The sequence below is a fragment of the Anopheles gambiae genome, chromosome 3 (assembly GCF_943734735.2).
Source record: "Anopheles gambiae chromosome 3, idAnoGambNW_F1_1, whole genome shotgun sequence".
Lineage (NCBI taxonomy): Eukaryota > Metazoa > Arthropoda > Insecta > Diptera > Culicidae > Anopheles > Anopheles gambiae.
This window is the reverse complement of record NC_064602.1, coordinates 8,251,764-8,395,942: the sequence shown is the minus strand read 5'-3', so window position 1 is coordinate 8,395,942 and position 144,179 is coordinate 8,251,764. Positions and strand designations below refer to the sequence as shown.

General features: G+C 48.7%; 1 protein-coding gene across 1 annotated transcript; it reads left to right on the top strand.

Moving 5' to 3' along the window:
* Nucleotides 1–17,671: 17,671 nt before the first annotated feature.
* On the top strand, nt 17,672–21,546 carry LOC1277710 (protein escargot). Its single transcript, XM_061658999.1, has 2 exons — nt 17,672–18,367; nt 18,532–21,546. The coding sequence occupies exons 1-2, from the start codon at nt 18,277–18,279 to the stop codon at nt 20,160–20,162; spliced, it is 1,722 nt and encodes a 573-aa protein (XP_061514983.1). The 5' UTR covers nt 17,672–18,276; the 3' UTR covers nt 20,163–21,546.
* The last annotated feature ends 122,633 nt before the right edge of the window (nt 21,547–144,179 follow it).

Below are 144,179 nucleotides of genomic sequence, written 5' to 3'. Positions count from 1 at the left end.
ACGACTTCCTCTCGCTCATCGTTGGTCCGATAAATTAGCTTTAATGTGTTACTCAGAGGTGACTTATTAGTGTGCGGTTTTCGATGCGGCGTCGACACCCATCCCACCCATATATGTGTAATCATAACCTACAAAACTGTGCCCCGGGTTCCTATTCTTCGTCCGCTCGTTGAGGCCACAATCATTAGCATTTAACGAAAAGGCGGCCCCCACCCAGTCGCCCCTTGGACCCCGGGCGGTGTTGGCCTTCGACAAACGAGCCGTTTAGCGACCACGTCGGACCGTTTCGGTTCTCCAAAAGAAAACAAAAAAAGCACCCACCCCGGGGTCGGCGGGATTTGTTTTTGGAAACGTTTTATCGATATTTAAATATAGTCCAAAAGGCAGTAAATCGGCCTCCGGGTTGAAGCTGGAGGAGGGGGAGGCCTTTTTGCTGGCCTTTTGGGACGCCGTTGACTGCGTACGTGGATGCTAGGACCAGTGGGACATTATTTTTAACACACACGCCCCGAGTGGGACAGCAAAGAGCAGCACCAGCCATGACTGGGCGTTAGAGGTGCGTCTTGGAACATCCTCAGCTCTATCTCAAACGGTACGGTGCTGCGCTTGATCGGTTTTTATTGCGCTTGCGCCACTTACCTTTAGACGTCATTAAACGACGTGTTCCATGGGAGTGTGACGTGTCTTACCGTCTGTTGGCTCTTTTCTTCCTTTCAATAACGTTTTGATGTAGCTTGATACATCAATCGACATTTTGGCGTTTGAATGAATGGTACTGAAGCTATGATTCATATCCGTAATAAGACACGATGTGGAGTAGCAAACTTTGAGGAACCTATAAAACAAATCTCCTGCCCAGCCACAAATCATCGCGTAGAACCTTCGCGTACTGGATTTTATTGCTGCTAGCAGCTTAGCACCTTAGCATTGGAAAGATTTAGAGCTGGCCTCAAAGTCACTTCCGCGGCAGCCAACACTCTCGCCCGGTTGAGCCAGTAAGACAGATCGTAAAAGAGGAGCCTGTCCATCCTGACCCACAGCGCGAGTACTTGCAACGCACGAACAGATGTTTTCATGCTGCATTCATGGTACGGTGACTGCACGTTCCAATCGAAAACTCGAATCTTGTGACACATGTGTGGTCGTAAAAATCTGAAGCCCGCGCACCAGCTGAAAAACGAGCGATTGCGTACATGCGCTCAGTGTTGTTTCGGAAGAAAGTACCGAGGACAAGTTCTCAAATTTTAATTGCTTACATCTACACCCAAGTGCGCTCGTGACCCTGGCTGATCGAGTGTAAGGGGAGGACAGGCGAAAAAAAACACAACAAACTCATTTCTTTCTTGCTTCCCTGCCTTTCTTTTGCGTTTTGTTATGAGCTGGACACTTAACACTTTACGGAATCGTGCCAGACAGACGGGCGACAGTCGAGAAGGAGAAATTTGACCAGGTCTGTCGTCCCGTCCAGTGGTTCTACTTCCGGTGGCAGGCAAGTGAGAGTGATCTCGTTTCAAATCTAGCCTCGTGTCCAGTGCGGTGAGGCCTCACACGAAGCAGTACAGAAACTCAACCAGTTCTTCCGTTTCCTACTAGATGGCGTTAGTTTGCGCTTGCGGGTGGGCTTCTAAATTCCTATTCCGAATCAGCGCTGATAGCACGGAACATCTTCTTATAAGACACAAGATCGCGACAAAACCTTAAATCCTTCGCTTCCTATCCGCTCCTCGGAAGTTTACGCTTTACCTTCACCTTCGCCGTTCCCTTAGGTGGGCCAATGTTCCTCATCGTGTACCTCCTGCCAGGCCTGGAAACGACGGCGTGCATAGGTCCGACTGGGCGGATGACGGAGGCAAAGGGATGGCCGAAAACACAAAACAACAACACCATCCCGTAAGTGCTTAAAACAACAAGGTTACCTTCGCAGCTTCGTGCTCGAGACAGACCACCAGCTGTGTCGAGGGCGCCTGGAAGGTGTCAATTAGGTGGGCCCGGTTCCGTTCCGTGCGCGCCATGCAGACTAGCGGCGGGAGTTGTGCATGCTATCTACGTCCCGTCGTCCGGAACGCACTGGACAGACATCTTGTCACCAGATGATTGGGTTGCCTCAGGACGGATGCGGAAATAAATCTTCCTCTTCCGCTTTGAGGTGGCTCCCGTGTCCCGTGCTCAGAAGCTACAGGCGCAAAACCGTTGCAAAATAATCCTGTTTAGATGCTGCTACGAAACGTGATGAAAAGGTTAATAGTGGCTTGAAAGACCACCAGCGGAGGGTATCGATTTTGAGCCGGGGTTTTTGGAAGAGGTGAAACGATTGATTTGGAGGATGGCAAACCGAAAGGCCATCACATTCGAAACCGCATCGTTGTGATTTGTGTAATCCAACGCGTAGAACAAATCGATCATTTGCCGAGAAGAATGAAACGAACCGACCAAAGACACCGCAGATGTTAGAAAGATTCTTAAGCTGTAGATCAAACAGTAAGAACAAAATGATTCCTTGCGGGTTTTAAGAAGAGATGATAAAATAATATTGCCAAATATAAAAACCAATACTACACACAGATCCGGCAAAAAATGCAGGATTTGATCGTTTTGTAGTAGCATTCGTTGGGCTTCTCTATCCCTAAAATCTTCTCAAACAGAACACCGCCCTCCATTAGATATCGATTAGCTTGAAACCTGCCGGCATAAAGCTGGCGAAACATTACCTTTGTTGCCAATTTCATGCTTCCGATCGCGCCCGATCGATGAATGGCGCAACCGATCCCGATCCAGGATTCGTCGCAGTGCATTGTGGTCGCCCGTTTCGGCAAAAGATAAAAAACCTCAAAGCCTTTGTCCCGGAAGAAAGACAAGAAATCGTCCTTTTAACCCCCGCAAAGGACTACAGCACTTGCCGTACGTGTGTGCGTGTTGGTTTTTTGCGACACTTTACCCAGTCGGCACACTGTGTCTTTGATACTGATCGGCTGTGTCACTTGTTGCGTTCGGCCGTCCCCGGAGCGGCAACTTTTTCTGAAGTTTTACGAAAGTGTTGAAATTTCGAAAGTCTTCGATCGGGCCCAGGCCAACATGATGTAATGCTCGTAGCCGGGAAACCGGGACGGACCCCGGACTCGGTGCATTCCAGCCCGAGATCGTTGCTTGCTCTGTTTGCTTCCCATTCTCCTACGCAAAATCTTCAAAGCCCAAAAAAGCCGCCTGCGGGAGGAATGGGAAAACGTCCATCCCGCACAACCAAGCAAAGAAAAAGATGATCTTCTCCAGAGCCACTTTAGAAGCTTTATCAGTGCCTCATAGAGCATCGACAAATATCCTAATAATGTCAAATATTTAGCCCTCCATTACGTTGCGTTGCGTCTTCCCATTTTTTCGGAATCCAGCCCTAGATGGTGTATCGTTTGAGGTTTCGCCGAATGACAAACGAGCTTAGGGGAACTGGCCTCGAGTCCAATCGATCCGTACCGATACGGCCGATACGGTGCGCTTGAATGCCGCGTACAATTCAGTAATGCAATTTCTTACCTTCTGGCAACCCACACCCCGATACTGACCGCAATCGATCCGCCGATCCGTCACCGTCGGTTCAGGCGGCTTCTACAGGAGCAGTGAACAGAGAGAGAAAAAAAAGCAATACTTCAGGCTTAAAATTGTGCCAAATTTTCTGCACGCCATTTCTGTGACGGTGCTGGCAGGTTTACGGTATTCGGTGTGGATTAGGTTTCGCACGGAGATTCGCTTGGTTTTCTTAAGGTGCATGAAAATGTAGGTCGATGGAGGTTTTTTTGTAGCTTTGGCATGTATTTTGGAAAATTTTGCGGTTTCTTTTGGTGAGAAAGTAACAGTAGGAACAAATCTTTCCATTTGTAAGATAAGCCATCGTTATTTTGCTAACGAAATAGAGAAAACTTATTCTTCCAAGAAGGATCTTTGCAATACATTGATTGTCTCATGGAGAAGCTAACTGATAAGATTTGTGGAAAGCCCTAAGGCTCTGTTACTTACATTTTACTGGAACATAAATGTAGAAAAGAACTATGAAAAATGTATGGATCACTTCGTAACCTCGACCAAAAATAACTTCAACCAGGACATTTAGGATCGCAAGAATTCCTTTTGCTATTGGACCGTGTGACTGTAAGGAATGCAATGTATTGTACTATAAAATATCAAACGAGAGAAGAACACTCAATTCTTATGTTCAAGAAGTCTAAGTAAAGTATGTGAATTTCATATCCTTGAAAATGGATTTCCCTCATGGAAACTCAAACCTTGAGAGTGTAAATTATGTATTGATCATTTTTGCATCTTGTATCTGCTTCAATAAGCATGGGAAGCAATGCTTTTTGAAGAATCTCTGGGAAAATTCACAACCATCTTCTCACGCTTCCCACCAAAACACTTCCACCGAACCGTTCCTCTCTAATAACTTCAATCACTTCAAGATGTGTTTCATTTTACAATACACGTACCATGTACTTCCCCAGATCCAGCTAACAGGATCCATCAGGATCAAAAAGTCAGCATCTGCGATCCCACGCTCAACGGCGCTGTATCTCATTACCCAAAAACTCAGCCGTTTCGATCGGAAAACTTCCCAACTTTCCCAACGAGCAATCAAAGTGGAATAATTATAAGCTCATTGCACGTACAAACACCGGCCTGCGTACGGCAAAATCGCACATATGCGAAACCGTGCATACGCCGGGGGAAGCTCCCGGTAAAAATTCCCACCATTTTGGGCCAGTTTTTTCCCCGCATAAATTTTCAACCCACACATTGGGAATTTTCGGCCCCGCTTCGAAGGACGGTTTTATATCCTGTTTTCGGCGCAGCACACACCGTACAGCACAACGCACAAATTAATCGTGTTTTTCCACAAATAAAACTTTCCGAAACGTTCGAAATGTGTGTCCCCGGGCAGCGGTTCGTTTCCAGAGGGAATTTCCTTCGTGATGTGTTTTTCCAGTTAATTCATAAATTGAGCCGGTAGCTTGGAACAATCTTCTCGTGTGTGTGTGTTCCAGAGTCCTAGGTCATCTGGCGCTAGGACGATGAAAAGTTGGCTGCGTACGTTACAACTTTGAGAAGGTCGTGTCTCTTCCTTGTCCTCGTGCTACACCCCCCTCGGACAGGCACCAAAACGTCTGGAGTTGTGATTGGAAAATCCTTCCTCTACCTCGTGTCCTTCTCGCACTCTCCCTCCCACTCTCTTTCCTTTCCGCCCAAAGCAGACAAAACAGAAGGTAAGAATATTAAGCAATTATCTTCTGTGTTGGTTTTTGTTCAGTGATCCCTCTCGCTCTGATGGTTGGCCGAACAAAAAAGCATTTGCATACCGAATGTTTGGGAGAAAACGTGCGGAAATTTCTCACCCAAACAGCTGTGTTCTTTGCTTGCTTTTGTACGGTAGAAAAGGATTCTCGGCGCGAGAAGGAGAGAGCGACCGTGCCCTAAAGGTGCCATAAATCGCATTCTCGCTTTTAGAAGAATGCCGACCCTAATGATAAGACCAACGTTTTATGTTATGTTTACCTTTTCCCTTGGTAGGCGCCTCCACAAAGCCCGGCCATGGGATGCGGCGGGGTCATTTACATGTTTATGTTGTCAATAAATGTTAATTATGCGCCATGCATGGAGAATGCAACGACGCAAGCAGCGGCGAGCTTCAAGGCAAAAGTCCTTCGGTCAAGATGGCGATTGGAACGGGGGGAAAAAAAGAAAGAAAGAGAAGGGGGAGAAAGGTGAGCAAAAAGTGAGTGTGATTTAAATTAAAAAATCAGTACTTTCCGTCAAACGGCGAAGCTGCGAAGGAAACGGCGTGCTGGGTTTCCCGCTTGCGCAGTCTTTTCCTTTGCATCCTGGACGAGCTGGAGACATTCTGGCGTCCAGATGTTTTCCAGCGGTCCTCCACGTAGGCGTTTTCGCAGACCTTAGATTGCGATGCAATTAAGCCGGCTCGGTGGAACAAGCTATGCGTGGGACATTTCGTACTCCCAGGGCCGCCGAAAGGTGCCGAATCGAACGTGAGAGCCAAATCATCCCGCAGGGGGAAGGCAGTTTGCAGATGGTGATGCTGGTGGTGGTGGTGGTGGTGGTGATGACGCTGGTTGAGAGATGATGGTACGGTTTCGCTTCCCATACTTCCCAAGCACAAAGTATTCGGCCCTCTTCCCGACACGGCGCCAGGATTCATTTCCAGGTCCACGGGGCCCGGGACGACCGGGGAACAGCAACAACCAAAAAAAAAAAAAAAAGGGGGAAAGACAATAGTCCAGTAGAATTTCGAGCCCTATTGGGAAAAGGGAGAGGGACACAGCCGCTTCCCTAAAACAGGGGTGTCGTACTAGTGCGCAAGGCCGAAAGTTCCGGTGCTCCTGGTGCAACTTCCCAAAATTTGTGGTGAAAAATCTTTCTCCCAAAACACAACCATCGGCTCTTGCAATCGTGGGAACTTTCAAGCGGACAGTTTGCCTAGCTTGAAATCGAATTTCGATAGCCGTTGCCAAATTTGAAACCGTTGATTTTGAAGAGATAGCATCCCATCTTCACCAGCTGTACCGGGTGCGCAGATTGCATCACCAAGAAGAACGTTTGTTATCCCGAATCGTAGACGGCGAATTGCTTCAAGCTCTTCCCCCTTTTTGCGATGAAAACAATAAATGCAGCGTTATTTATGATCTGCTTTTTTGATCGTGGAGAGTAACACTACTTCCTTGAAATGTGCAGAAATATTTGCACCCGTGAAGGCGCTTCCCCGTTTCTTGCCCCCGATGGATGATAAATAGTGCCGCAGCGTTTGATCCGCTCGGGGCGGGGACGATCGATTTCTTACTGCATCGCGCAGCTTGATCATTTGTCAGCGAATGAAGCGATTAGATGTGTTCGAACAGATGTTAAGCCCCGGACAGACACTTGTACCTATCGATACAGTTGACATTAGCGACAATTGAAAGGGGGAAAAGTGTGCAGTCGATGTTAGTTGCAAATCGATGAAATCTTTCAATTGAATTATAATAAGAAAGATAATGTTATATCGCACGAATTTTAATACGTTAGAATCCACCGTTAGACGTTAGAGTTCTGTCCTGCGAAAACCCAAAACAAACGTTCAAAATTGGTTTAAACATATTTTTCAATAGAATGTTGAGCTGTCTGCTGTAATGTTTAGGCGCTTATTACTTAAGAAAACTGTGTCTTATAATATTTTGCTTTGTCTTAAGCACGAGCTAACGGAAAAAAAACAATACAACACCATCTGCACCACATCCCGCACGACTATTTAGAGATACAATAGGACTTCAACCATGAAAATTGAACGGCCTCAAAAGGTTCAAAGCCAATTTTACATATTTTCCCGTCCAAACATCGCATTGATCATAATTTAAGAAAATATTTCCCAACAAAACATAACCCCGAAGACAACATATGGTTTGGCAACCTTGTCCGTTTGCATAAACAGCTTCGCAGCGCTTCCATCCAATTACCTATGCCGGCAGTTGAAAGGAAGCGGTAATTAAAATCTCCTCGCTTGCACTAACACTCTAACCCCAAGGCCCGAAAGGACACAAACGGCAGCGAGATCAGTCAGAAAAAGTTAAACATTTGTGTATTCTACCAAAAACAAAAAAGGTGTCGAAAGAGAACGATCTTGGGCTGGCATTTACAACCACACGGGGAAAACACGGCCGGTACTTCCCGAAAACCGTTTCCCGTCCCATCGTTTGCCGTGCCGTGGCTTTGGGTAGGTTTTCCAAGCCACATTTCGGAAGGGATTTTCCCGTCCCGTGCGCCGTGGCCTCCGGAACAGGGGCCAGGGCCTCGGTTTTTGAGAAATGATCTCGACAGTCGTAGGTCAGTGTATTTTTCACCGTCGGACCGATCGGGCGCCACAGGCGCAACATCACACACCAAGGACCGTTTGCGCCCAGGATCGTCAGGCGTGCGAGATCATGTCAGTCTTGAACTTGACGTTGACACCGTAACGTCGGGATACGTTTCTTGCCCCACCCCCCACCTTTAAGCGCAACGCAACACCAAGGGGAGAAGCAAAACAAACAAACAAGATGAAGGGCTCCAATTACACCGAATCTTGTTTCACATCGCTCACGCTCTTTCACTCAATCACTGCCATCGCGTCCGAAACCGTGGCCGTACCCACCAGCACCGCCACACACACACCGGCTTAAATGTCTGATGCTTATTTAAATGTGCTCAAGTGTCGCACATCCATAACGCCATTACGCCGGACGGTGGCAGCGCTACCTTTTTGTGTGTGTGTGTGTGTGTGGAGCGGATCCAAGGGGAGAAACAAAGGTTGGATTCCACTTCTTCCGGCGGTGCGAGAGACAGGGGAAGCAGAAAGTGGAAGCCCACCACCATCACCACTACTGGATGCCGCATTAGAATTGCCGCTGTCATCATGGTGTCGCGGTGTCGCTACAACATCACCCAACAGGGAAGGGTGGAGGGGGGGGGAGGGAAGAGAAACGTAAAACGCATGTGCACCCGGTGCAGTTGAATGCACCACAGCGATCTCTACCTCTCCCCTCTTCCCTCCGCTCCCCCCTCCTGCTGTCCGGATACAAAGTCGGATGAGAAGCGAAATCAAACGGCGGCAGTGGAATAGAACTTGAACCTAAAAAAAAAACCGACTGCCCTCCACACTGCGCTCACCCAGCACATTATCCCTCCGTTCGCTTCCCCGTTTCATTCGTGCCCGTTCGTTCCCGTTCCCTTTCCACCACCGTTTCCATCCATCAACACACAGACACCCGGGAAGAGAAAAGATCACGGACGATCCCCTCTTGACGAGCACAGCATCGGCACGCGACAGATGTGATTTGCTTTCCACGTCCTCCTCTCTCTCTCTTGCTCTTTCTCTCTGTGGGCTGTTCTTCCTGCTCTTCTCAGCTCTTCTTTGATACCTTTAGCTACAGAGCTACAGTGCCCTGTCCCTTCCGTGCGCTTTACCGGTCTGCCCGGTACCGATGTTTTGCCAACAGTTGGTTTTCCATCCGCCAGGCGCATTTTGGACTGATGGATGATGACGATCATGACGACGGCGGGATGACGAAATGATGGTTCCTTTTTTTCGTGTGCGTGTGTGTGGGGTTTGTTGTTCGGATGTTTGATCGATCATAACCAAAACGATGTCAGAAAGTATCATTTATTTACGTTTCTCACTGTATGCATGCGATGAATGCCAGGCGAAGGTCACGCGGAAGTTTGGTAATGGGTCCACGAGGGGTTCCCAAATTTACCATACGCGAAGCGCTTGTGTTAAAGTACTTTAATACACAGTCCACAGTGGGAGAAAGATGAGGTGGGAATGGAGCGTGGAAATTTATCAACCGATAATGGCCGTTTTCTTTTATTTTGTGATGTAATAATTTATGTGAGAAGTTTGTGCAATTTATTTATCCTATTTTTGTGTCTGTTAACTGTCATTCAATCTATTGTATTATAATATGATTGTTTGAACAAGGGTGTATTACAATGTTTAAATAAAGTATTTTTAACTCTCACAACTTCACAAGAAGAGCTTCATATATTTGTGTTCAACTATGGGATTTAAATAATTTTATATATGTTTAATAATAAAATAGAGCTCATTACATCGCCTCAATTCCTATTCTGGAAAAGACGCTGAATCTCCAAGATTTAGTGATAATTAGCTTTAAGCTACTGAAAAATGTCTGCTTTAATGAGAATATTTTTTATCCCAGAGCAACGGTCTTAAAAGTCCAAACTGCTTTAGTTTAATGAAAATTTGAAGAACTTGACAACAAATGTCTTTTTCCCAAACATGTTTGTAAACAATAAAATTGTGGAAAATTCATTCTAAGCGTTACGTTACTTCCCATATCACTTGCAGGCCAATTTATGTCCTGTTACCATCAACGACACCTATTCCCATACATCCGACCACACCAACGAGCAGCACAAACCTACCGAATAATGGAAACAGCCACAGAATACACACAAAAAAAACCTCGTCACCAACTCCCGTGTACCAACGCGAAAGGTGTATCGCGCACGCCGCCATAAGAATCCAGAACGGTCCAGCCCTTCCATCAGAACGCCACGCGATTGACGCTGGATTGAAGGGAAATGCTCGGAACATCACCAGCCAAAGGCAAAGCAAATGAAGCAGAGAAGCAGCAGAAAAAGCCATCATGTACCGCTTGCAATCCGCTTGCATCATCAACATCAGCGCAAAAACGGAAGGCACATAAGGTACACACGGCACCGCTGACGACCTGTTTCTCACTCCTGGCTGAAGTTTTAACGGTGGCCTGTGTTCCGTTCCCGCTTCCATTGCCGCATTTGCACAAACACTCTCATGCGGGATGGCGATCACCACGCGACACGGCCGTGAAAACTGGTCCCGGGGTACGAACAACAACAGCAACAAAGGGGTGGCAAGGACCATCGACGACCGGGTCCCGGGGTGCAGTCGTCGAGAACAATTGAGCGATCCCGTGCGATTCGCCCGGTTCGGTTGGCTTCATCGGTTCTGGGTAATATATGGTTTTTATATTTCATATCATTAGAAATAATAGGGATGCTTACCGGGGGGGACCGCCTCCGTGCTCCAGTACGGCCAGCTACTCGTTCCAGCAACAAGCGAGAAGCGACACGATTAGCGTCACCGAACCGAACCGGGGTTGCACACACAAACGAGCTGCTAACTTTTTGCAAAACCCCGTTTATTAGTGCGGGATGCATCAATTTAATGCAGCGCAGGCCCGGAAGACGCTCTCGTTAGACACGCGGCTGCCGGAATCTTGATGAAAGCAGGGCGCAGGCAAATCACAGCCACCGGGCGGGGAGAGAAGGCGATTGACTGAGTTGAGCCGTTGCGCCGTTCGCTTGACAAATTGAACGGAATCCGGCAATGTGTACTGTTTTTGCAGAGCGAATGATTCGTGTTTGCGGGAGAGCCCCCTCTCCCGTTTATTTTAATGTTTTCTGCATGTTTTAATGCAAAAGGGATCGTGCAATGAAACGCAGGGCCTTCATGGGCAACATGAAGGGGAATTGATTCCTGTGTTGACTGGAAGAAGAGAGCTAAAAGAATTTGCACAGGAAGAGTTGAGAATAGGGCATGAAATAAAGTGCAATATGGGAATAAAAATAAGCGTTCAAGTTCAAGGTCTTGATTTCAGGAGTTCTCTTTAACCACTTGTCAACTCTTTTAAAGTAAATGAAGCTTTAAAGTTGTTAAATATAATTTCAAATAATTCTGTAAAACATCTAAAACATTACAACATCAATTTATTCCTGTTTCTTCTTCCCGTTCCTTATTCTATAATTTAAGAACGAATTTTTCTAAATCAGTTTTGCCACCTCAAGCAATGCAGCTGCTTCTGAAGTGCCTGCCACAGCCAGTAAGTCAACGGTTTTAAAAACCAATGCCCTCCCTTTGGTCCGCAATATGAAACCACCGCCGCCGAACGACGGTTAACAAACGGTCACAGAATGGAATCATTGCTAGAAGTGGTTTCATAAAGCCATAATATAAAAAAGAATCGAAGCCACACACTTCTTCCTTCCTTCCGATACCCACAAAAGACCCTAAGGTTACGCGATCATAAACTGTTCGGTGGCGAGGCTATCAAATGCATCCGAAATCTTCGCCCCAATCAAACCGGAAACCTTGAGGAAGAAGGCAACATTCCCTCCCGAAGCATCGGAAACATCGTCCTGCTGCTCTTCTTCGGAGGACAATCTGCGCACCAAATCTGTCATCCGGTACGATGCCCCTTTGCCAACCATACACACACGCACACACGCACACAGACTCGCATTCCTTTTCCAAAGGCGACCAGATGCAGCAGGCTGCAAAACTGCACCGGGCTTTACCGAAGCAATCGCCGGGATCGCCTTCATTTTTTTTTCTGCACGCTCCAAGGCGTTTGAATGTTTTGCCGCTCCCGGGTGTGCGTGCGTGCAGGAGCATGGTAGGAGCAGACAACGGTAAGGTAAGGATCTTTCGAAGAAAGGCAACAAACGCCCAAAACAGGGCAGAGAAACTGGTCCATCTGAGCGTTGGGTTAAAGGTAACGGGGACGCAAATGCATCACACGACCACACTGCACCAAGGACTGCGTTCGACCGGTTTTTTTTTCACTGCTTCTTCTTCTTCTGCACCACATCTCCGGCCAAGGGGAGCAGTGGGTTTTGGGAGCGTATATGCAACGAACTTTTATTTTTTGCTTCCCTCTGATCAAAATCGAAGAATGTGGTGCGTGTTTTTGTTTACCTTTCGATTTCGTTTCGTGCCGGTACTTTTTTTATTGAGCTGCCTTATGAAAAAATCGGGAGCAAAGGGATAATAAAAATTCTGACAAGAATGCTTCCCGGTCTTCATTCTTCGATCATCATTCCGTTAATAAAAAAGCAAACATACACACATACACACCACATAGGAAGGCCTCAAAACGGCCAGCTGATCTGCACCATTCAGGAAGGTCGTTCGTTTTGTGGTTTTAATCTGCGTTTTTTTTTTGCCTCTACTTGTTCTTTCTGCCTTCTGGCGGGTCGTTCGGCGCAGCAAAAACCGCAAGCATACGCAACATACGGATGGCAGCATAGAGGCAGCAATTTGTGGCGGTATGTTTTCGCCTGCCGCCGTTTTGATCGGCTGTTTCCGAAGGTCGATTCTTGTTCGATAGTCCGATTGGTTTCCAGTTCGATCGGCTCGTGTTCTCGTGTGGCGATTCGATTCGACGCTGACTAACGGCTTTTTATTGTGGGGCAGATTTTTGTTGTTGTTGTTTTATCCATCATCAAGCCGTTGGACGTTGAACCAGGGTCATGTTGGGAAAGGTTAGTCAGAATGTTCTTTTGTGCTATCTTTTAGGAGGGTATTAGTGCGTTTTAAGCTACTATGAGCTGATTATGTTCAGCTTTTTTTACCAATATTGATAATTAATGAGTGCAACTTTAATTTTGTTTAAAAATTCTACTTCAAAAAGGTAGTTAACATAACAAATCTCCAGGAAAAAAACCTATTATATTTTCTAAATAGCGAATTAAAATAGGCAGATATTCTAATTATTTCAGTTATGGTGATCATTAAGATTATTTTCTAAAGAATTAAGCAAACTTTTGTGATAATATAATCAATTAATACAAGCATGATAACTATTTTCAAATAAAATATTGATTAAAGCACACTAAGTAAGTCAAGAATGGATTATTTCAGTCCGTCTTCAAACGTGTTGCCCAAACAGATGTAATCTATAACACAGTGAACAGCCAATACTTATCACCGCGACCGGAAGCAAGCGACGTTTCGGACAACCAGGTGCCTTATGAAACGCAGGGCACCCTTTTTCTCTGCAACATTCAACCACCAATCCACCTAGCAAGTACCAGCAATGATCTCGCGAACGCACAGAACGAACCATTTCTAGAACCTAGCCCTCTTATCTAGGTTTCTTTCCTTACTTTCCTCGCAAGCACATGTTTCGGTATGCTCTCCTTAAAAAAAAAAAAAAACGCGGAAAACGCAAACCCGGAAGTGCAAATTCTATGCAAATGTTTGCGCTAGCGCGCGACAAGTGACTTGAATGAAACGGCACGCGGCCGCAAGATTGGCGCCAAAAGTGGCAAACACGTTTTTTTCCGGGCTCCTCTCTTTCTACACCACACATGCGCAGTTAACGCTATGCTCCGGATTGGAAGCCTTGCCTGCCTTGCCACCGCGTGTTTGATGCTTCTGCGCTGTTTAGAAAATCCACAACCGACAGCCAGCAATAGCAGCAAAAAATGAAAGCAGGTGATTGGCATGCTGCCAGCGTGCGGGTATGCCACACTACCGGGCGGAGTCCTTTCACAGTCTCGCTCTCGTTTGTTTTGTGTGCGTGTGTGTGTGTGTGTGTGTGTGTGTGTGTGTGTGTGCGTGTGTGTGTGTGTGTGTGTGTGTGTGTGTGTGTGTGTGTGTGTGTGTGTGTGTGTGTGTGTGTGTGTGTGTGTGTGTGTGTGTGTGTGTGTGTGTGTGTGTGTGTGTGTGTGTGTGTGTGTGTGTGTGTGTGTGTGTGTGTGTGTGTTTTTCTTCTTCTTGCTCTGTGCCATTGTGTGCCATCCTCTCGTAGGGGTTTTATTTTGGCCAAGATTCATCTGCCCGTCTTCGATCGATTCGGAATTAGAAAAAGAAAAGGATCTTCGCCGCCGAACAATGAGCCCCGGCAGTCATCGCCATGGCTCAGCTGGCCCAGCCGGCTCCGGGGGTGTCGGCCGGTGTGTCGCTCTTTAAGAAAGCGAAATCTTTTCACCCTCATTGTGCCGAGGGAACAGCATCTTTGACCGTTACGAAGCGGGTTGACAATCGAGGAGGGAGATCCTTGCAAACGGGCGGGGGAACATTGAAGGAAGAATCGTTACAGAAGATGATGTGTGTTACAGTGGAAGCTGATTTTTTTTGTTTCTTTGCTCTGCCTCGTGCATTAACCTACCCTAACACGAAGGGGGATCTTCGATTCGATCGAAGATTCTGGACGCAAGGGGAAACAAACGGCTAGCAAAAAGGTAATGCACTGCAGTCAACGGTGCAAAGTGGCTGGGGTTTCTGAGGCAAAATGTGCAGCAAACGTCGCTGCAGCTTGCAGCGGGGAACGAATCCGTCCGAAGGAAGGCGGAACATCTTGGTTCGATGCAGTCTGCCACCTTAACGGCTGGGTCAGGGGGATCAGCATCATCTTGAAGGAAGAAGCCGTAGCGCCTCGATCTAAGCTGCAATTGATGGTGAAAAGCAAAAACTTATCGCAAGTAAATCACACTTCTAAGGGAGAGAGAGAGAGATCGCCATACCGGATCGCGCCAGTCATTACATTGTAGACGAGTCCGGGTGCTTTAAAGGGAACATTAACACAAAATTTCATGACAGATGCAACCAAGATCGAGCACCCCGAAAAAGTGCACCCGGGCACGGTCTGCACTGCACACGGACTGCATTGTTCCGTTCTTGCCACATGCCTCCCGTTCTCCTCGCACCTCTAAAAGCGCTTAATCAACGCGCGATCAACCATCCTAATAGCCCATCGCCCTTGATCGTGCATGTGTTGGGTGGTGCAGGGCTGCCTGGTTTTGGGTGTCGGATTCCCCCGTTCCCGGTGTTGTAGGTTCCGGTAGGGTTTTGGGTAATGGTAGCCGCTGGATGGGGAAGTTCAAGGGTGAGTCGGAAATAACTTGCACCGGGAAACGGGTAACGAAAAAGCGGTGATGCAGTTCTAGTGCTAGGATGCGTTCAATTCAATTTTTGCCCAATTCCGAATGGCGTCGCGTCGCTTATAGCTCATGTGTTTGTGCGTATCAAAAGGATCGGGCAAACGAATGTGGGGTGGGGTGAAACTGTTCGAAAGGTGTGCTGTGTATTGGACAAGCAACAGGGGAGGAATTGCTTTATTTAGGGTGGATATTTAGCCGTCAGGCACGTAATCGAGCAAGGTAGAGCGGCACGTTGTAGTTTTAAAAATAATGCTTTAAATAAACATGAGCTATGTAGTTCGGATTTGAGAATTATTTTGCTCATTTTCAATCAAATACACCTGGACGACGACATCAACCATATTCCTTGTAGGTTCATACAAGGAATGAATGTAATGTGTGATATTATTTACATTTGAAGCATGTAAAGCAATTTTAAACGGAATTTACTCCAATAAGTCATAATAGACCTAATGTACGTGTCTTCGCAACACCAACTCCCCTTCCTTTCGTAGACATTTATCATCATGACTCACACATAATAAGACTCCAGCAAAGTTTCACCTCCCCAAAAACGGTTCCAAACATACATCATTCCCATCCCAGCGAGACGATTTTCCCGATGCAATGTTATTGCTTCCGCAAACGCTCGCAAATGGTGCACGCCAATGGTTCCGGTAACGTCACGTAGCACTGGTTGAAAGGTTAAATGAACTGGAACGAAAAAACGAAGGCGAGGGGAGAAGAGTGAGGTTGAAATTGGTCCAACGCAATGGGCCTGCATTACGGTAGTGAAAAACGCGAAGGATGCTATCAGATTAAGAGCAATTGCCCGAGATGGTTGGTTCGAGGAGGCAGGGAAGCAACATAAGGGGAAAGACAAGGAGCAACTCGAGGACACGGGGGAAAAGATTAATCTAGGACACAGCCGCCACAGTTCTAGAAATATCATATCTCCTGCTCTCCTAACTGGTAGCAGGCAAGCGATCATTTTCCGAAGAAGTAGAACAAATAATAATAGAAAGAGCCAACGAGGACAGAACAGGGCAAGGGAAAAGGGAGAGAAAACGGATCCTTTCGGGATGCCAGTATCGCACACACGCACGCCATTGCCCTCACCACACCAGCTGGCCAGAAAACTGGCGCAATGCAAGGGACAAGCTGCACCGGATTAAGGGTGAATGAGAGGCGGTTTACCTTTTTTGTTATTATTTGGCTCATTTTGGCCGTACGTTTCAGGTTGTGAGGGATTCGTTGTTGCGATTGTGGCAGCTGTGCTCGTGTGTATGGATGAAAAGCATTTAAAACTTTGCTCTATAGATCGGCTAAAGCAATTGAGAAAAATTCAAACTATAATTTCAACTCTTAAAAAGACAACAAAATTCCAAAAACTCCTCTACCCCCAACGAGACGTGTGATCGTGTGCCGAAAGTTGAGCTAAAAATAAAACCACTGGCACTGACCCCAACGCGCACGGGGAATTCCTGCGTGCAGCAACCATAGCGCACGTGAAACAAACGGAACAACCATAACAACAAGCAGCCGTAAGGAGAAGAAATGCACCCGCAGATCGCGTTGCAGGCGCACCGGTTGCTGCTGCAGCGGCCGGGGCCGGTGTGCAACCGCTTGCCACCGCGCCACCGGTCGTGGCACACACCGTCCGTGGCCGGGCCCCGTTCGGGTAGCCTGGGTAGTGGGGGAAGTTAGCCGAAACGAACCTGGCCCGGCGACCGAACCTGGACGAACGTGCGCTGGAGAAGCAGCAAACACCTGCGTGCGAGCGGGAAAGACAGCATGCGAGCGAGAACGGACAGGCGAGACGGTTATCCCCACCACTACGGTAGAGTACGGGGAAATTCCCGAAGACGGTTTTCCACCACCGGCATCACCACCACCATCCACCACCATCGGCTGTTTCTTGATTTGCCTTTTGCTCGAACGTTCGTTGCGATCGTGAGCTGAGCTACTTTTGCTCACCTTGCAAGGCACTCACGCGGAACGGGTGCAAATGACGGTTGGGACGGTGGAACTCAGCGTAATGGGAAGATTTGGGGTTTAGTTTGTATCACAGAATGATCGTAATTTTCATAATTTAAACATTTATCTGATTATTTTAAGATCCAATAGTTTGTAAAAAGATATGTTTGGTTAAATTTTTCGTAAAATTCTGGACTTTTTTCGCTCATCGCACCCAACCACCACCCGACATGCGTGAGCAGCTCAGTGTATGACGATGAGTTCCCCAGGGCACATGACGGAGGCGGCGGTGGCGCTCACAACCTCGCCGTAGCTCAAAAACGCTCGTGCACGTGTGCACCTGTAACTCCGCCCCTTTTTTAGCTCACACCCGGGCAGGGGGTGCATGTGCACCCGAAAGTGCGCCGCGCGCCCGACAGGAACGGGACACGAACCTTCGCGGTGCACCGACTTCGGTCGCCTATAAATAAGGGCGCTCGGGCGTTCAGGGGTAACACTTCGGTTTTTACTCTCAAGCCTGCCGCACCCGTAGCAAGTTTCGTAGCTATTTCTATTCAGCCAGCTCCGTTTCATGTTTATCACACACAGAGACACCCGGTCCAGAGCAGTCGAAAAGGTGGTACCGCAACGCCGGAACAGTGAACAGATGTAGCGAAAGGATAGCAGATCTGTTTTTATTTCTTCGGTTTTTGTGTTTTGTTTGTGTCAAACTGATTTCATCAGTTCTCAGTGTACGTGTGCATGTGTCGAAGCTTATGAACCCCGAGCGAACAACAAAAAGGATTACTGTGCATTGTTTGTGCTGTCTGTGAATGTCCAATTGAAGAAAAGAAAGGAAGATCAATGATCAATCCTGGTGATGCAAAAGTGAACTCGTTTTGAGCCGTCAAACGTCGATCGTGAATTATTCGATCGTTACAAGAAAAGAAGTGAAGTGAGTGATTGGAGCAAGCAAATTCTTTGCTAGAAAAGAAACAAATAAAAAGTGAACTCGTCCAACTGTTTGGAAAACGCACGTTGCGTTGGTGTAAAGTTTTAAGTTTTATCAAACACTAGTGTGTGCGTGTTCGAGTGCCGAACACCATGCCAACATCGATCATGCAGAAAAACTACAGCCACTGCCCGCTCAAGAAGCGCCCCGTCTTCATGTCGAAGGACGACCCAATGAAAAATGGTAATTATCTTTTTTCTTCCCCAAATTCAATCCTTAACTTCAATGTTTCTGAGGATCTCCGATTCTTGGAAAGCATCTTCCTGGTTGTGATCTTTCCCTGCTGGTGATCTGCTGAACTAACACTTTGCCTCTTCCCATTGCCTCTCGTCCCGTCTTGCGCACAGATTCCGATGGTGAGATGGAGCCGGAAAACCTCAGCACCAAACCGCAGGACCTCTCGATGAAGTCCATGAAGAAGAAGGCCCGCTCCGAGTCGCCCGAGGAGCTGGTCGTGATCAAGGCGGAGGACACTCTGCCCACCCCGCCGCCCTCCTCCTCGCCGAGCCCGAGCGACACCAAGTCGCCGCTGTCCATCCCCACCCCCACCTACGGTTCGCTGTCCTCGATCTACTTCCCCGGATCGCGATCGCCCGCCGCCTCCTTCCCCGCCGTCTACCCTGGCTTTCCGTACGCGATGCCCTACAGCTCCGAGTTCTACAGCGCCTACCAGACCCAAAGCCCCCACCATCCGGCTGCCCCGCTGCCCCTCCACCCGCACCATCCGCATCATCTGCATCCGCACCACAGCCAGATCTCGCCGCCGCGCTCCGAGCCGCTGTCGCCGTACAGTGCCGGCCACCACGACACGTCCGGCAGCCCATCGGCCTCCCCGACGCATCTCTTCCGCCCGGACCGCCACTCGCTCTCGCCGCCGCCCTCGATGGTCGTCCCGGCCTACCCGACCGAGCTGCGCCTCAACCAGAACAACAACATCATCAAGTCGGAGTCGGCCTTTGCCCGGGCGCAGCACCGCTTCATGCCGTACCCACCGCTGCACCACCCACACCACCCGCACCACCACCAGCATCACCCGCACCATCCGGCCCACCATCATCCGCTGATGGCGATGTCGTCCGTCGCCGAGCATCCGTCCCTGTCGCCCGCCTCCAGCCACACCTCGTTCAACTCGTACCTTTCGTCGCGCGGCCGCTCGCTGTCACCGATCTCCTCGTCGGCACCCGCCAGTCCGGGCGCCGATTCCGAGGAGAACAACAACAGCCTCAGCGCCGCCAACGGCAACAGCACCTCCCTCTCGTCCTCGTCCGGCTGCTCCTCCATCCTGACGGAGAAATCGACCTCGAGCGCGAACATCCTGCAGAAGAAGGACGGTGGCGGCGAGAAGGGAGCGTCGCCGGCGGGTGGCAACGGTGCACCGCGCTACCAGTGTCCGGACTGCGGTAAGTCGTACTCGACCTACTCGGGCCTGTCGAAGCACCAGCAGTTCCACTGCCCGGCGGCCGAGGGCAACCAGGCGCAGAAGACGTTCGTGTGCAAGGAGTGCGACAAGCCGTACAAGACGCTCGGTGCGCTGAAGATGCACATCCGTACGCACACGCTGCCGTGCAAGTGTACGCACTGTGACAAGGCGTTCTCGCGCCCGTGGCTGCTGCAGGGCCACATCCGCACGCACACCGGCGAGAAGCCGTTCGTGTGCAAGCTGTGCTCGCGCGCGTTCGCCGACCGGTCGAATCTGCGCGCGCACCAGCAGACGCACGAGGACGTGAAGCGCTTCAAGTGTCCGACGTGCACGAAGTCGTTCTCGCGGCTGCCGCTGCTGACGAAGCATGCCGAGTCCGGGTGTCCCGGTGGTTCCGGGTCCGGCGATAGCAGTACGGCCGGTTCGCCAGTGCCATCGCTGGCCCGCTCGGACAGTCCGCATTCGCAGAGCGGAGGTTCGTCCGCTGCCTGCAACATCTCGGAGGACAGCTTCATGCCAACGGTGCTCCCGCACGGTGGTAACATTGCCGTGTACTAGAGAGAGAGAGTTGGTGAACAGCGAGTAGTGTCGGAGTGTGCGAAACCATTGTTGTGTGCCTTCACCGTGTGCCCTTCGTCGCAGATTGTTAAGGCGCGACCAAAGACTGATGAGGAGAAAGAGAGCGTTATTAGTGTGAATGTGTGTGAGTGTGTGTGTGTGTGTGTGCGAACGAGCTTGTTAGTGGTAGGAGGATGCGCAAGGAGGATACACGGAAAGAAGGAAAGCAGGACGCCGTTTGTTCGGTTCTAGTGCAGGGGAAAGCCTCCCAAAAATCGATGTCCCCCTTCTGGGAAGGGACCAAGAAAGCAGACCCTTATGTTTTTTACGTCTAGTAAGTTTATTTATTTTCCAACGAGCAAAAGCAAAACACAAAAACGGAAAGTTTTCTTTTTAGTTTTTTTTAGTTCAAAATGCAGAAAAAAGGAGTAAGAAACACAAACACTGTTCCAAACTAGTCAGATTCGTTTAGTTTAGTTTCGATTTGGTTCGACTTAAGTTTAGTTTCTTTTTTGTTTAGTTTCTCCCTTTTTTCGTGCCCATCACAGCAAACAAACGCTCGAAAGTGTATCATTTCCTATTAGTTTTCATGCTTATGTAATTACACCTTTTACTCTCTTTCTTTTGTATCCATGTAAGAAGATCTCAATGCATTTTCTAGAGCCTTCTAGAGAGCGCATGCAACATAAAAACGGGAGGGAAGAAATCAAATATCAAACAAGCCATATGCAGCCCTCTTTTCGAGGTTCTTGAATCCAACAGCAATGAAGTTCTCTTGTAAAATATATTTTGCTAAGTGCCTTTTCCCAAAAACAAACAGCAATCACTACTACCACAACTCTCCATACTTCCCTCTTCGTGTACCAACGAAATGAAACGTGCATTTTATTTGTAGCCATTTTTGTGCTAGCATACACCAAGTCCTATCATAACTGTACTTTTTAAGCGGCGTTTGAGCAGGCGTTTAGAAGAGAAGAGAGCAGAAGAAATGACAAACTAAGTTTATCCTATACTGTGTTTAAGGCAAACCCCAAAATGTACATATACTTTAGCAGTTTTAGGAGCGTTATTAAGAACCAACACACATACACGTACAGACAGTTAGTCGGCTAAGCAAAAGGTGCGAAACTTAATATATTTTGTTTGTTTTTTTATGCTATCAGTAGGTAAGTTAAAACTGAAAGCCACGTTAGAAGGCTAGGCTAGGTAGACTCGTAACGAAACTTTGTTTGTAGTGTGTAAGTGCGTAATTTTGCAAAACCAGCTGCAGCAGCGGCCAACCAATACAACAATAGTGGGCTAAGAGAGAGAGAGGATGCGAGGTGATCGTGTGTACGCGCACGCTTCACAAAGCGAAATAAATGACAAGAAAACCTTAAAATGAAAAAAAATCCTATCTTCTTTTTATTTGTCCATTGGGATGCAGAATGTGTGAGGTATGGGTATCCGAAATGATTAAACGTATTTTCAAACTTGCTTGTGTCCACTCTTTCGTTGCACTTCGCTTTTGCAGAACTCGGTTTTTCTCCTTTTTGTTGGTTCGGGTTGTTTTTTGTTTCGCCTGGTTCATTTCCGGCCGTTTCCGGTAAGCTCAGCTGTTTTATTACTCTTCTACTCTTTGCTGCATTTTGTGGCCGTTCTAGTTTTGGTTCAACCGCCCCCGACACCGCACCAGTACGATCGCTCATTGTTCATGATCTCCTTTTTTACGGTTTTCCCGCTTTGCACAAACGCTCTTCTTTCTGTCGTTTTGATTTAATTTTTCACAACCTCATTGCACCGGGCAGCGCGTCAACAAAAGCACCTGATTGCAATTTCAATGCACTTGTGTGTATCCCTGTATCCTGTGGCTGCTGTCGTGCACATCCGGAATCCGGCGTGGTATGTGTTGGGCAAGTGATCGTTTTTTTGTGTGGATGGCGATGGCAAAGGAAAGCCAGAAGACAGAAGGAATTGTTCCGTTTTGTTTGAATGGTTGAAAGGAAGCCTTTTCATGTTCGGTTTCTGCAGCCGGAAGTGCGGAAACGGAACAGGCTGGCAGGTAGTTTGCCGAGAGAGACTCACCTGCGATCGCTTAAGCGCATTACTGAGGGGCAGGTCAGGAATTGGAGTTGAGTAAAATGAAGGGAATTATGGGTTTTAAAAGAAATGCTGATGGCATTAGACTCCCGGTTTTGCATTGTCGCGATTGCAGGAGGTGTAAAACACTGCAGAAAACTGTAAAAAAAAGATTAAAAACACATGTTTTCTAAAGACAGGGATCGTTTAGAATCAGACAGTTTTCCAATACAACATTAACTCCTTTTTTACCTCACATATTATTCCACTTTCGTACACAGGGATAAGCGTCATTGTTTTTATTAGACCAATTTGTACATCAACACACACACACATACACACACACACATCCGGCGAACACTTCCGGTCGATCACACGGAATGACAGCAAGCGACACAATCACAACAAACGTATTCCAAGAAGTTCAGCATTGAAAGGAAAAATCAATAAATGAATGGGTTTTGAGTGAAAACACTTCCGGTTCGCAGGGACAAGCTGGACAACAAAAAATAAAGAAAAATGTACGCAACAAGCATGATTGTACGCGATTTTGTGGCAAACGTTCCACTTCCAGGAATCGAACTTGTAGGGAAGAAGGCAAAACAACAACAAAATCCATCAACCGGGTCCTGTGTGAGAAGCTTTGCCGTTTAGAAGACAAAGCGAGGGCAGAGTCTTTGCGCGCGAAGCAAAACATCCTTTTGCATGTTTCTGTTTTCATTTCCCCTCCTGCCGAATGCAAGGAAGCGAACAAAATGGGAAGTAAATAGCGAGCTGTCCACCACCATCGCCATCATCATCATCATCGTCGTCGGGCACTTCCATCCCTTAAACAACACGTCCCATTAACACGTCCGCCGGTATCGTCCGATCTCGATCTTGATCGTTGACGACATCGATCGAACGAACGCGCGCGTGAAACGGCTCGATCAATCTTCAATCTGCAATCCAAGAGTGCAAGTACAAGAAGTGCACCACTTAACACAGGCACACAAACACACGCACACACGGTCCGTTTGGAGAGCACTGCCCTCCAACGAAGTTCGCGCAGGCGTGGAAATAGAGCGCGGAAAAACAAAACCCCAGCCACGTAAAATGTCATACGCGATGGGGCGAAGAAAGCGATGTTGTTGCTGTTCTGCAGTCGTGTGGACGTGATGTATGATGTACACCCATTTCTAATGTGCCGGCAGTAACGAAAACAAGGGCTTCGGCTGTTCGGACTAGCCTTTTGTTTAGGCGGAGGGCTGAATAAAGATTGCGGGTTTTGGGGGGAAAGGTACCGATTCCATCGTGACCGATCTAGTTTTGAGGTTAATCGATCAACTCAGTGGACATTTGCGAACCGATGGAAGGAAAGGTGTACAAGAGTCGGTCAGCCGTGCGGAGTGGGAGACCTGGAGGGCATGAGCACAAGAACAGAAGGCTCACAATAGACTCACGGAGCGCAGGGGTTTGGAAAGAATGATGCTAATAATAACGGCACGAACATAATTTGAATAAGCGATGAATTGTTTGGAGCCGATGCAGCGTTGCCTCAGGATTTGCTCCCGTTTTAGGCTTTGTGCTCGGAAAAGGAGAAGAAGGTTTTGATTTACGATCATTTGTAGAAAGTGACTCCCCGACGGGCAGACAAAATACTGGAGAAGTTGAATCTGCACAAAAAAACTTGTCCATGTAAGAAAACACAAGGAAGCGATCAATGTCTAATTTCGATCTCAACGCACGATCAAGCAGATGACAGACCAAGTCCAACAGAGCGATCCTTTCTCTTTGTTTTGCCATTGTCCAGCAAACCATTCGGAAGCATTTAAAAATATTATCCAAGCGTCCGGTTTTCAATGGCCCAAGGAATTACAAGCCCAAACAAATTAGATCATCGGAGCTCTTGAACAATTCCGTTTTCAACTGTATCCTACCTTAGGGCGAAGGATCAGCTACCTAAACGTTTCCAAAAAAAAAAAAGTCATTCGGGGGAAAAACACTTGTTACGGTGTGTTTTCCGGAATAAATTATCCCTGCTACCTTCGCACTGTGCCGGGTACAAATCGAGCTGCAACGGGGGAAACCGTCTGAAGAAAAGCACAACAGGTGTGTGTGTCCGCATCGTGCTGTAGGTAGCGGCTACCTAACTCTTCGGGAAGTCCTCGTGCCGCCGATTACCTTCACGCTTTGTTGACGGAAATTCCATTATCTAGTTAAATTATTGTTTACATAGGTAATAAAGTTTTACAGCGTCAGGTTCCCAAGAGGCTCCAGAGTGTCAGAAATCCCCCGGGATTGGCTTTTCCACTGGGTGATTCCTCTGTCCTCTGGGCGAACTTTCGGTTTTTCTGTGCGGAAAGATACACGCTAACTGTAAACCCCGTTACCATGCTGACAGCCGAAATTAAAACAGTGCCTACCTTGATCACTGGACATTTGGGTGTTGTTTGCAGCGACATGTCCTCCAGGCGCAAACAGAGCTCCAGAATCGACCTGACGGTGGCGATGAAATTATTATTCTAGCGTCACGGTTCCACCCCCCTGGACGGCATCACGTGTTTCAGGCCAGGAATTGCAAATTGACTTCAATAGTGTTGCAAAGTAAAATAAGTCGCCCACCCCATTCGGAGACATGTTTAGAAGTACGAAAATCGAAACATCTAGGCAGCAGATTCACTTGCTTAGTTAGCATGCGATGCACAGCTGATAAGCGGTTGTACAGACAACAACAGTTGAACAAAAAAAAGAAAGAAAAAGTGTTGTTCACGCCACCAACAAATTATTGACTTGCAGATTGTCACCTTGTCGGAGCATCTCGTGCTATGGAATGAAGTCAGCATTTGCCAGTCGGGCGACTATTTGATAGCAAATCAACAAACACAGAAGGACACCACCATTCCACAAGCGTCTCATTCAATGTGACGAAGGTGCGGAGGAAGTTTTGCTCGTGCAAACGGTATTATTCTAACAGGACGACGACGACGATGGTGTGTACCCGTGTCGGCCGACAACGGGAAACAGGGAAAGTGTCTCGCGATTTCACGTGACTGCAGCGCTGGGGCACATAAGCAAGTGATCTCCATCTTCTGCAGCGCACCAGACACATTAAAAAGTCTAAGCGAAGCACCGAAAGCATTCCCACCCCTAATAAACACCGAACGACGCGGCGCATAACTTGATCGTGGACGTGGAAACACTCGTGCACTGTCAATCGTGTGCTGTGTGTGTTATCATTTGTTTTGATGAATTAACTATGAAGCGTTTGGCGGGGATCGGCGCGACAAAGCCAAGCACAACTCCCCTGGTTCTGGTTGCAACGTGCTATGCGGAAATGTAAAGCGTGACCTGATCGTGTTCGAAATTAAGGCGTTGATAAGGAGAAGCACAGAAAAGGGAGCTGTAGAATATTCTGCGGCGGTCGAACATAAATGCATCCACAAGCAGCCGACCCGAAACGTGTATAGCGGTTGCCTACACTCGACACTGTTTAGCGCTTTTGCATTTCAAAATAGGACAATTGCCATTGCCAATCACGTGCCATTGATGATGGTACCTTTTTTTGCAATTTCCTCTCCATGGTAGACTACATCCGTTTCGATTTCAAAAGCCCCTTTGAAGACGATCCCATTGGAACCGAAGAGGAACACTTTGGTAAACGAGTCAGGTTCGTCACTTGCGCACCAGCACCTTCGGCAGGAGGATCGCTTTTTGTAGTTGGCACCAGGTGGGAACAAGAAATGGGTCACCAGTGCCAGCGACTCGAGCGACACGTTCGATCCCAATTTCCCGAACCTGATTCTACACACCCAAATATGGCCCAGTTCTGTGTTGTTGAATTGAAAAGACACACAAAACCTACCTTCCCATCCCATACCTCCGGTCCACCTTGGTTTGCATATGGATAATTTGGTTAAAGTCGTGATTTTGGCCTCACTCATTAATGGGCATGAGACAATTTAAATGGATGATTATTACAATGGAGCCAATTGCTTTACCGTTTCTTTACAGTTATGTCGCGTCGGGCGGCACGTTGCTCCAGTTGAAGCGGAGCGGGAAAGAAGGAGTAAAAAAACAAGGCCCCCAACATGAATTACCTGTCCGGTTCATCCTGGGGGACCGGAAGTGGGGGCGAGGAAATTGAAACAAGTCTCGATCGTTGGGGCGAAGAAGTGGGTAACCCAATCATCGGGGTTCTGTGTGTACAAGCAGCGAAGGATCGTAAACGAGCAACACCGACGACATAGGCGACGTCTTCGAAGGTTGAATGCTCAGGTTTGAGAGTTTGTACGGTTTTGTAGACACGGTGCACGGTGGATGATGGAGGACGGACTATACGAAGTTGGTGAGGATCACGCGATCGCGATGTACCACGGCAAGTGCTCCCCGGCCCGCCCTCGGGAGCCGACGACCGCAGCGGGACGACACATTGTGCATTGTGTGAGCTGATTTTTCGATGTCCCCATACTCGAGCGTCGAGTGGCAAGGGAAGATCCTTCCCGTCTTACCCTCCCGCAGATACACTCCACCAGCAAGCCACGCTGCGTCGTAGGTGATTTGTAGAATGGAGAGTGCCGCAGTGTGGTATATGATGGTCGCTTCTGTGACCGGTTCGTCGCTTGCTGGTTGCTCAAAGCGACTAGTCCTATAAGTCACCCCCGGAGTTGCGGGTGCCCCTTCTAATCAACGAGACACGCCGATCGACAAATTGAGCCGCAAAGGAAGACACGAGAAAGAGAGAGAGAGACAGAGAGAGCACGAGCAACTACACATCGCCTCACATATTTGGGAAAATTGGATCGTGAACTTCGCGTTTCCGTCCAATTAAGATCGCGATCGGATCGAGTCTCGGGCTTACGTGTGTACGCGCTGGTACGTCACAACGGTTCAGGGAGTTGAGGGAGGTGGATGATCATTCCCCGGGCGCACTTTCGGGGTGAAATGGATGAACGATTCTAAATGGCGAGGAATGGATTTCCCATTAGAAAGCAATGAGTCCACACGGTGAGTCTAATTGGTAGTCGACGGACGTCATTGTGCAGGCGTGCGGACATCATCGCATTCCGAGGAAAGGGGCATTGGAGGTTGTTTTTTTGGAGCAGTTGAACTGGATTAGCGATCATTATGGCACATGATTGTCAAATGCGGTGATGTCAATAGATCAAAGTCACGCAAACGCGGATTGAGCTTGTGTAGTTACACGAATGACGGAAGATTGGAAGAGTTGTTGGAGATGGTTGGAGCTTGTATAACGTTGCTTAACTGACTTCCTTTTCTTTCCAGCTAAATAGTTTTCCGAGCAGTGTGTTCACATCGGTTCATAAAACTCTTTAACAATAGCTTCTCACCTGAGCTTACTATAAAGAGACATGAGAGACAAAAGCCATAACAATGATCGAAACATGTGTAACGCAATGGCCCCCTTCGGTACGAAGCTCCAACTCCCAAAACAAATGCGTCTTCTCCTTCGCGAAGTCACGAGGCAAGCCAAACTGTTGTCTTCTTTGTTGCGATTCCTTCAAAACAAACTCCAAAATTCCATCCCAAGTGAAAGATTTTCAATACTCCAAAAGCGCTTATCCCGTGGTTCGAGCCTACTCTCCATTCGTGAAGCACCTCAAGTGGGACCTCCCTCGCTCTCTCTCTCTCTCTGTGTTGCCCGCACTTTGCGCTTCGCTTTTTAGGGTTGGGCATCAAATTTGGCAGTGCGTGGCCTCCCGTGTTACGCCATCGCCTTTTTGGGCAGTCAACAGCGTTTTTGCTGCTGCTGCTGTTTCGGGTTCGGTATTCGGTCAAACAAAGCCTTCCAAAGTGTCTCTAATGTGTCGTTTCTTTGCCCTCTTCCTTCTCCTTCAATTTGAGCTTAAGTTCACCGCGTATGGGGGGTAAGGCGTTGTTGCTATTACTGCGTGCATTCTTGAATGGATTTAGGGTCCTCCAGCCATCCCCGCTTCTCGCTATATAGACGGTCACATCCGGCGCTGACAACTCCACTGCCAGCGGCCTTCGGTCACTAATTTGAAGACGGTCCCCGCAGGGATGAGTGAAATGCAGCAAACACTATCTTCTTATTTATCGTACATCTTACGCGGGATTACCGGGGTTTTTTTGTTGGAATGTGTCCTAGGCCCACTTTTCTAAAACGCGCTACCGATGGGCGCTCGGGAAGATGTAATCTCTGTCCATCATTGCTCGACAAAGCACCTCAAGTAGATGTACCGCAGGAAGGGGAGCGTTCGGGGCGGCTGGTTATTTATGAATTTATGGCACTTTGGTGGTAACGCAAGAAGCGCGTCGTTTCGTTCCCCGCTTTGCCCTTTCGAGAGCACTTCCACGAGTGTGTAGCCTGGTAGCTTGGTAGCTACTTGGGTGTGTGCTCCCCATTCTGAAGTACCTTCATTAACGCTTCCAACAACGAACGATCTAGCGAGCGAGACCTGGCGGTTTGTTAGGAGGCAGCGGCTGGGTTGGCAAAATTAATCGCATCATTTCGCACATCGGACGCTTGACCACGTTCGGCGCGGCGCAGGCTCCAATGACATCGCACGAGCACGTGCAAGAAGGTTTTCGGTTTCCGGCCACCGTCGTCGTCGTCGCCGTCGCGGACAAGTTCTTTGGACCGAACATCACTCCCGGTCGCGTTCCTTCACGGATGAATTATGGCACAGTCTCCAACCGGAGCAAGCCAAGTGCAGCCGCTGGGAGTGTGTGTGTGTGTGGTATCACGAGTGCGCGTTTCCGTGGACCGCACAGGCTGTTTACGGGTTTAGGTAAGTGTTGCTGATCGTGTCCGCGGTATCTTGGTGCAGTGTAATTTCATACCTTCAAAGAAGGGAGAACGGCGGAAATACGTGCTAAGAGGGACGTACTTTCCTGGGTGGTAGCGTTTGAACAAGCCGGTGCAACACGCCGCTGACTACGATGATAGATAATCTGTCGGTTGAGTTTCTCTGTTTGTGTGACACCCAGAAGTGCCTAGAAGAGGGAAAAAATGCGACACAGAAATGAATTAAAAGTTGCTTAACATTGTTGTGTGGTTTTTCACAAACGAAGATAACATTCTAATAAGAAAGTGAATATCCAGCGCAGTGCCACCTAGTGTGTAATCGATGAACCGAGCACACTTCAGGCTGAACTGTCTCGATCACGCGTAGACACGTAAAGATGAATGTGCCACCGACGTTAATAACTTAATAGACTGAACCGGCCACTCAGCACCGTCTCGTTGCAGCGAAATTGCTCATAAATATGCCAACAATGTATTTAACGTGACATTTCATTTACCTCCTTCTTCATTCACTTTCAAACGCAACACGCATCATCATCATCATCATGATCATCATCATTACCTGTAGTGTGATCACATTTTGTCACGGCACTGGAATCGCTTCAAAGTGCGCCACATCGATTAGATGACAACCTGCGTTTGTCTGTCCGTCTCCCTTCTCTTGATGGACAACGATGCAACAGAATGCACCTAGTGCACTCAGCCTAATCGCAGCAAGAAGGCGATACGGCAAAAAACCGGAAAAATACCTCCACCTGGGGGAGTATGTGTGTGTGTGTCCCCTGGGCAGAAGGATGGCAAATCGTTTGACTAAACTAACACAAATTATGCACGCATGATGGTGATGATGGCGATCGCCGTCCTGCTTGTTGAGCGTTTTTCTGTGTTCGCTCCCCATTTTTTCTTAGCTCGCCGTGTGTCGACGGGGAACGGGGAAAAAACGAGAGCAGTTGCAACATAATTGTCTCCTCTGCGCGCAGCCAGCACCATCGTTGGAGGCCCTTGTCGTCCTAATGCTCTCCCTACGGTGTCTAGAGACGGAAGCAAAAGGGGCAAGAGAATATTTGTAAGCAAATCGGTTCAAGGTGCAACAGGGGGAAAAACGGCAAACCTCGGGTTGAGCTTGGGGCACAGCAAAAAAAAAAAAAAAAGGTGTCAGTAATTGGTGTTGATGTACCGGGGCTGTTGGCAAACCGTGCACCGCCGACGATGATGTGATGATAATGACGATGTTTTCACTAAATAATGACGATAATAGCGCAATAATTACAATTATTATTCGCATGCACCGGCTTGCGGCAAGGCACGGGAAGGCACAGGTTGATGTGTGCATGATTCCACCGATCGATCGTTTGCCTATGAAGCATCACGCCGAAGACGTCAGCAGCAGCAGCAGCAGCACAGGAGACATAAAGCGTAAAGATGGATACCGCCAACTGCAGTCAGCCGTCTGCCCCAACGCTCTTCGTCAAACGGAGCGCGTTAATGTTTTTATTTAATTAACAAGACAATTATTGTCATCTAATTACGACGTGTGAAGGGGCCGAGTGAGCAGTCGCTTCCGTCGGCACGAGCACGTGAGCCAACGAGTGGTGGGAGGATCATAATGGCAAACACTCTATGGAATGGCTGTGCGAGAGTGTGAATCACCCTCGACGTCATTTTAACGTCTAATTTAGACATCGATGCCATCGATGCCATCTGGCGGTAAAGCGGGCGTCCGAGTGCTGGGGAGAAGCACTTAGCGAACAGGTGCGAAACCGCGCGACGGAGCGTGGTTTAGACACGCCGTGCAAGAGTGGGAGAAGCAGTGCCAGAGGAACTTTATAGTGGGGTTTAAGGTGGTGGAACCGTTTAGCTATGCGCTAAACCGAATGCTACGATTGGCTAGCTTAGCAGGCACTGAAGTCATCGCTGTCTGCTGCTGGTGTGATGTTGTGTGCTTGAATGTTAGCAAAAAAAAGAGGGTCTGCAATTACATCATCCGCAACTGTGTGGCTATGGGTATACGAGCACGATAATTGTCGGCACGTAGGGAGCAGTGAGTGAAGCGAGGAGGTGATGTTGTGTGCCTTCTCAACCTACTCCTCCGCAAACCAACAGGCAACAGGTGCAGTGGCGCGTAAAACTCGTAGCTCCCTACTCCTACGGTAACGCGTCTAACGCGCACTTGCGATGTTTTGCTACTGCTTCCACCTGCTTCTGCTTGGTTGGTCAGGCCCCGCCTGGTCTTGGTGACAGTCTTGGTTGGTTGCGGATTTAATGAATTCATTCAACGCGCGTACGCGAATGAACGAACAACTACGACGCGGCGCAAGTGACGAACCTTTCGTTTTGTTTCCGAACCGTTTTCGGGGTGTGGAGTCGGTTCGTTTCGTGTACGTTTTTCAATTGGGCCTTTCGGTTTTGGGCTTCATAGTGGTATAGAAGATAACATAATTTGCTCAACAATTCCAAGAGAAACTTCCTATTCAAATAGAGCGCACAAAAGCGACCTCGAACGGCAATGAAGGCAAACGGCAAACGGCCGATACATTCCTTAGATTCCACCTTATTCGGCATCAGCCCCTGCCCACACGGGGTTGTTTTTTTATCGTAACTATCTCTTTACGTTTCATTGCCGTACGGAATCAAATATCTCTGTCTGTCCACGCGCTCCACGCACTTGCATCCCCGCCCCTGTCCCGCTCCTATTGAAAGCGAATGAATTCCTTACAAGATTCGTCTGAAAGCATTCCGATCCGCCTCGACACCGGCCTGACACTCATTGTTTGTCACTGTCAACGAGGTTGCTCCGGGACCGGCAGCGGGTCAGCATTTGTCACCCTCGCGAGACCCACAGATCGGCCGGATAGAACGCGTGCTGAAAAACTATTCAACCTGTCGCCCCGATACCCCGAGTGGCAATGAAATGGCAAAGTAGAAGAAAAAATCGCTCGCGCTAGGCGTGTCCCTTCGCTTAGTTCTTGGTGCCACCCGTCAGCCGGGTCAGCCGCGGCTGATTTAGATATGATCGAATTGCACTCAACACACACAGAAACACAGCTTTATCACGCGTCAATCTTAAGCGTACCGGTCTTTCGCCACCTTATCAGGACACGATCGTAAAGATAGCCGAAGCGTTCTGCGTTCGCGTTTTATTATGCGCGAACTATAAAATAATCCAGCGCAACAGTACGCAGCTAGCACAACTGCACGATGCGACGCACTCGTATGAATCATCACGTCGCTTTTAATGAGTGCCCTGCGCTGTCGTGTCAGCTACCTTATTCTGTTAAAGTTTCGCAAAAAGGTTCGTCGCCTGCCCGGCCGGCCGGCCGTGTTGAAGTCTTTCGTCGGGTTTACTCTGCTAACAAGATGCAGGCCTGTTGGCTAGTACACGCGTGAATAATGAACATGACAGGCTCGAAGGTCCCCCTCCCCCTTAGTTTTGCCAGTGCGCGTTTGACGTCTTCTGAGCAGCTGTGTGGGGGGCAGCGGACCTCAACTGTTCTTGGAGCGGGTTCGTCTCTTGCAGCAGCAGGGTGGTCGATTTCAATTTTCGGATTACGGGTGCATTCAGCTAGGAATTCGCTGTGTTCTAGCCAAATGGCGGTCGGGAAGCGTCGGCTACAGAGGGGAGAGGTCGAGAGGGAGAGCGCGATCCATGTCGATCAGGTTTCGTCGCTGATCGAGAGCTTACGGCGTGGCGCATACAAACCCAGACGTTCGGCCTGTCGGGGCCCCCGGAACGGGTGTTTGACAAATGAGGTATGAAGTTTAAATTGTTTCAATAATTTATTAGCATGATTTATGATGTCGGAGGGTTTTCGGGGGCCCTGCCAATGCTGACAATGTTGTTGGTAGAGTGCAATTGAAAGGAATGGGCAAAGGGAAAGGCGTTTTTTTATGTTCTGCACGATGACGGTGAACATGCATCGAGGGAGCAGTAAAATTGTTGTTATCATACTTTTTTAAATTTATGGTTACTTTTTGTTTTTCTCGTCGTTATTGAACTCTTTTTTGCACAGCCCAAGCAGTATTGGCAGGTTATTTAGCGAAGCTGAAATCTCACCTCCAAATCTGGAATTTCTTAATCTTATATTTATCGACAACTGGCACGCGGGGACGATTTGTTACGGCACCTTGCAAAAGAAAGGATCACACTCTTGTGAAATGCGTGCGTGAGTGTATGTCCTCCCTCTCTGTCTTTTTGCTTTGCTCTTTTCGCACACCAGCTTTGTCTAATTAATGTCCACACTTTGTACGCTCGATCGTAATCTCGGTGTGATGAAATAAAGCTTTCGCGCTGGTACAAAAATAGAACCACGCACCATTCGAGATTGACCGAAATGTTGACTTCGCTTTCAGACAAAGAAGCTGGGAAGCTCTCCAATCGATTGCTCCGAAAAAAAAACCACTTGCCAGGCCGAAATGGATCGATCTCGCCGACACGCTATCGATCGTAACCAGCCATCTTAACGATGCATAATTCTTTTCTTTTAATTTGGCAGCATGCGCGTGACGCCGTATTGCAGCCGTGGTGTCAGTGTCGCTTCGACTTCAACTGTCCGCCCCCAACAGAAGCACAACACAGAGAGAAAGAGAGTATCTTAGAAGGGGTGGTGTGAAAAAAAAAAAGATGATTGGCCCCCAATAGGGCTGGCGGTGGCAGCCCGTTGCCAGCCCTATTCAGCTGCCATTCGCCCAGACTGCAGGCTCACCGATGACGTGTGCTAGATCTCGCACTGCGTACACGCGCTAATGCTCTCGTTTTACCCACCGCGAGGTTTGTTTTCCCCCCATCGAGCTTGCAGCAGAAGACGTGCGTCCGCTTTGTTAACTTCTTCATTCATTCGTTCGTTCGCTCGCTGGCTCGTCGAATCATCAAATCAGCTTTGGGCACTCTCTTTGGAATAAAACGGCACACAGCATACGACAGCAAGACGACGACAGCGTCCCACTTGTGAGTGCCGTTCACGCTTTACGCGCGGTTGCAATTTATGATGCATTTGACCGTCGCGGCGTCCGTCTCTCGTCGCATCCGCTTCGGGTGGCTCCTCCACGAACCTGAGCTGAAGCTTCAATATGATACAATTAATAGTGCAAAAGATTTGGCGCCAGCCACCTTTGGGGTTACAGATTTATGTAATCCAGCGCCGTGTGTCTGCGCCGTAAGGTTCGGGGGGGGGGGGGGGGGGGGGGACAGCGTCCATCGTAGGTACCGTATGGACCGAGCTAATGTTGGCGTGTGTGTGATGATGAATGAGAATGGCTTAGACGGGCTGGATGTTGCTTCACCATCCAGACCAAGACGCCGTGGTGCCAACACTATTCCTTCCTCGTCTACGATGGCTACGGGCCGACATAGTGGAGGCAGTAGGATTATGCTCGGAACCGGACATTGAATCGATAGGGAAACGACACTCGTACTTCATAGGCACGTGCACGTCTGGGTGCATTAAAGACAGTTGTAAGACTTTCAAAGAATATTAGCAAACTCATTACACATCTTTAAGCGCCGTTTGGGACAGCAAAAAGTTACAGATTTCATTTTCATCACAAAGAAATACATCTTTTTGTGTCTTATGCTGTTTTGCTAGATAAATTGCATGATTCATCCCGTTGCGTGCTGCTTATAAACATCATTGAGCATCATCTTTTGGGTCATAAATGCAGCGTCTGGGTTGAGTGGACTCTGTTGCCCTGTCGAGCTGGTCGCAACGAACAAAGCTGGAGCTGATTCATGCTGCTGCGGATATGCTGCTACGCATCCAGGAGCGTTATCCCGGGCGGTAACCGTAACAATTGTGTCGCTGATGTGCTCTGTGATTGGTGGAAAGAAAATCGATTTACATAATTGCTTATTGCGCCGCTGTGCGCAACAGACCCGCGTGACAGATTTATGATCGGTGTGGAGTTCAAGAAACTACACCACAGCTCAAGGCGCGCATCACTTCCAATTGGAAAGACTCTTTTTAATTTTCCGAACTTTTACAACTCTTCGGCTACCTATTGTAAGGGGCTTAATGATTACGACTCGGTTTCCGGTGGAGCTGTACTGTCGGTTGAGTTCATCCAGGACAAGAACAGACGTGTCCCGACATGAAAGGGCGGCTCAGAACACTCGTCTGCAACAAGACAATGTGGTTCGCTCTCGCTATTGATCACTTTGAGCCTTGGTTTGGCATTTGGTCAATGTTTTATTGCTGACGGTTTGTGTGGGCCTGTTGATAAGCGCATTGACCCCCCCGAGAGCAATACAAATGACTCATTTAAGCGCTTTCGACACTAAGATGCTCCATCAAAACTGCGCCAAACGTTTTTGGGTAAAGGGGACGAATGAATTTGCACGGTAATTAAGTTGAAAATAAAACCCTTTTTTGCTACACACACACACACGCACACTGGACAGAGTAGGGGCACACACACAGAAAACTTAAAGGCTCCACCGCCAGTCGACGAACCATTTGTAAGCTGGAGCTGGAAATGATGCTGCACCGTGGAGAGATAGCGATCGAGAGGGTGCAATAATTATCATCTCTTCCCCAGCTCTGAAGTATCATATGGCACCATTAATTCCAATCCGCTTTCGAACCCAGCCTCACTCGGGGGATACACGATCGGGTGCAAAAATAGTCACCCACAGTGCCGGTGGTGTTGGTGGAGCATTATTCATCTCTCCTCGAGCTATTTATGAGCGCGACAGTTCGACCCGCGATGCCGTTCGCAACGATGATGCGACCCGGGGGCAATTCGCCCTCCCCCTTCCCGGCCCTCCACAAGAGACCGCCATCGGGAGAGGTGTAAAAGCATTAACGACCGTGCGATGTTCATATGTTCTGTCCCGAGACGATCCAACCATCTGTGGTCCGGGCAGTAGCGACCGTCTACAACGCGTCGGACACGACCCGGACGGCAGCGGCTGCAATAACGTACAATAAATGAGCTTCTGGTTGGCTGCGTGGGGGTTTTGCCATGCGGTGCAGTAGTTGTTACCTTTGTTGGATGCTGCTTGTAACTTCTGTAGAACGGTGTAAGAGCAAAGAATTAGGAAAACATAAAAGTGGGAGAACGAATATAAAACAAGCGAAGAACCTTGCAATAAGACGACAAAAATTGTTTAAATTAAACACATATGAATAAGCAATCAACTGTAGAAGGAGATTGTTTTGCGTGTGAATTGCTTTAAAGCACATAAAAGGAGCATGCGTCAGAGACTAGAGCCTCCTGCCGAGCCGCAAGATTGACCTTCACAACTCACGCAGAAGGCGTTGACAGTCCCCCAAAACGAGCAGCAAAACACAAGCGAAAATCACTTGCTTGGATGAAAGTGCACCCCTTCGTATGGCTTGCCGCAGCGACAGGTGAGCTGAAAACAATTTACCTGATTTGCATATTAAATTGAATTAAATTATGTTGTAGAGCAGGATTGCGCTGCCAAGACGCCCCCCGCGAGAGCGACGCGCGTTTGTGGGCCAATCGCCAATCCGATCGCATGCCATCGTTTCATCGATATCGCCCTGTTTAGTGGCATGTCTTAAGGTGACAACGTGTGTGTACGTGTGTCGCCCACGGTGTGTCGCTGGGGAAGGCCGCAAATCCCCCGGCGTGCTTAATACGCCACAACCGGCGCAACTGAGCGTAAGTGATTATTAATCTGCGTGTGCTTGCGCAAACACACCAGAAAGGGGAAGAGGAAACGCACCTTGGGATGGGGTGAGATGAGGGTCACACACATAAAGACACACACACGCGGAAATTTGCATACTACAAACTCTCCATCCCGTCCCGTTACCGTAGCACGTGGTGTTATCAAACGATTGCTTCCTTTCGAGGCGCGGCGTTCCCTAACCAAACCCGTAAACTGGAGCCTGTCGATTTGTCGAATGTTTAGCGCTAACGAGATGATAAATGGATAGCGCAGCGCTCCCATTCTGTGGTGGAGCGAGGAATGGAAGGATGTTTGTTTTGCCGGGAGGTGGGGTTGCGTTTGCCACTTGCTACCCTCGGGCGATGTCAGCTGTGATTAGCTGTCAGGTAAGGGTTGTTGACGAATGTGACGACTGACGGTGTGCGATTAGCAGTGATTAGGGACGGTCAGTGTTTCGTTGTGCGGAGGAACAAGTTAGAAACATCGATGTGTATGTGCGTGTGTGTGTGTGCGTGTCTGCTAATGACAATGTTGGTTAATGATCGTTAAACGATACCTGTGTGGTTTTGGTTTTTGGAGGGCAGGAACGATAGGGCGGAAGACAAAATTAAATTGAGCTGAAGGAGGACAGTTTCTGACAGATGTGAACGGGTTTTGATGAAGCCGTTAGGCAATTGGTTGCCGGTGGTGATTGGACGCACGCACTGCATTGGTTGCAAGAGCTCCAGGCGAGCGCTGGTAATTAGTTCGGTTTGGCAGGGTTGCAAAATAAGACATGTCACATGACAGGCGAACTGGTTTGTTACTGCATATTGGAGCGTGGAGTTGGAGGCGAGGGTTTTATGTCCTCTAGCGGCAACATCTTCCTTCCCGCCCATCAGCATCAGCTTATTTCAATCAATTAATGACACTATTTGCACGCAGCTTACGTACGCGAAGACGTGCAGCTGAGACAGAGACATCACCGGAACGGGCACTGCTGCCTGCAGACGCACGGCGAATTAATCCGTCGCCTGCTGCAAGTGCACAGCGATTGCAGCGATCGAGCACGATCTGCCGTGGCCATAAACAGCGGGATAACAATAACAGCAGGTCGGAAGACCGTTAACGAAGACGCTTACGGGCTGAAGTGGAGTTCCTCACAAATATGGTGACGCTTTGGGCCACCAGGGGGAATTAGTTTGACACGGAGGAGTTGATTAGCACCACCGCCAACAACCCCCACTGGAACTGCATTTGAAGGTGGATGATCTCAACATTTCCCAAACTGACAGGTGGTGTGAGACAGAGCTCAGAGTCGTAATAAGCGGTACGAACGTAGGAGGCGCTGTTGCAGCAAGTGTCTGAAGTTTTCAGTTGTGAGCTTAAAACCGTCTAATTAGCAAACGGCGGTCCAGACGTTGATCCTTTTTTGTGTGCTGTTGGTCTGGAAACAGGAATCACAAGACTCGTCCAATTACCATACTGATCGGAACTGTTCGATAGTATACCCTTGCTGGGGAAGGCAGCAGACTCACAGTGAACTCACGGGGCAGTGTGGAAAGCAATGTTCCGCAATTTATCGCTCTCCATTAATCTATGCAAATGCGCTCCGGTATGCTGGCGCATCGCCAGTCGGAAGGGATACCAACCGCTCGTCATAAATCAGTCGCCGTTGGTACAGTCACAAACACACACGGATACACACCGTTCGTAGGATGAATGGTCGCTGTTGACTAGGTTCCTTCCCCCCACTCGTGTGTGACGTTACTCGTTGTTCTCTCTCTAGGGCGCTGTAGAACGCATTCCCGGTACCGTACTGCAATGATGATGTTGATCAATCGACGTTTTATGAGTTGATTTGTTTGCGATCCCAGCGCCGGCCCCGAGAGTGATCGTTTCGGTAGGTAATTGCATTGCGTGCATATTGCATATTGCCTAGACGAGGTGGCCTGCAAAGGAAGTGAATCCGCCTTCAACCGTCACGTTTCTTTGATTTAAAATCGCGGAGAAGGGGAACAGGGAGAGCAAATGGGAAAATGGTTTCGGTCATCGGTCCAGAAACCGATAATGATTAATGAAGCAAATGAATTCGATTAAAGGGTCATCAATATTGAAACATTCTACAGTCGACATATATGCTAATCACCGTGTGGTGTGGTGGGGAGGGGCTAAAAGGGAAACCACCAGCCAGAATGTACACACACACATCATTTCTCCTCACCTCGAGCTGGCTGGCTGGCTAGTTGCCCATTCTTGCCATGGTGCAACTTGTTAGTTGGCGGGAAAAAAGATGAATCCTATGGCCCTGCGCCTGCATAGCCACCGTCAATTTATTCTTCACCCTGATGTCACTGTACCTGTGCCCCTGGTGTGTGCATGTGGTCGCCGGATATATTGGAAGCCATAATTGCGCAACTGCGCCTGTAAACGACCACCTTATAGGTGGGGGCGGGGCGGTCCAGGGAGCCCGTCGGCCATCGCAAAACACAAGCAGCAAAATCAAAATAATCTGTAAACAAGGTTCCACCGGCACGTACCACAAACGGATCGAGAACGGAATTGGTGAGTGGGGAGGTGGGCGGATCGGGTCGATTTGTTTACGGCTACTGGAACGTTTTGATTCTTGGCAAAGAGGGGGTGAAAGAGAGAGAGTAAGAGGACGACATCTTCTTGGATCTTGGAGTTGTTTTGCTGTGCGTCCAGCGCGAAATGCGAAATTGAAAATAATAAAGTGAAGTCCAACTGGACCACCGGTGGGTCAGTTTTCATGTTTTATTATTGCAAATTGCAGTATGCAAAATCGTAGCCCGTGTGGTGAGGAAGGCCTAAGGCTCTGTAGGAATAAGTTTTTTTCTTCTCTTTTTTGGGAAATGGAATAGCCAGTTGCCGGTGTAGATGTTGCTGGTAACAAAGGCAAACCTGGGAGGAATTCGCTTATGATGACCATGCGATGGCCGATGACGAAAAAAAGGGTGGATGAATATTGCAGCAGCGGGCGTTACCTTCTAGGGGTGCCGCTGGATGGAGAGTTTTTGACTAAAGATGAGCTTTTGCGGCGTGCTGGTGGTGAGAGGTCGGCGATGGTAATTTTCGGTGTGGTAAACACAAAGGAATAAATGTTTTTTTCTATGCAGCTAGCGGGAGGGGAATGACTCTGATTACATTAAGCGTCGGAAAAAGGGAGCTTTATATCACATGTTCATGTGATTGAGGAGCTCTAGAAGGCTTCTAGAACATCAATCAGATATCTTGAGTGCCCTAATTTTTGTGGAAGAGATATCTTCGCAGGTAAATTCCTGAAGAAGGAAACAGAAAACACCGCCCCAACACACGCGGTAACTGGGTCAACCGTGAAATATTCGATAATGAACTACGGCCAAACACATGCTTCAATTTTATTGGAATGTTTTCCACCACGGCCGCCGATCCGTCCGTTCAGGCAATATCTTAATTCCCGACCTGCTGCGTGATGTGTCTTTCGCCGAAACAGCAACGAATCTTAACATCAGCATTTTATCACTCACCCATCGTCGACGTCGTCATCGCTGCCATCGCCATCATCATCACCAGTTCTCCTCTGCACCCTTTTGCGCTATCGAACAGCAATCGCTGCACCGCTCCCTAACCTCCCCGAAGGGATGCAATTTGGGTGCGTGATCGTCTGTGATCCGACCGCTTTGCTTTCGTTTTAAACGTTTCTGTCGTTTTGGGGCATGAAAATTTCGCACACAGAGCCCGGCCCGGCGGGTGTGTTATCCTTACCGATTTCGATTGAAACTGACAAACGGTGCTTATCGGGGTGTATTGGGGTGAAGTGAAGATCGCGATCTTTGGCACCCCTATTTTCGTTACAGGGGCCGGGGTATCGCATCGCACCCGCCTGCCGAAGTGATGACGTGTTCCATGCTGCTTCCTTTCGCGAAATGAAATTCCCCGCGTGACGCGATTCCTGGAGCAAGCTCCAAAATCCTGGAGATCCATGCTGATCCCTACCCGTTCCGCTTACCTGCAGGGAAGGTTATACTTTCACATTTTTACTACCCCACCACGACGCTTTTTCGTGGTTTGGTTGCGCTCTTTTTCACCCTCCCCAAACAAACTCCCCGATACGGATCATCGCGTTGATCGGACGCGATTGAAATCGATGCCTGGAAGCCCTGGGGAGCGGGGTCATGGCGGGCTCCTTCCTTCCGAGGCAGATCATCGCGCCAGGATCGCTGCCCTACCCACTGGGGGTCATACGGGGTGCATTTCGGTCACACATCACTTCGGTGGGAAGGGAAAAAGGGAACGGACGAGGAGCCGTACACGAACTGGCGAAAGAAGGGAGCCAGAAGCGAGTCACAACCGTACGATATGGATCCGTTTCCTTCCGCCGAACGGTGGAGCCTCCAACCTCGATGGCCGAACGCAGATAGGGAAGGAAAAAGTTTTATGCTTCATTGGAATAAACTCTCCCCTTTCCCGAACGTCCCAACTCTCGATTAATACGCTGCATCGATGACCTTCGATGATAGGTTTCGGTCGGGGTTTTTGGGGTTTAAAGGGCTTTTTGGTGGCTCGAAGCAGCTGCAACTGTGGCCGTATGAGGGAGCCGTATGTCCCCCCGGCCCTCCCGAAATGCTGTTTGACCGAGAATTCGCCACTCCGTTTGACCTCGATTCGCGTGCATGCGCCTATGCATTTACGACGGTCCGCCGTGGGTCAGCGGGTTTGGTTTCTTCTTGTTCCGTTGAGTTAAAGTGTTTACGATTGGATTTTGTGGGGGGAAGCGTTTGGTACAACAAAGTGTGTGTTGCAGTTTAGTGCAGTGTTGCAGTTTGAGGTGGCATTGGACAAACTTTAGATTTGTTTGACAACTGGGAGGACAATCCGGCTTGGGCGATGGAAAACTTATCGAGCGAACGCACCTATACACACGCGTTGTCTGTTGTCCAATGGGTGGAGCTCATAAATTTGGTTAAAAGTGCGAATGTCATCTGATACATTGGTGACAAAATTGCACCAAACTGTGGAGGGTAAGATGGAAAGTTACCTGCGTGAAATTTTATGTTCATTTTTTACATCCAGCTTGCGTTAAAGCGCTCTCTTTTCATGCACTCCAAGAACAGTGTAATGTAGAACCCTTTTACCTCAAGCTCAGCTCCATCAATCCAACATGAGCAAGTGCAATAAAAACATTAATCCTGAAGCAGAAACATCTCTCCAAGGTTTGCCCCTGTGACGCCGCTTAAACAGTCGCGTTTGGGGGGACAAATTTGAGAGCCATAAAAACGCGACCGACCGACCACCCTTACACCAGTTCCGGATCTGATTGCACCGTATCAGACCTACCGCACGCTGGCTGTTACATGTGGTGTTGCCCCGTGCGTACTTTCGCCAATAAGTCGCACCAAACACTGTCAACGAACGGGTGGATCGGTGGGAATGGGGGACGAAGTGTTTGGCAGTGGCAGAGAAAAGCCTGTGGTGCGGTGACATTGGTGAGAAGTGGGACCTCCGGGATCAACATTGGTGGTGACAGCGTGCAACGAGCATCGCCGGTCCCGAGTGGTTGGGTAAAATATTAATTTCTTACAAGAAGATCGGCCGAACTACTTGCTTGGTAGTTGGTGGTCGGATAAATCGGCAGATCAGTGTCGGTGGTGGTGATGGTGATGGTGGTGGTAGAAATGGAGTTAAAAAGATAAATATAGCTTCACCCGGGCTATTTTGGGCTTTCGCAGATGGCAAAGGAGGAAAAGGGGTGTAAAATTAAATTCTTTGACCTTACAGGTTTTTCATTGCTGCAGTTTTCTCTCTCTCTCTCTCCTTCCTTCCTGCAAACGCCTTAACCGAGTGCATCAATTGGTTGGTTTGGAAGCGGATATGCTACCGTGAAGCCAACCGTGATCGACTCGCTTTCTCCTGCGTGGTTAATGGCCGCCGTACCCGACTGATCGTTCCGGATCGAGCACCATCAGCACAAGTTTTGGTTTGCAAGGGAGCGAAAACCCTGATGCACTGACACCAGTGATGTCGATAAAAAGCCATAAAGCGAGCGAATTTATGCAAACCGCACAAATTAAATTATTGCTCAATAAAATTGGTGCACAAAACCGCCAAACATAAGAAAAATTGGACCACAGCAGAAGCAGCAACACCTGATGGGAACGAGGCATGGAGGAAGCAGTTCGGGTGGCTTATCGAGATGTATGCCCGGTCGGGCAGGGTTTGCGAGAAACGAGAATAGAACTTGAAAAGACAGAAAACAGAGTCGTCTCAAATTAAATGTTAGAAACATTTAAAAGGATTAAAATGCAATTTGTGAAACAGTCGTTTGAAATTGTTGCAGTACAAGTTAAATCATTCAATTTGTTCCACAACCCATCCACCCCTGCAAATAACCTGACGCAGTGACTTATAGGAGCACATGACGATGATTGCAAGGCACGTTTATGATCCTACCGCACGGCACGACTCGTGTTTCAGGTGAAAACGCTAATAAAAAAGGAGATATGAAATTTATACACCAAACCCAAACCAACCTGCAGCTTCACCAGCACCTGCCAGCTTCACCTTGCACCGTTTGGCGTGGCTTTTGGTCGAGCCACGCAACGGAAAAGGGGAAGGATCCGGCATGTTGTTCACCCGGTCGCCCGGTCCGAGGTTCATTCATAAATCGTCCCTCACCTTTTCGCCGAAATCGATTCTAACTGCATCCAAAGTTTTGGGGAAAGAATGGACCGTCCAGAAACCAAAAAGGGCGCGCATGTTCGGCCAAATTCTTCGAATCCATTTCAAATGCGCGTGCACACTTGCGCACAAAATCACGGTTCCCTTGTGCGCGCGCGCTATCGACCTTTCCCGATCCCGATCGATCCTTTGCGTGTGTGTGTGTGTGTGTGTGTGTGTGTGTGTGTGTGTGTGTGTGTGTGTGTGTGTGTGTGTGTGTGTGTGTGTGTGTTTCGGCTGCGAGGAGAGATGGAACGAAATCTGAACAGAAAAAGGGTGAACGTTAAATAAAGAACAAAATTATAAGCATCACCCCGCTTCGTGTACGTGCTGGTCCACGCGGGTATGCTTTCGTCATTGAAATTCCTTTCGGAGTATGCGGTGTGGAAGATGATGCATGATGCTGCTGCAATCGTTGCAGTTTTTTTCTGTATACAACTCTGTGCTCACAGCGGGTGAGAATCTGCAGCATTCTGTATGGATGGTGCTTTTGTTTCGCGGTGCGCGATCGCATTGCACCGGCACTGGCTTATCCTGCGAACGGTGAAACAATGCGCACGGGATGCTCCTGCACACGGGGGATCCTCTCGAAGCCGGTGCATCTCCTTTGGGGAGATTTTGGTGTTTTTAGTATTTAATTCTGTGTGTTTTTTTGCTCCTTTTTTCATGCCGATCGGTCAATGCTGTTCTCATCCTTTCGGCACAGGTTGCACAACATGATAAAGTGCCAACGGGGGTTTTAGTTTTTCCTTTGTGTCAAGCTCGTTTTTGGAATCATTCGGTTGTGTTTCTTTATTTTTACTTTTAGAATGGTTAGCTAAATTTTCACACGTTTTATCGTTTTTTTTACAGCGATTGTATGGGCCGATCAGACAGCGACAATCAATTGTTATGAACGGGAGGCACAAAAAATGCGCTTTTTGTTTTGGCTTCTTTACGACTCTGCCGTAGATGGTATGCACTGATGGTTTGATAATATTTTAAAATTGTAGTATCCTTTTGCAGAAATATGTTGATAAATGTCATTATTGTTTACGGATGCCAATGTTTTATGTATTTTTGTATTTTTATCTTTTAATTTATCTACTGAGTTTGTTAGCAAGTGAGCTTTTATTATTTCTTTCACAAAAAAGCGTTGAAATCGATTAACGAAATTAACTATAAATAGATAACAAAATAATTCCCTCAAGCAAAGATGAAAAATAAAGCAAATATTTTCAAAAAAATAATATTTTACTTAAGATAATGCTTCATGTATCTTCTCTTGCAATGAAAAGCAACTCCATGCATGCCACCACCAAGAACCTGTTCCTTCTGTGCACGCCGGATTAAAGAGATATTCGCTGATTTCTCGCTGAGCTTTATGGAGCTGGACCCAGAATCTCGGTAGAAGAGGCAGACGAAAAATTATCCCACCATGACAAGAACGTCGCTCGCACTCAAACCCAACTCAAGACCGGCCTTTGATATCAAACATAACAGCAGCAGCAGCGGCAACTTACGGCAGCACGATCTTGCGCGGCACCAGGGCGCAATCACCTTCGCACGAACCGATAGCCGGCACAGCCTTCAAAAGCCCCACCAACTGTGGCTCCCGCGCTCAACCTGTCCCGGGGCCGGTCGGCCGGGCCAAAAGAGGTGAAATAATAAAACACACCATGCTCACGAGCATAAAAACCAGCATGCGGTGCGAAAACGATGCGCAAACGCATGCGGGACGCGTTGGAGCCCAAACAAAAACAAAAAAAAAACGAAGCCAGGATGAGATAAACCGCGCGAAAAGCAACCCTTTGCTTGCTGATGCGGGGCATCGGTACGAAACAAAAAAAAGAAAAAGGAAACCGTAACAAACTTGTTCGTCTGATAAACAATATTGGCCGTGTCTATACACCTGTCGTCATTGCGCACGGTTTCCCGCAGCGGATCGATGTAGCTGGCGGTGCAGGAATGAAAAGTGCAATCCGGCGCATTCCTTACCGGGTGCACCGTGCTTGCCGCTGGACGGGAACACCAATGTGCAGCAGCAGCAGCAGAAACGGCAAGAAGGATTTCAGAAAAGAGAAGATAAATTTATCTGCATTATAATGAGGAATGAAGCGAAGCGAAGCGTTTTTCACTACCCGCTCGCTCTGTCTCTGTGTGCTGCCCTGTGTTTCAATTTAGGAACTCATCCCTTCCCGACTGTTCGACTGCTTTGCAAAGATTGCATTTTTGCGTTTTGTTTCGATTTCTGCCCGTGATTTTCTGAAGCCTTTTTTTCACTCTCTCTCCCTCTCTCTTTCTCGCTGTGTTAATCCTGCCGAAATGCTGTTTTAGTTCACGGCCGGTACACCGCCACTGACCAAATGGTCCGGTTTTTTTTCGGCGTGACCGGCTGCGAACGAGAACAGGGGAAATAATATTTCCTTGCGCGCAGAATAGTTCGTCCCTGCCTTTGGGGCATTGTTTCTTGGCGAGCTTTTTGATCGAGCCTGCACACAGAAAGAGCAAGGATTTGTGCCTTGCTCTAGGCACAGGCAGGAAACGAGTGAGTAAAGAGGGAAAATAAAATCAAAATTACCGCACACACACACGTACGGACGAACGACGCACGATTATCCACTGAAGCGAAACTGCGCCCGAAGGGATTCTCGGACGATCGTACGCAGAGCGATCGGGGTGAGTTAAGCCGGGATTAATTTAATTAAATGAAAATCAGTTTCCTTCCAGCCCCGGCCCGGTCGAAGAAGAGCAGGTTGGCGTTCGTTATCTTGCAGCCCTTGCTAGCTGGAGGGTGGGTGTGCATGAGGGTCATTGCGAACGGTAAGGCACCGGTGCGAGAGCACTGTGGGCCGGTTATTGCTAAACGATCGTATCGGTCGTTTTTATCGATCGGTCGTTGAAAGATCGATCACGTGATTGGGGAAGTGGTTCGGGGGGTTTTCGTGGTTGGGGAAAAATGCGCACCAGAGGATGCAAGAATGCATGGAATGGCCGTATTTATGCGCACGATGCATCTGCTGTTACGAGCTGGTTACGATGTGATTAATTCTGTGGAAGAATTTTGCAAGGTACATTGTTCTAGAGTGTTCGAAATGTTTTTTAAGCTTCAAGATTAATAAATGTTTTTGAATTCCAGATCTTTCAGACACATTCAGAACTGATTAATCATGGAAAGACATATACGTTTACAACACTTACTCAACAGCATCGCGTATCAAGTGTTTTTGATCTTATTTTTTTACATTTTTGCCTCTAAAAATAACCCGCTCCGCGCCGTTTTATAATGTAGCACCGGCTACTGTACCCAGTGCTGCATTCCTAGCCCCAGCTCAGATGGAACAAACATCAACCGATAGTGACGCGCGAGATGCTGAACTAATGTGACCAGACAGCAAACAGTGTATTTCCCTCTTCCCCATTCGCCGGGGACGAGCAACGGCATTTAAATGGACACAGTCTAGGATGATACATCCATCCCGGGGTGGTCCCGTGGGGTGAGGTTAAAATCAATCATCACCACAACTGTAGCAAACGGCAGGTTTGAAGCCCACCAGCCAGCCAGCAACAAAGTATGGAAGAGGCTTGGAGTGCTCTTTACAGTTTAATTTAAATTTTAATGAGATTCTAAGCTATCCACATCCACATATCCTCTCGCCTGCCTGGGACGGACGGCAAGCAGAGAGAATGCGCCCTTAATGTTGGAGAGAACGAAATGTGTGCCACCCTTCTGGCCGTTAAAGCACAGGTGTTATTATCGCTCATCGCTCAGCGCACAACCAGGGTGGTAGTGTTTATTAAATTTGAATTATGAACCTCTCTCTCTCCGGCTGTCTTCTTGCCAAGCTGATCGACAGAGCAAACAAACTCTCATTTAGTGTGAAAAAAACAACCCACCGACACGCTAGAACAGGTACTCGCGCTCTGTAATTACGCATCATTACGCGGCTTCAGTCCCGAAATGAAGCGGCCCCCTTTGCGAGCGTTTATGGTCAATGGATTAGTTTTGGGACGGGAGCACTACTCCATTGTTTTCGTGTATGCTGTGTGTGTGCATGCTTAGAAAGCTTCTTTCTTCTTTTGCCACGGTGGCCACAAAAACGGTACTTTAAGATCGAATTCAATTTCGAGTCCTTTTTTGTTGCTGCGCCCTGCGCCTCGCCCGAAATGAAGGGAGAAAATGGGAATTAGTCACGAGCAAGCGCGCGCGCGTGTATGTTTTGCGTTGATGGCCGGGTTTGTTTTTCTTCTGCCCTGCCGCTAGCGTTGGGTGGGCACATGCTTTAAACGGATCGACGACGTAGGTGCTAAAATGGGTCATCGTCATTCGGAACGGTACGGCGTGCATCATCTTCCTCTACAATATGTAAAAGCGTCTTCAAAGGGGCAAATACCGCGCGGTACACAAGCAGTGCCCGTGCTGGAAGCGCTACTGGGGAATTAAATAAAACATAAAATAAAATGAAATCTCGACCAGACGTGCCCGCGGAAATGCATAAAATTGGGTACATTACACAAGGGGAACACATTTTACGCACTGGTGGGAACCGGGACCGCAGTTGCATCCTCAGAAATGAATCTCCGAAGCGCTGATGATTACGAAAGCTACTGCTGCTTGTGTCCCACGTTAACTGTTTGTTGTTTTTTCGGTGGGAAAAAAGCACCGGTGCGGTCGGTTTTGATCGCAGATGAAATATGGCACCGCACCGAGGCCTAATGAGTGGCAACAGCGATTTCGTCAGCTTACGCAGCCACTGCGGAGGCACTTGATCAAAACTCGTTGCAGCAACAGCAGCAGCAGCAGCATCCTTTCCATTCTGCCCCAGCGCTTCCCCAGCAAGTGCAGGGGGGGATATAAATTTCTCCTCCCATAAAACTGATTTCTCCCGAAAAACGCACTCAAGCTTGTCACCCCGCACTACGCACTCTACGAAAAGGGCTCTGTGGCGTGGAGGGAGAAAAAAGCCCACAGATACTAAAAATATCAATTATAATCCAACCACCGTCTCTGCGTCTTGCATCCTCGAGCTTGCAACGCACAAAAAAGGAACAGTATTGCAGTCGGGCTACGCAGCACTACCCGGAGTTTGCGGCCTTCTCGGTGGCTTCTCCTTTTAATTGATCTCGATCGCGATAATCGGTTTTAAATTTTTAATAAAACAAAACCATATCAAGATCAGGTGGTGAGAGGCCGCTGATGAAGTGGACACTGGGGCAGCAAGACAGACGGCAGCACGTAGTGGAGCAGGAGCAGGGGTTTGGAGATTGAAATTCAAGCCCAACAGAAGAACAAAATCGCATCGCAAACAGCCTTGAGGAATGAGGTGCACAAAAATAAGCTTCCTGCTAGATGCAGCGGACTTTCCGCGGTGGGGAGCGAGGAAGTTGGAGGGTGCTATCAGTTTTCTTGTTAACTTTGTTAGTGTGCGGTGCAGTTCTCGAATTGGGACAACTCGAGGTGGCTGGTGCCGGCGCACAAACGGGTGGCAAACAGCGAGCAAAATCAGCGTGGGTTCGTCGCTTGCGGCCCTGACGCAGTCTTTCTCGCTCGCTGTTGGCGGAGCAGAAGCACTGTGTGTTGTTGTTTTTTTTGTATGCTGTGTGCAGCTTCTGCTGTTCGGTTTCGTGTGCTTGTGCGCTTCTCTTATTTCGGGTAGGGGGGAAAGGCATTGGGACACAGAGTGCGGCGGGTAGCGACTTTTTGCGTCGTCCGTCGACCGAAAGACCGGTAGCAGACTTTAATGAGCGTTATTACTCTTTATGATGCTTTTATCGGGTGGATTTGATCGCGAATCGAAAAACTTTCGCAAATACTTGTGGGAAATCGAACCGAAACGGATACCCCTTTCGGTGGTTGGCGAGCCGGCGATCTCCTCCCGCAGCAGCGAACACGGGATGCGAACAAGGGCTACCAGTGTTCCGCAGCCGCGGTGTTTGGATGCGCGAGCGAGCGACTCGCTGCGGCAACACCCCTGGGGACAAACGGTTCTTCACACACACACATGCACACACACTCACGCACATGTACTGTCCACTCATCCTTTCCTTAATCACGCTTGCGGTTTTGCTGGAGGTGAAGGATCTGCAAAGGAAACACAGAAAACAGGAATAAAAGAAGCGCTTCATAAATCGTTACACGGGCTTCGGTGATGGATGACAATCACATGACATACGGGGACGACGAACCTCCAGAAGAAAGAGAGAGACCCTTAGGCTAAATGAAAAATTAACGCCTAAATGTAATAATAATTGAAACTGAACCACCCTTCCCGCTCAAACGGTACCATCCCTTTAATTTCCATCCTTCGATAGGGACAGAGAGACACCGAAAGGAACCGAACAAAACAACACCCAAAACAGGATGCCAATCGTAAGCGTCACAGTTCCTCGCTTCCTCCCTTACTCTCTCACTCTCTCTCGCGCGATGAAATGCAATTTCAGGTGGAATGCAAAACGGTGAATAAAATCACCACATTCAGGTGAATGCGGACTGCGCCCTTGCGAGTGCGGCGAAATATTGCATTTAAAACGAATTACATTTGCAACTGCTGCCGCCGGGTGCCGTTGCCGACGCCACACGCAACGCATCACGGGACGCACGCATCGAATGTATGCAAAAATTAGCTACCGGAGGGCCTGTGATGTGGATTTCGGTGGGTACAGGAGCAGGATGAGATGAGGTCGAATTGGAAAATTGGGTCCTAAAAGTGTTTCATAAATTATAGGACTCGTATATCATCAATTAGCCACACGTCTAGGGACGTGTGCGGCGGTGCGGTGGACGGGGACGATTGGTGAGAGTTGTTTTTTCGGGTTTGTTTTTGTTTCTTTCTGGAACACAAGTGGACTTTTGATTGGCTCGATTGAATGTTTACTCGTTAATATTGCATTTGCAAATAAAAAATTTGATGGATTCAGCTACATTACTATTGACTATAATGCCAACAATCACCTATTCCTATGCGGTTAAAAGGTTTTATAACACATTTAAATGTTTTTGTGAAAAATAAGGCACTTATGGTCGATTGTACACAACAAGCAACATACGGAAATAAGTTCGATACAATCAGTCGCTGATGAAAAGTAATGTACTGCAAATGTTAGCACAAAACTCCCTGCAAGCTCCCTTTTATGATAAAACCCATAAAAATGGCACTTTTCTTTCGTTTCAAGCTCGCATACAGACCCTTCCCAACAATCTGTTGGGAAAGTGCAGCTAGTTGCAAGCGAGCAACTCGTCGCCCGAACTCCCCAGCCAGTCGAATTCCTCCGGACGGGAAAACTGGCACGTGAAATGATGACAGAGTGGCAATCTTGAGCCATATTGCACGGGACGTGCAACATGCAGAACCACTGCCCGTGTCCCACGTTCGCCCCGCTGCACCAAAGATGTGTGCCCGTGTATGCACTTTATTGTTGGCCGCCCGAACCGGGGGTCCCGTTACTCTTGTGCACTCATTTGCCGAATTATGCGCCCACCGCACCGCTGTCGGTCGTTGCAAACTGCCTTCATTACCATTTTCGGGTCAGCGAGGATTAACCTCGCTTAAATCGTTCATTTAGAAGCGCGCGCGCGCGCGAGGAACGGTTGAGCGAAGACGGAAGACGAACGTGCGGTAATTGCAGACGCGCGGGACCAAAAAGGGCCCCCAAAACGCAAGCCACACGTGACCCAGTTGGGCTGGGGTGTGCATCCCTCGAAAGGATGGCCAAGGCGACAGGACGCTGCGAGCAGGAATTAACGGGGAACAGTGGAAAGTGGGATGGCAAGGAATGGTGAAGTACAAAAAATGAGCATAAAACCCACAACTTTTTGCTGACTTTGACCAACCGAGTACAACAAAAAAAAGCACAAATCCGTGGGGGATGGGCAACCACCAAAACCAAAAACCATTACACGACATGGCACACAGCACACACACACACACACATTGGAGTAAAGAACAATCGTGCACCCTTTTCGGGGCGAAAACGACACGCTCAAAACGTCGCCCAGACCTCTTTTTGGGCACCAAACAGGAAGAGGACATTATCAGGAAGAGAACAAACTTTCAACAAACTCTTCGGCGGTTGGATCGAAACGGCTGCAGAGAAAAACTTTTGGAACCGATCGTAAAAGGGCCTGTGCAGAGCAGTGCAGACACATACAGCACACGCACACAATACTGCACGGCCGGCCCAAACACACATAATAATGAAAATAATTCATAAAAATTTACATTTTAACTACGAACGACAAGCGAACCAACGGGGGGGATGGTGCTTTTGTTGGGCGAAGGAAGCAAGAATTGCACAAACGTTTTCCGCTTGGAAGGTCCTGTGTGGAAGGTTGTTGGGGAAAGGAAAGGTGTTAGTCGTAGGGGAAGTGCGTACAATTTTTACAAAGGAGGTGATTTTGGCGACTTTTGAGAGGTTCATTTCATGGATGCTTGTGATGATGGTGTTGCTTAAGTGAAAGGAAAGAAGAGTAAAAATCGACACAAAGCGAACGGTTTACAGAAAACGGCTTTGTTCTTACTTGAATGAAATGTTGGCATAAATATGAAAAATATATATTGATTGCCTACATTCACTGAATCATTTTGAAGTTGTTAATAAAATTCTGTTAACAAATATAGTTTACAATAAATGAAAAATGTCAAAAATAATCTTACAAACAAATAGGTTTTCATGTGTATGAGGCAGAACTGATTGTGGAAGACCTTATCTGACAAAAAAGCATGAAACTCGTGACCAGGACTGAAATGCCTTCAGTCTGTGTTAAATTGTGTACTTATAAACGATTTGGTTTTAGTATTTTGATTCATTTTTGTATTTAAAATAAGTTAAGAAGGTTCAAATACTTTTAATCCACACACAACACAGTGAACAAATATAAATATATTGTTGTGGTTTGGAATGTGCTTGATCCAGTGCGTCTCCCGTCCCTTAAGCTCTACCAACCTCGTCGATCGAATGCCATATCCCACACACACACCTCACAGCATACAGCCGCCCACCCAGCCAACCAACCGGCTGCAACGCGAAACAATGTAAACATTAAAAGCGATGAAAAAATCATAAGGAAATAAATCACTTAACGCTTCGACTAATCGATTTCACTCCAGCAAACTAGCTTTCTTTACCCTCCGATCTTCCCTTCTCCATATCACACACACTCTCTCTCTCTCTTCCCTACCTAAACGACCGCAAACTTTGGGCCCTTCACCGCGTGCTGCAACGGAACTCTGAAAACTTCCGAAAGGTAGCGGGCGCATGTTAGCCTCCCGATTTTTGCCCTCCGATGTCCTATGGCCGATGTGTGGCAGTGTGCGCAGGGAAGCAAAAAACAGCAGAAACCATTCTGAACCGACACGCCGCACCAGGCCCTTTTATTGCTTTTTTCGGTAGGAAGTTGTTGAAGTTTATGTTCGAGATTTGCCAGTATCGATAAGGTACGCGGCGCGGTACGCACGGGGACGCTTCGCGCCGATCCACACACACGCGCGCGCGCGTTTCGGGTTGAAGTATTTAAATCTTTGATGATTTCTTTCCCCTTTGGCTGGCACGTTCAGCCCTCACAAGCTCCTTCTCCTCTCCAGCCGCTTCTTATCATGGGTTCATTGTTTGCGAAAATTTTTAGTTCGTACACCCCAAACAACGGACACATTTTTCGATGGAAAATTTTTGAACATGTTTGCAATTTTTTGTTTGTTTTAATGTGTGTTTTCGAAAGCACTCGAAAGGTGTTGCGCGGTGGTGGTTTAACCTTTCCGCCGGTTCCGTAGAATAATCGAACGCTAAATTTGTCGAGCTGTAAATCATCGTGGCCAGTCGGGGTATGGGGTTTTTGGGGTGGCATACCTTGTGGAGCTAGCTGCCGATCGGCATCATCCAATCGACTTTCCCCTCGGGTGGCATGCATGCCCGTGGTGGAAATGGATTATTCGCCCCATTGCCCACCCCTTTTCGGCGAATGCAATACAACACTAAAAATACACACTCACACACACACAACACATGGTGCATTTGATATGTTTTATAAGTCGCCATTTCACGTCCAGCCGGCGTCAACGCGGATGCGTCCTCAGTGTCTCGTGCTAATAAATCTTGACTTGCAATAGACGTCCGGGCTAATACGTACAGGGCGCGCGTGTGTCAGCAGACGCAGCACACGCACGGAACGCTGAAGGGGAAAGACTTGCAGTGTCTTGTGTTTATGAAGGCTAAAGCAGACCATGGAGGCTGAGCGCCCGTTGCTAGATTGAACGTCGGTCGGAGGACGTTTGGGGATCACATGTGAGGCTCGGGGCGAATCTGGAGACTCGACGCGGAGACGATTATGACAGACGACAGGCAAATTTCCTCCTAAAACCGACCGCGACGCTTGAGATGGTTGGAAAGCTCCCTCCAAGTCTAGGGTTTCGATTGGATGGAAAGGGCTTGGCGCTGGCCGCAAGAAGGACGGTGCTGGTCGGTGCTTAGTGGCGTGTGGCATTAAACTGGTGTCGTGGGGAAAAGTGTTGCCCGACTGCATGTTGTTGGTACGAAAGGCAGTGTCTTTCCTGTTTGCCGTCCAGGTGGCAATAAGCTTCATCAATTAGCTATTGGAAATGAAAAGGACATGAGTTGGAGTATTTGAAAAAAAAAATTAAATAGTGGAAGAAGAAAGTTTATGAAATTCAGGAAGATGATCCTCCAATTCTTCAATATTATTTCAAAAACATTTTGAAACACAAATTAAGTACCTTCGCTCAGCTCTTCTCAAATTAACTCGTTGCTCTAATTCTCTACAAAGAAGAAGCGTAGCCTTTAGCAATTTCCTTGTCTACAGCCCGTCGCCTGCCCAGGCAGATTCGCTCCGCTACGCTTCATTACCAAACCGCTATCAAGCGACTTGCACGCGCGTAAGGCAACGAACCCTTTGTAGAGTGTAACCGCACCGCCTCAAAGCCCCCGCACGAAGGTGTATCTGTGTCAATCCCAGGGTTCCCGCCGGATCCGGTGCAGTGTCCACGCATGCGCACGCATATGCCCAACGGGACCCGGGGAAAAGGGTGCACTGACATGTGGCGAACGCTATGAGAACCACACCGGGACAGGGTGGTGGTGGGAAAACCAGGACTTGACACTGCCCTTGATTGGATAGTGTTACCGGGGCACGGGCTTGTCCGAAAGGTTGTTTCTGCTTTTCAACATTCGACAGAGAGAAAATTACCACTTGTTGAAGGTGGTGGCGGCAGAGGGTGGGAGGGTACGGTTGGTAGTTAATTAATCCGATATCCGTGCATGCGTGTGGTGATCTGGTTTATCTGGGTAAGGTACGCGTTCGATAAAAGAAAAAAAAAGATACACCACACATAGACACAAAGTATTGCAAAGCAACGTGCGCTCCAATGTGCGGTGTTTGCGGTGAAGATGGTCTACTTGTGTTGTTTTATGTCCAATGTCTTTCCCCTTCGGAACATGTGAGGATGGTCCCCAGTGGAAAGCTGAAGATCGTTTTGATCTAATTTCCTGCGCTGCTTCTGAGACGAAGGGAATGAGAAAGCTCTTCCTCCTTGCGATCGATGGTACACGTGGAAGAGATTGCCGTTTCCCACGATAAAAAAAGAAAGATGTTAAAAGTCGGGTCCCCCCAAAACGCATCCCGTTCCCATTCAACTCATGGGTGGCAATTCCGAAATGAAGCCTTCAAAACGTGCACGATCTGGAGCTAACAGATCTATTATCATTGCAGTCTGTAGCGCATGCGAGATTGGGCTTTGCTCGCGAGTTCCGAATGAAGGAAGAAAGTCGTGAGATGCTGTCACTGGCGCACGCTCATCAGAAGGGCAAGCAGAAAATCACTATTAAGCTGTGTGATAACATGTCTTAGACGAGCGGGAAGTGATCTCCGGCGGACGATTACTCTCACTGTTGGAAGTGCTGGTGTCCAAATGTTTAATGATAATACGCTCATTTATCACCTCGTGTCGACTTGCATTGGAGAACTCATTTTTCAACATTTTCTTCCCCACCGAAAACGGCCAGATAACGCGGCGAGGACGGTGGGTCACGGGTCACCGGTCACACAGAAATGCATCAAAACTTTGGCACCGGCAGGCAGCAAGGAACAGCAAGCGTATGTCGCGAAAATATTTGGGTCGGACTCGGACGAGGGGATTCATTAATTTCAATGTGCAAACATACGTACTGTGTGTTGGGTGTGTTTTACTGACGACTCCCCGACGCGTATAACTTCGCAATGCAACAACAAAAAAAAAAGTTGGAAACCTTCTCCGAGGATTTGTTTCGCACAACGGGAAAGGATCTCGGGACCGGGATTAATGAGAAGTTTTCAGGAATTGATTTATCTTTCAACGCCGCCGAACGGCAGGTCAAGACCCTTTTGGTTGAGGTTCCTCTAGCTTTTTTTTTGGAGAGAGAAAGAGCGTGAGCCACGATATGACGGAATGCCTCCAGGTCCGGGACCAAACCCTTCCGTTAATTTCGAGGAATCACTCATTTTTGCTCTGCTGTGGGTTTTACTGCAGCTCCTTTTGCTACCTACAAGGGGACGCAGAGATGGCGTGGCGTGCCGAGAATGAGGTCACTGAACAGTTTTGGGTTCAGGGACGTGAGTTGCAGCATTGTTGTGGAGTCCGACGAAGTTATTTCCATTAGATAGCGACGCTTTGGTGCGTTCTACTTTCGGAGTCCGGCAGCACGTTAGAGCCTTTTGCGGCCCCGAGAGGATCTGCTTAAAACAGTCCGTCCTTTTTCCTTTTCCAACTATCCTTCCGTGCCTTTGGGGAGGATCGCTTAAGGAAGACCCCAAAACGGTAAATGCTTTCTTCTTTTCTGCTTCAGGTGCTTCTTGGGAGCACCAACGCGCCTGTCGGAACGCGAAACGGCGCACAACAATTTGTAATTTATGTTCAAGCGCGTCAGACCACGGGTCAGTGTGGCGCTTGCGGGAAGGGTTCTCTCCCCGTGCCTTTGGGGGAGATAAGTATCGGTTCTGCGTATTGCTGCGGCCCCAAAAACTATGTCTGCCGGCGGACTAGGATTTATTTCGGACGGATTGACCCGCAAAAAGTGGGTCCTGCCACTTGATGGCATGTCGCTGTCGAAACATAAATTTATAACGTCCCCGAAAAAAACCCAAGAATGCATGCGAAAAATGGGATGCATGTTGGTAGGGTCTTGGTGTTATTAAATTTTTCCCTGAACTGCATTCAGAAAGCAGTAAGCAAAAAATTGATGTTTGTTGTTCAGATTGGAGAAAGTTTTCTGAGGACATAAAAAACACACACAAGGATCACAAACTTTACCAACTGTACCAGCAAAAGAACTTACGGCGAGAAAAAGTTCTCCAGCTCATTAAAACCATGTCCCACGTCCGACGTTCCGAAAATCACCTTCTATCGCCTATCGCTCGACCAAGCGGTGCACACTTTGCTGCAATCGTGTTTGACATTTGACAAATACAAAAAAAAAATCGGACACCATTTGTCGGATAATCTTGCCACACGGCCGAGTGCCGGGACAACGCCACACAACGGCAGATAAAAAGGTAAACGCTACAGTTCTGCTCGATCGCGAAGGTCTGCAAGGGGGAGTCGTTGGAGTCGTCCGACTCGTTAGACTTTCAAATCCGTTCAGTCCGTTAGTGCCGCAAGCTAGATGATGGCCAAGTTTGGGCAGGTCGGGCTGCAAAAAGGGCTCGCGAATCGATTTCAATCGGCCCGGGTGGACAGACCGAGCATAGGCGCACGCTCCTGCCTTTGGGGGTTACCGGGGGGAGGAAATCCACCTTATCAGTGTTTGGCCATCTTTCCAGCTCGTTTGCAAGCCGCGACACTATCGGGCTCAATGGCATATCGGGCGTTTGGGGAAGGTGAAAACAAGTGTCTATGTCGCGCGCGCGCGCGCCCGTGCAAAGAGAAAGAGTGAGCTGAATGCTTTGCAAACATTATCGATTGTGCGATGGTGATCGTAGAAAAAGTATCAGTGGTTGTCAAGTTATTGTAGTTGGAAGTCCTGAGGAATCAATTTATAATTTTAATGTTCCAAACTTGTTCATCTTAGACTACATTTATCGAAAGTTATTTGAGTATGTTATGGTTCAACTCTTTATTGAATAAAAATTACCAAACAATCTACCGAAACAACATCGCCTTGCCAACCACTGGCGGCTACTGTTCTTCCCAGCTGATCGCGGTGCTCACCCCAAAACAGGGACTCCTTTTTGTCGCCTGTTCCCGCAGTTAATCAACGGTACCGAAATGTCCTATTAAGGAAAAGGGAAGAGATCTTTGCCTGCCGATAGGAAACCACGCCACAAATCCACGCCGTGAGTGACTGTGAGCCTCGAGCCTCGAGGGGGAAACTTTGCCAGCTCAAAGAGGATAAGATTTTTGATATTCAATCAAAACTCCAATTATAAATTCGAACCTTCGAATTCAACGCCAATCGATCGCCGAGCTTCACGCGCACGACACCGGCGTGTGTGTGTGTGTGTGTCGCGAGGCGTTTTATCAATCAAAATCACGCGGGAACAACTCGCGTACTCGTGTAACACACACGAGCCGCCGAAAGATCAAACGCCCCGTGAGAATTTGCTTCATTTCGCTTCGATTACCAGCGTCTTTGCCGGGGTGAAGTGGAAATGCAATGCAGTGGAGAAGCAAAGAGAGCCACATAAATCCCTTTTCCCCGCATCCCTCCTTCAATGCAATGTTTAGACAGTCATTAGAGGGAATCCGATGGGACCTAGTGGTCGGCGTGGTCGGCTTTCAAGGGACAGCGAAATGGGAGGCCCTTTGGGCAAACATTTGTCACCTTTCAGCGGGGACCGGCAACCACCGTCCCTGACGCTGGGTGGGTGACTTCTTGATCGATCGGCGCGTGTGTGTGTGTGTGTGTGGTGCAGGATCAGGTTGAGAGTGGGACAGCTAATCCGCTCGCTCGGGAAGCATCGAAAGGGACCCCGGGAAGAATAGTAATTTGATTTTGAGCACATTTATCTCGCCTTCTTCGTGGCAAAGAGGCTTCCGCAGGGTGCGATGCAGCGAGGGAGGGTTGAGTGTGTGTTTTCCTCCCCCTCATGCTCAATGACCTTTCTCACCGGTCAATAGCTGGACGGAACGGGACGAAGGTGCGAAACGATCGCAGGATCGCGATTAGGAAAGTGTAGTGCGCGAGAAGTTTAAATGTCAGCCGGTCAGCTACGCTGTGTCCCCAAACCCCTTCGGGTGGACATCAAGCGGGTGAAACTGTCGGTAAAGCTCATATTTGGTGCATGGGGTGTTGGTTGCTGGTGTGCTTGTGTGCGCCATCGGTCCCGCGTGACGGAAAGGGCCACCCGTTTGGGCGCGAAAACCGATAGCCGCGCGCGACACGGTCGCAGAAAAACGATGGTGACATTACATAAACGGTGCACCCTCCAAAACGGGCGGAATTACTTAATGCCACCGTGGTGGTAAGGGTTCAAATGATAGTGGGTGGTAAGCGTAACAGAATGAGATGTTGATGTCGGTGTGCAAAATAAGTGAAAAACGAAACGGAGGAGAACAGAATATATTAAGCTTTATTGACATTATGCTAACTCAAATATCTACATTTTTTCAAAGATTTGGAAGAATAGGAAATAATATTTAATGATTGAACTTTTCTCTATTTTTGCTTTTTTTAAATGTAGGTTCGTCGCTTGACTAAAATTGCAACAAAACAATGATTGCAAACCCTACAGCACGCCGATCGTTAAGATGCTCAGGAATGTAAGCTTCCCATCGGCTTCTACTTCTCCTGGGAATGGAATGACAACCCATATCTGGTGGACAGTCTCGCTTGCTCTCCCTGGAACACCGTTCAGCAAATCAGCGTTAAAAACAACAGGCACAGCGAGCGAGACGCACCACTTCATTAAATTAGATTTAATTGAATGGGCTTTATTTCGGTGTTTAATCAGGTGCTTCACGACCGCTGATAATCGCAGTAAAGGGGGATGCTTTCGCGCTGTTCGTTCGTTTGTGTGTGTGCGTGTGTGTGTTTATTTTTCCTTCTCTCCCTGTTTTATTGCGACCCAAACGAGCAGAGAACAACGTGAACGGCGTGTGGAAGCGAAATTATTTAACTTCCATTTAATGATATCCCTCTCCGTAGTTGCTGCCGTCCCCGTGTGTCCTAGAAGCATTCCGTATCGCCCGTTTTCTCCCTCGCTTCATTCTTTGTTGACAGTAAGATCGGGCCCTGGCTGGCTAGAAGCCGGTTCTGATATGGTCAAATTAACGCCATTCCCTGGGACCTGGGGCGCAAGGGATGGCACGCTATCGCGCATCTTTCTGCAATACCCAACGCGAGGCACCTGAGTTGCGATTTAAATTAAATATTATCATTATGTCACTGGGAGCAGCAGTGTCCCTTTGGGAGCATCGTGTACGTAACCTCTTTTGCGTTGAAAACGACCGTGCGCAAACGACACAAACGCGCAAAAAAGGCAGGCAAACGAGCAATTGACAAGGTTGTAAAATTTTCTCCAAAGATGGCACATTTACCCATGGCTGTGGGGAAGAGTTTTACAGCACTTTACGCCACTGCCAACACCTGAAACGAACCCATCCTGCCCCCACGGGTACATTGTATCGTGTGACCACCGTTTAAGTGCCCTGGTGGCACTTGCCCCCTTGTGCTTGATTGGATTGGAGAGGGGGTTGCCGTTCGGGATGGCTTGCGGGGACCAAACAGCGTTCTAGCGTGGTCCGTGGTCAGATCATAAAACCGTGATTCCCCGTACGTATCGTGGAGGACGCGCTTTACGACACCGATACTCGATCGCAACGCCACCCCGAACGATTAAAGGAAGAAGGAATGAAATTAATATCCGAAAGGGTGGACGACGTGGCTCGTGGTTTGGGACTTTTTGCGGGCCGCGCTCGCAAACCACGCTAAAGGGAAGGGTGGCTAGGGCAGCGTGGAAGAGCACGTTTTGCCTGAGCTTTAATGTCTTCAGATCCGCTTCCATTGGTTTGGAGGGGAACGGGGCAGTTTTCGTGTGTGAGCGCGTTTACTTTTTATTGGTGCGATGCTGAGGATCGTTAGAAAGTGTCCGCTTTTTCCGCGGGATTTGTGTGAAGAAACGCTTCCGTGAGACACGGGGCGGGCGAGTGGAATGATTTATGAAATGGTTTCTAATGAGGTTGCACATGCTGCACGGTGTGTAGGTGGTTGGGAGTTGGTTTGGTACGCTGGTGGATTAGAACTGGGTCACGAGTGGATAAGAACTGGGTCACGAGTTTGTGTGTGAACTGCTACCGAATGTTCCAAAGAAACAAGCAGTAAACGGATTCTTCAAGTCTGAAGTAAGCCGCAATTTTATATTTAATATTTAGACATTGAAAGATTGCCCAAAAAGTAAGCTTTATTGACCGTAACGAGCAAAGCATTGATTAGATTAGACACGAAAAGACAACCAATAGCCCAAAACTGACTTTCTCCACATAAAGCATCAATAGACTCTTCTATGATTCAGCTCTATTTGCTTCATCTATCTTTATTATTTGATCCCTTCTGTGGTCGTGTTGTTAAATGAAGGCTCTACAACCAACCTCCACAAAAAGCCCAACCGCTCGTCACCTCGCTTAACAAGTCCATCTCCATTCCAAAGCCATAATTGACCGATAATGCAGTTTTCAGCGATCCAAAATATGCTCCACCCGGTAAGCGATCAGGGTTGGATTGGAGGCACGATTTTCATAACGTTTTGAAATGTTTATCATTAGACCGTATCGTATCATTACGATTGGTGCAAGGTTGTGTTTGGATGGGGTGATGCCGCTCGAGAGATGATTTAAAAATGAAAACGTTACCAGACACATCAAGCCGCAGCACAGCTCACGAGTTGCGTGAGATGTCGGTGAGGTTAGCGCGATGGTTGGAAACCCGTTAACCTGGAGGAAAAAATGGACCTGCCTCAGACAGTGGTAATGAAGATGAGAATAGAAGATGCGCCATTTTGGTGTTGTCTCGATGGTTGTCCACAGATACAAACAAAAAAAAAAAAAAAACAAAATTTAAACAAGCACTGTGTACTAACCAAGAATGAGGTTCTGAGGCGGCAAAAAGCCCAGAGTCTCCCGAAAAGCCTGTCAGCTCATCTCACCGGTCGGATGATTTCAAGTTCAAGTTAAGGGTCTCCCACAGCAGGAGGTCAGCATTGTAGGGGCACAAACGAAAAAGACAGAAAATAAAAATAACGCCACCACCACCATGAACCTGAGAAAACAAATTCACCCAATCCAACACGAAGAAACAAAAGTCCTATGCAAAGTGCACGATCCGTTCGGGACCATATTTGTCCGCAAGGGATGGCTCTTCCCCACGGTAGACCCCAACAAGCGGTGCGCGCTATCCCAAAGCCCCGAATCGGTAGAAATATCATCTTCAATGCTTCGGCTTTTGAACTTGATTATTTCTGCTCGCTTCTTTCTCCCATCTCAACGAGGATGGGTGTAGGGAGTGCGATTGGCAAGCAGTTTGGATGGGTTTCGTTTCTTGCTGGTCATCTTGCGCCCGGCCAAAATAATGCTACAGGCACCACTGGCCTGTACACGGTGTTTGTGTCTCTCCAATGTCTATGAAACCGATATCGCTGACCACCAGCAACAGCAGCAGCAAGCATCTCCACCACCACGACAAACCCTCTAATCTTGGGGCGCGAACGGGGAGTTTCGGAGGATCAGCTCTTTGTCATAGAGAGGGTGAAAGAGAGAGAAAGAGTGTGTGGTGTGTAAGGCATCGCATCGTGAGTACAGGTTCATTTTCCCTGCGCCCCATACCTGTTGGGATATTAAAGCAACCGACGAACCCCATGATTCGCATCGCTCCCGTCCTTTTGGCAGAGCTTTGTCCCGAGCAGACTACAAAATAAAACAAGCGTATCCCGACAGGCCACGATGGGTTTGATGCTGCTGGCCCGCGTTGGATTTATTCGAATCGAAATTTATCACCCCGTTTTGCCCTGCCGACAGATCATCGTTGGTGCCTCGGGACAATCATGCCGAACCGTTTTTCGAACGAAAGCGCAAGATGAGTTTTCACATGCGATTGGGGTTGGTTAGGCTCGTTGTTTCGTGGGGTATGATAGCCTCCAACTCCCGAAGAAATTGGTCAGTTTGATGTGGTTTTTGGTTGCAATTGATTTTTACCACAAATTGATGTTTGATCAAAGAAGCTGTTTGTTAGTTCTAGCATTGTCTAGCGCTAAGCCCTTCCGAAAGGAAAGCCAGTCCTGCCTCAGTGTCTGCGATCATGCTCGCGTGATCATCGTGAAATTTGTTTCACCTCAACTATTTCAATCGCTCCGTTTCAAAGGCTGGCCGCTCTTTGAAACGCCATCGCCGGCCGCTCTTCCCGCAGTGACCTATTTACCGTGGGGATCGTCTTTGGTTGCCATCGCCCAAGTCTGCCCTAAAACAATCCGCACCATCATCGCGTTCGGGTGTTCTATTTTTGCGTTTTGCATCCCTCCAGCCCTCGATGAGGGTGGGGATGGTAGGCCCACCGAACACCGATCCCAACGGCAGGTATTTCACCTGCAGATATTATAACAATGCCCAGAGCATCGGTGCGGTGTCTTTCATGAGGAGGGTCAATCTCTTCCGCGAATCGTTTGCTATCCTTTCGGCAGTGCAACAAAAAAAAGACGCAAACGATCACCGTGCGTGTGTGTGTGTGTTTATGTTTGTGACGTAGCCGATCGTAACCTGTCACGGAGTGATCTTCAGCACAGGTCCTCCCGTATCGCAGACAGTGATCCCTGCGGGTAGCCCAGTTGCTCCGGTGCTTCCTAAGACGGTAGAAATCAACAACAAAAAGAGGGTTGCCAACGAAACCAGGTCGACGCCAAAAACGAAAGGGTCTTGCGTCCACTCCGAAACCACTCCGGTGGGATGGGAAGCTGGAAGATTTTTATCTAGTTGCCAAAAAAATATGAAGAGGCTAAGATGGGGTTTTTGTTTTTATCCGCAACATTTTGCCGTCATTTCCAGTTTTCATTTGGTGTCTTTGAATCAAAACTCCTTCCCATCGCTCCCTGTCGTCTACCGTCCCAGAAGATGAAAGATCAGAACGTCAGGAGAAACTCATAAATCGCGTGATAGCACCATGTACGCCCGGATCACACAAATCCCCGTCCCGAAATCTCGCAACCTGATTCGCAAACCCGTGTGGAGCTGATTTTGAAGCTGATTTTGATAGCAGCAGCACCAAATTTCACCGATGAGGGGTGATTTCGGTGACCTTAGGCAGGGCCCGAAAACAAAAACGGACCCGATTGTTGTGTGTGTACCGGTGACCTTACCGGGCAAAGAAAGGCACTGGGGAGGGCTTGGGCAGGGGCTGCAAATCAAGCGATATTGCGGGCGAAAGATTTTGAAAGATTAACCCATGCCCGTGTTTATGGTGGCGCGATATTTGCGCACAAACAGACCGTGTCGAATCGTGGCCAAGGAACGCGTTGCCTGGTCAGAGAGCTGTCCGAGGTGAAAACTGTCCCTTTTGGCGGCGTGACATTCAGTTAGCGATCGGTATCTAATGATGGCAGATATATGGGAAGGGAGTGAAGCTTTCTTTTTGATTAGCGGATTGTCGGTGCGTGATCCTTTGCTGTGGTGTCGTGCGTAAAACAAAGCACTAAACCGCTGCTAGATGTGTGAGATCGTTGGACGTCTGGTGTGACGTCAGTGTGGGAATAATCGTAAATATTTGTTGACAAGCAGATTGAAGAGATCGATTAAAGCAGATTTTGACGGCGAGGTAAATGTGTGTAGTGCTTTAATAAGCCATATCTAGTGTTTGATCGCTTTCAAAGTTTCAAAAAGACTATTTTTAAGACTATATTGTAGGTGCTTCTCTAACTAAATAGCTATATGGGGTTTGTCACCTCACCACTATCTTGCTTTCCAGTCACTTCAAGACTCCATACAATACCGTACCCGTCGTTTCCTTATTCACTTAACCGCACCCAGCAAACCCAGGCAAGGCTCATTAGGAGTTCGCAAACTGCCGTGGCAAAGCCATAGCAATCGACGTGTGTCGAACTGAACGAAACAAAAAACCACACGCAGATAGCAGCAAAAGAAGCTGCTGGCTTTCTTTTCCCTTTGCAGTGGACGGCATCAGCAGCCTAGTGAAACGTGTGAAACGCTCCAGGTTACTCAATTACCATTATCAGCTTGACAAACGATCCTATTCAAAAGATTGGTACTAATGGAGGTTCCCTTTAGTTCGCGCGCGCACTCTCCCTCGGCCTGCGTGAAGTATGCAAAGCGAGCGCGCATAGATATCGAGTCCCTTCGAGCGTGTGTGTGTGTGTGTGTGTGCGTGCTGGGCAGATACACTTTCTCGCCTCCCATTTTCGCAGCGACCAAGCATTTGTCCTAAGGGTGCGTCCTCACTTCCTTCCCCTTTGGAAGGTGTAAATTTGCACCCAGCGATCATTAAATTAGACGTCGTCGTCGTCGCTCCGGTCGCGTCCTTTTAGGCGTTGCGGGAGAAGCGCACGGAGTTCCTAATCATTCTCTTGTAACTTTCCTCCCCCCTCTGACGAGCAAGAATGCCCAAGCCTTTGACCGCTCAAGTGGAGCGTTACAGCAGGAGAACAAGTGCGTGTGCAGAAAAACGGGCACGACGACGACGACGACTCGTACGCCTTTCCAACGTAGGGCCTCCTTTCTGCGGTTGTGTACGAGCGCGCGTTTGTGTACTGCACTGCACTGATAATCAATACTCCTAAGTAGCTGTCATTCCGGAATGGCATTCTTCCTCTGGTGCAGCAGGGTAGGTGCAGGCATTTTTCCACTTGACGCATCCACACACACACACACACACGCACACGTGAGTTTGCTGGCAAGCAGAAAGGCTCTTGTCGTGCCGTAATGGCAATAATCACCTATAACTCACCTCATCGAATTCAATTTGCACGGCTCACACGTCAAGTGAACCTTTGTGTGGTGTCGGGAAGATGGGACGATGGGGAAGGAATGGGCACTGCAGATGGCACGATCGGTTCTTCAGGTGAAAAGCAAGATAAATATTAGACTACAATCTGCAAACAGGGCAAGACACACGCACCCACAATGCAGCCTCTTCGCATCTTTAGTTAGCGGAATGAGCTAGAGCTCTTCTGCATGCCACGCGGGAGAAAAGTCGACGGGGCGGGTGCAGGCCCGAGGTGCAGGAATATTAATAGCCCTGGTAAACTGTATTATTATTTCGTTAAGAACTCCTCATCATCGTGAGCGGGAAAACGCGACGAGAGCCACATGGAACCTGCGCAAAAAAAGAGCCTAGACGTGCATCCACTCGCTCGCTGCAGCTGTCAAACAGCATCAACATGATTGAGTCGCCCCGATGTCGGGCGTAGAATCTGTTCGTGCCTTGTTCTCCACCAGCCCAGGGCCGAGCTGTCGATTGTCTTCCGATCTCGTTACGCCCAAGCAAGCGAAAGGTGTACCTGCTGCTGCTGCTGCACCGTGCACAGAAGATCACCAATTGGAAAAGATCCAATCGCACGGGCGAATGTGTACTTATTAGTCGGATGCGTTCCACGGACGCGGACGCCCCAAGTGCGGAAGAAAATATTGTTTCAACTGGGCAGCAGTCGTCTGCTACGTCATCAAGTGCATCTTCACCCGGCGTGAACTATTCGGGTCGGTGAACTGTGAAGAAGGTATATATCCCTACCGATTGGTCTCTTCGTGGCAGAGAAGGGCAATCTACGACCTGCTTCAACAAAGTACGAACTGTGGGTGAAAATCTTTTCCCTTTTTCGATCGAAATTAAATCCTTATCAAGCGGATGGAAGGCAACTGACTCATCCACCCGACGCGAGATCCGTGCCTCGTGAGTACATTGTGTGAAAATGCTGCACTTTACACGCACGCTATGGCGTTGGTTGTTGTTTTTTTGATGACGGCTATTAAAAAGCTATCGCAACGATTCGATCGATCGCTTCCCTGGAAGCTCTTAGCCTTAGCACCACAACCACGCCGGTAATGAATCCCCGCTGCCCGTTCCGGGTTTATGGGGCGGTTGCTGCTGATGGTAAACATGTACACGATGGCCGAACAACGTCCACGGTGAGGCCCTTTTCGCACAAGCAAACGACCGATCGGTTGGTTTTTATTGAGCAATTACTGACTAGAGCAGCGGCTTGTGTGTACCGTCAAAGTCGGACTCCCAGGCTCATCAGGGCGAAGCTGCAAGTGAAGGAAAGCTAAAAGAAAAGGAGGCAGCATCACGTTTGCGGTTGCGTTCGTCCTGTGTGTTTCCACCCGGTTAGTAGGGCCTTGGGTTGCGATTGCGCGTAGAAAAAGCGGTTACTTTCGCGCGGTCGCGAATTTTGAGCTTTGGATGAGACAACACGCGTGGAGATGAAAAGCGTGCTCACATAGTAAAAGGGCGAACAACGTGAAAAGCTTGTTAGGGGAAGTTTATATTATTTCAGTCCAAAAATATCTATTTCAGTTAATTCAAACGAAAGACTTGTATGCTTCATAGACGAAAAACATCTCAATTGTAGCCTTATTTAACAATTTTCCTCATCTACTCGCTAAAGAAAACACAACTCCGAAACGCTTGCGCTACACCTCTTCTCCACCATCCATCCACCGCACCATCCAATGCTCTAACAGTGTGCGAGAGAGGCAAAAAAAGAGCATCGCAAAGCGTAATTTAATATCCACTTGTTGTGAAGGATCATTTCATTAGAAAATGAGCCGAACCAGACAAGCAGCGAGGCAAGTTTCCCGCCGAGCGCATTCGCTTCGGGGCGGAAGTAATCGCCCGTAGCTGACGGGCTCGACCGAACGGTGCTGCTTTTACTGGAGCAACTCCAGCCCGCCCGTCGCAGATCGAAGCGATAAGTCGATCGGTTTTTATTGATATTTAATCTAAACGATTATCTGCACCTATAATTTAATCAAGAGCCCGCTACCGGCTCGGTTAGAAGACCGTGTAGGACGGGGGAAGAGACGTAGTCGATGAGTGAAGCATGCTCCGGCAGGTTCCTGCTCCAGGGATGCGGGTAACATCTGTAATCATCCGTTGATTGAGTTCGGCGCATGATCAAACGACGATGTACGATCGAGGAGGCTTAGTGATCGCCGTTTGACATAACGATGACAAACGATGCACTGTGCTGCAAGCGGGGCAAAAGAGAGGTAGTATTGGATCAGTTTCACGCGCTGCAAGGTTAATGCCACCGGAACTGAAACCGACAGTGCTCTTTAGTTGTTTTTTATTATTGGAATGGTTTTTGTATTTATTTGCTTAAACTCAGAGGCCCGAAGTAGCAACAAGCGTGCAAACCAGCACTGGTGAGCTCGCACTTGACCCAGCGCGTTAGCATACTGCTCCATTTTTATGCTCCATTCTGTGGCTTGTGGCCGTGGTCGAGGTCACGGAGGTGTCCCCCCGGAACCCGTACGGCAAAGCGCATGTCCACCGCGAGCTTTATGTTTTCCAATTGTCCATCGAATGGCGTCGTCGTCGTCGTCGTCAACGTTGGGAATGCTCCGCAGTGTCTAGCGCTGTTGATGGTGTACCGCATGTTGTCGCGGTCAAAGTCGTGCACAAGCCGTCGGTCGCGTCTGTGCGCGATTGGACGTAGTCGCGTCGATGAACACCTGCTGCATGTCATTAACTTGCGCATAACATCGGAACTAATTTTAATTTATGGGCACCTATGGGTTGCCTACCGGTGCGCTTCGGGTTGTTCGGTGGCCAAACCGGGGGGAGTAACATAGCGTGAGGTAAGCGTGGCGTTGAACTTTGGTTATGGTTGATGTTGTGGACAAACGCAACACTTCTTGCACGCTGCAGCCGGGGTTGGGTGTTGCTGAGTGTTTGTGGAGCGTGTTGAAAATGGATTTACGACAACAGCAGCAGTAGTTACTTTGTTTTATTTTCATCCAATACTGGAGAATCGTGTTGAGGAAGAATATGAGCTATTATAAATTCTTCAAGAGGCATAGAGAAATTCACTTAAAATAATCATAACATCATTAAAAGAAAACAAAGTTTAAAGCAAACCACAAATAAAAAAAGATATAAATGTCGATGGCCGCAACCCTCCATCCAAGGTGGATCGATCCTTCCGATTGTTCGTCCGATCGTCTCTATTGATCGTGGACAGCTCCGAGAGGGAAGGCAGGCCACAGCAGCAAAAACACAGACATCTCGAGAGCTAGTTAGCACCTTGTATCTTGGCGCTGGCACGGTTGCTGCTGCTGCTGACGCAAAAAAGGAAAACAACTAGCATCCGATAGGCCTCAGCATTGGCCTCACTGTCCATTTTATGCAGTTGTGTCGCAAATGTGACATTTATTTATGTATTACCTCGCGGCCACCATACGCCCCCGGTAACTTGAAGAAGCAGGAGCGACAAAAAAAAGCACCTCCAGCTCGTTGTTTGTTGCTGCTCTCTGCATTTCTTTTCTGGTGCCTTGTTTTTTCCCCCCTGTGTAGTTTTGCTTGTTTGTCGCACCGGTTGTCGCTGTCTCCAAAGGTTGAGAATTCAATTCACTGGGCATCACTGGTGCACTGGCCCCCACCGGGTTGACACCACACCACCACATCTAGCAAACTAGGTAGCCAGCAACCGATTGCCAACTCACCGGGCTGCAAACTGTCGATCGAGATCGACGCGCAGTGGAAGCACGTGGAAACAAACAACGTAACACGGGACCCCGGGACCCTGAGTGTTCCGCCTTCCGTACGCAGCGGCAAAGGAAAAGCGGAAAAGCGACAAGTGAAAACAAAACAGTCCCCAACAGTCGGTAAACCATCGGCGGAGAGGAGAGAAATGTATGCAGTTAATCAATTTGTTATTAGCCACGTAAAAGGCGGCCAATCGGAACAGAAGTTGCCAATCGCGTGGGGCTACTGACGGCCACTGACAGCCCAAGGGAGAGAGGGTAGTAGGGATGGCCGCGTGACACAATGGCAGCCTGAACCGAAGGATTTGCTGATTGAATTTAATCAACTCGCTACACAACCCGAGCCATGCAAATCCGCTCAAGACCACAGAGATTGTGCGACATTATGCGACGTCCATTAGTGACGCACTTATACAGTTTCGGTATGATGCGCTCCATTCCGGTGCCCTGTTGACGTCAGCATGAATAAATCATGGGATCTTCACGCTCTAGCGCGCGGAATGAGCTGACAATAGTTACACGCCTGTCGAATCTGTTCTAGGATCGCACGCGCCTGCTCGCTCCGTTCTAAACGATCGCATTTTTCCTACATGCTTACCGGGCGGGGGTGATTTATGTTGCATCATTAGCACAGCGTATGCGTGTGCGTGGCGATCGGGTCCGGGGATTCGCGCAGCATGCACAGCGGCCAAAGGGCCAAACCACTTCTTAAGGTAGGTACACGGTCGAACAATGTGCCCTTTGATGTGATGCGTTCCTTTTCTGTTTGCTCCCCAGTTTTTGTTGTTGTTGTAGTGAGATTTGCATCATTTACACCCAGCGATTACAGCGCAGCACGGCACACGGCAGAATGGAAAACAAGTCAACAATGGAGCGTGTGGAAGTAGTGTGGAGTCGATGGGATGAGTGTTTGAACTTGTCCGGTTGGTGCTGGAAGAAGCGACATGCAAATCACCAACCCTTCAGTCTGGTGCCGTCACGTGTCACGTTTGCACAATTTGAAGGACAACCCGCGCTGTGCCCTTTTGGTGCCATGACTTGCGACGGCCTCGCTAGAGAAAAGCGTCGATCCACAAAATTTACGACACACGAAGTAACAATTTGGAGTCGCCATTCGTTCCGATGCGGGAGGAGGTGGATAGATACACCCAAGGGCACTGGGGTGGGGAGGGAGCTGGTAACCAAAATAGGCAGAAAGTGGGGACGAAACAATAGCCGGATTGCAGTTGACTCTGTTGGCGCACTTCGTGTGCTCGTGCACGGGCAGGAAAATCAATCACTCAGAAATGTTTTATTGCTCATAAAAATAGCGTTCAGGTTCACAAACTAAAAACAACAGCATCCACGTCTTCGGCGAGGAGCATACCAATTGGCGCGACCATTTGTCGAAGCATTAGAGAGCACTTCAAGTGGGTGTGGGTGTGTGTTTGTGGAAAGTGTTTTTACAAGTTCAGGGTCGTTAAAGGCAATTTGGCCGCGGGCGGATGAGTACCATGGCGTCAGTGCCCGAGGATGATCGATATGATCGATGCGCGCGCGCGAAGGTGCAAATTCTAAAACCCACCACCAAGTTCTGGGCGCCACAGGGGCAAACCGTAACGTACCGTATCGCAAGGTCTTTAAACCGTTTAAAGGTCCTGCGCCTTTAATGCGCCTTGTTTGTATGCAAAATCCACTCGATCACTTGAGGGCAGCAGAGTGTACACTTGTACGAGCGCAGCATACCTGCGCTACTGCAAGGAGGCCCAGGTGTACTGACAAGTTCTGACAAAACTCGCGTACGTTCACCTCGGCCGGAATGGGAGTGACATCCAGAAGCATCAAGATGTTCGAGCGTAGCATATCCCGGCTGCCGAAGATGCTCCAGAAGCTACCAGAGCATCTTTTGGGGGGGGAGGTTGACACAAGGTGTGGGGAAGCGGGAGGCACGGTGGACTTTATGGGCCAACGGGGGAATTTATTTTACTGCCCCGTCGGTGGTCGTTGGGGTTTTAAAACGCGAGCGCTTAATTGTATTAATATAAATTCATGGAAAACAATACGGTTGCGGCGTTTGGTTGGCCGATGACCGGTTGAGCCATTAATTCTTCTTTCACCTCAAAGGTTTTTTTTTTGCTGTTGTTGCTACTGCCGATCTACCTTCCTAAGACATTCAGCGCTTCAGAAGCGCCTCGAACTGCCCCGCGTGACTGATTTGTCCGAAGCGTTCGGCCATTTCGCGCTCGCTAACGTGATGGAATACTGGCTGTAAGAGGATGCAGGGTGTGCGGGTGTGTGAGTTTTCGTATTCATCATTTATCTGGAAGCTATGATCAGGTTTCATTATTGCTCTCACCCTTCGAGAGAGAGAGGAGCGTTACGAGGAGCTGTTTTGTTGTTTACCGGCCCCGGGCCGGTCGGTGGTGCGATACCCTGGCATGCCGGCAAAACTTGCAACGAAACTGTTTTGAATATACAATCGCTCCGCTGCTCCTGGGGTCCTCTCGAGTTCGGGAGCTTGGCGCGGGCATCTTCTTTTTGGGGGCACTGAGCGAGGGAGGAGGCATTTTGTTTGTTGGTGGATCCAGATCGGAAAACGGCAATCTGTGATCTTGTAATGGTGAGCGCTGGGAATAAAACCTTGCCAGCAAACGACACGAAAGACGCGAACGGGCAACCCGCGATGACCCCGCTTTACTACTGTCAGATATCGAAGGGGGGGCTACCGACCGGAGCTGGTGGTTGGGTTACGCGGGAGCCAGCCCGGGCTGACGGTGTTTTATTATAATTGCATAATAAAATGACGATAATACACGGTGTGCACAGTGAGCACACTTTTTTGAAGGATCCCCCTCGGGCCCTGGGTGCTATCGCCGGATCGGGATCTTCCCGTGTTGCCGTTCTGCCCGTGGGTCTCGCGGGTTTCGAATGTCGGGCCCAGTGTGTGTGTGAGGTCAGGGAAGAGTTCAGGTACCACCGATGGTACCGACACACAATGCCCGCACAACGGTGGCACAGGTTGCGGCAGTAACCTGATCGTTCGATCTGCAAGCAAACAAAAACCGAAAAGACACAAATGCACGATTGCCTGCCCCGGTCGCACCTTTACAATAGCAAAAGCGGCACACAGCCAAACGCCATTTCGGTATCGATCATACCCGCCAGAATGCCGCTTCACCTGCTGCCCGGTAGCGGCGCAAAGAAACAAGCAACCCCGCTTGCCGCGCAAACAAGCCGCGATCGGGCCACCACGGGCGAATGCGCACCTCCGAAAAGTGAACGGCAATAAATTTGAATTAATTTGCGATAATGTGTTTATTTGCACTTTCCCAAATCGGGCCGTTTGCTGCGAGCGAAATCACGCACGAAAAAACGCACGATCATTCGCGGCGTCGATCATGGTTGGTCGATCGGGTGTGTGTGTGTGTTTATGTGCGACAGAACCGCTTGAAAGGTGCAGTAAAAGTGCAGTTTTCTGTTTTGCTGCACGATTTAGTTTGCCATTTTCGTCGGCTTGAGGCAAAGAAAGAGAGAAATAAATACATGGCCTACTATGTACTACAATGCACGAAAAATCGCTTTTTATTTTGAAAAGTTGTTAAAGCGTTTGTAAATAAAAAATTAAGAAATTCTTTGCAATAGTCCAAAAGTTATTTAAAATAACGTAGAATCTAATGAAACTAAACGATTTTAAAACGAAACTACACCAAACTACACACTAATGCTCATTCAAATTTGTTCCCATTGCTGCATCCTGGCCATGGCACCAAAATGTGCTCCTAATCTGCTCACACTTCCCCACATTAGTGAGCACAAACCAGCCGGCAATGGTGCACGGTGCCAAAGGTTACGGAAATGTGTGGTGCCAGGTGACCAACGGACCGCCCCGAAGGTGCGAACACGGAGAAAGGTTTCGATTGTAAATGTGTTTGTCACTGGCCGCCGGCCACTCTAGCCGCGGATAATGACCGTGGCACTTTTAACTACCATTACCGCACGTGCCCAATCCGCCTCGGGGGGGGGGGGGGCGTTATGGCGATGGTGGGTCAATCCAAGCCAAAAAGAAATCTCCATTTTCTTTCCACGCTTCCCACCACGGCCGTGGCAAAAAGATGTCATTTCGCAGCGGGGAAAAAAAACAGGAAATCCCTTGCAAGCGAACACATCCTACGCGCCCCCATCTGCACAGGTCAATCGTCGGCGACCTGGCGGAGCAAACGATTTTATCATTTGCGAGGCGTGCGCGCGAGCTCACAGAAAAGCGCGCACCGCGCGGGGAAAATTAATTCTTTAAGTAAAGCTGCTGTTGCTGGTGGCAATGGAAAAACCTTACCCCTCACCGTTGCTCTCAGCAGTACTGGCGCACTCATAACGCCGGTCACGTACCACAGGCTTCGATCTAATTAATTATCCCACAGCGAGAGCAGATAAGGGCAGCGCGCACAGTTGGGTCTATTTTAGCGCCCCGCGCTGGCGCTTTGGCGCTATCGCAAGCGATACCTCTTGTTTATGGGCTTGGTTGGGCTTGCTTCAAAAGGCGCTGCCGCAAACCGAGCAGACGGGAAAAGGGGGAACCAAACGCTCCACCCGGGAAGAACTAATTGCGCGGGAGATTTTAATGCAAATGGGCTGCAGGATATGGGCATAAATCGCGCGCCGTTACCTATCGCGCACCAAAACCGGCGGTTTCCGTTTTATTATTCCATGGTGTACGTGCCTCGCTGCAAGCTTTGCATGCGTTCGAGAGCGTCTGCAACACGCACAAAGATGCGCAGGGTCCCTACGGTTGCTACGGTGCCGCCAGCTGGCGTACACTCCGGCACTGACGCAACCAGGCAGCAACCCGTCCGGGTGTGGTCCCGTTACCGGCCCACGAAGGCTACTAATTGAATCGCCCAGCAGCCGTGGTCTTATGCATTCCAAAAAAACTCGCACCGCCAAGTGAAGTTCGGCACCACGGATGCCCAAATTATGCCTCCCTCTGGGACGGCGCGACACCCGCGCGCATTTTCTATGAGATGCGTCCGTGCCGCATCCGATTAGCGTGTGCGCGCGGGCCAGAGCGAAGGTAGAGCAGCAGCGAAAAAAAACGGGGGCGAGTATCACGAGTCCTCGCGAGATATATGCCCCGTTCTGCGTGTGTGTGTGTGTGTGTGAGCGGACGGAGTCACGCGCCAAGCTCGGACGCCCTCGCAATCGCACGAACCACCTAGAAGGTGAGGACGTCCGTCCGCTGTATCCGGGCCGGCATCTTCGGGCATGCAAACCGACGGTGGTGGGGTGGTGTTGGTGACGCTAGTGGGTGGGTGGTTTAACTCCATGAAAGTCTAATACCTGTTTCTGTTTGGAGGTGGCTTACGCTTTATCGCCGTCCCCGGAGCGAACGCCATCCCAGGTCCTGCCTGTCTGGATTGCGGCCGCACTTGCGCCGCCAGCCGAGGAGTGCAACCAGCCGATGCCGATCGTGTGCCGGAATTTATCCTTGGAATCGACCCCGCAGTGGCTAGGGAGAGGAGGATCAAGACTTATCTGCAAGTCCGTGCAAATATGCAAACCTTGCCGCACTGATAAGCGGGAACCCGTGCGGTGCGCTTTCGTTGTTCCTTTTTCAGTGGAGTTTCCTTCGTCCCAGGTGTCCTGTTAGGCGGTGGGTTCGATGTGCTTTCGTTGGGCGGCGGGTGACCCAAGACCCAAGCGTTTGGTGTTTGTTTTGTTTGCATAAACATTGCCGCGGGCGTCTGCCCGAGCGCGAGTGTCCCGTTAGTGTCCGTTAGGTTGGGCCTTCATTCAGATGCACATAAAAAAACAATGGCAAACGGGAAGATCCTGTTTGAAATGAGACGCAGACGTCACGTCGGAGAACGATAGAAGAGCTGCTTTTTTTTGAAGAGATGTTTTGGCGCATAAGCCGTTCGTTTCCGTCCACGGGTCATAGTGGCCACGTGCGTAAGTCCAGTGTTTATGCTATCACAATTCGAGTATATTCCCAACCCAGCTTATGCTAATGTGGAGCTGCTGGTTCACGTTCTCTGGATACACACACAGCGGTGCCATGAGGTACAAAATCATTATAAATGTCCTCGGCGCCACTTGCTCCGCCGGGACCACCCTGGTACGATCCTGTTGTTCACATCCGGCATTATTAGTGGATTGTTTCGGACATATTGTAAGCTTTTCAAGGGATTTTCACTTTTCACACAACTATTAGCTGACAAATTTATACAACACTAAGCACCCCAAGCGAATGTTTGCGGTACTGGTTCGCATGCGAGCAAGCGGGTCTCCACAACCGTGCGGCACATAAATCCTGCTAAGACCAACCAATTACCGTGCCAGCCAGGGAGGAAGATCAATATTTATTGGAGTTCTTATCGTGATTTGAATTTCATTATCAACAGCGCGCGCACGCCAGGGTTGTTTTGTTTTGCTTTCTGTGGCCTATCTTCCTCTGGACGCTACCGATCCTCGAAACCGGTGATCTTCGATTTACGATCGAACGGATTCCAGCAATCTGTCATCGAGTGTCGGATGAATTTCGATGCGATGCGATGCTACGCGGCCGATTTCGGAACCCCGAAAAACCCCTCATGGCTGACATTATTAGCCGTTCCAGGGCAGGTCCCGTCGTGCGCTCTTTCGCTTCCTTGCCACCGCTTGGTTTCGATCACTCATCAATTAAGACTAGTCGGTGATCGAGAACGAATCAACTATCGGAAAGTTTTACATATTTATGCAAATCCTTTCGGGTGCGATTGGATCAGCTGATCCGTAACGGGTTTGCTGGTGAGCCTGATCGAGCTCGAGCTGATAATCTGGTGGTTTGATTTTTTAAACAATTTCTCCTTTAAAAAAAAAAATAAGGCACCAATGATACGCTTGTACGCTTCGGGCCAGCATAAATCAATAAGTGCTGATTGCAGGCGATAAGCTGTTAAAATGTTAAAGTATCATGCATCACGATGATGATTTCATCCCGGTTAAACATTCAATTCACCAAGCGGCCGGTGCTCGGGATGCTTTCATAACCCCGCCGGGGCCCGAGCATTCCATCACCGACATTTTCCAATCCAATTTCGTCATTCCACCTGACGTGCTTTTTTTTCTCGACCGGCGGGGTTTGAAAGTAAAACGAAAGGAGTTGCAGTGGCTCTGGTGGTAGGAAAAAAAAGAACGCAACGTGTCGTCCCCGTCCCCGGCCGATCATTAGCGCGCAGTTTGGGGCAACCGTGTCACGCACGCGGTCCAATAGGGAGCTCCATTTTTCCTTTCGTCGAGAATCGGCATCGGTTGGAGCGCGCACACGCCCCGCGGCCACAGCCCGACACGTATCAATCTCGATAATCATTTATCACCCGGGTTCGATTGGACGCTCGGGTGTGGAGACACGCATGCTGGAGAAGGGTTTACTTTTTCGGTTCATAAACAGCCATTGCTTGCCTGTCCATAATGCGTGTGTGTGTGTGTGTGTGTGTGTGTGTGTGTGTGTCTGTGTGGAGCGCTACGAGGCGCTTCAAGAGTGGTTATAAATTGACTGAATTAAATTATCATGCAAGATTGAGATCTTAGGAAAATATTTTCCTTTCTTCACCGTCACCCCTAAGGGGGAAGGTAGTGGTGGGCCAAGTGTTTGGTGGCTGGAGGTGGCTACGACGGACTTTGATGAATATCGAAATGCTCTCTCGGGTGCCGCTTTTGAGGATCGTGAACGATATTTGGATCAGTGTGACGTACATGTGGTTACGAGTGTTGATTAGTGTGATACAATGTGGTCACTTTTTGACAGATGGAAGAGTGAGATAGACAGAGATGTAAGGCAAAGTACGTTAGGCAATAATAGACGATTGAAGAGGCTTGTTGAGCAAATTGAGAGTATATCCAATAGATATATGAACGTATGACTCTCATCCGCATAAATCAATTTTCGAGTATTGGGGTCGGTCAAGATAGGAAACGATCTACGTTCGGCATTGTGCGAGTTGATTCCTCTGACGTTACACCGATAGGCCATCTCAAAAGCTCACCTCTTAAATTGCAATATAAATGATCATATTCTCTTTTAGTTTTTTTCCTTAGCCTTATGGGACAGTTGCTCTTTACCGCTGTCGTTACTTTGTACTCGATTCTGGTAGTCATAAATTAATCCTCAAATGCGGAAAAACTGGCAAACCCCATCGGGCATGCAAATCGTTTGCAAATGTCACTTTCACGCTGAATTAATGAGGAATGTGGCACGCTCAAACATCCTCCGAGGGGATAAATTCCTCCTCCAAAAGAATGAAATTTCTCTCGCCCGGCTTCCACGTAGACTTGCAGCAACTTGCACCGCTCGATCCCTGCTCTATAATTCATCGGGCGCGATAGAAAAACACACGCAGCTGCCACGGTGTAAAGATCGCCCATTGCCCCGGTACCTGTTGCGCTGATTCCAAGGCGTTTTTTGTCTTCATTAATGGGCCGGGTACCCCAGGTGTTGCAAGCAAACCTTCCCCGTTTATCCTGCCCATATCGATCGCTATGGGGATGATGATTAACCGTGCTCCCGAGCGAAATAGTTTTGCGATAAATTATCCTCTCGGGATTGCGCGCGTGTGTGTGTGTTTCGCACTTGGAATATTGCTTCGCCTCAAGAATTGCTCGATAGTTCCCCACCACTCCGAGCTGATCACTTGTCTCTAATAATTGGTTTTCGAAACCGATTACACCCCTATCACGGGGTTCCGGAGCATTCCCGACGAGTGCTCCACTGGGCGAAGGCTCTATACCCGCGTTACCCGTAGGGCAGCATCGTTCCGTGTTTGATTAATGCTCGCATGCTTCGGTTTTGGCATTTATGTTTTATTGGTTGGCCGGGGAATCGGGTGTGGGGCACTTCCTAGTTTCACTTTTCTTTCCCGTTTGTTTTTTTTTTGTTTTTCTTTGCCGGATTACACTTTCCACCGCGAGGGAGGGACGGTGAAAATGGGCCGATTGACAGGCTGGTGCATGGGGCTGATGGCTGATCAATTGCTAAACGATCGTAAATTGGGTCCCGTAGGTGCACTATTGGGATGAAGCAGAGCAAAGCCCGTTCGTTTACAATTGCAGCTGAGCTGTTAACCTTTCCGTGTGAGTGATTGGGAGGGTTTTTTTTATTGCCAAGACTAAATTGAGCTGCTTGCTGCTTGCTTGGGGTAGATTTATGGCGGGGAAGAAGTAGCAGAAATTTCATGCTAGACTTCCAGGATGAAATAAACGCTGGCTCAAAGACGATTCTTCTCAGGGGCTTCAATTCGAGCCTCATTCATCAAAAAAACAATCAATAAATTCAGTTATTTACTCCCCAAATATGATCCCAATGCACCGATGCATTGCATCACTGTAACAAAATCAATAAACTTAGATCACTCCACCCGCGATGCATAACCACCGAAACCTATCAGCGACCGGTCAAATGTCATTTAGCCTGCAGCCTTTGCCTCACTCCTGCACACTCCTGCACACTCATAAATCCGGCTGAAAGCATGCACCGCACCGCAACAGAACGAAACAGAATAGGGGGGCCCTTTTTCGAGATAATCGATTACCCTAGCTTTTTGTCTGAAATCAAAATTAAGTAATTTCTCATTACCTCCAAACCGACCTGACGAGGAAGGCCACCCTGCTGGGCACGATCAAGCAAACAATTTAAAAATAGACCGACCCATTGCTTTGCTGCGCTGGCTTATGCAAACCTGGCGTGCATTTTCCTCCCTAACAGTGTGTCGGCTTTTCCGTTGGGACCGATTTTTGTGTTTGTTGCTTTTTTTTCGGTCTCGCACTAGACAGATTGGCTTTTAATTACGCAATTGGCTATTTCTATAGGCATCTCACTGTCTGTATGTGTGTGTATGTGTGTGTTTTCGGCAAACGGTCCCGGCGGCCCGGCAAACGGTGATCAAACGGGGCGTAGAGTAATTGAAAAATCGTGCCACCCGTTGGTTGTACCGGTGCATAAACACACATAATGCACCGATCGACGGGCATCGATCGGGGTCTAGCGCGTTCGGGCCTGTTGTGGGTCGACTGGTGGCATTGCATATTTTCATTAATTTTTCCCGCCATCCAGCCCGGGCATTGCAAACGGCGCGCAGACCACCGAGGTGGACACCATGGGAGACTTGAGCGCTTTGCATGCCGAACTCCGAGCTGCACCGACCGCGCGAGTTGTGCGTCTAATAAAACAAGTTGTCGGAAGGGAGGGGCGCGAAAGGAAAAGGGTTGAAAGTAATCCAACGCAGTACGAGCGAGATGAAAACCCATCCAACATTCCCGATTAGGGTCGTTCGGTTTGAAACTTTCACTGAACGTGGCCGCTGTGCTGTGCTCAGAGGTGCATAGAAGGGGGAAAATGGCAATATGGTGATCGTAGTACATGCGCCGGTGACAATCCGGATGAGTTTGTACCAAAGGGGGAGGGCGAGGGAATTACAACGACACACAGTACAAGATAATTGCTTAATTAACGTGCTGCCCATGAACAGTCGCATAAATAAAATCCCTCGCCATGGTCAGTCCCGCGCCTGTGTTCTATAATCCGTGGCTCATATTTCGGACCCAGCCAGCCATGAACGGTGCTCGATGCACCTTGCACAGTACCACAATAATTGCCGTCTCCACCGGTCCCCTTGGAATCGAGCCGGAAAATCAAGCCGGGAAAAGAGGCGCTCCAAGGCGTGGTGCTCGATCGAGAACGGTCGATAATCGTTTTGGATTCGTTCATGGTCATCGCGCGCTCCGTTCACAGGCAACACTGGTGGGAGCTGAGGAGTGGGGGGGGTCTTACGTCCGGCCAGGGACATGGGAACGGAATCGCAACCGGAGGTCACCACGATGGACACTTTGGCTGCGTTTGTTGCGGCATGGAACGCTTTTACGAGCAAATCGTGAGAAGTGCACGGACCACCAGCTCGCTGGTGCGCTTTTCCGAAGGTGGATTTTACTTCCCAAAAAGCTATGCACCGCTGCCGGGGGGGCGCTTATGCAAATGGGAGCGTTTGTTTCGGTGCTTTCCATTGGAGTTCGGGAGGAATTTCAAACCGATTTCACTAACCCATTCGTCGGGGACACTGTAGCGGCAAGTAACAGCAGTAAGGTATCTGTCTGGCTCTTCCTCAACCATTGGAGTGTTCTTCATATGCTCACCAAACGGATGCAACCTTTTCTCAGGGAATAATTACAGCGAATGTATGTAAAACACCAACTTCCCCGCACTATCGCGCGTATCGTAGCCAAATCGTGTGTGGGGTGCTTCTGCTTTTTTTGCAGCAGCAGCAGCAGAAGAACTCTTTAACTGCCGGGAGTCGTGAACGCGACGTCGACGACGACGACTTGCTTCCCCATCGCTCGACGCTAATTTAGATATTCATCGAAGTAACCCACCGCTGTCAGATGTACCCCGGTCCCCCTGTCTCGTTGCCAACGAGCCGTGAGGAAGTGAGACAGGCCGGGAGAGAGGAAGAGCATTCCAGATCGCAGTGTCCGAGACCAGTCGTAAGTAATCGCAGTAGACGTGTCCGTGTGTCGTCGTCGTCTTCGTCGTGGTCGTCTGGGTTGAAGAAGAACACACAGCGCAAACAGTTGCGCAGTTATTTATGCACAGGAGTGAACTTTCAAATTGTCGCCCCTTCGACGACTTGTGGCGGTGGCGGTCACTGCTTGGTCTTACTGCGTGGGGTGTTCCCCCGACCAGCTCCGACAAGGGGGATTTTAGAAGCATTGCGATCGCCGGATGTGCAGACGTTTGCTGGGCGTGTTTTGGTTTGCTACTACCTGACACAGTTCCCCAACGGGCGTACAAGTGCACCCATTGGCAAACAGGCGTACGCACACGTGCAACCGGTGACAGTTTTCCATTTTTTCGCACGATATAATTAAATTGTTTCGAATTGTTTATAGCCCGCTGTCGAGTGCTGCAGCTGAGTGTGGGCTTCGCCTTTCTGGTGGGGCATAATTTATTTCCCGCACTGTAACGCGCTCTCCAGCACATTCGTGCCGTGATTGGTGGAAGAAGGGGACTGAGACTGGAAGATGCACAGAATGCAGAGCTGCACTTGATTTACCACACCGGAACGTACGGATATTGGAAGATGAAGATGGGATGTGCCGGACGGGCGGAACAGGACTATGTTAGAGCGATGTTCTGCAATCGAAACAACAAGCGCAACTCGGTTCGGTTTGTTAAGGCGTCACAGGACTGGAATACAACGGTAGGTACTCCGTAGTGCTACTTCTGAACTCCTCTGTACTGGTCCGAGTGGTCCCAGTGCAGCTCTGCTTCATCCTGCTTCGAGGAGGCGGGTTCTTAAACATTTCACTCCGGACACCACACGGTGGCTGATGTACTCGACAAGCTTACGGACGCTTGCACGATCGGTGTCTCTCTCTTTCTATCTTGTCCATTCCTAAGCCTACCGTCGTCGTCTTGGACAGTGAAGACGGGCAAAACGGTAGCAATTAGCAGACGGACAAGCTACTACCGGTGCAGGAAAGATGACTGATGAGATGTGTGTGTGTGCAAGTGGGGACCAGCGGGACTGTGCTGAGTGTGTCTGCGTATGTTAGAGGCTAATTACTGGCACTTGTAATAAAGATTGACTTGATGGTAGGTGATTTAAATCAATGTGATGAATCGCATTACGCTTGGATAAACATAAGCCAGCTGCGAACGCGGCTCTGTACGGTGCTCTGTTACTTCTTCGTCTGCGCCTTGCGCCGTCGTCGTCGTCTTACCACCGGGGGGATACGGTTGTCATTTGCCTTCCGATTGATTGCGGGCCCTGTTCAATATTTATAGTGCGCGCTTGTTTGCTTCACTTCTCACTGCTCGGCGGAATGATCGTGCCCTGTGCCGTTGTGTTTGTTTTCCAACGCGACCTTCCCGTCCGGTTCTTTCCACCGAGAATAGCTCTTTCTCAACAGTTGCGGAGACACTGTCCCTTCTCGGTGGAGTTCTTTTTTTTCTGTGTGTTTTGCTCTCAATTGGGGTTTGGAAAAATTCAACACTGATACCGATCACGAATCACGATGAAAGTTTAATCGCTCTAAACATTACGCTCTCTGAATTGCAAACGAAAGCGCACAATCCCTTCTCGTCCTTCCTTGGTTTCGCCGGCCGTAACAGAACATGTGAGCGCCCTCACTAACCTTCCCCGTTGTTTAGATCCAACGTGCAGCTCAAGGACTTTGGGAGGGCTTTTTAACAACGTTTTTTTGTAAAGCGAAACTACTAACAACTTGATGCTTTTGCTTGCCCGTTGCTCCGGCGGTGCTTTTTCGGGCAGTGCTTTGCCTATCCTAGCCTCCGGGGGATCGGGTCCTATCCATATACAAGTAGTTCCCGGATCGGATGCACACCGGGCGTTTTACGTAATCTGTTTTGATTTTAATCAATCAAACCTTCGGTAAAAGTTCAAGTGTACTTAGAAACACTCCGCGCGGTGATTCAATCGAACGCGCCGGTGTGCGCACGCAAGCGGCAGCAAACGGGCGGGCAAGGACGGCGACGGCGAGCGACCGTCGTAGAACCCCAAGCCAATTGATGGCTTCATCCGCGGGGGGGATCGCCTCGATGTCGATCGTCCGCATCTCCTGCCACCGCATGTCGCCGCCACAATCCGCAACCATGCATTAGCATAACTAAAGTAGGCAAAATGTAAAACAGTTTCCAATGAGGCTGCGACAGCACTGTGCTGTTGGCTAACTGGCCCGAACCTGCCAATAGGTTCTTTGGTTAGGTGGAGCACACGGCTAAATTATACAAAAATCACATCTCCGCCGAGATATTTCTGTGCGCGAGGACGAGAGCACCGAGAGGGTAGGGGAGGTAGAGCCATGGAACAGGTCGCAGAGTTCGTGTCTTGTGTGTGTGTCTATGTGGACTCTGGAGAACGTGGTGGAGGTAACATGTGCCCATTTAAATCTGCTCAGTTGTCTCATCTGCCCTCCTTGCATCCATTCGCGCTCCATCCCTGCTGCTGCGACGAACTAGACTAGACGGTGCTGGAGACGATGTTGGAGACGATCTCGCCTCGGCAGGATGTTTACGAAATGCCCGATGTCACTCGAGCGCGGTATAAACAAGGCGTAACAACGCCGGATCGTTCCCGGTCGAGAATACAAATTATTACACACTACGCGAAGCTGGGGTTTGGGTGATGGGCTTTTGCGTTCTCTTCGGCGCACGGAACGGAAGCTTAACTAGCTCCAAATTTTATGCAAATTCTGCAACCTTAAGCTTCCGCACTTTTTCAATCGCTTATCGATATAGACCGATCGTTCGATGCTCGGGTGCTCGGAGTTAGGCGATAACGATCGCGCGAATTAATCTTTCACCGTGTGCCAATTCTGCACCGATGTCGTTCGCTTATCTGCACACAAATTTTGAGGCGAAATAGTGGTACAATTAATTCCAACCTTCCGAAATTGAGTTCAACTTTCTATGCTCCAAAACTCAGTGATGTTTAGCTTACCGGAGTAGGATTACGATACGATCAGCAAAGAATTGTACAAGCTGGACCTGTATCGAATGAACTATTGTAAACCTTTCTAGGACTTCAGAGCGCTCCATCCAACAGCAAGACCGCTCGTTCCGCTCATCAACTTCAGCCCAGACACTGCTGAAGTGTCCGGGTTGAGGATTTAATGCCAAACTCCAAATAGCGTTGCTAATCGTCACACGCACTAACCCAAACACAGAGTCACAACTCTCCAGCAACAACTTGCGTGGCTTTCCGGAGATAGGGCAGATAGTGATCGACACACTCCAGGCTCGAGAAGGGGTGCAGAAAAATCCACCTGCTGAAGGAATTTCTCCCAATTCTCGACGCAGACGGAAGCAGACACGCCAAGATAACTATCGCAGCAATCGCAGCGCGACGGAAGGTCGTGGTGGTCTATCAAAACTATCCAGCAGCGCCGGCACGACCCAATACAGTGCGAGATCATTGGGGGGCACCAAGCCATCGCCTCTTCCGCCCGGTGGTGATGGTGAATTTCTCTTCACGGTTATCGCGCCACGCATTATGCCCGTTTACTGTCTCCATCAATCAATCAACCGTTCGGCGGTGGGCAGAATCTGGAGCGAATTCAGCCAGCCGCGTTGGTATCCGGTCCATCAAGATAAGCGAACCCGGTGGAAGGGTGCACGGGCAACGTGGAGGAGCAGGTCTCCGGACGCAGGTGGGTGATTATAATTTCACAGTTATCGCAATTTATCGAAATATTTGTCAAGCTACCAGCAAGGGGTAATTCGGCGGACCAGTGAGTCGTGCCCGAGATCCGAAACGTGGGTTCGGTGTCTAGACGGGAAGCGAGATTTTTGGGAGCAACCTCTGGTGTTTGCCCGTGCCAACATTACACGCCGTCTCAGACGGTGAAGAGTTTCTCCAAACTGTCTCAGCTTTAGAAGTTTGGTGGTGATGCTGCATGTGTTTACATATTCTTTAGAGCGATTATTTGTAGCGTGAGCGAGAGAAATGTCGTTCCATTCATAGACCGGACCCGGACCGCATGCGGAGTACCTCCGGGCCAGGCTGGCGGATCACGGACAAGTCAGGTTGAATGTTTACGCCCATACCCACCGTGGCACCAAACATGGCAAATCTTTCCCCTTGCCGTCCGTACGCCGCACGGGGAACACCACACCGAAGACGAAGACATCGAGATCCGAGGCACCTTATGTGGCGCAGCGGGGATCTTTGTACCTATTCCCCCGGGGTCACCGTGTTGAGTGTTTGGTGTGTGTGAGCGATTTTGGAAAATTAAGACAGCAAACCATGCACGAGACACACGGGACTAGCGGAGGGCGAGAGCTGCAACGGCGGAAGGTGCTACGGTGCTTCCTGGAACGCAATCAGTGTCAGCTCGTCACTCCCTACTGAGCGGTGAGCACAGGGGCCACCCAGTTGTGCGAGTAAGAACCTGGACGAAGAAGGTGACCGCATCTCTTCAGCCGCAAACACACAGCACAACAGCTCAACATTGTCTCAAGAACTGGGCTCGATCGAGCGCCCAAAGTCACAACTCATCGTTTTGCATAATTAATCAAACATTATTGACCCCTGACCCGGTGCCGGTGCCTGTCAGCTCGGAGTGTTCTGCCGTTGGCTGATCATCTCGTGGCTGCAAAAGAAGGGGGCTATATCCTGACAGTGTCGGTGCTTTCGCTCGCAAATCGAAAACCCTTCAATGTCTGTCCGGTTTATTACAAAGTAATAATCAGCCATTAGCTCGACACGATCTCGATCACCGCCAGCAAAGAGCAGCGCGGTGGAAAAGCGGAGGTGGAGTGCGAGAGTTTGTCTGCGTCGGATCGTTACCGATCCGATTCGATCCGATCCCAGGCACCACACACACACACACAAACACATAGACACATTCGAAAGCGGCGTTTGCGCACTTTCCCACCCGCGTACTGGATCTAATGGTGATTTATGCCGCGTTTGCGCCCATTCTCGGCGCGCCACAAGTGGAGAAACGCTTTCTTCGGCATGGGCGCGGGCGATAAATGGGGCGGCTGTGGCTGCGAAATTGGAACGGGCGGGTTCTTGGGCGTTAAATAAATTGTTTTGCCTGCACGAGCGGTATTTTAGCGTGGCGAGCGAATAGGAAGCGGTACGCTTCAAGGAGCGGCCACAGTTTGCGCTGGCCTGGTCGCAGGTTCGCTAGCTCTGGTTCGTGATCTAGTTCGTTTCTGCGCTTTCTTCGCTGGCGTCTGGTGTGGCAGAACTTTGCAATTTGTCAAGTGACCGTTTTCTGCGGCAGGAGAATGTTCAGTGACTTGGTATTTGAAGTTGAAGTTTTATGTCAATTTTAGACATTCACCTTCCATTGATACGCCATTTTATGTTTGTTATGACCCTCAGGATTTTCTGGAAGAGGACCATGAGAGGTCTTACTTAACGAAGGTTCTTGCTTACCTAACAGATCTCCCATAGAGACAACTTCGGAACCTCAAAACAGTCAATATCCATTCAGCTATTCCCTGCTCAATGAATTCTGCCAGCACACATTGATGCTTTCGACATCCAAATCACCCAACCCTTCCCTTTGCCATGCAGTGCCATAGTGTCTCCGTTTTCTCAAAGAGACGGTTCCTGCCTTGAAATTACCATTTCCTTTGAGCCAGGGCTTTTGTGTTGACGCGAGGAAACAAACCATCCATTTTAAAGTTTCACTCAATATTTTAATACGCCCCAATGTGGTGCATCGATACATTATGAATTGAGCCTATATGGATAGTGTGATAGGGGTGCCCGAGGGTAATACACGATTTCGGACTGCTACCGGGCACATACACTCACGCTAGCCATGGCCCAGATGGACGCGCCTGACCAGCGCTAGAGATCCGGACAGTAACCACGGGGGTGATGCTCATCTTTTATTCCAAACGAACTCGTGGGCACGGTGGTGTGGTGTGGTGCGATGCCCGACGGGGTTACATGGACGGATTCGGTGCGATCATCGTGACAAATGTGTCTCACCGGGCCAGCCCGCGCCGTTTCCGTTGCGTAATCTTTCCCGCTCAATCTTATCTTACTTTCGCGTCTCGCGCCGTTTTCAACGCCAAACGTTTTGGGGCGAAGAGGCTGTGCGGAGCAGCAACGACTGCAAAAGCGGAGCCCGGGTGAAGGTGTAAACAAAATATTATTCTATTATTCATGTGCATCTATTAGTGAACGAGAAGTGTCCCGGGCGTACCTGGCCGATTAACTAATATGTTAATGTCCCTTCAACACCCACCCCGTTGGTCGAGGCTGCCGGAATGGGGCGAGGAAGCTTCGAGCCTGCGCAGAGTACATTTGAATGTTTGTCCGATCAAGCTCCACTTATGACGAGGGCTCCCGAGCGCGTGAGCGCTTTACTACGCAGAAATTATTGCGAAAGTGGTACCGCAGGCTTCAAGGCGAGTCGGGCGCATTTTCGTCGGATTTTGCGGTTGCCCAGATCTCGATGCCTGCTGCATAATGTCTCGTTGCTTGGGAAGTTGTAATGGAGCCATACTCTTTTTAGGGCCTGCAGAGGTAGATGCATCAAAACTAGAACCACTGGGGCGAAAGCCTTCCTGCTCCGAAGGAAGATTTGAATATCTGAAAAGAGAAGCATCTACCCAGGGCACATGCACAAACATGTATGAAAATTTATTCCAAATCGCACTTTTAACCAGTAACAGAGACACAACGACTGCGGGTGCGAATAAAACATCCCAACATCTTCCATTCCTCTGAATATGGAGTGTACAGTGTGTGTGTGTGGATCTCTAAGCAACATTTCAAATCCGGAGGCTTCTGCATAGAATGAGCTTCCTCGAAACGATCCGAGAGGTCCTCTAGTGTGGTCGATCGATTGATTGGGCTATTGGGCGATCACTATCTGCGGAAGGGTTTACATCGACGTACGGCGACGATCTGTCAAATCGGTTTGATCCACAGCGCCAGTGAAGAGTAATTAATCAGTGGTTAAATAATTGATGTTCCAGGCCAAGGGATCGTTCGCCTTCTTCCCAGGAAAGTGCTGACAGCGGCTGATGAGGATGAAGAAATTCCAATTCTCATCATTTCTCCGCACATACAGAAAATCAATCGAGATGATTGGAATGTGACGCACACAGTTTGGGCACACATTCTGGAACGTTGTTAGCGTTCCTAGAACGCATCGCTCCACACGCATCGCTCAACGTTCCTGGAAGGAGCCGGCTGTTTCCTACGCACGCCACAAATCTGTATAATTTAATTCATCTTTAATCGGTTGCACTCTCTTGTTTGCATTTTCCAGTTTCCCCCGGTTTTTTTCCACACAAGCCACCAACCGATCAACCGATCGTTGATTGAGTGCGAAAGGGAGTGTTTTTCCCGCTACCGGAAACGCGTTGGCGCGAAATGGCGCGTGCAAAACCCGCGCGCCTGTGTGGGCGCACCGAACCACAACCCGTTTGTCACCCGTTTTGGCGCAGATCCTTTTTGCAAGGGGGGGAACTCATCTTCTTCTCCGACACCATTGTGGCCGCGATGCGAAATGGTGCAAAATGGGGTCGCCAACGAATAAAGATCCGTACGGCACGATGCATATTGCACCGTCCATATTTCGCCCATAATGTGCCCATCTTGATAAAGCGAGTCCAGCTTCCTTCGAGTGAGGAGGGCGAAGCGAGAGCGGGAAGCATTTTGAACCGGAAAGGAAATGTCACCAAGTGTTTGGATGAAATCGGCCAGTACGTGGAAGCAGAAGCAGGGTGTCCATCTGCCACCGCCTTCCTGGGTGCCCGATCGATCCGATCCATATGCATGAGCATGCAAATATGACACCAAGGGCCCCCGAAAAGAGGGCACTACGCTTCGGGCGGTGGTACACCACACACCCGCGGAAGCGTTCTTGTTTCTGCTAGCTACCGTACCAACCTAAAGGTAGCATTAACGACACATTTCATCTTGGAAGTTTTTTTTTTTGTGCGAGTTTCTTAGTGCGTTATTGCGACGCAGTCCTCAGAGCTTGTTTGCTGCTATACGCCGTCCACCCCTTTGAGAAGGTTTGCTTTCTTACTTGTTTCATTTGCACTCTCAAAAAGGCAGAACGGACGTGCGTGGTGGCCGTTGTTGAAAGATGCGAACATGTGCGAAGACTCAGTAGTGCACACACTCGGATGTTGGATGCATTTTACATGAATGTGAACGTATATTCGATTTCGATGGCAGTCATAGGGTTGTTTTTAATTGCAAACCACCGTGATTGCCGTCAGCAGTCATCGCAAAAGCGATCTTCTCGTTGATAATGGAATTGCAAAACACTTTCTACAAAAATGAAATCGAAATGAAATGATGTAACGTCGATTACTCTTTCGACTGTGACGTACGATCCTCAAAGAAAGATTACCCTTGACCCTCTCGAAAGGTAGCTACCTCCACATCTTTTTTTTTTGCGCAACCACATCCCCATTTGGCCTTCACAATAATTGGCTGAACAGTTTCACCCTAAGCTCTTCATAACTCACGCCCGGGACGATCAAACTACGGTGACGATGAGTTGAAATCTTGATCGGGCGTTGAAGTTCCGCGAAGAAGATCCCAACTGCTTCCTCGTTCGTTCGCTCAGCTCTTCCGATTTCAGTGTTTGCGTGTGTGTATTTTTACTTTGCATTGTCGTCCACGCTGCCCTGCTGTCGATTATTATTCCGCACCGTTGTGCGATTTCTCATAAAGATGTAAGACCGAAGTGTGACCGTGACCGTAAAAGGATTGGACCTTTCCTTCTGCTCTCCGCGCAACCTGACGAAGAAAGTGGCTGTTTGCAAATGCAAGTGAGTGTGTGTGTGTGTTTGTGTGGCGTCCGTCTCGAGATTCTGCGTTGCGCGCGCGCGCCGTTGATGATGAGTGCACGCTGGGCACGCTTGTTAGTGCGCGATGCAGTTTTTTGCGGGATAGCGTTGCGCGACCCATGTTCGAATCAAGCATATCGCGCACAATCGTGCCACGAGCTTTGACAGCTTGTCAAAGATGAAGGAAGACGGGACGTGGAAGACCGGGTATCAGCATGTGGGATGACATTTTGCCGCAAATCGAAAGCATTTGGGGGTCGGGCGAAGCGTGTTCGATTGGATGGTGTGTAGGTAGGAAAGGCCCTGATCGGGTGCGTTATTGATATGCAACAAATTACAGAAAGGTCGGTAAGTGGATTCAATGCCAAAGAATACATCTTCAATGTAGTTTTGCAGCGCTTTTAAATGAATTTCTCAATATTGGATACTTTTCAATAGATAGGAAGAGAAATTCTTGAATTAAAGGTCTGTCAGGCACGCGCTCTGTATACCGAAAGCATGACACATTATTTCAAATAATTAATGTCCAATGTTATTTCCTACAGTTTCCCAAGCAACAACTCTTTCCTGTACAACATATCAATAACAAGCGATTACGCTTAATCATCATGCCCTTCTATGCCAACTGTTTCACCTTCCCCGGTTGCCCGCCACGAAAGGATCTCATTCAGCAATCAAATAAATACACTTTACCTCACTGTGACACAAAAAAAACACGCAACTAATCCCATTGCAACGTAATGAGCCGCGGAGCAGCAAACGGCCCGCGGATTATGACACTACAGACGGCCGACCGCGCAACGGCGCACGCCACCCTGGGCCGGGAACTGTTATCCGACCAGGCAATAAACATTAGTGACAATTCCATTTTCGGTGGCGCACAACCGTTGCCACTTTGGCAGAGCGCACCAATTGGACCACTCGCCACGCGAGTGTTTCACCTCCTGCTCCGGCTACTTAGGACCAAAACCATCCCGGGGGCCAAACCATTTCCTTCTGCGATCGTCGTTCACCGCCTGCACCGAATAGACGAGTTCTCCGGTGCGTTCTTGCTGCCGCTGCTGTGGCCCCGAGCGGGACCCCTATTTTGGTCGCCGGACCCCGTTTTCTATTTGGCGCACACGAAACCATTACTTTAAATTGAATTTTTACAATCGGCTCCCGCGTAACTCACCGGCGCGCACCAGGTGGAGCTGGCTGGTTGGTTCGATTCGATCGGAAATGGGATGTGTGTGTATGTGCGCTGAGAGAGAGAAAACGCACCGTACCGACCTGGGCACCGTGACCCTTCTTGCAAAGGAGAGGCGAACTGGGGGAGTTTTTGGTGCAAGCCACCGGGAACACTAAAGCGCCAGCCGACCGACCGACCGATCGTTTGACTCCGTTCTTCTCGATCTCATAATTTCCAAACCATTCAACCGTCGGCGGGAAGGGTGGGGGGAAGGGTCTCCAGCATTACCCTAATTGTGGCTGTGTGCACACGCGCGCACACCGACATTGTGTTGTGTGATGGTTTTTCCCCCCTCTTTAAGTAAAGGGAGCACGGCAAGAGGTTCGCCTGATCGGGCAGCCCATTCCACTGCAGCTTCCCTCTGCTGCTAATAAAGCTCCTCCTCTACTCCCGTCCAGCGACCGTTCGCTTCGTTCGTTCGCTTGAGATCAAATTGATTTGTAACCTTATGGCGCAGGCGAGGGAAGGCCTTTTGGCTTTTACCGACGCGTTTTACACACGCAAGTGTCTCCACGGCACCGGCAGGCAGGCAAGTTGCCTGGTAGAAGAGGCAATGAAGATCGGGTGGGAGGGGGCGCTGTAAATGCGCTCCGTCGCTTTTGATGCTCGCGCGCAAGGGAGCAAATGTTTTGTCACTTGGACAGATGTCGCGCGGGCGCCGTGCGGCAAGCGAAAAGCCATTTTGGAGGGTGTCTGTGTGTGTGTGTGTGTTTGTGTGTGTGAAAATCTGGTAGACCCCTTGGATTTTCACCGACCAACCGGGATGTTTTGCTTTATGGTGGTGCTCTGCGCTTCCAAATCAGTCGCGGGGCAATTACTTAATTTAAACTATCAATCAACGCGTCCAATGAGAGTGTGTGTGTGTGTGAGCGTTCTGTTTCGGGATGGGAGTGCGGTTGGTATTTCACTTCAAGGTGGCCAGGACGATGATGGACCGGTACTGTTTGATGTTTTGCTCCGGCGCTAGAGACGCCTTACCTTTGCTTGTTTACCTCCGTGCTCTCGGTCTAGCTTCCCGCTTCCCTGGCGGTATGTTTTATTTGGATGCACTTATAGATTAACGAGGGCATATTTCATTGCGACGCTTTTGGAAGTAAACAACCCCGATAGAACAACGTCATTAAAGCTGGTTTACAAGTGGCAATAAACATTATATGAATGTTTAAAATGATGTAATGTACTGCCCGAGGAGTGGTTTCCATGGGACGGGGTGTCATAATGGTTAAGGCTGTAATTTACGCTTAATTTAATGGAATAAGTCTGAACGATGGTTTGTTGCAAGAACTTAACGTGCATCATCTTTAAAACAAAATTGGATTTAAGTTGTTGACTAACAAACCGAAAAATATTATTTCCAGTAACGCATTTCTCATCCGGTTCGAAGGACCAAAGTCATTCGGAATCTCAGCTGAATTGCTGAGTGCTTCAAGCACACAAGCCTTCTCAGCTCTTGATTTGCAATTTTTTTTGATGAACTCACCCTGAAGCACTTCTCAATGCAGCTTCATCCCTTATTGCCATGGTATAAAGCACAGTGACTACACAAAAATGCTTCACCATTTTCCCTCATGCAAACCGCTGTTTTGCATTCCACTACGCCCTGGGCGGGGCGTAACCGATTTGCAAAGAGGAAAGCCTGTCGTGGATGAAATTGGACATGATTTATCGAACTACCGGGTGTCAGGTTGAATCAGTTCAAGTCAAACCGACCCCGTGAACAACGAGAAATCAAACTACCGAGCAGGGAGGCGATTAACCGTATTCGCGCAAACAACAACGCGCAAACAAACAAACAAACAATGCGATCCGAATCGGCCGCCGCCCGAAAAATCAGGTCAGCAAAATGTTCAAACGCCCGGCAAAGAAACCGATCCTTCCATGGTCCAGCAGCAGCAGCAGCGGCAGCACCAGCAGCCGATGCGATGCGCCCGATAAGCCCTGAAATGGGTGCGTGCGAAGGGTCATTTAATATGATTGGCATGAAATAAGAAACGGTTCCTTGGCGCACCAGTTCCACCCCATGGGCTCGCTGGGAAGACGGACGTTCGAGGCCTGTCACGTAATTCGGCATTTCGGTACCGTTTTCGGAGGCAGAATTCGGAGGCACATCACAGAGATCGGAGCCGCGGTGTGCATTGATTGGATGTTTGGTGGGATGTGTGTTGGGTAGTTGTCCGACCTGTAAGCTCGTTTGAAATTCGAGTCCGAACGTAAAATGTTTTGAGCGAGCCAACACAGTGCTGTGTGAGTGAATTTCGGTCGATGTCACAGCTTGATTGGGGCGGTCGCGTGCCTGTCGAAGCAGCTCTGATTAGGTTTGACCAGTGAACACATTAAGGCAGCGCGTAGTATCATATTTTTTCGGCCAACCAATCGCTTGTGGACCTCAAACTCTCCAAACAGGGACAACAACAAACAAACCCAAAAAAACACTTTCACCTTCACCTGAACCGTTCAACTCTTAACCGTGTAGCCTCGGCACGGGCTTTGCAATGTTTATCCCTAATGTGGGCAATAATAATTCCTTACGTCGGGGACATGCGCGTAAAGGAACTCACACACGCACGCGCGCACTGGAGAGAGCCCAGCAAAAACCGATTCAATCGTCATCACCATCACCTCGTCTTGCTTCCTCAACAAGTGAATGATAAATAATACTACCACAGCTATCGCGTTTCTGCACACACACACACACAAAACGCACCCAAGGATGTTTGGGTCTCGTGGTGGTGTCTCTTTTCCACTGCCAACGAGATTTATTGATGAAAACGATCACAATTATCATCATTACACTTGAGCAATTGAACGAAGGGCACTGCGGTTTAAAGGTTCAAGCTGCCAACGGTGTCCAATCGATCTCCAGTGGTCAGGGGCGGGGAATGGTGACATTAAGGAAATTTTATGAGCATACGGATAAGAGCGCACCCCCCCCTATCTGTGCCGCCATGGTTGTGGGTTGGTTTGTTCGCTATCCAAAACGGATAAAATCAATTTTTTGCCCCCCGAAAGTGTAATCACGCAACGACGACAAGGCACTTTGTTGCGTTCCTGTTCCCGCAGACGCGGCCGAGGTAGCTAATTGATGTCAATGCCAGGAGTCGTTGTACAAACACGGACGTGGATGGAAGGAAGGCCTGCGACAAGGCCCTCTTCTTGGAGAGACACCCGCACTCAAAGGTAAATAATAAAAAAACAACCGCCTGACTGACACTGATCGGTCTCGGAGGGAAAGTGTGAAGCAAGTCGTCGTGTGCCAGGAGGGAAGAGGGCACACGCATTCCGCAACATTTCGCAAGTGTGTCTGTGGGGCTCTTTATGGTGCTGGTGAGTCTCCGGAGGTAACAAGTGGTTCCATTGTGGGCCGTTTTGAACATCTGGAAGGAAATCCTGGAGGTGATAGTGGAATTTGATTTCTGGAACTCTTCCAAAAGAAGCATTTCAGCTAAAGAGTGTAAGGTTCACATGATATTTTACAACACTTTGTTCCATTTATCCCATTTGACCTTCTTTATTACAAAGATCTCATCAATGTCAGCTGATCGTCCGTAGCAGCTGTTGCTCTTCTGTTGTATTACAAACCGATACCGCGACTTATTGGTTTTATTGTTTCTTCAATATGTAATCCCAAACCGTTACGGCAAGTGCATCGTTCCCCCCGATATTGGCACTGTAAAGTGATTTCGTAACCTTCACTACTTTGTTTGGCAATGTCTCACTTTTTGTGGTTCTCCTTTTAAGGTCTCTTTTTTGTACCACAGGACTGTGCCACAACTCTGCCACGAAAGAGAACGACATGAAAGCTTGCTCAAGAGACAGGTTGTTTGGGAGCGCAAAATGTCTTCTTTCTTGTGCGCTGCACCAGCTGTGTAGCGCCTGATGCCGTTTTTTTTGCGGAAACGTCACGCTGGGTAATTTCCAGTGTATCCGTCTCGACGAGTTGGAAAGCAGCGCGTCCACTTTGAAGGTTCCGGTACGACTTGTTGCTCTGTTTTGAGACGATCGGTCAAGTGTCCGCCGCCAAGCCAAGCCGGTGGACGCGCCCCTTGTGCTGCTTTCGCTCTCGCCGAGGACAAGTGGTGTGGCGATGAGATGACGATGATGAGAAGGAGAAGGATTTCACTTGAAACAAAGCACCCGCGCCTCGCAGTCGGCGGTTTGTTTGTCAGTAATGATCCACTGCAATTTGCGGACTCGACAGTCTGGTCGTCGAAAGGCTACCCTTTGATCAAACAGAGTCTCCTGTACCTGCACAGGGAGGAGAAAAAAAGCCCATGACACAGAAAGCAAACCAACCAAGACGACGGAGGCTGGCGGCTGTGCAATCAGTGCACTTTAGCAGTACCGAAGAAAGGTGCAACCGTGGTGTGATGAGTTCGAGTACACCGATTCGCTACCAGCGGGCTCGCAGACACTCCTCCGACCAGCAAAAACTCTTCGCGGCAGGTGATTAATAGTTGTTCAATGAATGAACGATTAAACTTTTATTTATTGCCCACCGAAGGACTGCGCGAGAGACGGTAACTCCCTATCCCCTATACACCACCGACGGGGGCATACCTGAACAAGGCACAAAGTATCTGGAAAAGGGCGCCTCGGAGACTCGCTTCCGAAGGTGCGCAGCGAGATAAGACCTGAAACGCGTCGATAATCGGCAATCTTAATGGGCAGCGAAGCGGTGCGTGAGTACGAGCCTAATGGAAGGAATTCTTGCCACATCGCGCTTTGGCTTTGACACAGGATTCACTGTGTGTCTGTGTGCAAAATGCTTGCATCGGTGAAACATTCCTTACTCCTAGACCCTGTTTCCAGTTGCACTAATCTTCGCCTGGCTTAGGAAACGGAGAAAAGGGCTAGAATGAAGCGCCAGCCGCACGATAGCTGTGGTCGATGCTGTACAGCATTCTCGCCAAGGTCAGCGTACGGATAATGGGTCGGTTTTGCGAGCCGGTTCCAGATTAGCGCCCTGCTCCACCAGCAGTAGCAATGTCCGGAAGCTCGTCTACAGCCGCAATTTGACGCAGAAGGTACATGCACGCATGCAGCGTACAGGACACCGCCCGCTAAAAGCTCACCCGATTGCACTTTCTATCGCAGCATCATCCATCACGGGATCGGCCTGCCTATCGGACGCTCCGGGTGTACATTACTAGCGATTTCTCACCCGCGATCTTCGACATTGGCCCATTCCCGTTTATCGGCGCTGCTTTGACTACCCTTTTCTCGGACTCGACGCATCCGGCGAGAGATTAATAATCGTACATTTGCGAACAAAAATATCAAATCAATTCACTGTAATCGGCATCCGCGAACAACTCTTATTAGTTGTGCAGCCGTGTGAGGCCCTATCTGTGGTAAGCAAAATCGATAGAATCGACCACCCTCCAGGCGGTACAGTAATCGAAACAGATCGTATTATTATGGTCTGTTTTATGCCCAAAGATGCACAGTTGAAAGGTGATTCAAATCCCATAATCGTAACTATTTATTCCCGAGATTGTTTATGCCAACTACCAAACAACTTCAACTTCGTCGCATCGTCGTTTCGCTAAAGCTGTGCGAATTCAATTCCGTGCCCTCCGGGTCAGCTTCACGTTTCACAAGTGCTATCTTGTCTGCCCGATCGCGACCTGTGAGGGAAAAAATTACACCTTATTAATTTACATTCAAATTAATTACCACAACTGCCGCGAGATGGAGCCAAACACCTCATACACGTTGACACCTGTTAACAAAACCAAAATCGAATGCCCGCAAGGCATCGAAGCGGGTTACATCTGTGTATGTGTGTGTGAGGTTCAGTCTGATCTGCGCAACGATTGCGTACCCAAACGAACCTAACAAAAACACAAAACCGTGTAAGATATATTCAAATTTAAATTCATCTCAAGTAGTATACAATTGGCGAGCGTGAGCGAGATGCTGAAGACTGTCCATGGGAACAAGAATATAACCCGTCCCATTGTTGCCCGGAACAGTATTTACTGTTGAATGAATAAATTGTGCGTTGTGAGGCTCTTACGATTTTTCGAGACACCCCAAAGTCCACACACTCTCGTAAAAGATCTGTCCTTTCTGATAGGCGCAGCAGCAACAACAGACAGTCTGGTACAGTCTAGCGCGTACCTTCGAGAGACTGTGGTGATGAATATTTTTGTAATAATATTTGATAACTTGCCCCAGACCTTCTCCTCTTGTGTGGATGGTGCACGAATTTCTTTGATTAGGATCGGCTAGCGTCGGAGACGTGCCTCGAAGACGACGGATATCTTCTCCTCCAGAGCCAAAGGGATCCCTCCGTGTGAAGCGGGGTACGGTGGTGCGGGGTTGAGCCCGCGTGTACCGTTTCGGTTGTGATACAGATCTCCTTGTGCTTGACGGATGCGGATCGCATCCCATCGTGGCGGTTGTACCTGTTGTGCCCTGCTGTCCGAAAGATACGAGCAGCCCGATGGGAAGACTCTATCATTTGGTAATTTATTGTAGTTCGCTTCTGGGTGCGGATCGGCGCTGGGTCTGTGGAAGTCAGAAGGCGGGTAGTTTAATGTACCTGTCCGATCGTTCGTGCCTCGTATGTTTGTGTTCGTGTGTGTGTGTGTATGTGTTGGATGCTGGTCAAGTTGTTCAACCTGACGCGCGCTGGTGAGCGGGGTGAGCGTGCGGCACCTGAGCAATTCATCCCGAGGTCACTATCCCTTGTGCTCGGTCCGATGCGGGTTGGTGCCGATCGTTTGAGTACGTGCGCACCGGACGGTACGTGAGGATCATCGGTTGCGTTTTTGGGATCAAATTTTCAAGCGCAATGATTTGAATGTTGCCTTCCTTTTTTGTGCGCTCGTTCGCATGCTCGCTTTCCCTTCGCCGGTTCCAACTCCAAACGAGTTCCATGAGTTTGAAGTTCTTTTGTAGCAATTGAAGCGATTTATCTCTGGGCAATGGAACGAATTTTTGGTGCAAAGGCCCCCGTCGCGGTGTGATGGCATAACGAGCTGTCTTTGGAACGAACACAACGCTCGGGTCCCAGCAGGTACAACCCGTTAGGTGGGAGTTAATAATTCTGTTGGAATTGGAAGGTAAAGAAGTATTCTTGGTGAATAATGAGAATCAATTATTTGGATTTGGTATGAATTCTTCGTCTGGAGTAAACGAGAGTTCTTGTAAATTACTAAAAATAATATCACAATTATCTTTCCACGAATTCTGACCTTTTCTGAATATGAATTCTAGTTCTGAATATGCGTAGGCAACCACTTAGCTTCAAAACCATATAAACTCCACTGGAATGTCAATTGCCTTCCCAAAACAAAAACCTAACAACACCTTGTGCATTAACTTATCAAATTAGCTCCGGAAGCAATTTTTGTTACACCCAAACGCCACCCTTCTACACCGATACCGGACATCCGAGACACGGCAAATGCTTTAACACCCTCGTTTCCTTCGCCAGCGTAAACCACCACCATCACCGCCACCAGCAAACTGTACATTGCTTTGCACCACTGCTCCACACGATTGTAGCAAAAACCGACGCCACGCGCCCTCATCAGCCGGTGCAGCTAACCGTGCAGCACTGATGCAGGACCTCCTAATATATACATACACACACCGCACTGATAAGCATCACCAGCACAGTGAAAGGGCTACCTTACACCTTTCCCCTTTCCCAAAAGCCCTACAGAACTGGAGCAGCGTCACCGAGCACAGCGCGAGAGTTACCCAACCGGAACGGCGTGCCCTTGTTGCTGCGCTGTTCGCGTGCGCCTGTGTGCAAGGTCCTGTGACGCTGCGAGGGGTCGTCAGTCAGGCGGGACAAGCAGGACGGGTACGGTCTACGGGTAAGGCACATGTGTGTGCAGGCTGTGCTTCCATATGACACCCGGCCGCCTCGAATCCTCCAGTTCCGGTATGTGGCCGCTGCTAGGGGCTGAAGGTCCTTGGCACTTGGTTTCGTGCGCTGGCGGTGTCGAAATCCGTCACCTGTTTCCTTTCTCTCTTTGCTGCGGCATTTGCTGCGCGGTCTGCCTGCATCGGAGGGTGATATGAAGCGTATCTTTTCAAAACTTCCCTCAGCCCCTCCAACATCACCACCAAGATCCTGTGCTTGGTTTTTCGGAATGCCTCTCGGAGTGCGTGCAAGATGAATATGTTTAATTTTTTTCATTGCTTTTTAAGCCCACAGCGTTGACTTTGGGTTGCACTTCGGTGACTCAAGATGCACCACCGCGTAGAACACAATATGTTCTTGTTTAATGCACCCGCTAAGCGTGTAGGTTCAGTGACATTACACGCCACTCCATAAAAGCCTCGCGCTCCATCATAAACGGAAGCACCACGCGACGGCTGCACTGAAATCTTCAGGCACGTGGAAGATAACGGGCTCGATGGTTTGAAAGCAAACCTTCCAAACATACCTCCCGTCTCACTCCCCGAGAGTGTCATGCACGTGTGACACCTTGCGTTCGTAGTGCTGGGTACGCCGGGAGTTCGTTGTGCGCAACTGTAATATTATTGTTTTTCGCTCTAAGCTAGATTTATTATCAGATTCGTTGATGCATACTTTGTATGTTGTACAGCAAGAATTTACCGCTACGTATGTGCTACGGGTGCGAACGAACGAGACACACACACACGGTTGGTGCCTCAAGTTGGGTCGTTTTTCAGGGCCAAATCGAACAACGAAGCAGCAGACAACCTGGCTGGGTGTGAACTTTCACGCCCTGGGCGGTAAACTGATTCGTGATTGGAATTAATCGGTACCCCGAGGAGAGCCCAGTTGATGCTGGTGGAATGAATATGCTCCTATTCTTCGCCTTTCCAAGTCCCTCAATGACGATCATTTCTGTTATATTCCTTCATTTGATAAGAAGTACAAACAGCAATCTATTATTTGCTGATAATTTATGTAAGCAAAAGTGAACGTGCAATGATTGGCTCATTAAGATTTCTGAAGTCTACTTAAGCACAATTTATAGACAGCAAATGCTATTCCATTTCGCCATACGCCATCATTAAGCGCAGGTTGGGTGAGCTGTTTTATCGATCAGATAGTACGTTTTATTCATCCAACAAGATTGTTGTATTGAAATTCAGTCCGTTGGCGTGACTGATTGTCATAAAAATGGCGATCGACTTTAATTTTCAACCAACCTACCACCTAGCACGCCCCCAAATAGCAGGTGACAAATAAAAAGCGACTGTGTTTACATTTTCCCCCGCAAATCAAATCTGCGACGAACTAACCTGCCAACGTGCCCTCCCGAGGGCAGTCGTTTTTCCTTTTTAGCGCCTCACCTGCAAGATTACCGATCAACGCTCCTCCGCCCCAAGGAAGCAAGTGAAATGGCCCACAAAAGCCGCTAACGACCACCGGCAACGACAGGTTGACAGCGTGCGCGCGCACACACCTTCGACGATCCATTTTTCCTGGTTGCTCCCGGGTTTTCGGAAAGTGTCCGGCTTGATTATCGCGGCGGCAACCAAACCGCTCCAGGGCCGGTGCGATTAATCTGATCAGCTCGGCAAAGCCGAACTCCAACAGAGGTCCGAAACGATTTAATTTTCACCCGCACACCATGGCCTAAGGGTGGCCCGCGTGTGGGTGAGCCTCAACCTCACCTGTGTGCCTGGAAGAAAAAGTGTACCAAGATTTGTTGGCTCAACAAAAATAGATTGTCTGCTTTGATTAGGCATGATTTATGATGCACTATTTAGACTTCATTTATTGATTTTCGCGCGTTTCGGAGGAAGTAAGAGTTTGACTGGGGGGGAGAGGGAGAAGAAATAGGGAAAGTACACACAGACACACACGCCACCAGCCCACGGAACTCATTGCGTTGATTACGACGCACCAAACAAATGGCTCAATCTGGGCAACTTGCCGACCTCTTCCACGGTTCCCTGATGGAGGGGCCTTGATTGCGTATCATAAACCTGTTCTCCCGCGGGATTCCTAGACAAGGTTGTCCGATAATGTACACGAGCAAGGTGGAAACGATGGTTCGGAGACGTTGGTCGGTTGAGCACAGAGAGAAAGAGAGAGAGAGAGGGAAAAACAACAACATCAAACTTTGTGCGTACGGGGTCGGTTTGATTTATGCGCCCATTATCTGGGACTTGGGATTTGATTTCTTTCCAAAGTTTTGACTTTTTGGTTAATTGTATATCCGAACCGCACGCATCGAGCACGGTTCAAAAGAGGGGAGAGTGGAGTTGCCCGCCAAACCATAGCCAAACATATAAATACGAAAAGATTGATCTCAAATATCGCACACGCACAGCTGGGGCGTTTGAGCTTTCTGACGGCTCTGACGGACAGATAGAGAGAGATCTCACACAACTGATTCTTGGCGCGTTCGCAACAATGTTGGCCCCGTTTTGCGTGTGGTCTGACGGTGTGCTGGTACGTGGCGCAGAGTGAGCAGAGATCGATTGGATCGAACAGGGTTGGAGAGGGAGATCAACCGTGGAGGGCGGCTCATTTGCAACAATGAGGCAAATCACGTGGGTGGCTGGAGGGTCATTAGTTTAAATCAAGTGCGAGAAGTGGAGATGTGTAACGGGCCCGTTGCTCCTCAGCGCAACGATGATGCGCTCTTAGGAAGGGAAGCAAACAGCCTTCAAGAGATGATGGGAAAGAAATCATCTTCTGTCGATTAGATAAAGTGTTGAAGTGCGATTTGATAGGGTTGTTAAAAACTGCCAGTGTGTGTGTGTTGTTTCAATGAAGTTATTATTCAAACAGACGCTGCCAGCGATGGTTTGAAGCTTTGCTTTACGGTAAGGTATGGGTGGTCTGCAAGAACTGAGTCTTTAGGTGAAGAATATTTGTTGAATAATGGTATTTGTGCATATTTTGCAAATACAATTGAAGATCCTAAATTGTGTACACTTTTGCTGACAAAGATTGCGATTTTGATGTTTCTCGTTTGAAGATACGCTTCAGAGTTTGTTATGTACAAGCACATGCCATATTGCCTCATTACCAACCACTCAAGATAAAAACAAAGTTCCAACGGTCAGCAAACCTCCAAACCTGGAACCACTTTAAACGAACAACCGTCACAAAACAGCTCGGTCGTCCCATTATCTCGACCCACTCCGGCGTAACCAACCCAAGCAGCAGCAGCAGCAGCAGCAGCAGTGTCACTGTTGGTGCCTTTCCGTTACAATTCCATACCGTTCAGGACATCGGACACCTCTCACTTGTTATCTGCTTCAAGTGTTGCTCCAGTCAGCCGGTCCGGTGTGCTCCGTACTTGCCCACTGCCACGAGCCACCATTAACGGTCACGTGCCAGAAGTCAACGTCCACAGGCACGGACGCCCTAATGACGCTGCACTATTTCATGACATTCGGTCACGCCCCCGTGCACTATGCGCTTGACCGAGAACCCATCCTTGTATTTTTTCCTTCCCTCTCGCTGTTGATATCCTGCCCATCCTGACCAGCATGTGCACCGAGCGTGTGTGTATTACTTCCGCATCCTCAGGACGGTAAGTGCCACATGCCACACAAGGTTCCGGTCCGGCAGTCGTCGGCTCCATATGGTTCCGCCGGCGTGGTGTGCCGTACGTGCCTGCATATTCCGTTCCAGGTACGGCACATACACCCCATCGGGCAAGATGATGATGACGAGGCGCGATAATGCCGCGCATCCATCCGTTTCTTGCGCTGCCCGCATAGAGCATTATCCTTACGCGGGGGCTCTGATGCATTACAATGTCCGTGCGCCTAAATTGGACGGAACTCCCCCTGGAGATAATAAAACGTAGCAGGACATAAACAGGGAAGACCCCCTTGCGTAAAGAAGCGCATCCTGAAGATGGGTAGGGGTATGTGAAGGGTCGGCAGGAGTCTAGCTTTTCCTAAATTATCGTCGTTAGACAACAATTCAGGACACCAGTTGCGTTCAACACACGGAGTGGGGAAGGATCTTGGCGCTTACTCGCCCCCGAGAATAAAACAAGAAGGGCGGAAAGAAAAGTCAAACAACCCATAAGGGTGTGTGCATGTTGTTGTTTTGTATGATAATGCGGTACGGCTATTAATTGCATAATTTTGAAGCAGTCTTCACCCTCGCATCCGTAACGCAAAGCAATGGCTGCCCATCGAACCATGTACACGAAGCGTGTCTCTGTCCGGGAGAAATGGTCGAACGACCCGGCACAGTGGTCGCAAAAAAAAACCTGACCCGTCAACAAGGGCTCAGGTTGGGCGCAGGTCGATTGCAGAGCCACACGCACCACGCATCACGTCACAGCGCACAAATGAATGCGCATAAATTTGCATTGCATTCCCGTCCACGGGACGGGCCGTGGCCACATCTGGATGTGACGCTCCTCCAGCGAAAAACTGCACTACTGGGCAGGCTCTCTTTGGAACAACCGGCCGGCCAGCGCACGTGTCAGCCGGTTCTGGAGGTGCGCGCGCGCTCGCTCTCGTTTGCTGATTGATGGCCAACCAAGTGAGCAGGAATTTGGGATTCGTTAATAAGCGCACAGACAGGGAACCCCGAATCCCGGCCGCATGTCCGAAACGTCAATTAGTGGAAATTCTTTACGGTGATCTCGATGGGATTGATCCCGATCCCGAGATCAGGTAAGGATCGCGCGTCATATGGCGAATGTGTGTGTGTGCGCGCGGGCGTAGGATTACCTCGATTCGTCACGATCCGTTGCTCCAATTAGCTGCGCAGGCAGTGCGATCTCCGCTACATCCGCGTTCTTTTGACAGTATGGCGTCATGGTGGCAGTAAAAGTATGGCACGGACAAAGCTCTAACGCGCTGCTCTAAAAATAAACACTTCAAAACGCCATTAATGGAAAGGACTCGCATGGTGGCGCGTGGCATATTCCATTTGGCTGCAGTCTTGCCTTCCGGCCCTAGCGTTCTCAGTCTTCAAATCTATCACAATCGCTCAGCGCACAACAGCACATTTCCCGTCCGGTCCCGGGCCCACCGGTTCCGCAATTAATCTTCACCTTCACTCACTTGCGGACAAGGGAATCCTGCGCCGATCCTTTCCGATCCCAGCAAAGTGTGCACTCACTTTTAACGATCTTTGGGTCTTTGAAAGCGCGTCATGCCCGAGCCACAGTACAACCCAGCACCATATGTTTGTCTTCGCCTCGCTGCACATGCGCCGCTCGGTTCAGATCCTTCGGTACCAATCCACAGCCCCTACAAAGTGCATCTTCATCGCCAACGACATATGCCGACGTATATGCCGCCTCGCTTGCGTGCTCGTGCTATCAATCCCCGGGCGTCCTTTTCGAGCGTCCCGTTGTACAAGTGGTTGCAGCTATTTTCGTACCGCTCGCAGTCATATTTATGTCTCCCGCAGGAGGATGGCACAGAAATGCACACCCTGTCGAGACACGCTTGAGGATGATTCCGGGTTCCGGGTCGTCTTTTCTGTCGCTTCCAGGGAAGAGATTTCTTTACCAGCGTGCCACCTTCTTACGATTGCCTTTTTCAAACCGGCGTCATACAAGTGATTGGATGCAACTGTTGTGCCGCCTGCCGGTGCATTTCTACTTTCCTTTCGACGGTCGCCGCCGCCGCCGCCGGTTCTGCCCTGGAGTGGAAGCTGTCGTTAATTAAGAAATCCTGCACTCGAACGAGCCTTGCGCACTGCGGAGACGACTCTGCGGTCTTAAGCGACGCGGCAAGTTGACAGAAATATAACTAAATTTCCTGTATGAGCAAGACACACGCTCCGTGTGTGCCTTTCCTCCCCATTGCAGCGAATCAAACGGCCGGTAGACGACGATCATCACCGAAAGCCGACATAATCGCATTTTCCGATCGTAAAGGAATTGTGGTCCGGGGCCGGGGCTGAAAATCGGCGCCACCACTCCCTGTGGTGTGCGCCGGCCGGGGAAGGTGCAACTCCGGAGGGTTGCAGGAAAAGTGGGTCTTAATTGAAAGTAATCCTGTTTGAGGTGTGACCGAGCAAGTAGTTCAGCAGCAGCTACAGCAGCAGCAGTATGCCCTGGAGGGCTCCCAGTATGCGGCTCCGTTTTTGGCGTCGGAGGTGAGAATGCTGGCGCGATTATGTTTATTGGCTGCCGGTGCTATCGGACATCGGTGCAGCTATTTCTTTCCGGTTTGCCAGGGCAGCGAGGGGTGGTACATTTATTCATCATTGACTAATAGAATAATGCCTGTCAGCTGGAACGGGGTAATTTAAACGCCACTAATTTCTGCTGTAGCTCGCGGAAGGGGTCGTTCTAGCAATTTGCTAGGCACTGATATTGATTTATTGTTGGATTGCTTAGCTACGGTACGGGCACGTGAGTGTGTGTTTCTGGTGATTATTGAATACAAAGTCCGTGGTTAAACTATTAGAAGCTGCTATTAAAGTCATGATTTTGATTCGGTACGATTTATCATAATGATCTTGATTAGCAAACTCCTTAAAATATACAAAAATGACTTCTTCTGAAACTTTGTTCTGAATTCTGTATATTCTGGAACTTCAAACCAAAGTTTAACACATGTTTTAACAAATGTTCTTCTCGATACCTCCTGGAGAAGAGCGATAGTAAAGCTACAAATAAGGAAAACAAACCAGTAGCCCAAAACAAACATCACTTCCCGGTGAAATGGCTCGTTCACGGCGCATCTGCTACCGATAAGCACGTCCTGTATGTTTACACACTTCCCCGATCAGACAATCCCAAATAGTCCCAACCCTCCGCCTCCAGACCCAGCACAACAGCAACACAACGAACCGTACCGTCGTCAGTCTCCCGGGAGAGCTCACGGGCATGGCAGAGTAAAATCAATACGTACCGAAACTGAAACGCTATCCGGGGCCCCGAGGCCGCCTATCCCCCAGACACAGATCTGTCGGAAATGATTTACTCCGTCCGAAGAAATATAATTGAAGAAATGTGAATTTATTACTGCCACATTGCAACCACCGGCCGATCTCGGTGCGCTTGGGTACGGGTGGACGCGCTCGAAAGAAAGTCCACGCCGCGGCGCGTAACGCGTTTCAAATGTTCCACCAGCCGCGTAAAGCCTCGATTCCAGGCGCCTCGTCGACTTTGACAGTTGAAGCCTCCAAGTGCGCCATCGAAGCGTTCAACCTATCCGCACTGCACTGCGAACGAGACACGGTGTGGATGTTGTGGGAGTTTGTAGTACGTGCAGTTGCGCTCTTCACAATTTCTCCACTCGTTAGACGGCGTCGCAAGATGAAGCGAGATATCTGTCTCCGACCTGTCTCTCCAGCGCAACATCGCTCGACTACATCGACAAACGACGATCGGTCGTCTCCATTTTTCCCTCCCGCTGCAAAGCAGATCAAATTAAATTTGCTGAAAATAGCTTCATTATAGTCCGTTTAATTTCTAAATTGGTCCTCTGGAGACTTGATTAGTGGCGGGGACCTGCGTGGCATGTTCCGCGTGTTCGATTTCTCCACTCCGGAAAACCAGTGCCACGACACTGCAGCAAACTTATTGTTCGATCAATCGTGATCACCTGGAAAGCGTAACACGTCACCGACCGACGACGACGACGACGCGTGCATTTGTGCCAACGGTCGGACAAGTTGCGATCCTGCCGCCACAACAAAATGTATCAAATTCCATCTTACCCCGCCAAGGCTGGGCCACAGAACGGAAATCAATCGCGCCCCGTTGCCCTGTACCAGAGCCTGCACTTTTACATGTGTTCACAATGGTGTGTGCACATGCGATGGAGGCATTTTCCAGCCCGTTTCTCCCAATCCATTAGCTTCACCGCTGGTGGTGGGTTTTTCTACCGATTTCGTACCTATTTGAAATTGACTTTGAAATTTATGCTCACAATTCGATCGGATGTAAAACATGCCGAACCCGGGTGGTCGTATATGATGGCGCCCTCCAAAACGCAGAAATCCCCTTCCCCTTTTTTCTAACCTAACGCACCGACATACAGACGACTGGTGGCAAGTTTGGGCTGGCTTTCGGTCCTCCAGCTCACACCCGGCGGCTAATGCCACCCGGCTGATCCAAATATTGAATCCAGTCTTTGGGCTTTGGCACTGGTACATGTTTTGTGAGTTATGATTCAACTCCATAAAACGCAATCAGTTTTCCAACGGATTCGATACGGTTCTGGCATAGGACGCACAGGCAGGGTGCATTTGGGCATTGGGCGACATTGGCAGCTGGCGTCGATCGTCAGCTGATGTGGAGCTCCGGGGGAGGCCTAAGAGTTGCTTGCTTTTTTTTGCAAGTGAAAACCGACCACACACGCGCACATTCGCAAAACAGAATCTGTCCAAGCGATGACGCGCTCTGGCGGCTAGTTGATGTACAGTCAAAGGCACTGTGAGGTTAGGTTTATGTCACTGCACAAAGTAGGGCACGTGCGCGATCGAAGGATTAGTTCCAGCATTGAGCTGAACGTTTAATCGTAAGTAAGGTTGTTTGAGGTGGTTTGATGACTTCTTCTACTATTTTGAATTATTGGAGCGTACAACATTACATTACCCACCTTAACATCATTTTTCATCGTACATTACAACGATCCTCGACCGACTTCTTCCTGAAGATATCAACACGACCTACAAGTAAGCTGATACCCATCGTACGATCGATCGTAATCGGTCCTTTCGTTGCATAATGTAGTCTCAATCTTTCGCTAAAGGGTACTGAGTGTAATGTTACGAACATTACTTCCACCACTGCCGGCACTGCATGGTCATCAATCATGTCGGCCCGATATCATCGCCCATGTCGGGAGCAAATTAATTAGAGCTGCCGTCACCGACACGAACCTCTCCAGAAAGGTTCTTGTGCACACTCGGCATCGGTTCACAATTTATCACGCACAAGAATGCGACTGATATCGCTCTAGAACGCTTCTTGGTGGAGCAGCATTCTTGTGAAGGTGGTTCTTGCATTCCTTGCTCAAAATCAAGATAGAACTAGCAATCGCTGTGCGGGATCATATTCCAAGCTCGTGCCGGGTGTCTGCATGAATTGTCACAGTCCACATTCCCCTGCAGCAGATCCTGCAGCAAGGACTAACGGAGCTGCTCGTTGCTCGTGAATCGTTATTTAATTACTTTCCCACTGTCAACCGAGCCATCCTTCACAAGCACGCTTAGAAGAAAGCGCTGGGCATGCCCACGAAAGAGTAACCTTTCAAAGAGTAGCGGCAAACCTTTTACCACGGCCAAACTGACCAGTGTTTGTGATAGTAAAATTGTCACCATAAATCATGCATTAATTTTAATGCACCATAAATTAACGGCCGCGTCTATCGCCGGCGCTGCTCTTCGACTGGGACGTGGAAGCGATTTGAGAGACAGAGAGAGTGGTCGAGGCTTTCCCTTGAAAGAGAGTTTTCCTTTCCTATAACCCTTTTTTTTGCTCACCTCATTGTGGCGTGTGCGATCTACAACCCGCGTGCGCTTGTAAGTACGCCAGCGTAACATCGGCTTAGCCGAAAGATATCATAAATACTGTGGCGTTCTGTGCGCTGCTTTCCACCGGCTGGCCATTAATCGCCTCGCACTAAATGCATGCGCACGCGCGCACGCGCGCACACGCGCGTATGTGTCTCACATGCAATTGCGTGTCGGCTGACTCGATGCTGCATGATGCTCCGAGCGACTCCACAGGGACAGAACCAATCATCAGCTTCAAATAATTAATTTCACCGCCGCATCGCGAGCGCCCGATTTATTGCCCGGCGCAGGTTGCACTATCGGCTGAGATGCAGTGAACGGGATGATACGGATTTTTTTGCATTATTTATTCGCTAACCTTCACGTACGTGACGTTAATAGCAGTGCAGTGGTGATATGGAAGGAGAAATGGCTAAGGTGTTTTGCAGGGCTTTGGAGTGGATGTTAATTTGTCCTTTTTTTGTTCCTAATGTTGAATATTACTAAATCATTATAGATTGATAAACTTTTCAGCATGTTAACCGTTAAAGCTTCATGAATTGTATCTCAGACTTATAAAATCTTCCCAATTTAACTCCCCAAGCCCTGCAGCTATGCCTTTCAACCTTTATCCTACAGCCAACCATAAGCCTGAGATGGAAATGATGATGCCACGGAAACGGAACTGATGTTTTGCGCCAACGCACCTTTCGGCCTGTTGCTGAGGCAAGCTTTTCTTCCCATTTACATACACCATCCCTGCGTTCCCCAAGGGATGGTGTGATGGTCTTTTAAATTCCTCTTGTCCGAAACACACGCGCTCGCCCGCTCCCATTCATCATCAGCTCTTTCAGGAACGGCGGAACCTTCAAGGCGGATAAACTGGGGCGAGGGAACTCCGATTCGGGACGATTTCATTGCCGGCTCGACCGTTGCAGGTTCTGCCACAGGTCTGGGTCTGTCCACACACACACACATACACACCGGCTGGTCGGTTGGGTGGGTGGTCGCGTCGCGTCTCATACGTACAGGCAGAAAACACGAGCAAGCGCACGCAGTTTGATATTCATAATTTGTAATTTACGAGCCCACAAGCAGCACAGGAGAAAAAAACGTATTTTTGAGTCGAAGGAAACACATAAAACCGTCCCGAATGGAAGTCCGCGGCGCGCGCGCGAGGGTGTGTCGGCTTAAAAGCAAAGGCAATCGCGACACCCTCCGCCTTGCCGTTTAATGCTGCCGCCGCCGCCGAGAGTGAATAAATGAAATAATTAATATCAAATTAAACAATTTATGCGGACCCCACATGCTGTTTAGAAGCGTTGCGTGCAGAAATGAGGTCCAATTCCACCTCACTTGAGATGTAGTAGGAGAGCGGGGTGGAGAGGAGAGGCCAAGCAGACAGTACACAAGGATTTACGAGATGACGAGCTGTGTGTCCGCGTGTAAGGATTACAAGGAGAAAAGCAAAACGCTTTACATGGGAAACTCACCCGCGAGCTCGGGGGGAGAAAATTAATAACGGCCTAAAGGTGTAACGCGTCGGGCGGGGTGGAGCCCAACATTGAAGCTGTTTGTTTTATGCCTCTATCGTGCCGACCAAAAAAAGACACACACACACTCACACACAACCAGCCCAGCCGAACGTCGTTTGTCGACAACATCGACAGCGGCTTTTAAGTTGTGCCGACCTGGCCCCGGCACGGGCGTTCCGTTTCCCGCAGGTGAGGTGAGCACCATGTGTTTTTTTTTTTGTTGGAGTTGGAAAAGTGTCACGTAATGCAATTGGTGGCCGGGGGAAGGAGAGATGTATTGGAGCACATGAGGGGGGGAGGGAGTTGCAGCTTTGATGTTGAAATCGATCAATTTATGCTTTTGAGCACAAATATAGAGTGGTTTGATGTTTAGCTGTGTACAAACAAGCAAACTTTTGGCTTTAATGAATTTTGTAATAGTTTTGAACATGTTTATGCTTTTTATATAACAATCAATATTGCAATTTTAAAATAGGGTCAATTATTCCTGTAGGAATTTAATCTTATAGGAAATTTTACTTTAATTACGAATATATCTATTATTTGACCAATGAAGTAATTAACGTAGATAGTAAAGGTAATAATTTTAAAAATGGTAACAAAATACTCTATTTCATTATAATATTATGTTCTTTTTAATTGTCAATCAAATAGCTTCTTATTTAATGTTGTATAACCTAATTAAAGCGATAGTTTTGCTATCAAACACGCAATTACAACATATTTTCCCATTTCACAACCATTCACTCCTACAGACGCTACACTGATAAATCAACCGGGTAAAAGTCAGAGTTTCCATTACACGGAAACCAAGCGCCTTAAACGCTGCTGGCCTTAAACTTTTCCCAGCTTTTAATTGCCCCGTGTCGATAGCATTGAATGGATGATTATGTTTGTGTACGAGCCGCCAGGAAAAAAAACCCTCGTCGGGAAGCGAAATATTAAATTCTGCCGTCATCGCAAAATGGTCTTTTTCCAAAAATGGATCTTTAACCCTTCCCCTTTTCCATCCGATCATTGTGGGTGAGGGGGGCCTCTTAATCCAATCGCGGGAGGGGCTGGTGAATGTGGTGTGTGCAAAAATTGGATCACCTAGCTCCCGAGCCACGAGCGGTGGCGTTGCACCGGCATTGTGCCATTGAAACACCGGCGACTCGAGCGGCAGGTGCACCCACTACCATTCATTCCAGACATGGTGCGGACATGGTTGTTTATGGTTGGTCGCGGTACGCGGAGGATTGCAAACCCTTCCCCACCCACCCCACAGCGAGTTGGAGGCGCTAGGCGGTAGCAAACGGTACGTCCAGTTGCACTTTCTCGCGTTCTTCGCATCCACGATGGCGATGGCGACGGTCTCCAGGGTTTGTCCTCATCGACGCCATTTGCAGAGGCAGGACTGGTGATGTGTTGGTGCTGGTGGTGCTGGTGGTGGTGGTGAAGAATATGATAGATTTGTTTATTGTTTACAAATGTTCAAATAGGTGCACTTTTTGCTGTCGGAGTGCCGGAGTGGAAGGAGCTGTACGGATCGGTAATTGAAGTAAGACGAGATCTTTGCATACGAAACACAGCCGATAGGAGACACTGGCGAGACAAGGGAGATACATACATACACACAGACACACGTGTTTTGCATTTGAATAAACATAAGGAAGCCCGGTAGTTTAATGTCTGCGGCCGAGAATTAGTCACTCGGGAGTTCCATTTGCATCCATTCACCTTCCATTGTGTTTGACTCGTGTAAGGCACTGTGTGCAGAGAGACAGAGCGAGGGTGAAACGGATACAGCTACGGTTTGGGGTAGCATTCCCAATCCTCGACACTTGGCATCTGTTTAACAGGCCTTTTTTTGCATCCTACACTTGTTTGATTGGCAGGAAATCGGTAAGTCTGGTCTGAGAAGTTATGGTACCATTAGACGAACGAGTGCCTTTAATACTGGCTTTGGATTTAGAATGCTGTTAAATAGCTTTTTAAAAGTATTTTTTATTGTTTCTTCCAAAAACAGATCATCCTTTTCGTAGACTTTTTTTTAACAAGAACTTCCTTATAAATGAATATCTTTCCATAAAGTAACTACAAACAGTATTGCTTAGAGCTCTGTCGAGTATCCACAAACAGTGTCCTATCCCTAATCCCCGTCATTACCTTCTTAATGTGTGTCATATCCTCCCCGGAGCTTATCTATCATCAGCCGAGGTAATAAGCTGTAATGCATGTTTATCGCACCACTTCCAACCACCACCACCACCATATCTGCCCCGCCATATCTAATAAAAACGCATCCTCCGCGCGCTCATTACACCTTGTTATTTCGCAAATGAAGCCCGCGCCGCTTGAACGCCCACCGGATTCGATTATCTTCATTTATCACTCTCCCATTTTCGCCCCCCTTTTTCTTGCTCATCATCACGCCGAAGTAATGTGTGTTCTTCTTTTTTTTCATTCTCTCCTCTGCAGTGGGATAAGCGATTTACGCCTATAATTGCATCCAAGTGCAGTGTAAGGTGTGGTCTGCGCGCCGAGAACTTCTTCGATAGCTTTTAAAATTGTGAAAAACCCGTCGATACTACAACTCTCATCTGATCTGAGAGCAAGATTTCGGTTTTTTTTCTAATTAAGAGACCAGCACAACGGAGATAATCTTTCATCAAGGCTTAATCTCAAGCCAAACAGTTCATTTCCGATTTGATTAATTAGTGTCGTGGGACGCATGCACGATTATGTTGCAGCGCTGAAGCTTTCACTTTATCTCGTCATTGCCTTCTTTTTTTGCTTATTCGAATCAGTACGCTCGTGTCAATCTGGGTCAATGTATGAAATGACAAAATAAGGTGGGCTGATATGTCCTCCCCCCTTTCCATTCCAGTGGAATCCTTTCATCAAGCGTTTAAATGACTCGGCACTGCAATGATTAACCGTTTAATGCACTCGCTCACGTTTGCATGGATGTTCTCCGGTTGCCTCCTTTTCTGCCACAAACAAAAAGATCCCCCGTCCCTCGCGTAAAGGTAGATGAACTCTTTAACCGCAATATCGCTACGATCGGGCGGCCCACGTAGCGCCCCATCTTCAATTCCGCATCAATCCATTGTTAAGCGTCTCGCGTCTTCAGATCGCTTGCGGGAGATCTCACCCATCACACGAATGTGCCAGCATAAGGCTGATCATTATGCTTCCCCGTTTTTTTATTATTATTGAGCGCTTCACACCACACTGGCCCCAAGGGAGTGCATACGCAAACGCAGGTACGGTCCAACCTGTGTCGGAGACTTTCCTTTAATAACGAATCCTGCAGCCTGGCGTGGCTGTGGTTGAGTAGGTGTTAAATCAGTTTTATCTCCCTGGGTTGCTTTTTTGTGTGGATGCCACCAAGGGCTCTGTTGGATTTCCACGCGCTGAGGGAGAGAGAGAGAGAGAGGAAAGGAAATTGATTAAAGTACGGTTCGTCGTTTGCATCTGGGTGCGGACGAGAAATGCATGTTTACCGTACCAGCAGCAGCAGCTTTCCTGTTTTGGTGTGTGCACCTACAAAAAAAGCCCTTGTACAAGTGAGGGGAGGGGAGAACATTGAAGCCCAAGCATCAGGGGTAGATATGGCATCAGCTGCCGTCTGTTTACTCCGCCGACTTCCTTCCACAGGTGGACAGGTGGAACCGATGCACCGACGTGTTCGGGTGCAGCCCGTATAAGCAAACCCACGAAATGGGTCGTTGAACAGAACCTCAAACACACACACACACACAGCCGCTCCCCGGGCCTTCATGCTTTTAGATGGCATGATTGTCACCATGTTAGCGAGGTTAAATTGGAGGAAGACTAGGAGAGATCGAGATTCAGTGCACCTACGCGTAGAAAATCAAATCCCCATTCCTCGCTTTCCGGAAGTTGGTCTATTAAATCGTGAAGTTTGCCGCACTTCCATCTTGCAGAAAAAACTGTCGCTCCAGGGATCTCCTGCGATGTCTGGCGATTGGCTGATGGGTACAGCCAATTCTAGCCTCACACTCCCTGGAGCCAGCAGTGAAAACAGGTGGGCCGTCGACATCCACCACCACCCGGTTCGGCACTGACGGGTGAGCCGGGTTCCTGCTCAGGAAGCTTGTTAATTAACTTACCAGAGCCTGGGCACGCGAACGCAGACAATTGTGAACCTGCTGAGGGGTAAATCTCGGCTGTAGCTGAACTTCCAGCACACTTCCCAGACACCGTTCACCTACACAAATGTTTTCTTCTCGGCGCGGCAAAAAGGGCACGATGGCAAGCAGGCAGCAGCTACCCGCAAGCATGATTTATGATATTTTGATTAACACACGCTCACGGTACACACGGCCGGTTGCGGTTGCTGGTCCAGTGAAAATGGTTCGCCGACTGAATTCCCCTATTTCCAGTTCTCGTCGCCGCGAAATGATCATATTTTCCTTGTTCCAGCTTTTACTTCCTGCGATAGAAAAGAACAGGAAGAAAGCAAACGGTTAATTCCTCCGCAGCGGCTACACGGCTACACAAGACGGACGGGGGGGGGGGGGGGGGGGGAGGAGAGGTGTGGGGTTTAGGGATTGAAAATCTGAGGCAAAAACCGTACAAACGCAACCCCGAGACTGGACACAGGTGCGTGGGTGTACATTCGCAAAACACACACACACAGAGGGACTAGTACAAGCCACCGGGTGACACACCCGGTAGAAAGTTGTGCTTTATGTTTCGGTGCGGTGAAAAACAGGGCGCCTTGGAATCGAGTGATCGGGTGATAGCGGGCACCGGAGTAGCCCGTTCGATGGCTAGGTTTATGGGTTGATCAGGTTACCGGGTGCTGCTGCTGTTGCTGGTGAAATTAGGCGACACTGATCGTGACGATTTCACGTCCCGGACGAGAGCGCCTGTTGCTTCTGGGCGTATTTTATCCCACTTAATGTGCTTTGAAATCGTTGCGTTCGAATTGAATTTTTTGGGAACCTTAATTTACTGAAGCACACCCAAATGTGTCACTGACAACATGCGCTTGAACATTTATTTAATTGCAACAAACAGATCGTGTTACACCCACGTCCGTTTTTCTCATCGTCGAACGTTTATGGATGGACAGAAAATTAGTTTTTGCGTTCAATTACCGCGCCGTAGTATTTTAACTGTGTTTATTCGCCCGTCAACGGGTTGCTTTGCAAAGAAAAGACTTGTGCGTGCGTCAAGCGACGATCGTCGGGATCAATTTTCGGGGTGTAAAATATAACCAAACCTGTCGGTATGGAGGACGAGTTTACATAATCAAATCACCGTCGCTCTCCCTTTTCCCGCAGGTGTCAGCTAATGGATGTAACCTGCACAAACCATCTCGTCCGCAGGGTGAACCGTTTTACCAAAAAGGGGAGTTTATTTTTATACGCAAGAAAGGAACAAAAAAACACACCGCTCGCTAGGGTAATTATGATCGAGCGAATTCCTACCGTTACCGGCCACCAGACAGCTCTGCAATCTGCAACGACCTTTTCTACCTCCTCCTCCTCCGCTCGCTCACCTTTCTTTGCTAAACCTGCCCGTCCAAACGGAACGGTGTAATTTACGAAAGTGCAAAAACCTGCTCGCGTCTGCTTCCGGAAGCGCAAACACCACCAGGAGGGAGGGCATTTTCGGGCATTGAGCATTTTCCCATGCTGTAAGGTGGCGCAAGAAATTGCATGCCAATTCGAATGCATAAAGGATTGACCTGTTAGCGTTCGTGTGTGTGTGTGCGCGCGTATGTGTGTTTGTGATTTGAGTAAATGTGCGATTTGGCGCTTTTAGCACGAAACACGGTGAAATTGAAGTGTGTTGTTAATGCTCCACTCCGCCGGTTAGGGCAGACACACACACACACATGTGTTTTGAAGAAAAAAAGAAGAAAAAGAAAACGCTCCGACAGCATAGATGCACGGGCTCGCTGGCATAAATAAGATGAAATCGAACCACCCCGAAAATGAACGGGTTTAATAATTCAATTTTAGGCGAACAACAACCGCGTGGCGGTTGGGTCAAGAGCGGTCCCGGCGGCGGACGGTGTGCAATTATGACCCGCGGTTACGCGATGCGAAAGTTCACCGTGCAAACAGTGCACAAACCGGTGGTGCGACGGTTCGGCTCGGTGCGACGGCCTTGGCCAAAAACAGTTTACCGCGCGCCGCACACACACGCGTCACTTCCTGTTTTTCGGCGGTTCTTCGGCGCTGCGATCGACGCAATTGGCAGATGATGAAATCGAAAGTTGACCCGCCGTTCGGTCGGCCCGTGACCGGCCAGGGCGTCGAAAACGAAAGCGTTTACCCGGTGTGATTGGTGCTAAGGCTGGCAAGTGTGCACAATTAATCGAGTTAAATCATATGGGGAAGGAGCTTTTCATTGCAAAGTTTTGTAAAAATCTTAACGAAACAGTGTGCTTGAGGAAGTTAAAGTCGAGTGTCAACGAAAAACTGAAATAAAAATCCTAAAATTATATAAATAAACATAAATTAAAGAAAAAGGTATAAAAACCTTAAAAAAAAGACAATCAAGTAAAAAGAAAACAAAAAAAAAAACAAATAATGCACAAAATATGTACAATCAATAACGAAAAAATCTTAATTGATCTTACGAAAAAGAAACCAAAACCGAACTGTAATTGAGTTAATTGAATCGTTACAAGTTGGTACCAGCTCGCTCAAATTAATTCGCTCGAAAGTTTTCATAATTAAAACATGCACTGCGCAGAGCTATGCAAAACCCGACGAATATAAATAATTAAAAGACTGCAACAAAATAAGACATACAGTCTCAAAAAGGATCACTTGCAAGCAGAGAGCAGAGCAAGAGAGCAGAGTAAAAAACCCCCTCACTGCTAAACGATTCCGGATGACGAATTGGTGAGACCGTTGGAAGCGTTCGCGGACCAGGAAAAGCTAAATTGGGCTCCCATTCGGCGGTTAATCGTTGCAAATTTATCTCAATTTACGACACGATAACGGGAACGGTTTGACTCTTTGTCCGGCTGGCAGGCAGCAGGCAGGGAAGGAAGGTTGCGCTCGGAGGTGGTATCAGATTGGCATCTAGTGAACCTGTCACTACCATACGGGTGGGGGTCGTTCCGAGTGTGGTGTGGATACCATTTTTGTCAGCTTTTTTTGTGCCCCGCTGTTGCTTGCGAGTGAATAATCAGTTTCACTTAAATCTTTCCACGATCCTCGCGATCATTTCCATTCGGGTTTGACCCCAACCGTCGTATCTCATATACGCTTCAGCTCCTTTCCACTCTTTCATGCACTCGCTTGCGTCCCGCCCATCGTCCCTCCTGTCTCGCGGACGAAGGAAGCGACCGCGATCACTATCAGCCGTCTACCATCAGCCCGGGCTGGGCAAGGACCTTCCGCCGTGTATGGCGCGAACATAAATTAAGGGCAGTGTGGCTTGGGTTCCTGGGTCCCTGCGCTTCCCGTGCGGTAGGCTCTGCCTGAGGACAAGGACGACCCGCCGACGGTGCAGGCATCCTTCCTTCCGAAGGAGGCACCCAACCATCTCGATCTGATATGCTCACCAAAACGGCAAACAAAAACAGGGTGGGAAGCAATGGGGATGAAACCGGCCAGCCAGCAACGCGGTGCACGATTGGAGCCGGTGCCGTAATAAAGCGATCAGCGATCGTTGCGCGACAAAAATCTGCAATTTTATGGCGTCGAAAGGCCACGGTACAAAATGTCATGATGAATCTTCAATTTCGCACCTCGCAGCCGATGCCGGACGGCGGGGTTGCTGGCGGGTTGACGGGAGGTTGCCATGGTGCCTGTTCGGCTGTGCCAAGAAAAAGGAACGAGCAAGATCGAGAAAGAGAGCCTAATTTATGCACCCGCACATTCTTAAGGCGAACGCGAACTCCAACCAACCTTACGAACAAACAAATCGCACGCGCTAACCTTCCACCGTCCACCGTGGAAGAACCCGAGGCCCCAGAACGGCGTCGATGTTGATTGCGCACGAACGCACTCTTGAATCACCGTCGTTGGCTGCGTCGCTGTAAATAAATGATTATACGTTATTTTCCTATATTTTATTAAGTTTTATCTTATATTTATGCGAGTGTGATAATTATATTATTGTGGAATAAATTGTATCCCTTCTCGACGCGCCGCGTCCACGATTCAATCGATCGTCGAGGCTCTCGGGCGACAGATTCGTGGCTCTTCAACCATTTCTTCTGCCAGGGGATCGAGAGGAGGGCGAGCAGGGAGTTGTATATGTTGCACTGATTTTTGCTGCATGTGTCTCCCGTCTTCTTCTACCTCTTTTCTTCACACCTTTTCACACCTATGGGTAGTACTTCGGGAGGGAAGTTTTGTTACAGCCATGTTTTATGGCTCGTTAAAGTCAAATGTGCTCTGTTATTGGTTCTTAACGGTGTGCGGGAATGAGAAATATCAACAGTGTGCTTGTTACATGCGCCCATTGGAGTGGTAGGTGCAATTGGAGGTAGAGAGGTGGTGCTCGAAGAAAGGGAACATTTTTATTAGGTTCTTGACTGGCCCATTGCTGATCAAAGTGTTGTGGTTGCCTGATTATGATTCGTTTATAGAACACTATTTAACACTTTTTTATACGGCCAATCAGCGGGAATCGCTGTGGTAGCTTGCATGCGGTGGCTTGTTCAATATGTTACTAACAAGCAAACGAAATAAACTACGATCTTTAATAAAATAAAAGCTCCCACACTTTTACAATTAAAAACATTTTTAAAATACAGCTTATTTGCTGACCTTATCCTCTTACCTTCGCCACCTTCTCGGACGAAAGAAAGTGCATTACCGACCGTGCAAAGTGCAACGAAAAATCATACACACGCACAGGCAACAAACCTGTTACCCAAATATTTGCTTAATACTTTCAATTTCGATAGCAATCGTTTCGCGTGCTGGAGACTTACTGCAACACAAAACCAACAGCAGAGAGCGCAAAAAAAACGAACGAAACAAAGTATGACAAAAACTCGCAGCCACCAGCACCAGGACGGATCGAATTTCTCTTCCACCTACAAACGAGGACAGTTGCGTTGTGCAAACGTACGATCGTCCTCATCGCACTCGGGGCCTCACCGAGGCCACACCGGAACTAAAAGGGAACGCGAAACGCTGAGGTAATCCCGTGTCCAGCATTAATCATAATTTAAATCACTTTTTGAAGCGCAACTGCGTAAACGGCATCCCGTAAAAGGTGATAAAAATATCGAACCCACCGAGCAGGTCTGGATAGGAGCGGAGAAGGAAGGTTAGCCAAGGTGTTTGCCTGCGTGTGTGGGGTTACTTTTGCGAAATAAACTACCTCCAAGCAGATCGGACAAGGATGATCCGGGGCTTGGTTGGGTGTGGAAATGAATTGTAAACGCGTTTTAATGAAACCAATTTTGATGCTGCCGAATGTTTCATACTTGTCTTCTTGTTCGTGCACAGATCGTGGACATTGGGCCGTTGGCTGGATAGTGTCCAAAGTGTTGTGCCTTCCGGGCAGGCGCTTCCAAAACCGGAGGGCGTTGTCCAACAGTTTGCGGATGTGGGAAGTGCGAAAAGTGCCGTTTTTACGCATTGATCTCTCCGCACCGTCGTGCTTTAAGCTGACTTTCCTTCCCCGGAATGGTTTCATTCACAATCAAAAGCAACCACCTCCGCCATATTACAAGTCCCCGCGAAGCTTGAGTGGCTTATTAGCAACACGAGGAACGCTTTTGGCAATTTATATTAATAATGCCGTCAGGAACAATGTCTGCAGGGTCTGCAGCGTTCACGGGGATGAAGGGAAGCGTGACGAGGTCAAGATCAATCAGTTACCTGATATACTTAGACAGGACAGCGAAGCTGAAACGGACAGAGACGAAGCTCTGCGGTAACGAGCTATTTATCTTATACGCAAGATCCGCTTGTTTTTCGTTACCGTTTTGGAACAACACGTACCCAAAAACCCTGCTCACGTACTCGCGAGTGTCCATCCAGCAAACGAACTCTCCGGATTTAACGGACGGTTAGCACAATACACCACGTCTTTAGAATGACAGGTCAAATTTCTGACGCATTGCAACGCAGCCTGCATTTAATTCAACCATTGCGCACCACGAAAAAAAATTGCTGGATGTCGTTTCGGTTTCGGTCCCGATTCTTCCCCGACACAGCCCAACAGTGAGATGCATACTTTCTTCATACTTTTTAACGTGAACCCTCGCTGACTCTGCTGTCATCTCGAGAGACATTCTTTTGTGGAAGGAACGGAACGGTACGTAAAAGTTAACCTCCGGTGAACTATGGCACGATCGAGGAGGACGCTTGGGTTGAACCAACGGGGCTGGGCAGCATAATCTGCACCGCGAATGGTAATGAGGGCCCGGTTCGGTTCTGTTTGGACCCGGGCCCGTCTATCAGTCTGTCCGTTAGACCTTGGGGCGACAGCACAAGAAAAGGCCAACCCAGGACAGATCGACGGGCAGAGTTAATTTGCACCGGGTCAATCCATCCAGCGAAGGCAGGACCAAGTCAAGTTGTTTCGCCCTCGAGGCGTCACCGGCTTTGGTGGCAGCGTTGAACAGATCACGTGGATCTCGGGACAGAACTCTAGAATAGACTGTCGTCGGACGCCCTCAATGTTGCTCCAAAGCTGACCAGCTTCAAGGTGTGATTGCTCTCTGCTGCGACCACAAACTGCCATTTTATGAGACGCACAAGATGGAGTGATTTCGCACCGGCAACTACGCGAAGAGTGGAGATGCGTGACTAGATTTCTCAATAGGCAATGTCGGAAAGCGGTTCCACTACTCCACCGGGACGCCCCGGTGCACCTGAGCGTGTGGTGTGTGTGTCCATCGCTCATACACCTGTTTCCCTGGACCCGGGCGCGTAGAGCAGAGTATAGGAGCGCGGGATCCGGTTTCGAAACCAGCTTCCACCCACACCCACGCTAGACAGCGAACCCAACCAAAGGCCCACGCATAACCTTGGACTTTGCAAAGCAAAATCTGATGGCGTTGAATTCGCACCACACACACACACGCTCTCTCAGTAAGACAACACAAAACCAGACAGGATCATGACTTTGATGATCATCGGTTCGGCTGTTCGCTAGCGAGACTCGTTATACCGCCTCGTACCAGGCCGTCGCCTCTTCGGTGGCATCATGATTGCAGGTAAAAGCGTGACCTAAATGGAAATGGAGCTTCATCTGCCGCTTTCCGCACCCAGTTGACGACAGTTGACATGCTCGATCGATCGCTCCGTGGCGAACGAAAATGTCACCTTGCGGCGGTCAGTGATCTAATTAACAGTGCAGCAGTTTGAGCGGCTGACGGGCACTGGCGTAAGAAGTTCAAATGTCGAGCACTGACAGGCTGCCGAGACAAAACATGCGGTGCGATGCGGTGTGGCCCAAAACATAAGGCTAACCAGAAACAACATGTTTCACGCCATCGTGGAATGGTATCGAAATCTTCACCAATCGCGCTAGAGCTGTCACTGTCATAGGCTTTGGTAGCTCCCTCGAGGGCATGTTACCGGGAAGGTGCATTTGATTAGATTTAAAGTGCAAGCGTGGTTCGGAAGACGTCGGAGCGCAAGAAGGTCGACATTTTGGGCACACCGGAACCCTCCAGGCGGTTGTGTTCATGGTTGGCATTTCGGTGGGACGCAAAACGGTGGAAAGGATTCTAGCCGAAGCTTGCGATCGCTCCTAACCTGTTGGCTAGACGTATTGGTTTACCCGTTGAACATCTTATTTCTGCCCTGGTCCCCGGCAAACATCCTGTTGAGGTGTACTGCTCTATTTGCTGTTACTTTGGTCTTACGTCCGTTTGGAGGTCCGGAGGTAAACAACGACGAGAGAGACAGCAAAAAAACTTCCCCAAAATTCGAAAGCGTCATCGCGGCATCCCCGTCCGCAACCAAACCTGCTTGTAGCGATCGAGGATCCCTTTTTTTGAGCGCGACACAACATCATCAATAAAAAAAGCAGCAGCAGAGAGCAAAACACACACACACACACGTACACACCAGTGTTCCCTCGCAAGGTGTGCTATCTGAAGCAACCTGTTTCGCCGTCCGGTACGATCACACATTTTCTCACGAAAGACATTAAGACACCCATCGAGTTGATTGCTTCATAATTTCTACCTCTCCGGCCCCTTTCGATCGCACAACGTCATGCTCCTCCATGTTTATGCCGGCCGGTCGGTGGTGACGATGGTTTTTCGGGTTTATTTTTAATACTTCAGTCTGGGTATTGGATTTTTGTAGACTCAGGATTCTTTGGGCAGCTTTTTTTCTGTCGTCGTCTGGCGCCACCTTGAGAAGGATGTTTGCCGCGTACAACCTGAACGCTGGACCCGCACTGAGCCTGCAAACCGCTCTATAAATTGTCTGTGAAAAATAAACACACCATTCCATGCCACAAACCAGAGGAGGCAGGTAGCTCTTACTCTACCAGTACCACAGCTCCCTGTCACTCAGGCTTTGCATTGGAGCACCGAGATATTCGATACCTGTAGCGCAAAAGTAAGGCACCACCTCAGACGACATCAGCAGCAACAGCAACAACAACACCAGCATGTCATCAATTTGTGGAGTTATGTGACCGGGCACGCCAAAAATGGCGCGATATCATTTTATCGTCCAAAAATATAACCTAAAATACTATAATTTGGGGTTCATAAATTTGGTGGGCTGATTGGATTGGCTTGGCTTCGGGGTTGACTTGGGGATATCCATACCTACTCCCCGCACGCATTGAAGGGTGAAAGGTTTCCGAGCGCTCAACGAAAGTGAAGATCGCTCACCTGAAGAGTTGTACGGCCGCGTTGCTTCAATTTCGCGCACTGCCACTGCTAGCGATCCAGATTCGGTCGGCCATGCGTCGTCTACGAAATGGTCAGTAATTATAGGGGCCACTCATCGAGATGTCTCTCTATTCTCGTCGGTGCACGATGAGCTCACCGTGTGGATGTCGTGAGGTCAAGTGACGGTTTTCACTTGTCCCGTGTAGTGCGTGTGCCGGCCCAAAAACTGATTCGAAGCTGGCCGGTTTGAGATGAGATTTCCCATGGACGCTTTTGGAAGCTCCTGGGGGAAAAAAGCGGAACCTCGTACAAGAATCGCTAATGACGCGCATTTCGCTCTTCCGATTTGGTCATCACGAAATCAATTAACGAAGTAATTTATCTTCCAAACGCGATGCACGGTGGCATACCATGCACGGAGCGTGCGCGATGATATACATTATGAGACTCTTCCTCCCAAAACAAAACAACAACAAAATCGTCCACCTTGGGGTTACTTCCTGCTCGGGATGGCTCTGGATGCGCACCCAACGGCCATAGATCATACCAAGAAAGCGTTCCACGGGAGGAATGTTAATTTGGACCTCTCGTTGGCGCTCCCCTCCCTTCCCCTTTCGGTCGCTGCTGTATATGGGCACAGGGCAGCATACTGTCGGGGGCGCTTCTGCCCAAGTTCAGGGCCACTCCGAAACATTCATGCCGCTTCCAGCCCCGCTTCCGCTCGATTAATCGATTGTTCGTCATCGTTGATCATTTCCCAGCGGAGACGGGACACAGTCCCACCGTGGGGAAAACTGCCTCAATCCCTCCCCTCCACCCTCGCCCAAACAGCCGGTGCATTTCGATTCGGACCATTAAGCGAATAACTCATTACCGTTCTGGCGCACCACGCGCGCGCGCGTTCAATGCACTTGATGCTATTTATGGTATTTTTCTCCACTTAATTTTGCGCCGGCACACCGGCTTTCCGGCCAGTCGTGCGGGATCGATCGTCCCGTGTGTTTGCGCCAGCGCGATCATTGATCCATAAAGATCGATCACTAGGGTGCACACGCGAGATGCGAGAGAACGAACCGATCGCTAGAGTGGATAACGAACAACGGTATGAAAAAAAAAGGATGCTGGCGATATGCAGCCGGTGCATTCTTGGAGTGTTGTGCTGCACGAGCCTCAACTGTTGCACATCGTTCTGTGGCGCTGGCGGTGGACGGAATCGATGTGAACACCACATAATCATAGGGATCGAGTCGAGATACGCTGGACGTGAGGTTAAGCTCGGCCGGGGCCGATTATTTGCATAGCCAATGCTAATTGGCAAACCGGGATCGGAGCGAGAGCGGTAGGATCGCCAGGGAAATGACGAACGCGTCGTCGTTTGTACCGTGGCCACATCACAATACCATGGGCTTTGTTTGTTTATTATTTACATGAACGAAACGCGTGTTCATCGCGGGGTCTGGTTTGTCTGGGAAACACGGCCAATACCGGGATACCGTTCAAGGTGATGTAAAATGGTGTGCAATTTTGTAAGCCCTGAGATCAGGTTCCGAGGCAGGAATCAGTGTCCTTGAAAACGGTTTCATACACGACTGACCAACAGGTTCGTGATGTATTGCCCCGCACAGACAGTTAAATTACATTGTATATATTAAAAGAGAGTTAAACGGGGGCCTAAAACTATCTAAAGCAGTCAATTTGAGGAAGCAAGAGTACGCAGTGTACCTACCGAGCAATCTATTTTTGAAACTCCCCTTCATTAAACCTAAATTTTCTCCTCCATTCGTCATGTCCTGCCACATTCGCTTAAATAGTATCGTTTAGCTTCAGTAGACTTTAATCATTAATTACACATATCACATAATGTCCTACACAGAGGATCATTATGACAGGCAGCAGCTAAAACTGAGGGGAAAGACGCACTCGCTCGCTCTCTGTGTTCCGATTCACTTGTCCTTCCCGGGGCCGGAAGTATCGGGCGACATTAAGGCTCAACTGACACCGCCACCGCCGGATCCGGACACATCCTGAAACAAAAATCGGGGAGAAAAATTAACTTTTCCCACACAACTTTTCCAAACCAGACAAGGCACCAGACTTTGCTGAGAGGGAGCAACTGTTGTTCATTGCGAGTAATGCACCCCTCCCAGAAATGGGAATCAATGTTTATGCTTCGTACGACAAATTATGATAGCGCTCGGAGGCGGGTTTGGGATACGGATTTTCCCACCAAAAGCGGACTTGTTTACTTGTTGTGCCTGCTTGGAAGTTGACACTCAGCTGTCATCCATGGCAGGCGGTTAGTTTTGTGGGACCGGGAAGAATGTGGCAGATGGTATCGATTTTCTGATTGTGTGTGTTATAAAAGTTTGTGGAAAGAAAGTGGAACGTTGCAACACACGAACGATCACGCTCCGCTTCCACACTGAACTAATTGAGTCAAATGAGCTCCTTGCGCAGGGAAAATCAATCCCTCACGCTAAACACTGTCGATCTTGTTATGAATACATCAAACATAACACAAACATTCCTCGCGGGAGATTTAGAGTGATGAGATTTGGCTCGAACCCGCGAGCGACGAACGAACGCGTACAGGGTCTGTACAAACAAACAGACCTTCCTGGTCCTGGTGGGAGAAAGCACCTTCTCCTGGGGGCGCTCCATGTGCGGAGAAGGGACTGCTGTATCTGCCTTGTACCGAACATCGATCACGATAAGGTAACACGAACGGGCGGGTTAGAGTCGTTCGTTCCAACCCCTTGCGGGCTGCGGCAGGCATCATTAGACGGCAAGGTGGAAAAGGCACTGATATTGACCTGCTGATAAGAGGACGCCCCGGACGCTCGGTACACAGGTGACAGGTGGACCATGCGAGGGACCGTTTTCGAGCGTTTACCACTTGCGCAGCGACGAGAGCGTGAGAATGTGGGTGAATTGGAGGTAGAAATTAGCTAACCCCAACCGATGTCGATGGTCTGGCCGTTTTCCACTTGTCGGAGTGTGTGTCTGCGTGGAATTTGTACAAATTTACCCTTCTCGCAAAGATCAAGGTTGTCGGTTGGTGGTGGGGGAGCCTTTAGTTTCAGCCTCTCTTTTCCACTCACACACACACACACACACACACACACACACACACACACACACAAAGTGAAGGAACATTTTTGCATCTGTGAAGCGTCGCAGAAATTAAGATCGCGAATGTATTTACCCAAACTGTCCATTTCCAAGCTGCACAGCACCGCCGTACGGGTTGGTGCGCGAATGGCTCGGCCTCCGAGCGTAAATTGGTAGCTGCAATGTTAAATTATATTAAATCAATTACACCTGAGCACCGGGGGTAGGAAGCCCCAAATTTGCCTTTTTCCTCTGCTTTCAAACTCGCGCAGAGGAGGAACAGCGGCAGCAGCAGCAGCAGTGATGTGGGTATTTTTCGTGTTGCCCTTTACATTTACGTGTCCGTGCTTGTTCTCCATTTGTTTTTTCGGTTTTCAGTCTTTTTGTCTTGCGCAAGGATTTCGTTTTTATTGTTTGCCCTCCCGATTCGCAGCAGAATCGTTGCCATAGCGACACGGAGGGTATGGTTTTGTGGTTTTTGTGTCTGTTTCACTTTTTTGTGTGTGTGTGCGAGCGCAGAAATTGGTACTTTTACACGCGGGAGAAAGCTAAATGTGGCTGTGGTTTTATAATTGAATTAAAGAACAGGGATGGTTGAAGTTGAAAAATAAACAACAGAGGGAAAAATGGAATTGTGTTTCTTTCTGTTTCATCCGTTTCATGTAGTATTTTGTGCTTTGTATGTTTATGTTTATAGTGTTTTGTTCCGTTCTGTACATTTTTATGTAATTGTAACATTTTATTTCGACTTTTGACTGTTCGTTTTATAATTCCTTACATTTGGCTGCAATCACTGTGTGAAAACTGCTTACTTTCTCCAGAATACTTTCCTGTAATAGTTTCTCCAGGTCGTTTTATTATCAATCCAGCATCTGTACGAGCAAATTTCTCCCTGCCCTGCGGAGAGATGCAAATTTGTCATCTCTACCCAGAAAGTCACTCGCTTTTCTTTTCCGCCTGGCAACCCGCGCGCACACAAAATTTCTCTGCAAATATGCGCAAAATCGCAGACCCAAATGGAAAATGCATGCGCGGCCATGGGCAAAAATTCAACGGAAACGCAGCTAATCGATTCCGACGAAAGCCGCCCATCACGTGCCGAAGGAAGTTCTGTTAACACGGAATTACCGGCTATCAGTTTGCGCGATCTCGCAGGCGATCCTTCCCCCTGCACATTTTGGGTACATTTTGTGTCTTTCTTCTTCACCAGTGTGTTTGGCACTTCCTCCACCCAGGGCCACGAAAATCCAATTAATCATTCGCGTTAAAAAGGCGAAAATATTTGCATGACATGTTTACATTACATTTTTCAACGCAACCAACGGGAGTGTGGCTTTTTTGGCTGCCTGTGCTTCCAGCCACCATGACCTCCGGACCCGCTGTGTGTGTGTGTGTGTGTCGACCCGGGTGAAGGGTGTTTCCATCCTTCGGGTCGGTTTGGTGTGTTCGGTGGCGGGTTGATCGCTTGTGACAGGCGCGTACAAGGATCCGCGATTGTCCGCGCGGCACCAAGAAAGGACTCGCCCGCGGAACGCATTCCTCCTGCGCTCCACCTCTGTTCCGCATCCGCGGGGGTCATGAACTGGACGACGCGAATGAATGGTTTTAAAGAATGAACTTAAAAACCGATTAAACAATCCCGTTCGCCCGATGCAAGCCGAAATTCATTCTGTCAAAATATCCCGAGCGCGCGAGCGCGGCCCGAAACAAGGTTGGGAAGGTCAGCGGGCTTGAGACGGCGCGTAATGAAATTTCGCCAGCAATGAAGGGGCCGCCGCAGAATTACCGTCAGTCAAATCCGTCCCGGTTTTTTGTTGGGATGGGTTGTATGTGTTTTTTTCGTTCCTTCCTTTTTTTGTTTGTCCTCTGCCTAGCAACGCCAACAGCCACGTGAATGCTGTAAAGCCCTTTTATCCAGTACCTACAGCCTCACTCCCTACAAACCGCGCAAAAGACACACACACACACAAAAGGAGTAGCACAGATCCTCTTCCACCAAGCAAACCCCAGCCCGCTGCACTTGTCGGCTGCAGCACGGGGAATTTAAATTTAAATTTGAGGTTACACGCATATTAACATGCTTGCTCTTTCGCGAGCTTTCACGTGGCCGCACGGGTGGTTTGGCACTGGGGCAGGCAGGAACCTCTCCGCCCGAGACACCGCGAAATCTGCATCGGTTACTGCCGCTTTGTGCACGCGTCTGTGTGCACATCGGGATAAAATTTAAATGCTACGTATGCGCGTATCCCCTCAACATTATTTTCGAACATTCGGCTACGGTCCGTGGTTGCATGAAACGGTTTGGGTTCTGGTTTTCTTTCTCCTCCCTGGTTGGAAGCGGTGGCTAGCGGTGGGGACGGCGGTGGACAAGACAAGATCATCCACCAACGGGGTGAAGTCCGCGTTGCTATGCCGGTACGGATTTTTCGGGCACGATCGTGATCCGCAGAAAGGACGAAACGCACTGGAATGTAACGAAGAAGCAAAAGAGATTCAATCTGGGGGAGCTGTTTCTGAGGGGTGTTTTTTTACTGTTTCAACTGTTTCGTAGAAATTGCTTCTTCTTTTGCATTCGAGTTGCTCGTGTCTGTGCCATGGGGAGATGCACCAACTTGTTCTAACGGAAGGAGTTGAATGGTGAACGCTCGAAAGCCAGCTGACCCACTGGACCAGTTCGGAAAGGAAGACGTCACATACGAGCCAGAAGTCGCTTTTTAGGGTCTTACTATCACCATGGGGAGAGCGAGGATCAAAACACATTTTTGTGATGTTTATGATAATTTTATACAAAATTTCGTGTTGTTTAGGGTTAAGATTCGCTTATTTTTACATCTTATTTGGTAAATGATTGCTGAAAATTGACACCACAAAGCAACATGCTGGTAAGAGCAGAGCTTTAAGGCCTCACAATCATTCAAAAATGTCCTTTTGCTTCACCACAGTGCTAAAGATGTTTTCTGATCTGCCACTGATTAAAAACTCTTATCCTCCTTCTTGTCTCGTTCGGTCATATCAACCATACCACCTTCAATCCAATGCTGCAATGTATATTATTTTTGCATTATTAATATTTAACTCTTTTTCCCCTCCTTCGCACCTCACACGTGTCCCTATACCACCTTGAAGGGGAAACAAAACACCGAGCACAGGTTTCAGACATTAATAACTTTTACACTTCAACAGCAAACGGGGGATCCTCGCCGGATCCACTCGGACCTCCCAAACCACCTTGGGGCTGACTGATGGAATGGATGATGGAAACTTCGTAATCTTCCTTCATCAACCACCAAAGCACCACCAATCACCACCACCACCAGGCTCCGGCCTCAGCGCAACAGCTGAGTGAGTGAGATTTTAATGAGTTTTTGAAGTCCTTCCACACCCCAGACACCGCAGTGCACTACCAAAAAACGATTGTTTTTAATTGGTTATGATTTTTTTTTTTTTGGGAGGGAAAGAAAATGTCTTTAAAGAAAAAAACACCATCCCAAAATGAGACAAAATGATTGAAAGCCCACAAGGGTTTTAATTTTTAATCTTTCGTGATTTTAATCAAAACCCTACAGTGTCAGGCTGGTGGTGTCGTTCCAAGGAATCTAGGTTATCAGCGATGGGTCCCAGTGGGCCCCCGGGTGATAGGTTGGGTATTCATTCGCGCACGCACACGCCAAACTTTCTCTTTCGCAAAAGAAGAGCAATTTTCGGCCCAAACGAAGGGGTTTGCATTTATCATGCGGCCAGGCGGTGGCGGCCAACGGATTGTTATGTAAATAGATGTTTACAAATGAGTTTAAATCGTTCCTAATTGTGATTGCTTTATTATAATGGTTGGCTGGCTGGACCAGATCTGTTTTCTTTTCTAAATGGAAATGATTTGAAAGCAATGAAAAATTGCACCTCCGGATTGTGTAGAACGGTCAGCATGAAGCGGCGAAAAATAGTGTTTGCTATCATTAGCATATTTTCACACGCCACACAAAATTGGAGCCTAATGAGCCTAAAATTGTGGATCGCGGTAGATGGACCAACGTGACAAATCGATTCGGCGGGACACGGCAGATTAAAGGCAGGCGCTGTTTGTCGAAACAATTTGTCATGCAGGCTCATTAGTGTTGCACACCGGTCGTCGGTTAAAACAAAACGCGACTGAAGCAGAACAATATGTGTTAAACTATTTTATCAAAGATAAAAAGATGAGCCTCTCGTGCGGAGACTACGTGGACAATGCGGCTTTGTCAACTTAAAGCATGCTCAATCTATTTTTAATTCGACAATAAGATTAAAGTCGGAAAAACAAACGAATTTATCGACAAAAACAGAGGGAGAGAGTGATTTGGGATGAAACAAATTTATCTCCCTTTTTTCCACTCACAACCACCACCGAAAAGACAAAAGCCCAATCAGGTGGACAAATTCATCAATTAGCATGCCGCGGCCTGCCATCTAATCTAATCACGGTCATTTTCGGACCGCATAGCGCTCCCATCTTCTCCAACAGCAACCTTGCAGCGGACCAGAGCACCGGCAAATGCAAATGTCTAACCGGATATCTTCGCACAAACCTAGACTTGATGATTAACGACCCCCGGACGGGTGTACGGAGGGCGTGGGGACGGGTGTTGATAAAGCAAGCATTCCCATTCCCATCCACCGCAAGCCGGCGGCCGCCCAGGTGCCATTTCGAGCTTTTGCGCCATTGTTTCACGCGCCAAAAAGGTTACACTATTTATTTACTCATTCATGATTCGATTGTCTGCCGATCGGAGATGAGGAGGAGGCTCTGCCCCCGAATGGAGGATGTCTTGTGGGGAGGGAGAGAGATAAATTTATGAACACCGCCTGAACCGAAACGGTTTCCACCCTGATTGAGCCATCAATTTCCAGCCAAAGGTGCGATGGTGCGCATCCATCCCAGGTCCGGCATTCGTGGCAATGTTCGATTTTGGGGAGTGAATGTTTAATTCTTCTTTTTTTCGGTTGTGCCTTTGAGAAGCGTGAATGTGCTTCTCCAAGCGCAAAACCACTCCAACGCGTGTGTTGGAGTGGCGAATAGGTAGTTTATTGGAGAAATATTAAAATGAACCTGTGCCGGACGGTCACACAGCAAACCGGGCCGGGTACCGGGTGTAGTATTTCCGGCTGCCCGTCCGAGCTCCGACGTGATGGGTGGCTTCGGATTCTTCCGGACTGAGTGCTCCAGTCGGTCCTCCCCACGGTCGTAGAAAGCCCACTCAAACGGGCAGACACACTCCAAAGCACCTGCCCAGCAGACAACTGGATGGAAGTAGCGCCCGGTGGCCTGATGCTGGTGCTTAATTCATTCACCTTCCTGCCCCACTTGAACCTGCGGGTCTGTGGGGTTCAAACTTCAAGGGTTCCTGAATCAAGTAGAAGATGAGTCGAGATTTTGTACGTTCGGTGTGTCTGTTTTTTGTGTTTTGTTTCGTTTGCTCGCTCTATCGGGTTTATTTGAAGGTGCGAAGGAAATCGTGGATTTTTGCAGCTTTACTCATCCCCAGTACCGGGACTCGGGGTGGTCCATTGTATTCTTAGAAGAGGATTAGTTTCATTCATAGGTCCAGACCGTTCTCAGGGTTTGTTACTGCGGGAGATGAATGGGTGCTTTAAAAGTATTTAGCATTTGCATTATTTCCTGCTAGTGATATCGCAACGACAATGATCTTTCAAGCTTTCAGGTAAACAATTAAATGTTTATTAAAGAGGCGTTGATTTCTGCAAGTGTTCGTTTGGAACTCGTTGCTGTGTGTTCGTATGTTGAGAGCGGAACAGTGTGTCTCTAAGGAAGTCTTTCAAATCTGGTATTGAAGGCAGATCATTCTGCTAACTAACACCTTACCTGAACCATCGGAACAAGCAACTTAACAATGTGCCTTTGTGCCTACAATATAACGCATTTTGTGCTGTACCGTACGAAAGTTATGATACCTCCCCACGAAACGACCTCCATAAAACTCTACTCTAAATATAACGCAAACGCCTGCCAAATACCGCTCCATCGTGTACGTGTGTGTACGACCATCGACGTCAAACGTTTGTCTTCCAGGAGGTCCCAAAATACCGTGCACGAAACGCATCAAGCCGCCCCAAGTTTTCGGCAAACGGCCGAATCATCTAAACCTGCCACGCACAAACCTGCCACACACTCATGCCTGTACCGGTAACGTTCTTTTGCAATATTCTGCCAGCTCTTATTTGTGTTGTGGGTCGTACGTTTTTTTTACTGTGTGCTTCATCCGCCCAAGAAGTTCATTTTTGCCAACCTGACCCTACGAACCGTTCGTGTGTGTGTGTGTGTGTGTGTGTGTGTGTGTGTGTGTGTTTCTTGGTGTCTCGAGCTTTCTTTTTTGGTAATTCGCAACACAAAAACACAAAAGCCAAAGTAATAACCCCTGTTGCAGAGCGGGTTAAGAAAAGAGAGGAAAAAAAACACAAAATCCACTCCGAGAACTGCGTGAGGTTATGAAACCGGGCATCATGTTCTGTTATGCTGCCGCGGATGTTGTTTTATACTCCATCATATTTTTCCTGACATGTTGTACGCCATTCTTTTCGCGTACCGGCGGGGCAAGCTGATGTTCTGACCATCTTCATTGAGATCATCCCGCCGGAACGCTCATACAATTTCTTATTTAAGGAGAAAACTATCATATTCTTCGTCTTTTGGTTGCTCTTTTCGTCCATCCATTTTTGGAGCTACTTTCATGTTCATTATACGTCGCGGGAGAAATTTGTATGTATGTATCTTTTGGCAAAACCTTTAAGAACATTTAAAAAAAAGGTCTCAAACCTTCGGCTTCCATTTATCCAAAATTAAATAAAAAAATACATGTTGCTCACACAACCATCTTAGGGCCCCGCTGACCGCTGACGGTTTTAACATCGCAACGGTTTTACTTGTTTTTGCTACCACGCGATGAGTCTGCCATGTTGTTTCATTTCAACGCGAACGCGGGCGGCTTCTATCAGGTGCTTCTCTGTCTTGTCTCTGGCTCCGTCCACCACCTGTGTACCCTCGTGCCTTTGCGAAAGGATTTTGCAATTTGCTTATGCTAATATTTCATTTCCTCGAAAACAAAAAGACCCCAAACAGAACGACACAAAACCCTCCCCGAACCCTCCAGAAAGGGGCTTGCCAATGCCAATGTACCGTTCGGTTCCGTGATTGACAACACACACACACACATTCGGAGCGAAACCGAAAACCACCCAGCAACTTGTCACATAGTTAAGGCCAGCTACCTGCTCCAAACTCCGAGAAGATGCAAAAGAAATAGACCGCACAAGCCCAAAAATAGCATCCTTTTGACGTGGCTGGCACGTCCCATGGTCCCTGGTTGGCACGCAGGTTCGTGGTGGTTGGTCCACGTTTTGATGTGGGATGAAGTGATTAGAAATTCGCAAACACCCAGCAACAAAAAAACGGACTCATAATCATAACCCTCAGCGCTCTCTAACACACACTCTGCTTTGGGATACGAGCGAGTGATTTATGCCCGTTACGATCACCACACGAAACACGGCCGTTGACCTGTGCTACCCCTCGTGGGGGGAGGGGGACGTAAAACGTGGTGCAAATTTCCCCATGCATCCCCTGTGTAGAACGGGAGTGTGGGCTAGGGAAATCAAAAGTTACCCCCTTTTTTCTGTTGTTTGCTAGTTTGCGTACTCGCCAGCAACACGTGTGGCGTAAGACGGTTAAAGGGAAAGAGCCTCCAGGCGAAAGACGATCTACCACCCCTCTCAAACGTACCTGCCGGGGTATGGGTAGGTGAACGACGCTTTATTAAATCACCTTGTTTTGCTGGGCCGCGCGCATCCTGCTGCTGGCCGGGTTGTCCTCGTCCTGGGCGAGTGCAACGCGAGCGCAAAGAAAAATGGTATCGTTAAAGAACAATTCTCGCTCGTAAATCATGCGCGATACGATGCAAGTAGCGCAAAATGCTTTCTGCGCAAGGCTGCGGCCGTGCTACTGCGCCGTGGCTGGATGCTGCATGCGGCCGGGCGAAAGCTCGTTTGCTTGCACGGTTGCTTGCTTCGGTTTAATAAAAATAATAAAATTTATCATAATGAAGCGTTCACGGTGAGCTACCGGGCTTCGCATGGCCGCATGGCTGTAGCTGGGTGTATATGTGTGTGTTTGTTTCATTCCCTCCGGTACACGTACTTCTTCTTCCTCTTCCGCTGGCAGCTCATCAGCAGCAGCAGCGTGGTCGTCGTCATCGGGGTTGTTGTCGTGTCAGCTGCAGGCTTCCCGCCGTTTTGCGCAACATGTCTGTTTGGCCGCTTCTGACAGGTTCCATGGTTGGGTGCATCAAGCAGGGGGGGAGGACGAACGGGTCGGTCGAAGGGCGGGTTGATGGGCAGGTTTGTGATGCTGTTGATTTTGCACGCTTTCGCGAGGTGATGCATCTGCATAGAATTACATCTTATCCGGCCGGATTAGTGCATCGTTGAGCAGAGGCAGAGTTGTCGTCTTGCAAGTTTAGTTGCCTCTTAACAAGTTTGACCAATATATGGGTCCTGGTATCATTTATGTGGAATTTGTTAATCAATTTCAGCTTATCATAAGCTTGTAAATTGCTCTAGAATTTCACCTCAGCGCATCAAACAGAACAGAATGAAACGAACATTCCTACCGAAATCGCTTAACCTTCGCGCGTTCAATGACCGCTTGGACCCGCCGGGGACCGTCCGTGAGCTGAGCGTGAGAAAAAAGCAACCACCCAAAAAAGGCCGATCGGCCCGCCGAATGCACTGCCACTTTTGTAATGTAAATCCACCACCACCAACACCACCAAAACTGCCAGTAACTTATGCTTAGTCTCGATCGGCGGCACCCCGGCCCGGCCCGTAGAACATCCGACGTATGAGAGCACGACGGCCACCACCAAAGCAAACGATCGCGATCAATGGGAAAGGATTTTCGTGAATGAATTCGGGATTGTGTGTTTTTCTGGCGTTGTTCGCATCCATTGTTACAGGGGCGGGCAAGCCGCGCCGGTGCATCGCGAGCATGCGTTTGAATTTTCTTTGATAAATACACAGTTTATGTGTGTTTGCCTTTCTCCTCTTCTCGCTGCCTCGACGAGTGTGTGCGCGGCGTGAGAAGAGCATTTCCGTCTTGGCTGCCTGGAGCATAACACGCGATGATGATCCAAACCGTTGCCGAAGGATCGACAAAGCACATCGGTTCGTATTTCGTCAACTGTGAGCGGTGCTGACGGAGGTTCGTTTTTTTTTGTTGTGGTAACAATCCACTTCTTCGATGCTTCACACCGCGGCAAGAAGTATGGTGCATCCTTTCGTCAACTGCGCCGAGATCGTGCATCGGGGATCGTCCACGATCGAGCTTCATCTAAATATGAATAAAACTGTCGCAGTAGGGCCGCGTACAGCTTTGATGATACGACGGGGCTGTGATCGGTCGGCACATTATGTAAATGTTGATCGAAAGCAGCCACTTCCTGTTTGTCACCAGGAGAGCTACCGCTGGAGGCGATCTAGAAAGCAAAGGGTTTCGTTGGGAGCAGCGCTTTCGTGTGAAAATGCACTGACATGCGGCGAGATTTGGGTGTCGAGAATTATAAGAACGCATTGATCCCACGATCATCCTGTACGATGTTACTCATCTTTAAGTGTCTTAATTGAATTAAAATTTGAGTGCAAGAGGAAGCTGCCCATGTCACAAAACAATCTCCTTTAATTACTTCACAATCAATCCACCCAAAACACTCCCTTCTTCCTACTCCAATCGTGATCTTCCTGGACGGAGAAACATCACATAAATCGAGTGACTTTCTTGTAGAAAATCTCCTTTCACCGGCCGCTCCAGCACGCCGGAACAATGACAACTGCAACCATAAATTCTCCATTTATCGATCCGCTGAAAATGTGATTTACATAATGTTTAAGCCTCATAACGCTGCACGTGGCTGACCGACCGATCCCGCCGTTCCGGCAGCGCGTCACGCGAACCCCGAAATTGCCTTCATAAAGCACCGGTTACGATCACAAACGCTCGCAAGAAGCGACATTTCCTTGCAACAGACCTGAAACCATCGGGCAAAAAAAAGCCTCGTGCGAGCTAGCTAAATGTGTGTAGGAAAATGGAGAAACCTGCTAGGGATGTTTCTACCCTGCGAGTATATCCCAAAAGACCTGTTCCCGGGCTTCATTCACCAGCGTCGAGAAAAACCGTTCATTATTTCGATCGAAAATTTACGATAAAGACTATGGCTACGATTCGTTTTATATCCCGGGTTAGCTTCACAGTTTTGCTTCACCCCATGATGTCCCCCTCCCTCTCTTTGCTCTTATCGCACCTGACTCGGTGGGTGGAGTGGTCGAATGGGGGGGGGGGGGGGAGATGGCAAACCGCCACACTATCAGCATACGTCAGCGGTGCGGACACATTTGACTAAAAAGGGCATAACCGATGCCCATAAAACACGTTCGCTTCTGGTTCGCCCCAGCTCTACTGAGTGAAGGTGTGTGAGTGTGTGTGTGTGTTTTTTTTGGGTCCATATGTATTTTTTCCTTTCTTTGTCTGTCCCGGTGCAGGCGTCCGTGGGGTGCAAAAGATCGATCGTGTTCCATTCCAGGCAACAGTTCGTTGCGCATTTCAACAATAAATATAATTTTCTAAATAACATAATTTGCATCTAAATATCCTCATCCCCGATCGCATCTACAGCTTGCCGCCCATTCCTTATCGCGGTACGAGCGCCAGCCTCGCTAGCTCCAAAGCATTGACATTCTAATGGCGGATGTCGAATGACTGCTGTAAGCAATAAAATAAAACATTTAAATCAAGTGTTGCCCGTACCCGGCCCCGCGAGATCGTTGGCTAGATCGAGAATCGAACACATTTCTTTTCGGTTTCAAGTGGTTGCTATTGCTGTTGGAGAGGGTTTTCCTTCTTTTTTTGTATGGTCCACCACCTTTCCCAAACACTTCCGCGGAGCACACCCATCGCGGTGATTCGTTCGGCTCGATGCGGGAAGCACGAACGAAATGACTCAGAAACGGCTGAAGAATGCTTTGCGTCTGCTCGTTTGTCGATAACGATGACAACAAAAAATACATCCCAAATACAACACAAACATTTCCGACATCGATCGAAGACCCCGGCCTGTGCCCACCACCGCTCCTCCACCGCGGCTAGAGCCATTCCACCACTAAATTAAAACATAAAAAATATGTTAAACATCACTTTCTAATTAATTTGATTAGAATAAATTAATGCACGAGCTCTCGGAGCATAAGGTGTGTCTCCCCGTCTGTCTGTATCTATGTGTGTGTGTTTTACCCTTCTTCTCCAGTGCACAGTATAGACAAGGAAAACTGCCATCGAATTTATGAGTACTTTGGCGCGGAACAATGGCTCAACCCATTCCGGAGGCTGCTGCAAGGTTAGATGAGTCGAACGCAAACGGCGGTCCAAAGGCGGCCAAAGACAAATAAATAAAGTTGCTCCCATTTTTTCCTGTGCAGAGCAAAAACCTCTCCCAAAAAAATAAAAATAAAGCAGAACAAAACAAACGGCCCGAACGCGACATTATGCTAATGGGTAATCGATTAAGAGAAAAATTATTGGATTAGTTATTTGGCCCCCATCCCATCGGGGCACGGCAGATCGTTGGCGGTCGTTGGTGATGTTTTTATCGGTTCGGTTGTTTCGTTATCGGCGCGACGCACTCGCCAGTGTGTGTCCTCGATGGCACAGGTTGGTGGCACAGGTTTGTTGCTGTTGCTGTGTGCTGTGTGTTGTGTGGCCATTATGATACGCGCCAGCAATCAAAGCCCAAAGCTGTGAGCTGAAACTATGAATATAGAGTGTTCGCATTATCGGAGGTGCGATGGTGGTTTCCTAACGGATGCAACACTGTCCAGGGAGGACCATGGGGGTGGGGGGATGCCCGGTGTGATTTTAGCATAACAGTGGAATGTTGTAACTGAGTGTTTCCGTTTCGACGCGCTGTAAGGAATTTTTCGGGGGGGAAGAGTCATAAAGATTATTTATTGCAAGTGTTCTGGTTTCGATTGGAAAACGCTTTTAGAGTTGTTTGGGGTTATTAAATCTTTCGCAATGGCTTTATTAAGCTCATATCTTGCTTTGGTGTACGGTGTCGAGGATGCTTCGATGCGAGAAATGAGTGTCTAGTTTTATGGATATTGCCTTTTAAGAGAGCATTATTGTCATTTTATGTGTTTTATGTGTTTGGAAAGTTTCGGAACGATAATGAAATGGAAAGGATTTTTTCATCTCTAATGATATTAGATAACTCTCTGATGAGCTAAATTTTTCCCTTGATTGTTAAGAGTTCCATCGCTAAAACAAACTTATAAAGTTACATGAAAATGTACAAAAAGGGTACAACCACCCACCTCACGCACACGGTTCGTGCCTTCGTCGTTAAATTAAACGCTGTTGAAGGTTATTGGACACAGAACAGAGTAAAAAAACAACATCTGAACCATCCCGCAACACAATCGGGACACGATCAAGAGCCCACATGTTCCAACCGGGTTCCAGCTTTTTTATAATTGCACGCAATCGCGAATTCCCTCGGCACACTCTCCTGTGAACACTTTCCACCTTACATTCCCATCGGGGAGCTTCACTGGCCAAAAGAGAGGGATGAGGAGGTTAAAGTAAGAAGCAAAGGGAGGGAAAACCTTCGGAACATTCCTTCACATCCCCATAATGTACCATCAACGCGCCCCAACAGCGCTCCAAGCAAGATGCATGCACATTTTCGGGTGTGGTCTCTCAGGTGGAAAGGAAAAAAAAATCCCGGGAAGAAGACAACAAAAACTGTAACCTCCAACAGCGTCCCCCGGGCTAGGGGACGGCACAGGAAGGGATGCCCAACCCTTTAGCGCATTTCATCATCATCGCTGGAGCACGCGCAAACGCGCGGCGACCGATCGCGCCATCCCCGTCCGGCCCCGGGTATCATCATCGCCGTCATAATCGCGATCGCAAAACGCATCGGACGGATGAAACAGGCGACGACGATCTGAGATCTCCTGGCAACGCTCTTGCTCCCTTTGTTGGATAAGTTCTGTCTCCAATGTGCCTCCCCGTTTTTGTTGCTCCTCAGGTGGGGGGGGGACGTCTTTGGCGTGATCACTTGTGCGCGGCGAACAAGTGAATTGTTTATGCGCACCGAACCGTGACCGGCGATGGGGTTGGAAAGCAATCGAGCGCACACCTTATTCTTATTCCTGCGCCGAGATTGCTCTCAATTACAGCGCCGCTCGAGCGTCTCCTCCTCCTACTCCTCCACCTTCCCCAAACACGCGCTTTCATCGCGCCAATCGAAGGGCAATCGATCGATCCCTGCGGAACGCACGTCCTTATAAATTACGAGTTAACTCTCAATCCACAAGCCGCGCCGTGCGATTCTGTGGCACCGCGTATTCGTTCTAGAGAATACGCGCTGGAATTTCTGTGTCCCGAACGCATTCCCCGGCCGCCCCTGCCACATTCGCAAACTGTAACTAATAATTACTGGGCAGAAGTGGGAGAGCGCAGAGCGCAGGAGTGAGTGAGTTTGAGCAAGCGAGAGGCTGAAAAGCAAACCGGGATCATCGATCCTTCCCTCATGCCCAGAATCACATTATTCTCGCGAAATCCACGGCACCAAAGGGAAGGGGAAGAATTTGTGGTCACGCACGCAGCCCAGCATCAGGCAACAGACTGCAGACACCGGCCAAACAAGTGTAGGTGTATCGGGTGGTTTCTTAAATGAAGACGATCTCTTGGCAAGGGCGGTGGAAGATGGAGGAAAATATCATGCCGGGCCGAGAGCATGCCGGGATAAAATACATGGCAAAATAAATGAAAAGAAAAATAAAACCAGGCGACCGGGACAGGGGGGGGGGGGGTTTCCGAGCGTCGATGAATTAAATCCGACCACAGTTCTGCACCGGGCGAGGCAGAGAGAGAGAGAGAGACTTCGAGGCCTTCGAGAATTTATAACGTGTATTAAATTGTTTATATTGTTGCTTATTTTCAAATCGTATTTTGATTATCCGCAATTTATTTCCGCAACCTGAACGCTGGCCAACCGGGGATAATGATTGTGCCCGTATCATTCGCAGCGAACGGCGCTGCACTGGAATCGGGAAGGTTTTTGCGCCCGCCTGTAGCCCGATTAGGAAACTGCACTAGCTGGCCATCGAGTTTTGAGTTCATTAATTCCGGCACTGTTTAGAAGGATCGTTAAGTGGGCGGCTGGAAGTCAAATGATACTTAATGGTTTTATTTTTATATGAAATAATTATAACAGAACTTCTTCTAGTTGGAGATCTTTTAGTGAGCTAAATAAATGTTCCTGAAAAATGCAAAATGATGATATTTTGCAATAAATTACTCAAGAGATGCTGTTGAAGGGTTTTATTTTTGAACAACATTTCTACAGCTAAAACACTACAGCAACATGTCGCAACTCTAGCTCAGCACCGCTGGAACTGTATCTACCTATAAAAGGATGCACCAAGCTACGCCGGTTCTGCTGCAACACCTTGAAGGCACAAGATGTCGCGCAGTGCTTCATAAATTCATGCTCATTCATTAATTTACCACCAACGCGATCGTGCGCGTGAATATGCTTTTCGAAACTCCGTTCCATGTCCCCTCACCGCCACCTGCTCGACCAACCGTTGAAGTCTCTCTTCTGTTCTGCTGTTCGCAACGCAAAAAGGCTAAAGCTCATCATCCTTTCCATGACTTCGCGGAAGAGCGGTTTGCTCTTGACCTCGCGCATCCCGATCCCGAGTGCAAAAATCGGAAAGAAAGAATGGTAGGTTTGGTCGCGACATTTACCATTCCCCCCTCACCATCCATGCAGGTAATTGTTCTTGTGACTTAAACGCGGCTGTGCACTCCTGATTTGCGGCCGCAGAATGAAGCGACGAACCCGCCGCGTGAAAGGAGAAAGGAGTTTTGCTTTCTCGCTTGCTGTGAGTTTGGCTCTGAGCTGGCTCGCCCATTCGCGAGCTCGTTGCCATTCGAAGGTTAGAAAATTACCACAACCCAGCGATTAAAAGCCCCTTGCGACCTTAATTCAATCTTATCGATCATAATCAACCGAGCTGGGGAAGGGGCAAAGGAACAAGGAATTGTCTTTGTCTATACACCGACCGGCTAAGCAAAGGCCCGGCTGTATCGATGGGGCCCATTCAACAAGCGACGATCAGCGCCGCTGATATGCATCAACCGATCTTCGCATTCATTCATTGCCGTGCCTTTTGTTCTGAGCTCGGGGTCGCTCTAGCCCTGATCACCTGACGCATCCCCCGGCCGCAAGTTCATTCACATTCTCCCGAAACCGGGACTTTTGCTGTATCGTCAATCGGCCCTACACTACGATTAACCTACAATCTTTGGAATGAACGGGAAGAAAATGCTCCCCCTTAGCCTTAAAGACTCCTTCCCATAGCCATTTTTTGCTGCTGGTTCACTGTAATCAAAACCGAACATTTAAAATCAATCACTTGTCCGCCAAACTCTTTCCCGAACTCGGTAGCTCCCACACAGGCTACTAATTGTGCACGCGTTTGTGTGTGTACGTTCGGTTAGCAAAGGCGGAAAGGAACCCTTAATTACAGCCCTCGGCAGTCGAGAACCCTTTTAATGTAAATTCAACAAAACGCAACGCAACGGTAGAATGAAGCGATCTTTTCCTGTCCATGTTCATCAACGAAACATCAAGTGGCTCGTTGGGGCTGTGTCTAGTGAGCGTCTAAGCACCCAAAAAAAAACAGATCTACACATCATCCAAACCGTTCGGTTCTTACGCCAGCATCGAAAAGGAAATCGATGAAACGGTAACCCCGTAAGCCCGCGTGATTGCTGCGTACGGTGCACTTGTCTGCGTCGTGCTGCGCCATCTCGACCTAACCATCACCATCGTTCTGACCGTTCTGATCGTTCTGTTCGCCCTAACCCCTATTTGCGTTGGGGTTTTTTTTCGCAATCACGAACGGGAAGAATTTTCTTGATGCTTCTGCCGCACCATTCCAATTTTTCTAACTGTATTTTGTGAGCTCCTCTCGACGGACGGAGGCCTCCCCGGGGAAGAAATCCTAACGCACCTTATCGTCCTTTTCCATTTGCTCGTTTCGGGGGCTTCCTCCCGCGCACAACGGCCCTGCTCGTAATCTTCGCCGCCGACCCCGAACCATGTATTTATCGACCCCTTTTTGGGGCTCCACCCGTATTTGGATGACGGGGGCCAGCTAACTTCCTCCGCATGATTGCCCACTTTGGCTCCCGGTCCAGTCCCGGAGATTTTGATCCATTAAACAAATGAAGACATTCGTCGTCGTAGCTGTGTGTGTTTTCTTTCCATTCCCTTTGAGCGACCTACTATTTACGAATGATTTTCGTTTGCATAAAGTTTCTAGTTCTGACCGGTAAACAGACATTCACACACACACACACACACACACACACACACCAGGCATGCAGTAATAGGCCTTTCATTGGGTGAAATTTCCTGCCACCGCAAGTGTACTGATTCGCGTATAAGGGTTTCGATGCTTTCGTAGCTACCCTGTGTAAGTGATGGTTTGTGTTTTATAACTGCCTTATTTCATAATTTTCGGAATGACTAAACGAAAACAGAACGCAGCAACACACACGCAGACACATACCACAGCGGACGCTTTGGTTTGCGGGCGGAGGTTAGAAATGATTCGAAAGGAGCCGAGGGACCGTCTCACGTTTCAGGCAGCACGTGGATGGATAGTGAGCGATTTCGATGAGGAAGATTTGTATTTGCTTGGAATTTATTATATTTTCGATTAATCACCTGATTTTATTGTTAAACATCTGATTTATTATTTCATATCTATTTTTCAATTAAATGAAGTAAAAAAACCTATAAAATATTAAGAATTATTTTTAATCAAAATTACCCTCACACTACTCTACATAGCCTCAATTTAATCTGAGAAACAACTTTATAGACTCAACATTAGCAACTAAACATGTTCCGGCATGGTTTCCAAAACATTTCCAGCATTTCCAAAACACCTTTGGCCCACTATCCCAACGAACACCCAAAACCGATACGAGAAGAGACAATAAGCAGTTGAGTTCATTACCTTTTACCTCTGGTCGGGGAAGAACTACTGTTTTGAGCATTCCAACCATAGCTTGCCAACAACAGTTTTGCCTCGTCCTCCGCACCACCAACCCGGGTGGTTGGTCGAACATGCAATCATACACTCGTACCGGTCGAAACAACGCATGGCAGCAGCAGCAGCAACAGCAGCACCGTACACCCGGGAGAATAGAGAAATTATATTGACTCATTGATTTTAATTATGCTTCATTTATGGCCCTCGAAAATGATACGTTTTGGGAGGGCCCCTTCCCTAAGACAACCGGGGAGGGTATTACGCAGCCTCCGATTCGGGGGGGGGGGGATTGAGCCTCCGGTTTTGGGAGGATTCCAGTCCATTCTCTTTGCATACTTTGCTTGTTGTGTTCGACCTTTGGTGCTGTTGTTGCCGCTACCGTCAGCAGGTGGTGGTGGGAGGAACAATAAAATCTCAGCGTTTGCTCAAACATGTGTACGAGTTCTTGTAAGGCTAGGAGAAAAAAGACGCAAAAGGTATACGATATCTAAAGTACGATGACGTAAGACCGTGGCTGAAGATTAGCAACATAGAAGAGGAGCAAAACAGCAAAGCACGTCTGAACCCGTTACCTGTACGTCCGTTTTGTGCTAGCTAAAATGGACAGGTGCGTTTAAACACACCAGCGCGTGCTTCTAGATGGGTCTTGGGGTTCTGATATTGAACGCTTTGTAATGTTGGCTACTCCAATCGACCATTCTATGCTATCGTATATCTTCCTCTGGGTCGGTTGTGTGCTGTGACAACGTACCAAATGTGCGAATAGAAACGCTTTACCGGAATGGTAAGCCCTCGACGTTCTTTCTTGCTGGCCGTCGGCTTGGAGGAAAAAGCCACGTCCAGCCACTTGGTTCTCGAGTTACCGAGCTCGTGTAGAACAATAAACAATATTGTACACCTTTACCGTACCGTGTTACGTCAAGTCACGGTGTAACACATGCCTTCGCTGGTTCACCGTTCGCTAGCTTCTGGTGTTAGCCCTACCCAACAATATGCCCTACGACTTCTAGCATTCATTAGCTTCCGGGGTCACCGTCGGTACAAATTTCTTCCCTTTTTTCCCCCTCCTCTCCACGAGAAGGTGCCACAACGCTACCTCCTCCTTTTCCGAGAGGACATTTCATATCTTGATGGAATATTGAGCAATATCGAGTTTTTTGGAGCTAGATACCCCCGCAAGGGGAAATGCACCATAAAACTCACCTGGAACCACGACAACAATGTCCTTTGCTGCCGCACATGAAATACGGGATCCGTGTGGAAACGATTCGCGGGCGTGAGGATGCCATTCACAGCGAGCGAAATGGCCAAACCGAAAAGCTTCTGGGTTAGAGGGCACTACCGGAGCGGGGCCACTAGCACGGCAGCCAAGCGACAACATAAATTTCGGCCCAAAAACTGCACAACGAACGTGCCTGGCCTGGCGATCCCGGGAAAATCCGTACGCCCTCCAGGCACCCTTGCGGCAGCTTGCAGCGCCTGCACGCTGGTGGCGAGAAAATCCTTCCCCTGCAGCGCCCGATCGGGCACTCGATGCCAATAAAAACAATAACAAATAAGACAACATGAATTCATAAATTATAATTATTGTTCGATAACGAACCGAGCTTCCCGCTTGCCAGGTGAGTACGGTGCATTCGCGCTAAGGTGCATTT

What these genes read in the sequence shown, in the direction of transcription:
- LOC1277710 (XM_061658999.1), top strand. Translation starts at nt 18,277, where the DNA reads ATGCCAACATCGATCATGCAGAAAAACTACAGCCACTGCCCGCTCAAG. An exon ending in GGACGACCCAATGAAAAATG is followed by an intron (nt 18,368 to 18,531) that starts GTAATTATCTTT and finishes TCTTGCGCACAG; the next exon opens with ATTCCGATGGTGAGATGGAG.